Source organism: Anoplopoma fimbria, chromosome 8 (assembly GCF_027596085.1).
Source record: "Anoplopoma fimbria isolate UVic2021 breed Golden Eagle Sablefish chromosome 8, Afim_UVic_2022, whole genome shotgun sequence".
NCBI classification, from domain to species: domain Eukaryota; kingdom Metazoa; phylum Chordata; class Actinopteri; order Perciformes; family Anoplopomatidae; genus Anoplopoma; species Anoplopoma fimbria.
The window spans coordinates 3,103,229-3,238,822 of NC_072456.1; the positions used below are offsets into that span (position 1 = coordinate 3,103,229).

The 135,594-nt window shown below is 40.4% G+C and overlaps 6 protein-coding genes across 9 annotated transcripts; 4 read left to right on the forward strand and 2 right to left on the reverse strand.

Moving 5' to 3' along the window:
* Positions 1-10,647: 10,647 nt before the first annotated feature.
* On the reverse strand, positions 10,648-14,099 carry dusp12 (dual specificity phosphatase 12). Of its 2 annotated transcripts, none has more exons than XM_054603181.1 (8): positions 13,856-14,099; positions 12,857-13,121; positions 12,528-12,641; positions 12,154-12,272; positions 11,952-12,039; positions 11,552-11,643; positions 11,108-11,187; positions 10,648-10,804 (listed from the first exon to the last, which is right to left on the reverse strand). In XM_054603181.1, the coding sequence occupies exons 2-8, from the start codon at positions 13,117-13,119 to the stop codon at positions 10,661-10,663; spliced, it is 900 nt and encodes a 299-aa protein (XP_054459156.1). In that variant the 5' UTR covers positions 13,120-13,121; positions 13,856-14,099; the 3' UTR covers positions 10,648-10,660. The 2 variants fall into 2 exon arrangements, with proteins under 2 accessions (XP_054459156.1, XP_054459155.1); XM_054603180.1 differs by having other exon boundaries at positions 13,842-14,099.
* A 4,707-nt stretch (positions 14,100-18,806) lies between these two features.
* Positions 18,807-26,083, forward strand: prg4a (proteoglycan 4a). Its single transcript, XM_054602888.1, has 13 exons — positions 18,807-18,885; positions 19,311-19,427; positions 20,841-20,954; positions 21,089-21,148; positions 21,506-21,568; positions 22,604-22,738; positions 22,981-23,082; positions 23,561-23,647; positions 23,810-23,949; positions 24,318-24,477; positions 25,247-25,342; positions 25,645-25,761; positions 25,902-26,083. Exons 1-13 carry the CDS (start codon positions 18,807-18,809, stop codon positions 26,081-26,083), a joined length of 1,452 nt encoding a protein of 483 aa, XP_054458863.1.
* Positions 26,084-26,389: 306 nt separating this feature from the next.
* On the reverse strand, positions 26,390-60,411 carry LOC129094113 (nucleoprotein TPR-like). The gene is given in 57 exon segments (XM_054602149.1): positions 26,390-26,889; positions 27,122-27,162; positions 27,164-27,221; positions 28,084-28,181; positions 29,022-29,163; positions 29,313-29,411; positions 29,764-29,876; positions 30,589-30,680; positions 30,819-30,890; positions 31,781-31,926; positions 31,929-31,982; positions 32,073-32,274; positions 32,365-32,610; positions 33,720-33,794; positions 34,538-34,650; positions 34,828-35,016; positions 35,139-35,338; positions 35,535-35,608; positions 35,985-36,178; positions 36,286-36,397; positions 36,508-36,702; positions 36,819-36,857; positions 37,657-37,869; positions 38,023-38,127; positions 38,344-38,457; positions 39,657-39,806; positions 39,905-40,115; positions 40,956-41,086; positions 41,899-42,030; positions 42,901-43,038; positions 43,765-43,912; positions 44,692-44,876; positions 45,013-45,216; positions 46,157-46,273; positions 47,231-47,371; positions 47,485-47,681; positions 47,815-48,028; positions 48,954-49,094; positions 49,273-49,407; positions 50,001-50,163; positions 50,265-50,413; positions 50,509-50,633; positions 50,743-50,906; positions 51,795-52,018; positions 53,782-53,889; positions 54,008-54,205; positions 55,328-55,422; positions 55,545-55,682; positions 55,935-56,022; positions 56,150-56,230; positions 56,470-56,562; positions 56,985-57,149; positions 57,921-58,024; positions 58,255-58,345; positions 58,966-59,030; positions 59,218-59,322; positions 60,155-60,411. Coding segments are annotated over 57 exon segments (7,593 nt in total). The 5' UTR covers positions 60,306-60,411; the 3' UTR covers positions 26,390-26,833.
* A 450-nt stretch (positions 60,412-60,861) lies between these two features.
* Positions 60,862-69,750, forward strand: odr4 (odr-4 GPCR localization factor homolog). Of its 3 annotated transcripts, none has more exons than XM_054602322.1 (14): positions 60,862-60,954; positions 61,275-61,378; positions 61,766-61,882; positions 62,304-62,396; positions 63,207-63,313; positions 63,389-63,425; positions 63,574-63,717; positions 63,833-63,928; positions 64,468-64,515; positions 65,930-66,049; positions 66,140-66,251; positions 67,846-68,058; positions 69,172-69,225; positions 69,635-69,750. In XM_054602322.1, exons 2-14 carry the CDS (start codon positions 61,280-61,282, stop codon positions 69,703-69,705), a joined length of 1,311 nt encoding a protein of 436 aa, XP_054458297.1. In that variant the 5' UTR covers positions 60,862-60,954; positions 61,275-61,279; the 3' UTR covers positions 69,706-69,750. The 3 variants fall into 3 exon arrangements, with proteins under 3 accessions (XP_054458297.1, XP_054458299.1, XP_054458298.1); XM_054602324.1 differs by having other exon boundaries at positions 67,846-68,049; XM_054602323.1 differs by having other exon boundaries at positions 60,868-60,954; positions 61,279-61,378.
* Positions 69,751-72,761: 3,011 nt separating this feature from the next.
* Positions 72,762-93,398, forward strand: dpydb (dihydropyrimidine dehydrogenase b). Its single transcript, XM_054602325.1, has 25 exons — positions 72,762-73,027; positions 76,296-76,406; positions 76,543-76,625; positions 77,215-77,302; positions 77,486-77,647; positions 78,604-78,800; positions 78,937-79,018; positions 79,318-79,405; positions 79,625-79,732; positions 80,263-80,432; positions 80,521-80,731; positions 81,077-81,261; positions 81,364-81,579; positions 83,141-83,305; positions 84,051-84,119; positions 85,141-85,224; positions 85,809-85,929; positions 87,785-87,904; positions 89,810-89,952; positions 90,454-90,508; positions 90,933-91,054; positions 91,155-91,301; positions 91,541-91,603; positions 92,393-92,470; positions 92,580-93,398. Exons 1-25 carry the CDS (start codon positions 72,998-73,000, stop codon positions 92,742-92,744), a joined length of 3,063 nt encoding a protein of 1,020 aa, XP_054458300.1. The 5' UTR covers positions 72,762-72,997; the 3' UTR covers positions 92,745-93,398.
* A 612-nt stretch (positions 93,399-94,010) lies between these two features.
* LOC129094178 (polypyrimidine tract-binding protein 2-like) lies at positions 94,011-113,685 on the forward strand. The gene is made up of 17 exons (XM_054602246.1): positions 94,011-94,110; positions 95,072-95,093; positions 95,521-95,572; positions 96,630-96,793; positions 96,948-97,019; positions 97,129-97,200; positions 97,317-97,475; positions 98,008-98,118; positions 98,685-98,853; positions 100,696-100,773; positions 102,218-102,330; positions 105,633-105,666; positions 108,012-108,104; positions 108,424-108,540; positions 110,221-110,320; positions 110,444-110,521; positions 110,650-113,685. The coding sequence occupies exons 1-17, from the start codon at positions 94,103-94,105 to the stop codon at positions 110,777-110,779; spliced, it is 1,572 nt and encodes a 523-aa protein (XP_054458221.1). The 5' UTR covers positions 94,011-94,102; the 3' UTR covers positions 110,780-113,685.
* The last annotated feature ends 21,909 nt before the right edge of the window (positions 113,686-135,594 follow it).

A 135,594-nucleotide genomic window follows, 5' to 3' on the forward strand; every position in this document is an offset into this window, starting at 1 on the left:
GCTCCTTTTGCTGACCCCTATGCTTCTCCTCCTGCTGCTCCTTATGCTTTTCTTCCCGCTGCTCCTTTTATTGACCCCTATGCTTTTCCTCCAGCTGAACCCGATGCGGGCTGCACGGTGGTGTAGTGGTTAGCACTGTCGCCTCACAGCAAGAGGGGCCCGGGTTCAATTCCCGGGCCAGACAACCTTCTGTGTGGAGTTTGCATGTTCTCCCCGTGTCAGCGTGGGTTCTCTCCGGGTTCTCCGGCTTCCTCCCACAGTCCAAAGACATGCAGGTTAGGTTAATTGATGACTCTGAAATTGCCCGTAGGTGTGAATGTGAGTGTGAGTGGTTGTCTGTCTCTATATGTCTGCCCTGCGACAGACTGGCGACCTGTCCAGGGTGAACCCTGCCTTCGCCCATTGACAGCTGGGATCGGCTCCAGCACCCCCGCGACCCTTAACTGGATAAGCGGTTACGGAAGATGGATGGATGAACCCGATGCTTTTCCTCCAGCTGCTCCTTATGCTTTTCCTCCTGCTGCTCCTCCAACCAATCCTCCTGCTTTTTTAAACGCTGACCCTCATGGTGTTCCTGAGCAGGTGTCTCGTCCTGGTGATGCTGAGACCATGGGGCCACTCTCGTCGGAGCAGTCCTCTGGGTTCTATGGGAGTGGCAGCTCTCTGGAGGATCATATATAATCTCTCCAGCGTGTTCTGGGTCTACCCCGGGGCCTCTTACTAGTTGGACGTGCCTGGAAAACCTCTAAAGGGAGGCGTCCAGGAGGCATCCTGATCAGATGCCCGAGCAGCGGCTCTACTCCGAGCTCCCTCCGGATGTCTGAGCTCCTCACCCTATCTCTAAGGCTGAGCCCAGCCACCCTACGAAGGAAGCTCATTTCGGCCGCTTGTATTCGCAATCTCATTCTTTCGGTCACTACCCAAAGCTCATGACCATAGGTGAGGGTTGGAACGTAGATGGACTGGTAGGAGCTTTGCCTTACGGCTCAGCTCCTTCTTCACCAAAACGGTCCGGTACAACGCCCGCATCACTGCTGACGCTGCACCGAACCGCCTGTCCATCTCCCGCTCCATTTTACCCTCGGTCACGTGAAGCGACGTCTGTTTCTGATGATGACGGCGGCCGCTGATCACAGCTGATCAGCTGTCAGTCTGCTTTAACAGCTGGAGAGACTTTTGATTTTATGTCTGCACACATGATCACTGTACTAATATTAATAAAGACACAAAATGATCATCACAGTACTAATATTAATAATGACACAAAGTAATCATTACTGCCAGAGTAGAAATGTATTTATCTCTGCAGCCTGTTACCTGTTTAACAAACTGCACTGAGTATTTATACTGTGTTCTGTGTATTTATACTGTGTTCTGTGTATTTATACTATGTTCTTAGTATTTTATACTGTGTTCTGAGTATTTATACTATGTTCTTAGTATTCATACTGTGTTCTGAGTATTTATAATGTGTTCTGTGTCCTGCTCATAAACGCAGGACCGAAATTCGGATTGTGATGTCATTATTAAATAATCCAGAATATGATTATGTTTTCTCCTAAACACTGGAATTAATTTATTAGGCTCAATGTTTCAGGGTAAATTGGAATTACATAACTCATCAACCCGACACTCAGGAATTATCAGCCTCATATGAATGAATGGAAATGAAGATAAATGATGTTTCTAGACAAACGAAAAAAAGTGAAGTTTGTCCTGAAGGTGGTGCCAGAGGAGAGGCTGAGTTGTTACTAATGTGACCCAGTGATACTCAATGCACAAAACTCTGAATAAACTGGAGCCAGAGACGGCTATACCAAAAATATAGATTTCATTAACAATTCATGGAATAAAAAGACATGTCTCTATTCAACAAGTGGGTTTCGATAATAGGCCTAAATGCAGGTCATTATAGACGAGGGATAAATGATTTAGACAATTAACATAAATCAAGTCAATAAATAATCAAGCAAAGAAAATAAACAATGTGAAGCTAAACTGCACCATCAGGGAGGTCTTTGTAGAGTTACTCATAAAGAGAAGAAATTGTTGCAAAATATGTAGGTAACTTATGAATAAACCACCACTTCAAACAAAACAAAACAAAACTGTATTTCAAAACTGAAGAGGCACTGCATGTTTAAATAAAAATGAAGAATTTCACACACATTTTACACATCTAAATGTGACCTGCATGAACTACATGTACAGGAGAAAGAGAAGAGAAGGAGAAAGAGAGAGCTTACAGTGAGAGAGAATTTGACTGCAACACTGCTTCATCGTCTTAGAGACACTTTGGCAACTCCAGGACTTGACTCCCTTTCGATCATTGTCCTGTTCCTTCTGGTTTTCAGTTCTACAGTCGGCTCTATAACAGCTAAAATGATCACAGTTAACCAATGTTACATAATCACACTGTAATTGGCGGTTAACTTTAGTAACGTTAAATTTGCTGGCTGTGCTGTAAGCTAGCTAACGTTACTACAGCTACTAGAGCTCGAGCTAGCTAACGCTAAGCCAACTTTAGCAACCTGATGTAATGAAATAAAGGAAAAGGAAACATTATCCGAGATGTTAACAGTTCAATAATCATGAAGACAAAACAATACATTAACTGTTAATTTACATGAGAATGATGAATATTTAACTGTTTGTTACAGTTATTATGAAATACTGTAAGATAGTTTTAAATTCACTGTAAATTTACAGCAATTCATTCCTGTGTTCCTTACAATATGAGATGTTGTTGGCCTTACGTCATACTTATCCAGGAATTCTTCCACAAATACTCTGTTGTTGTCCCTGCCCCATAAGGGGTTATGAGCATTAAAGTCCCCAACCCATATAATAGGACCCCTTACATGCCCCGATATCTCATCAAAGTCTGACAATAACATTTGCAAGGATTATAAAATAAATAACTGGTATAGGACTTTGGTTACTCCAAACTTGCACGGCCAAACAATCAAGATTAGATTCTATATCAACCATCCTATACTGGATACCTGACCCAATAAAAGTTGCACACACCCCAACCTGATCTACCAGACCTATCTTTTTTCAAACAGTCGTATCAAGGTGTTAAAAAAATCAAGACAGGGATTTAACCACTTCACTTGTTTTTTTTGCGATTCTCCTTAAATTTATCAGCAAATCAAATAGAAAACTTAAAAAAACTAATCACCAAAATCATCATCTGTGAGCAGCTCCTCCCCACTGTCAGACCTTGTCAACTGCGATGTACCTATGAGTTGTTTCTCTTTCATATACTGTAATTTAGGTAACTGTCTGTTGCCAGGCAACAAACTACCTTTTTGGACCTCACACTGCCCCCACATTTTTTATTAAAAGAATGTATATAAAATCACCAGATATGTCTGTGTCCATCCATCTTTTCTCTTGGGGTGAAGCACTCTTTTCAGGCTGCAAAGCTGCATGGGACACAAATCAGTTAATTTATAAAAGTACTTTATAATAGTTTTAAGTTGTGGTATTAAGTGTTGTAGTTAAAGTTTGAGTATTGAAGTTTTAGGTTAAAGTGTTTGTTTAGGTTGAAGTAATGTAGCTTTAGTTTAAGTATTGTATTTGAAGTATTATAGTTTGTAGTTCTAATTTAGCATTGTAGTTTTAAGTTCAAGTATTTTAGTTCAAGTTTAATTCTTCTAGTTTTAAGTTTAGGTAATGTAGTTTTTAGTTTAGGTTATGTAGTTTTAGGATAAATAGTTTTAAATTAAAGTAATGTAGTTTAAGGATTTTAATTTAATTATTGTTGTTGAGTAATCTTAAGACGTCAAACAACTGAAGTATAATCTTTTTTGAATCAGTAAATGCCGCCGGTTAACAAACTCTTTAAACATGCGTCAGCATCAAAAGCGACCAAAATCACCTGCCAGGACACCAACAGCCTCTGCAAAGCAGCTTAAGTACCATCCTCCACCTGCAACCTCCGTCATCGCCTTGCTAACCAAACATCCACCTTCAGCTGCTACCTGTGAGATGACAAACCCCTCTCCACTTCCAGCCTCTGTCACTCTGCTGCAGATCAACCAGCCTACAGTAGCCATCTGCTGCCTCCACCCTCTGCCAGCAGCTGAATGTACGACTTGTTTAATGAGATATGTGCTAATAAACAGCAGTGCTTCACTTTATTTACCTAGCCTAAAATGGAATACGCAAGAATGATGCAAAAGTTCGCCGTCAGTTGAGTTGTTTACCTGCAGCCTGAGCAAATAAAGTGCCGGTCACGGCACAGTAGCTGCTGCCTTGCAGAACTATGCAATATAGGATACATTTGGTTGCAGACAGCTTAAAGCACGTTTTCTAATATGTTAAAGTGGCCCTATTATGCTTTTCCACTTTTTCCCTCTTCTTTAGTGTGTTATATGTATTTTTTTACTTGGAAAGGTTCTGTAGAGCAGTGGTTCTCAAATGGGGGTACGTGTACCCTTGGGGGTACGTGAAGGCACTCCAGGGGGTACGTGAGATTTAAAAAATATATATTTAAATTAGCATCCATTCAAAAATCCTTTAAAAATAGTTATTTAATAAATATTCAATAAAATATAAGTGTAAGTTCATAAACTGAATTCAATGCAACAATGCAATCTTCAGTGTTGACAGTTTAATAAATCAGACACTGATGGCAGAGCGCTGTGTATTACATATTTTTTTCAACCAAAAATGCTTTGCGCTGGTTAGGGGGTACTTGGCGGAAAAAATATTTCACATCACTGAAAAAAGGTTGGGAACCACAGTCCACGCCTAAAACGAGTTATCCTCCCCCTCAGAATCACTGCTCCTGAGCTGCCTGAAATGGCTCAATTGAATTATCTCCTTCACTTCCGTAACATTATGAGGTCGTAATGGTGCGGAAGTGATGTAAAACTCCTTCCGGCTAGTTTGGCAAACAATAAAAGAAAGACGGAGCTCAAGCTCCGGAGGAAGAAGCTGTGTCCCAATCCACAACGAGGCTGTCCCATTTCAAAGACTCCTCCTAATGCGGCTGACAAATGCAGCCTACTTTTCCCAGATTCGGATGATACAACTGATGGATCCTTCACGGCCCAAAATATCCCAAGATTCATTGCGTGCCAGTTGATTTTGATTTTAATCAAGGTGGCGACGAGTGGACCAGCAGCGGGAGAATTCACATTTAAATGTAAGTATTGGGTTTTAACTCACTGATACAAATATTTGAACTTAAAACAAGGGTCCTGATCAGATCACACTTATGTTAAAATGATCGGTTAAGCTACGTGACGCTATTAACTATCCAGCTAACGTTACCGGGAGCCACGGCGCTATTTACAGCAGCTCAAATCAGCAATGTTAACAAAGCAAGAAGTGGCTTCCTTCTCTGTTCAGGTAGATATTAATCTGTTATATCTTTACATACATCAATGTTTACTCCTATATTAATGTTCCCAATGTTTTATATTGCTTCTTTAAACCTGCCATTTGTAACCATTTAATATAACAGTTAGTAGTTTTTGACAAACACTGTAATCCAATGATGATGATTGCAGCTCAGAAAATATTTAGATTTTTAGTTTGGAGAACTTTTTGGTTTTATAGTACAAAACAAGAAGAACTTTGCCTAACCACCAAGACTGAGGGCCTCAAGGCTGAGATAAACCTCGTCCTTCAAAACTTGTTCAAGGCTTAGGTGGAACTCGGGTCGAAACAGCACAACAATTCAGAAACTGCTGGAGGAAGTCAGAATTTTGACTTGTGAGACCAATGAAAAGAACAAGTGCTGGCAAAGGCTAAGCAGGATTATTGTTCTGTGAAGAACAACCTGGTAAAAGTGAGGCAGCAGCTGGCAGAAACAAAGATGTATGAAAACTTGAAAATCCCAGCCCCACTTGCTGGGGACCATCAAATCAGCCGAGGTTGCGGCTGAAAGACGAAGTTGGAAAAGGAGGTGCAGCACTGCAACGGAACGGTAGAGCATCTGCAACTGAGGCTCGATTCTCCAGGAAGCCGTGAAGGTCTCCCTAGAAAACATGATCAAGGACTATAGCGTTGAAGTCTGGTGTCTCCGGCTGGACAACAACGAGCTCAAGGGTCGGTATCACACCACAAACACAAAGCTGTGGCGGCTGATGGCAATCCCACGCCGAGAGAAAAAGGGGTAAGAAGAAAACTCTGCAATACAACATTAAAGTACACACACTTTCAGAAAACTGAAGACGCGCTTCTTGAGAAAAAAGAACACTCCTTTTGTTCCACATTTCAATAAGACCAGAGAGTATTTAGTTGATAAAAGCAAAGGAACAATTCAACTACTGATAAAATGTCTTGACTTTTCTGTCCACTAGCCACTTTGGCACCTAAATTATCTACCAGTCACTTTCTTATTTTAACCAGCAGTTTAAAACTGCTAATCAGAAAAATAAGAAAACAAAATCTATAAGATCTAGTTTTTTATATTTCACCAGGTCATTATTAAAACTCGAAGGGCCTTCTCTCTGTCTCTGTCTGTGTCTCATACACACAGTAGTGTGCCACTTCCTTCTTTTTCTCTTTCTCCACCTGTCTGTCAAACCAAGAAGGCCCTCCCCCTATATTCTCCATAGCTGCCTCCTCCGCAGATGGCGAGCGAGCTCCAACCATAAACGGAGCTGTTTATACTCTATGCGCTGCATTATTCTCCAAAGCTGAAAAAAGGTGTAACCGGCGAAAAGCCATTAACCAACCTCCACAATGCCGAGAAGGGATTGTAATTATCTGTTAACTCATATCTCATATTATTGGACCACTTTATTGCCTTTATACGAGCCCTGTAAAGAAAAAAGTCAAGTAATACGTGCATTATAAGAAACAAATGTTGAATATCCAGTAAACTATTTGATTTCGCTGCAAAATATTTACTCAAATGTAGACTTTTAAGACCTGCTGTTTATAAAGCGTTTAAAACGAGTTGGCCTTCTTTGTATAATCCCCAGACATGTTAATAGTGCTTTTATCAGTGAACTTTTTGTTACAGTCACGTGCTTTAAATGGAAGGTACACTTGCTGTGGTGAAGCCAACCACAAGGCGCGTGTGCCAAAAAAGTTTGATCCAAACTTGTGCAGTGTAGCAACATTGTAGCATTATTGTTGCTAAAATGTTGGGTGGAGTTGTCATTTGAAAGTTAATTTAAACTGTGTGTAACCACTTATGATGAAACATATGCTAACATTGTGTTTTAAACTACGTTACATAACTTAGTGAATGTTTTATTGACAGCAAAATGGGGTTTGTCAAAGTCGGGGGAAAAAATGACGAAGTTTCATACAGGGCACAATTCATTTACCAATTAATAACAATTAAGTTATTACAATTTTGCTAGCACCTAACGCTACAAGCTGTTGATTCAAGAGCTTCAAGATTATTTTTTTTGGTGCCGATCCTGCTCATTTCATTGTTAATGTCGAGTGTCAAATAAAACTGATGACAGCATCTACATCCATTGGTCCGCCTCTGGTTGTCTGAACCAACCTGTCCCTACAAGGAAAAGCTGCACCGGATGTCCTTCTCATCCACTGCAGTGGGAATAACCTGGGACATAGAAGGAGGACCTGCACTACCTCCACCTGCAGTATTCATGAAGATCATCTTTTCTGGTGCCAATCCAGGAGAAATTGTCAAGGCTCGCAGGTTTGTGAACAGTGTTATGGCTACATATTTTCATTGGTTAAGGTTCAGCTTTGTACATCACCCTCACATAAGCTTTGACGTTTCCGGGATTTTTTTGCACGATGGAGTTCATTTTATTACACATTACCGGTTTTCTCAAAATTACAAACTTGTACAGTCACTTATATGAAGCCAAAAATACTGCTATCTCCCTTTGATAGTTTTGAGATAGACCAACATGTGGTGCCATAGTGATATTACACACTGAGGATGAGGATGGCAGAGACTGAGAAGGCCTTTTACCTTAATTTGAAAGAACTCAAGATGTAAATTTATCAACCACAATCCACCATATCTAGTTGTTAAGGAATGATTAGGGAAGGACAGAGGATGTCGCATGTGCACAGATTGTAAAGCCCTCTGAGGCAAATTTGTAATTTGTGATTCTGGGCTATACAAAATAAACTGAATTGAATTGAATTAGGCTCAGCTGCAAATTTCTATCTTTATCTGTTGTTTTAGGATTTTACTACTGGTGCGGCCTGAAACTCCACCTAGAGCCTCTTTCCATCAACCTGCACCACCTGCTCCACCAAAACATTCTGCGAGATAGCTGCAGCCTGTTCCTATTCCTACTTCTTTTTTTCCAGCAAACTGCACCGTCGCCTCCACTTACTGTCAGGGGCCACCTGATTATTTTCCCAGATACCTGCAGCTCTATCTCCACCCAAAGCCCCAACTAACAAGCTTCACAGCCCCCTCCGCCAACACATTTTTTTCTTGTGGTTTTCTAAAGACCGTGTCAGTCTTCACCGACTTCCAGATCTACCAGCGAGAGCCATGAAGACAATTCTCTACGAAAGCAGCGTACCAGAGACACTTATTCCTCCTTCATATCCTGCACATTTACCACCAACTCCTGCTTCTCTCGAGCACCCCTCCCCAAGTCAGTACTACCAGCAGTTTCTCCCCAAGCAGATAAATGGAGGTCTGAATGCAGAGACGCTCCACCCTGAACTCAAGTCTTTTGTTTCTGACCAGGCTGCCTAAAAAAAAGACAATGAGCTTACTCTATTATTCCATATGTGAGCCTTTGCACTATTGCTCAGTACAGTCCATCATTCTCTGCAGTTGTCATGTGACTCCAAGTTTTTGCATAAAACATTAAAATTTAATTAAAATCTATATTATTTCAGTTTGTCAGCAGAACCCTTTACACACTTAATATGTTCTGATAAGTAACCTTTTATGAAGGCTTTGTAGGAATTATTTATTCCAGTGAAGATAAGATTTGATTAAAACCTTTAACTGGTTAACAGGTAAAATCAACTCCCATTACGGTATAGTACTGCATAGTATTTTACATTGATGTCTATTCATATGATGGTTTGTGTGTCATATGAACACAAACACCATTTCAAGAAGTCGTAACATTGTTATGAATACAGGACATTTGTGGAGTGTCTGCTTGGAGGCCGATTGCCTCACAAGTGCAGTCGAATCACAAGTCTGTACGGTCACAACAAAGCGGCTGCACACGGATGCCGATAAATTGTCGCTATGCGGACGTCATCTGACAGCCTACAAATGTATTTAGAGTTCTGAAAATATGAGAGCATCAAAAAAACTCCGGTATACCACTTAGAGCTGTTGAAATTCTGCCTCTCGTGAGGGAACATGATTGATTCAACATAGACATTTACATATTCATAACATTTCTGAAAGTCTTGATTTAGTAATCATTCTGATTGACAAAAGTTCAGTTTAGTTTAGTTTATCTGGACTACAGTTGAAGAACATCTTCAATCGTCTGTCTTTTTAACATCTGTATGTCTGAGTCCAGAACAAATAAATGTGTTGGATCGTGTCAGCACGATGTCCGTCAGGATCTGAACCAAACTACACAATCAGATGTAAGGAACCAACAGTTCCTGTTAGATGTGAATACAAAAAAGTTATACATACATATAACTATAGAAACAAGGGAGGCAAAATGAAGACACTGATCACATGTCCGCTGTCTAGATTGATTTTGGATAATGTGACGACATACGCACAAGTCAAACACAAAGGTCACTCAAATCATCATGCACATGTGAAATCTAAATTAATTTACTGAATGCCAGGAAAGAATGCCAGTCACCTGCACTATATTCAGATTTGAATAGGTAGGATGACGAGGGGATCCTTCATGCAGTGAAATATTAGCCGTGGTATAAAATTCACTTTTAATGACACTTGAGTTAACTGAATGGTTACAAAGTGAACACAAATAACAACAACAACCAGTTAATGCAGCTTTAAAACTCTTTTTGGTCACTTTGGGGCAGTGGAAACCAGCTTATCAACACAATATTGATAAAATATCATCTTTTAAGTTGATATGGCTTGTCAGCAAACAGTCTCATATTTACACATCCATCAGTTAAGGAGCAACATTATCATTCATTAGGAGCCATGCTTAGGTCTTGATGAATGTAAGTCCAGTATTTACTCTCTGTTAGCTCCGTTTTTGGTCTCCACCACCTCCTGAGGGAAATATATGTCTCTTTCGCTGCTTAATGCTCCACACACATGTTCACCGGCTCGTCTCTTAACGGTGTCTGTCTGCTGTTAAGTGCTGAGCCGGAAGTGCACATTTGAGTTTTAAGGCCTTTTCTGCTGAAAACAGCTGGCTGCTGTGGCTGAAAACGACACGATGAAAGCTGTAGGAGTGAACCAAAACAGTGAGCTAAAGCTCAACAACAAACTGAAACTGAGGAGGGGAGATGCAGATTCAGCTGATATTTCTGTGTAGGTTCCTCCATTATGAGCAAGCCCTTCCACATTGTTTTAACATTATTTTTTATAGGTATTTGATTATGAAAATACATTCTCTGATTAATCAAATTCTGACTCATTGTTTCAGAACCAATTTCTGAAAAAAACTAAAACATTGCATTTTGAAACAGTCCTAACATTTGAACGACCACCTGAAATTCAGATTTTTTTTCCCCCAGTGAATAACAAGTGTCTGTACAATCCGGCAGTTATAAAATGTCATTTCTGTATGTTGAGCTGTCGGATCTCATCCAGTCTGTTACGGTGCAGCTGGAAGGCGGGAGTGACCCAGCGACCACACGAACACTGATCACCACACCAGCTGAATGAGCCCAGCTTAGAGCTGCACTTAGGACAGAGCAGCTACACGCGCGCACACGCACACACGCACACACACACACACACACACACACACACACACAAGAAGAAGGGAAGGAAGTACAATTAGCCCAGATAGAGAGAAAACCTATCGTCCTGCAAGGTTCCCATAATGAGAGATCAGAATATTAGTGGAACCCTCTAAAATTAAAAGCTCTATCTAATAATAACTGAAACACCAAAGTTGACTTGATTAAAATCAATTCAGGTGAGGCTGGGATTGTCTATAGAAGTATTTTATACCAGTTAATATCTGTTCTTCCTGACAGGTGTGAGTGTGTGCGTTACCTGTCCGTCCATCACTCCGAGTAAAGCCTGTTCCATCCACTGCACAGGTTCGATGAAGTAAGAAGTACACTGGATGTCTCCTAGACGAGAACACGTTCCATGTCATTAATATTAAATAGGATGTGTTATGTTACCATGGGTTCAGTGAGTTACCTGTATGCTATAACCTGTTTTATTGAGCCTATATTTGTGTACATTTTGAAAAGTGTGCGCCTTTAAAAGTTTGTTGAATTAGCTCTAAGCAGTTTTGCAGTGAACCTACAGATGTACACACAACTACCAATGAGGAAAACTTAAAATGTGATGAAATGTTCTGGAGTTATGTGGAGCATTTTGTTTTCTATGATTTTTAAGTAGATTTATGGACGTCACCTTGGGCTGGTCTCAAGGAGGCGCCCTCACAGTTTAAAATGGGTTAGATCAACAGCATGGTTGTGCTCTTACCAGTGCTGTTACTGGACTTCTTGTAACCAAAGGCATGCGCTCCTTCTCCTACCGGATGACTGAGAATACTGGAGCTACGGAACAGAGTTCGTCTGCGGAGGAGGAGGAGGAGGAGGATTACAGAGATGGAGTCAGGATGGGTATTTCCTAAATTGCCGTTAATTATTCCTTAAACCAAAGTGATAAAATATTATATGAAAAAAAAAATCTGAAATAACTGCAGCATTTTTGCATTCAACAACAGGTTTTTTTTCTTATTGTTGGCATCAGGAAGAATATGACAAGGGCAGTAAAGCTTCCTCCTTCAAGGTCTTTGACTGTTCCCATAAGACATGAACTCAGCATCATTAGTAAACTTTTTGCTCCATTCAGCCACCATGTAGACTTGTCCACCTTTCACCTGCACTTCCTGCAGCGATAGGACACTTCAGAGGAGCTGGAGTGGGCAGGGTCGACGGCAAACAGCTCCCTGGGGACGTGCTGCAACTCTACTCACACACATTGAAATGAATCCATGTAAGAAAAGAGTTTGTGTTGGCTACTTATCTGCCACATTTTTAATCAAACTAAATTATTTTGTGTGTGTTTGTGTGCGTGATTACCGGGGTACTTCTCTGTGATCTTGGTCAGTCTGTACTGTTTGTACAGAGGACTGGAGGTGTCCACTTCACACTGCAGGGCCTCGTACAGACATAACTGCTCCTCAAACCCAGGGTTGACCCTGAAACACACCCAATAGCTATCGATCATCTGTCCGTCCTCTGATAATGACATCTGTTCAGAAGAAGTACTCTTAAAGGGTCTCACAAACTACAGACATACTTTCAGGCTTTTTCAGCCAGTCAGTAAATAAAAGAGACTTTCAAGAAACAGTGCAGGCACACACACACACACACACACACACACACACACACACACACACACACACACACACACACACACACACACACACACACACACACACACACACACTTACTGTACGTCCTGTTTGACAGTCTTCAGTTTATGGTAAGCCTCAGTGAAGCCCAGCTGGTATCTCTTCATTAGATAAGCAGTAACGATTGTGGCACTGCGACTCCGACCGGCCTGACTGACACACACACATACACACAACTTGTTTTATCGATAATTTATTGATGATAGAAATTATTTTTTAATGAAAGAAATGGTTTGTTGCAGCCCCAGTTTATGTATGTATACATACACATATATATACATGTATAATCAATTGATTAACACAGGGTTGGAGTAAAACACTGGATGGAAACTCATCTAGAGGCATCTTGTTGACCTCTGACCCCTTACCAGTGAACGAGTGCAGCGCTGCCTCCATCCAAAGCCTCCTGAATGAACAGGAAGCAGACGTCCATGTGACTCAGGAGGTCAGAGGTCACCTCATCCAGAACGTTGACCCACTTCCTACGGAAGCCCCCATCAGCAGGAACCAGAGGGGCGGGGTCCACAGAGTCCACGGACAGGATGTGAGTGACAGCTGCGTCGGCCAATGCCTGGCTGTCATTGAGGTCGGCCGCAGTGCCGATGTACAGACCGGGGTCCACCAGGAGCATGACTGCAGAGACAGAGACAGAGCTGAACCTTATGTCTGCTTAAAAAGGCAATACAAGATCAGGAATTAAAATGTATTAAATTAAAAAAGCTCCTTAATGTTTTTTCTTTCTTTGTTTTTTGACTAACATTTGTTAGATATTTTGATTCTAAAACTTGGATAGAATATATATATATATATATATATAAATATATATATATATAAATATATATAAATAAATATATATATATATAATATATATATATATAAATATATATATATTTAAATATATATATATATAAATATATATAAATATATATATAAATATATATATATATATATATATATATATATATATATATATAAAAGGACTATCAATACATGGTAATTTAAAAAACATAGCCGGTGATATTTTTTAGATTTCTTTCTTATGCTGCATTACTTTTTCATTTTCTTTATAAGGGGGCAGATTTAATTTCCAAATTCCATGTTTTACATATATTTTTTTATTGGTAATATGGGGGGGTCACTGTATACGTCATCGGCTTCTGGTCCGCTCCTATCACATCTGTTTAACTTCTGTCATCTGTTGAACCCTGTTTGTATAAATGCAATTTGAAGTGATGTGTTTTTTAGCTACTATACATTGATGAAACTGAGCCCAAAAATACTCCAAAAGGGCTTGACTTGAACCTCAACATGACAGAAGCACTGAACATTTCCATTGGTACATTTTGCTCATACCTTAGTTATCTCACCTCGTTCGCCTGCCACTTGTTTTAGTTCTTCCGGTACAACTCTGCTTTTAACACGTAATAGACGGACTGGGTTGAAAACAACTGACTACAACAACACATAAAGCCGAGCTCGATGTGAAAGAAAACGTGAAGTCACTGAGGCAGAGACAGCTCATAAAGTAATGTTATGAAGAATCTTTTACTCATGCTTTGACTGAGGTGTTTGGTTCGTCCGTGGAATTGTCCGGGCGGAAACAAACAGGCGGGCTCGTTAGTTCCGGAGTTACACCGAATTCGGTAACCGCTCAGATTTCAACTTTATTTTGACATATTTCACCGAACATGGTGGCAAAATAGCATTTACATCGGGTCACAAATGTTAGCAGTCGTGTTATTGATGTCATCATGTCCAAAGCCATAGAGTACCGTGGGCGAGTCGTGGTTTGTGTGCCTTGACACTTTTCTTTTTATAGGACTACCACCTATATCATTGTTATCGAAGACAATTTTAAAAGCTGTGTGTATTTTGATAGAATTTTCAGATTTCCCATGAGCCACTTGTTGGCCCAAACCCTGATTGTTTGCATACCAGATGCAATCTGTTAACCAGAATGTGGTGACACATACTATCCATCTACATAAATACACATATTTAACCAGAATGTGGTGACACTGGGGTGGATGTTTAGTGTTCTGTTTACTGAAAATTTTGATTTCCCACAAAAAAGATGCAATCTGTTACAGTACATTATTTAACCAGAATGTGGTGACACTGGGGTGGATGTTTAGTGTTCTGTTTACTGAAAATGAACAAAAGCCAAAAAAAGTGGAAAATCTAGCTGGATGATAATAAGTACGGCAGAGACTCAGATACGATTCAATCCAAAGAATCCGATGTCACTTCATCTTCTCACAGTAGGCCTCAATAGAACAGTGCTTTATGACTGTTCAATGTATCACTTTTCAATGTACCCTAGTGGAAGTCCAGGTAGGATTCATGACTGCCTATTTAAAGGGTGAAGGGAGGATGTCAGCAGGATGAGGTAATGCAAGCACACACTGGTAAGCAACCCACAGTCCCATCGGGGAGTCATTACCAGTGTCAACAGAAGAGAGTAGGAGTAGTTAAAGCAGACAAAGTAAATGCATATCTGCAAGATAAATCCTGGCAGCTACAGAGAAAATCAATTCAATTCAATTCAGTTTATTTTGTATAGCCCAGAATCACAAATTACAAATTTGCCTCAGAGGGCTTTACAATCTGTACGACATGTCCGACATCCTCTGTCCTTCCCTCACATCACATCGGCACAGGAAAAACTCCCCTAAAAAACCCCTTTAACAGGGAGAAAAAAGGAAGAAACCTCTGGGAGAACGACAGAGGAGGGATCCTTCTCCCAGGATGGACAGAATGCAATAGATGTCATGTGTACAGAATGAACAGCATAACAGAGATACAACACATTCAATGTATATGACATAAATGATTCATATAATAAGACTACTTATAATAACAGCAGCAATTATTATAGTAGAATTATAATTATGAAAATGAAAATCAGACACGTTTCTCAAATAAACAGTCTGACTTTGTGTTGCCTATCACTAATAACAATAATAACTTTATTTATATGGCACCCAATTACAAAGTGCTTCACAAGCAATCAAATACGAGAATAGTCATCGAGAAGGTCAGCTGGGCCAGTGAAGGGAAGCTGAAATATTGGAGAACTGATCAAGCTTTTGAGATTTGGTTAAAAGTCTGGCAGCTGTGTAATCATGTTTTGACCAAGGCATGTAAACACAGCATTACAATAATCCAGAAATGAAGTGATAAAAGCATGAACAACTCTTTCTTATTGAAGAAATGATCAAACTCCAGCAACATTTCTCAAGTGTAAAAACAAGACTGAGCTAGCTCTTTAACATTGGACTCGAGATTGAGATTGTGAGCTAGAATCCCACCAAGGTTCTTAGAGCAGGCAGAGCTCGTCCATGTTCTCATGGCCTATAATAAAGACTTCCGTTTACGAGGAATTAAGCTGAAGAAAATTGATGGTTTGCAGGACGAGTACAGCTGTGTGTCGTCTGCATAGCAATGAAATGACATATTAATCGATAATGTGACAGAAGGGAGTATTAGGAGTAGAAAATAAAATTGTTCCTATAATGGAGCCCTGAGGCACCCCATACATAGACGATGCTTCAGAGGATGTTAAGTTATCAACAGACACAACAAATTTTCTTTTTGAAAGATATTAGGAGAACCACTGGAGGGCTGGTCCCTAAGATACCAATCCATGTTCTCAACCTTTCAATAATAATGCTACAATCCATCGTGTCAAAGTGGTGCTAAAATCTAAGAGTTAAAGGACTTTAATTTGCAATCACACGGTCAGGTGGACTGAATATCTATTCCTCTTTCAGTTATGTTTGGTTTGCCTGACGTATTTTAATTACACGTTTCATAATGTCTGTCTGGCCTCCTGTTTCTCAAGATCAACTGTATGTGTGTGTGTTTGTTAATGTGTGTGTGGTGTTCTGAACCTCCCACCAGTATGAGTCCCACTGTCTGTACATGGTCACAATGTGGGGTGCTTATAAAGTTTTATGAGCTGCTTTAATCCAACTGTCTGACCAATCACACCCCTTCCTAAGGGCTCATTAGAGGAGTGAGATCAACAGGTGAATGGGAACAGAGTGGGTGTGTTGATGTGTTTGGTCCACTGCAGTGACTCATTCCCATTGGATCATCTCTCTAGCAGATGGCCTGTCAGTGTCAGCAAGCTGATTTGCAACAGATGTCAAACAGCCTTTTCCTACTTTTCAAATCCTTCATGTCAAACTTCTGTTTTTAAGAAACCCACTATGTGTAGAATGGTTATGTGATCAGCCATTTTCCATCCATTCAATGTCATTCCTCTTATCTGGGGCCTCTTACCAGTCTGGGATTTTAGCACCTTTCTATGTATGATGATGGAAGTTTTGTAGAAAAATCAAACAATCTAAGTGCAAACATGTCAGGAGGAAGACAGTTATGATAAGGGTCTGCACCGTAACTGCAATATTAAATTGAAAACGAGAGATCATGTTATTCACCATATTCAACATCTGTTTAGTTGTTAATTTGAAAAATGCACGGACGTTCTTGTTCATTTTTGTTTTCATGATTTTAGGGAAAGTGGAGAGTTGCACGATAATAAGTTGAGGAAATAAAAAATCTGTTAAACTGCAAGGAGTTGTACAAGAATATATTGAATTTCAAGTCAATTTAATGTGCTTAGACATCATAAAAGATTTCAAACAATGTTGTCAAAGTTGAGCATGACCTTGAGACCATAGTTTGACAAAATAGTCATAAGTTAGCTCTAGACTAAACAGTCACAGTTACAATATCAGTCACTTTGGCTGTAACAGTAAAGTTTGAATTGCTGTAAATTTACGGTGGATTAACAACAGTATTTTACAGAATTTCATAATAATTAATAAATAATAAACTAATTACCATAAAACCCTGTTATTCTACTATTACATACTGTAATCCAATATACAATAAGATACTGTTAAAATCAATTACAGGAGCTGCACCATAAAATAACAATAAATTACTGGCGTCTCTGCTGCCAGTATTTTACTGTTATTTAAAGGTGAAAATGTTTAGTGTTCAACTCCTTTGTAATGCAATATCAAAGAAGGAGTCTCAATGGAGTCTCGTAGCTTCGAGAGCTAGATAAAGGCTTCTGTTTCCCGTCAGTAAGGGCTGTCTGACAGCATGTTATGGAATTGAAAAATCCTCTAAATATAGCGTACATTTAAACTGATATTGATGTTTTTAAAATACGTCCACAGCAGTACATTACTTTGCTTTGCTTTGCTTTGCACAAGAGTCCCGTGATGGTACTCCTGTCTGTTTCTCCAAACTCCATCTACTGTAGGTAAAACACTGACTATGAAGAAGAATAAATCCAAAAGTAAGCATTCTATCCACATGAAACTACAGTAAATGCCTCACCAGATTGACCCCTGTCATTTATTTCCTCTCTTTGGCTCTTTTTCGCCCTCATCGTCTCGTTGTGAAAGTCACCCACATGTAGACACTGTTTACGACCCACGGACTGAGCTTAACTGTTGAGACTCCGCTGAATAATTGTCAAAAAAACACATGACATCAGTTTGGCTGGCTCAAGCACCTCATTCCTCAAGTTGGCTGGCAGAGAAAACAGCTGGGAGTAATATCACATGTGGATGGAGCCACAGACCTCACAAGCTGGAAATAAAAACACTGAAATAATTTAGGGGAGAGCTGGAAATAAAAACACTGAAATAATTTAGGGGAGTTTTTCCTGTGCCAATGTGAGGGTTCCGGGACAGAGGATGTCGCATGTGTACAGATTGTAAAGCCCTCTGAGGCAAATTTGTAATATGTGATTCTGGGCTATACAAAATAAACTGAATTTAATTTAATTGAATTGAAATATTGCACTTAAATACTGTAAGATTTTGGATTGATTTAAAGGCAAATTAAAAGAATAGTAGACCTTAAAAATGATTGAATATTGTAAAATGTTGAACATAAAAAACACAAGAAGGAAGTAATAGACAGGCCTCCAAAAACACACAATGAAAAGGGGTCATTTGTAATTAGTTACTTTCCCCTTCTGGCCTTGAAACGGGTTTACTGTGTGTAGGAGTTCATTTATTGCCAGTGTAGGAAGTTTAAATACATCTTTGCTGTATTTTAATGAGTCTGCGGGTGTGTGTTTGTGTGTGATGGTAATTAAAAGTGTCCTGCCTCAGTGCCTTTGTCTCATATATAAGACCAACAGACTTGACAGACTGAAGGAAGACAAGGAGAGGTGACTTACTGAGGAGGTGACTGCTGATTCTCTCTCTTTCTGTTACTGTGACAGCGTGTCTCTCTCTGTACATCCTTAACCTTCGTACGGCTCAGCTTCTGTTTGGTGTGAAGATGATGACGAGGATGATGGAAATGTCTCTGTGTCTTCTGTTGCTTGGCCTTGCTGTGACCTACACTGCTGCTGCTGGTCCAGGTAGGACACATTGATTAAACCTTACAAATCTACACTATATGGCATGTTGTGTACAATTCTCCTCTGATGCATCATAGTGTACCTATACCTTAGAATGTCTGTTGTATAAAATGTCTGCTAATGTAGTTGTGAAACTGTGTCATGTCTTACATTGTACTTAAAATAACCTGCAACCCAAAAACATGAAATGTCTCATAATGCACATATAATGCTCAAGTAAAGTCCCTAGTATGCCTTATGATATCTGGTACACGCCTACTACGGCTGTCTAATATTTCAGCTAAGCTATGGTAATACCTAATGTTTAATATTCTATCCATTAAATGTCTCACATTCCACTTGATGATGTCTGAAGTTATGATATTGTTCAGTACACTTGAATGAAAAGCTAAGTATTCCTTAAACACCATGCCGTCTCCCCTCAGCCAGCTGCGTGGATCGCTGTGGAGAGCTTTTCACCAGAGGCCAGCGCTGTGCCTGTGACTCCAGCTGCCTGCAACATAATGAGTGCTGCCCAGACTTCCAGGCTTCTTGCATCACTGGTATGACACTCAACAGATCAATATATATATATATATAGTACCTTTCATTGATTCATTTGTGGGGATTAACATTAGTTTGCATAAAAAAAGTAACAAGATTTAGCAAAGATACGTAGTAGGCTGTGTAAGAAGAACAGACCAAATACAAGCTATTGGGCGTACAGGTAATGGGTGCAGATAGTTTTAATTCACAGTTGCAACATTAGCTTTATGTTTTCTATTTAATACTGCATGAATATTTTTTTTATATCATCATCAACAAATCAAATTGATGCACATGTGAAATGAGTCACACTGTAATGCTGACCTTCCCACAGAGACTGAGTTCAAACGTTACAGCTCTATGTGACTTAGCTTATTTTAATTCATTTTGGTTTGTATATTTAGTTTTTAACTTGTTTTGCTAAAAGAAAAATCCAATTTAGAGACTCTTAAGCTTGTTTCTTTGATACTGAATAGAGCTTGTTTGGTTCCGAAGTTGTTTTGTTATGCTTCTTAGCCACTTTAGCTAACTGTTTTGGTTTCTATTAAATATTTAAGTAAGTAAGTAAGTATTTAAGTTTTAGCTTATTGTTTCGGTTAAGCTATTAAGCCTCTTTAGCTTGTTGTTTTGTTTGAGCTTTTTAGCCTCTTTAGCTCGTTTCATTGGAGCTTTTTAGCCTCTTTAGCTCATTCTTTGGTTTGTGTAGAACTTTTAGCCTCTATAAAGCTAGCTTATTGTTTTGGTTTCAAGAGAGCGTTAGCCTCTTTAGCTCACTGTTTTGGATTCTGTTATCTTTTAAGGTTCTATCAGCTTATTGTTTTTTTTTTCATTTAATCAACCTTTTTTGCTTCTAGTGGCTCATTTCTTTGTTTCTATGTATCTCTTTAGCCACTTTAGCTCATTATTTTGGATTCTATAAAATGTTGTAACAACTTTACTTTGTTGTTGTGATTTCTGTTGACAGGATACAGTCTCTTTAGCTTATCATTTTGTTTTCTATTAACCTTGCACCCCCTTAGCTCACTGTTTTGCTTTTACATTTCATGCAGCCTGTGTTTTAATCTCACTGCTATTTTTTAGCAAACAAGCTGTACACTATACCTGCTCAGCACCAAAGGGCAGACAGACAAAGTTAGTGACTAGATTGCTCATCATCTAATGGAAGAATCTTGATTCCAAATGAACGCTAAAGCTGCTGTGTGTCTGCTGTATTCTTAGATGGGCAACTGTTAGCCATAATCACTTTTACATGGCAATAATTTGTCAGGGCCATATGTCTGTCAGCTTGTTTCCAGTTCTTCTGCCCCTTGTGGCCAAACTGGACTGATGCAGCTTTAACGTTCAGAGAGCTGTGACGTGTTGGAAGCATGTGTTAGCACAAGGTCTCTGCTGTGTTGCTAATGTTCTGTTGGTCTGTCTGTTGTTCTCAGCTCAGTCCTGTCAGGGCCGCTGTGGTGAGACGTTCAGGCGCGGTCGGCTGTGCGAGTGCGATCCACAGTGCATCCAGTACAACACCTGTTGTCATGACTATCAGCAACACTGTGGTAAGGGCCAACAACCACAGCAAACACAATTATGGTGGAGTTTAAAGACATAAAGAAGCTTTAAGAAGTTGGGTTTGAATGGACAAAACATCCTGGTTTCAGTGCTTTCTTCCACCTTGTCTCTCCAACCACAGATGCCAGTGTGTCGGTTTCAAACACCAAGGTTTTACAGCCTAAGAGGCCTGCAGCTTCAGGTCAGCGGCCATCAATAACGACTAACTAATCAGCAGGAGAGCTTCCTGTTCTCTTACAAAATCTGGGACCAATCATTGAATAACGCAACCGAACAAATCCTTATGGGCCTTAGCCTTGAGATGAAGACGGAATATTGCAATCCCCTTCTCAAATGGGTCAAAAAAGGAGGGGACCCATGAATGCAGAGAAAATATTTTAAATGCCCAAATGCATGTACTAAGAGGCAACACTGAAGGCTTAGACAGGCAGCTCCCTCCCAGTAGCTGCCTGTCTAAGTAGAGAAGGTTCGTCCTCACAGTCTTGATATCTTGAGTCACTGATATCTTTCCTTTTGTCATTATTTTGTCCTGGTTTAGGATATCTGGGATCAGAGAGTAGCTGGAAAAGGTCCAACAGTGCAAGCGAGGAATGGTACACAGGTAGATGTTGTTTTTAATGTTTAACCTGTTATTTCAAAATGAGACAAAATAAAAACCTTATGTGTCCAAACAGCAGCCAATAAATACACAAATAATACACAAGTCTTTTGCTACTACTCCTGCATGCAGACATTTTAACATAAGTATGATAAGGACTAGATTACTGACTCAGGTCCCAGCGCCTCTGGGAGGCCAAAAACTCTCACTGCATATGGATTGTTGTTTTGATATTTTGAATCATTTCAAGTTTGTTGGGGAGATTGCTTTGCTAATGGTCAAACAATGGTTAAGGTTGGTACTGCAGGCTCTGCTCAATGTTGACATCATAGACTGGATATAAGAAGTCAAACATTGTTTTTTTGAAGCCTACAGTTTGGCATTTTGGCCATCAAAACCTTGTTTAAAGTTTTAAAAATCCTAAAGGAAGAGTGCGATATTTGCTTTCTTGTTGAGAGTTTGACAAGAAGATCGATACCACCCTCATGTTTTTATACAGTAAATATGGAGCTAAGCCGGTTAGCCTAGTTTAGGATAGGCTAAATAGTCAAACCAGGGGGGAACAACTTCCCAATCTGTCAACCAGCTCCTCTGATAAACATGTTGCAAAGACCAAAGTGTCAAAAAGGCACATTGTGGTTTTATGTGGCGTTATGTGCCAGTGGGTTTTCTTACTGCTGGATAGATCAAGAGTCTACGGTTGCTGCAGACATACAAGTGTTATCGATCGCCTTATAAACTCTTGGCATGAAACAGATTTCCCAAAATATCAAACTATTCCTGTAGTTATTTATAGGATTCATAAGATTTATGTTGTTCTCACGTGTAAAAAGTTACAATAAGTACATTTGCACTGCAACTATAACAGAATCTTTAAAGAAAACAATAATAGAGGTCATTTTTGAAGGATTGTACCAAACCTACAAAACACAACTGTGAATGTTTCAGTCAGTTTCTGACCTTTCTTCTTGTACCAACCAATCCACCACAACATAGTTTGGATTTATAACCTTCCTACTTTCCTTCTTTCTCCTGCAGGTGTGAGGAACATCCCTGTCTCTCACGGCAGAGTTCCAGTCTCACCAGCACGTGGGTCCTCTCTGCCCAGCCACAGTGCTACGTGTCTGGGCAGCGGTGCTCCCGTCAGTCCCTCTGGTCCTGGAGCAGTTGATGGTAAAGTGAATGTCCACCTGGTGTTGTCACCCAGGCCGAGTTATGATTTAAATATACAGACATTATTTATTATTTTATATATTTAAAATAATACTTTTTTTGGGTAATTACAGTTTGTTTGAAAAATGTATTTGATTTTTGTTTAGAAATCATTTGTACCTTTGATAACTTAAACAAAAGTATTATTTTGATTTATTACATTTCATCCAAAAATGTTATACATGTTCTTTTTATGTTCCCAGGCCCCAGTGACCCAGCAGTGACCCAGCCTAGACCCAGCACCCTGCAGGACGTAGCCCAGGCCTTGGGTCTGGGGGAAGGAGGTTCTGAGAGACCAGGGACAGGTAGGACAGGTGGTCCCCATGTGTGTGTGTGTGTGTTTGTGTATGTGTGTGCGTGTGTTTGTGTTGCATTTGATCAACTTTAGTCTCTTGTGTCTATACATATGCAAATTAACAATTACAAATTTAATATTACATATCTAAGTTCATAGTAATGACTTTCAGACGAATGGTTTTAGCAGTTCAGGTGATGTTCTCTCGACACGTTCAATGTTTCTGTATCAAAATTACTTTTAAAGTACTTAATAATCTTACACTTTATAAAGTACACACAAAAAATCACTTTGTTTAAATGGAGCCACTAGGTCGATATAGCACCAACACAATAATGGCTTAACTTTACCAGGTGTTTGATGAAGTGATTTTTTTAGTGTGTAAGATGTGTGTGTGTGTGTGTGTGTGTGTGTGTGTGTGTGTGTGTGTGTGTGTGTGTGTGTGTGTGTGTGTGTGTGTGTGTGTGTGTGTGTGTGTGTGTGTGTAGGACTCCTTGCTGATGCAAACCTGTGCAGTGATTCTCCCATCAATGGACTGACAGCTCTAAGCAATGGCACCATTCTGATATTCAAAGGTCAGTATCAGTGGGTGTCACGTCCACCGGTCCTTATGGATAAATGTTTCACAGTGTATTGTTACTTCATATATTAAAGTGTGTGTAATGACTGGAGGATAAAAGATAATCTGCAAACACAGTCATTTGAAGAGAGCTACACCAGTTCTGTGTGTGTATCAGGTGATCTGCTCTGGTCGGTGGACTCCGTCAGTCGCTCAGTGGGTCGTCCACAGAGCATCATGGACACTCTGGGCGTCCCCTCTCCCATAGACACTGTCTTCACACGCTGCAACTGCCACGGACACACCTACATCATCAAGGTACGGAGAGTGTTACTACTGCTACAATCACTGTGTCGCTACTTCTACTGCTATTACTGCTATAATTACTGACATTAATAATATTAATACTGCAGCAACTTCTGTGCTGCTACTGTTGTTAATATATTAGAAGTACTACTAGGCCTAAGCAAAATTTCAGCTACTTTAAACTTAATTTTTTTTATAGAAGTGAATTACTCGGTGAGGGACCCCATGAAAAGTATTCACATTCTTTCATTTAGTTTTTGTAAAAAAATTAAAAAAGAGATTGTGATAATTTAATATGAATTATCACAATATAAAAAAAAAAACAGCAAGCAGTTATCCTCTCCGTCACCATCTTTCTCTCCTCATCCCATCCCCTCCAGGGAGACCAGTACTGGCGTCTAGATGGGAACATGGTGATGGAGCCGGGCTACCCCAGACCTCTGGTCTCTGAGTTCCCAGGTCTGAAGGGACCCATCAGCGCTGCGCTGGCAGTACCAGCCTCCAGCAGCAGAGCAGAGACCGTGTACTTCTTCAAGAGCGGTGAGGAAAACAGAAGGACACAACTAAAACTAATAATCAGGAATTGTGGGGGGGGGTTACTGTCTTGTCTGAGCACACTTCACCAGGTATAAGTACAGGTGGCATGAGAGGGATAAATGAAGCTCCAGTTCCACGGATTATCAACTACCGTTTAAGTGTCCTTGAGCAAGGCACCGGAAATTACTGTCAACTGACCAAAAGGAGAGTGTGGCTGTGTGAGAAAAATAATCTCTTCCTCTGAACAGAAACTGTCAGTCCTGCTGTGTGTTTAACTCCGTTAGCTGTTAGCTGTTAGTTTTGTAAGCTAAGCACAACACAGGACTCGACCAACTCGCTCTCCCACTACCGACAGGAGAAGATACGCTCCACTGTAGTCATTGCTCTGCTCAGTTTGTCATCTCTTAAGCGATCATCAGTGGTTGTTGATCTCTTGCGATCCCTACCGTACGGTTGAGAGGAGAGAGCGGCCTGTAGTCAGTGACGGAATAAAACGGTCAATAAAATATGTTACAAAAAGAGTGGATCACTGCAACTGCTCGAGGTCCTTGAGCATGCATTCATATATTAGCACGAAAAAAATAAGCCAGATAAATCCAGTTGTTCGCGAGATTACTTTCGGACGGACAGACAGACCAACATAAAGATGAGCGCTCAAGCATGCACGCACACGACTGAACACATAATCTCCTGTGAGGTAACAAAACACATTTGCAGATATACGGATATGCAGTGTCAATTTCATGAAAATCTCTGTCGGTTTGTCCTCCAGGAGACATCATGCAGAGGTTCACCTTTCCGCCAGGCAGCACTCCCTCCTGCAGCAAGAAACCAATGGGCTCCCAAAGGAAACTCACTCGCAAAGCAGGTCAGTGGCCTCACAGAGCAATTTCCCCAAAATGTGTGACTGTACCTTCAAAAAAGCTCAGGGAAATTGGTTTAAAGGAAATCCCAGCAGAGGTTGCTGGGAAACCAATAACATCCACTACAAAGAGGCTGCCGTAGCAGCTTGGTCCTCACCACTAACCAACCACTTAGTTAAACTCAATTTTATTTTTCCTAATGAGCTGTTAGTTTGCAACAATATTAAAATCATAACATGCACGCGCACTTCTTGAATGTACTTTAAATGCTGCTGTTTTTATTTCTCACGTCCATAAGTTCTTCTAGGTGGAGAGATCAATATCAAAGTGTCTCTAATGGGATTCCCCACCCCGGTCACCTCCGCCCTGTCCGTGCCCAGTCCTCAGAAGAAAGACCCATACGAGCACTACGTCTTCTCCGGACGTAAGAACCGTCCTTTGTGCACTCAGTTCATTCTCTTCAGAAAGCGATAGGATTAGCGGCTGTTAGTTTAACTCTACGAATACACAAATAGTGTATTTCTCTGTTTCTGAGGCCTTTCACTCTTCTGTTTTCCCCTGCAGCTCTCTTCTTCAGAATCCAGATATCAGGTGACCTGCCAGCGCTGTTTAAACCGCACCCGTCTGCAGTTCCCACGCCACTACCCATCCTCAGCCCCGTCTCCGTGGCGACCAACGTGGCCGCTCAAAATGCCAACGCTCTGCTCCCAGCCAACTCCATCAGAGTTTGGCTGCGCTGTCTGTAGAGACCAGAGGTTCTGGTGTTTTCTGTATCAGCAATACAAATTCTACTTAGTGAATAAGTCTGCAGCGCAATTATAGTTATAAGCAATCTTAGTTATAAACTCCCCTTCATTCAAAAGTTAATTTTTGGTATAATGTCACCTAAACACCATCACAAATTTTAGACACGTATGAGATAACTTCTTCTAGAGTAAAAAAGTTTCACTGCCCATGGTTGTGTAGGTGGTAGAATGTATTCATTTTGAAGATTTTCAAAAATAATGTACAATAATATTAAACCTGACTAGGATAAAACGAATAATGCCACATCCTTGCACTGCTAATTGAAAAGCCCTTGCTGTTTGGCAGTGTCCCACCACACTGATGATACAAAGCACACATATTGCTGCTACTCATCATTCAACTTTATTAATAAAACAAGTGTTATAAGAGCCCAAAGATGGAGCAATATGAAGATAGTAACAAAATTACACCGCTCTCATGTATTAATGTGAAACAAAAAATTACAAAACACAACTAAAAACTCTCACAAACACTGTGGCCGTAGAACATGTCAGAGAAAGGACCACACACATACAAAGCTGTCATATCTATGCTGTAATATCAGGGTTATTGATTTTCCATTGAACAGAAGATTTCATCCAGAATATCTCAAAATTCAATGAAAAAAAAAATTACACGGGGAAATAAGCGTTGTCTTTTCATTTCCCTTCTTGGATGAGACGGCCAAGTTGCTACTGGTGACATCATCATCAGGTGAAGCCCCCTCTGCCCATGGCTCCTCCCCTTCCTGCCCTAAAGAAAGTTCCTAGAAGCACAAAGTGAGGATACAGCAGATTAGCAATAATGACCAAGACGATTCCATTTGATCCCACATCATCATTTCTGTGCCCATGTTTATGCTGCTCTCTGCCTACTGCACTTCAATAAACAGCTTCATCATTACCCTTTGAGTGACTGGAGTTTATTCTTGAAGAAGCGGATCTTAAGAGCGCTGTATCATCTTAACTAGCACAGTGAATGTCTGGTTAGTTTCTTACCTCTGTGGGTGAGTAACGTCCTGGCCTCCATCCTCCCCCCTGGTTTCTCTTACCAGCTGGCTGCTGGGCACGGTGCGCCGCTGAGTGGCACTGCTGGTGTCTATGAATAAAGCATTTAAGACTTTCAGTGACAGAACATAAGCTCATCACATCAGGACATGCTATTCATAAGAACACAGCACACTGCTTACATCTGGCATATCCACTAGGACAAAGAGATTCAGATAAACACATGTGACGCACGGTAAGTCGAGGAATTCAGCAGGATTGTTCGAGCATATCAGAAAGGTGCTACTTGTGACATCGCCGCATGGAAAGATATGCTATAAGGACTAAGAGGAGATCTCTGGTTCTAAAAAGTGAAGCCAATGTGGAAGTGTCTTAAAACTTGCATTCTCTCCAATGTCCATCAGGGGGCGACTCTTATGGTCTCAATCTCTAGTTTCAAATCTTCTTCAGTACAGCATGAAGTTCATTTAGTAAATTATGGTCTATTTGGGGCAAAGGAGTCAGCTGTTCATTTTTCCCCCAGTAACTAACGTTAGATTTAGTTTTAAGCATGTTTATCACTAGCCAACCTTAAAATCCTGATTAACACCACAGTTCGTGTGAACTATAGATGAGCCATGCTTGCTAACCAAGCTAGCTAGCCAGTGTGAGCTGGCAGCTTAAACGTTTGCTTTGGGAACGGTAGCGGCCCTGCAGGGCCTCGTTCCTCCACAGCTCAACCCTCTCGTCCAAGTATCGGTGGCTACGTCTGCTTCTATGAAACAGTCTATAATAACAGCCTCAAAACATGACTACTAAAACAAGGGAAAGGGTGTGTTGTGTGGAAAATAACAGGTTAGAATGTGAAAAAGGCAACACAGCCCTTTGACTATAGTCAGTAAAGATCTGTAAACATGCCTTACAACGTAGGGTTGTAAGGGTTTGGATTATGGTCAGTAAACAGCATTACTTACCAGGGTCCTGGCTGGTAGACGGCAGTGATGCATCATCACTCTGCTGTCCTGTTGACTCCATGTCTGTTTGGCTCTCCAAAGAGGATTCCATACCAGGACTGGAAAACACAAATACAGTACTCAAACACAAATACGACATCGTTAAGAAAGTGAAAAGAAAAAACTAAAATCTGGTGATTCACTTTCTAAGTCTGATTTACATAGTTGTTCTCTACTGTGTTGACTTGAGAACAGGTGAAAAAAATGTCCTTTTTTTCCCCCATCTGTGAAACAGGTGTTACAAAACGTTTTTGTTGTTGTAATTCTCATTTTGGTCACAAGGGACTGAGGTGCACCACTACCCCATGTTTTAAATGGAACTAAAAGCATTCATGTTTTACCTAATGGCAGATTAATAAAATACCCATACATAACTTGCTATGACATAATATGTAAGTATAATGTATTTAAAGTGCATGGAGTGATTAAAACGCACTTGAAAGAAACCATGAATGCTTTTAGTGCTATTTAGAACATGGGGTAGAGGTGCCTCTTGTAGCTGAAATTAATTTTACATCACCTAATACCTTTTTTTTCTTGTTTTCAGAGATTTAAAAAAAAAAAAAATAACTTCGAAAGTTTAAGGTTTTTTGTTCACCTGTTCTTAAGTCATAAACACAGGAGATAATACAATTCAGATCAGACTTAGAAAATGGATCACCAGAATTTATTTTCCTCACTGGCCTCTCAGGCTTCCGTAGCTTAAAGACGAATGGTACTATTTTTTTTTACTACATTACATCTGACCATTAGAAAAAATGGAATGTGTTCTCTTTGTCACATCTCTGCTCCTCTCATATCTTTGCTTCAGCAGTATCAGCTCTCTGAAATACATTTCTCAGTGTCCCTTTGGTTGATTAAAAAGACACCTTAGGTCTGACTGTTAAGAAGTCGCTCACCCCTCTCCCTCATGCTCCATGAAGACCTCATCTCCATCATCTGCAGCAGAAGCCATCCCGGTGGAGGTGGTTACCATGGGAACCGACTGGGACGCCATGTTGTCTGAACCGTCTGAAGGCAGAGACTCTGTGAAGACGGTCACTGACGGACACGGAGAGTCGTTATGAAGCACTCTGAGCTTAAACCATTCACCTTGAACTGAAATGATGTCTGTATTGTGTGTGTGTGTGTGTGTGTGTGTGTGTGTGTGTGTGTGTGTGTGTGTGTGTGTGTGTGTGTGTGTGTCTCACCTGGTGCAGCCACCTGTAGCGGCGTGGTGGGGACGCTCCTTCCTCCTCCGTCCTCATCGTGAGCAGCCAGGAACAGAGGGGACTCATACATCCCCAGACCTTCACACACAGCAGTAGAGAGGCAGACAGGAGGAAGTGTTAAAGGATGAACGTCACTGTTTGAGATTAGTTAAGGTGCTGCTCTCTCTCTGTGTGTGTGTGTGTGTGTGTGTGTGTGTGTGTGTGTGTGTGTGTGTGTGTGTGTGTGTGTGTGTGTGTGTGTGTGTGTGTGTGCAGATTGTAAAGCCCTCTGAGGCAAATTTGTGATTCTGAGCTATACAAAATAAACTGAACTGAATTTAATTGAAATATTGCACTTAAATACTGTAAGATTTTGGATTGATTTAAAGGCAAATTAAAAGAATAGTAGACCTTAAAAATTATCGAATATTGTAAAATGTGTGTGTAGTACCTCCTTGAGAGGCCAGCTGTCCCAGGTCAGAGTGTGAGGCTGACGCCTGAGGCAGCAGGTCCTCTGGAGGTCCAAACCTGAACCTGGTGGACAGACCTGCTACCTGAGGAGAGCTGAGGAGGTGAAAGACAAGATGTTTGAGAGACACGGTTCATGCTGAGGTTTTAATGAAACGTTCTTCATCCGAGATTATCCAAAGAATGTCTATAACTTAGTTTAACTTTTGCTTTTACAGAGCTCCAGTCTGCTTTTCAAAATAGGTTAACCCAGGGGGCAACTTCAGTTCTGAAGAGTGAAGTCAATGTTCAAGTGTCTTAATCCTGCATTCTCTCTACTGTCCACCAGGGGGAGACTCCTCTGGTTGTATAGAAGTCTATGAGAAAATGACTCTACTTCTCTCTTGATTTATTCCCTCAGTAAACATTGAAAACATGAGTTTATGGTCTCAATCTCTAGTTTCAAGTCTTCTTCAATACAGCATCAAATAGACCATAAAGCAGAGTATGCTTTAGGGCGGGGCTACCTGTGATTGACACGTCGCTATCACAGCGTTGTCTGGTCTGGTTATTGATTGTGTTTTTGTCATACTTTCACATTGTGCTTTCAGTTCACAAAAGTTATTTAAAGTTAATTAACCTTTTGTTCCACTCTCTTGTGTCGCTACGGTTTCCCAAAAATTGTGACATGTAATAATACATGTGGTTATCCCCCCCACAATATAACTGCACAAGCTTTTTATTCACTGATTACTAAGAACTAAATTAACACTAAATGTTCCAGGTGTGTATTTTTTAACACTATAGTCTTTGTGTGTGAAGATCTTACTGTATAGCCTCGGCAAAGCCATCAGTGCGGTGTGGGACCACCAGAGTGGGAGTACTGGGAACCATTCTGTCGTCCTCATCAAAGAAATGTTGCTGCAACACACACACACAAACACACTCACTGCTGATGATGCAGATCTACTGCCTGTGCTTTGTACACACGCCATGATCCTTTTTTGACCAATAATACATACAGGATATGTAATCCTAAACACACACTCCGTCTCTCACCATACTGCCGATTCCAGGGGTCAGTTGCGGTCCGCGTCCTACTGATGGTCTGCGCAGCTGAGAGGACTGTCTCTGAAGAACAAACACACGTCATCACTGTCAGAGTGCTCTACACGTTATACACATCATTTTCTTCCAGGACGTTTTTCAAGGCAGTGATCTAAACAAGTGCTACTGTATACCACTAAAATGTTCCCCTTCACAGTGGAATATGTCCCAGTATAAAAGGAAAAGAAGCTCTAATTTCTGTTTCACTGGGACTTTAAATTCCCTGTCCTCCAAACTACTTCCCTAATGAACAGGCTAACAAGCTGTGTCCCAATCCAGCGGCTGCATCCTTCGGAGGGTGCATTTGTAGACCGATTGCGTCACAGCGGCCGCGACGAGGCTGTCCCATTTCATCGACTCCTTCTAATGCGGCCGACAAATGCAGCCTACTTTTCCCAGATTTGAGGATACAACTGATGGACCCTTCACGGCCCAACATATCCCAAGATTCATTGCGTGCCAGTGAAGTTGTTTTTTTATTTGTTTTTGTTTTTTTTAAATCGACATGGCGACTAGTGGACCAGCAACGGGAGAATTCACATTTAAATATAATTATTGGGTTTTAACTCACGTGAATATTTACAGATACAAGTGTTAAAACTAAAAACAAGGGACCTGATCAGATCACACTTATGTTAAAATGATCGGTTAAGTTATCGGACGCTATTAACTAACCAGCTGACGCTACGAGAGCTATTAGCTTTACCTCTTTTATGACAACTGCAGCTGGTTGCTAGGAGACCTAGGCGCCCTCCAAAGGCTGCAGCCACTGGATTGGGACACAGCTAGAGTCTACTTTTTGGATTATATCTGGTTGTATGTTGTGATAAAGCTTAAACCAAGAAGAAATCAGATGACTTTTTGGAGAGAGTGTGTGTGTGTGTGTGTGTGTGTGTGTGTGTGTATGTGTTTACCTGTGTGTGCGGGGGTCCCAGCTCCGGAGCTGGTGGTTGGATGTAGAGCCGTGGTGGAAGGGGGTGAGGGGGCCTACGTGGGTGGGGGAGGCGGGGCGTGAGGGAGGAGGAGGGGGAGGGGGAGGGTGCAGTGGAGGTCGGGGGAAGTGTATGTGATCTCTGGGGGCGTCGGACTCCGACGTGGCGCCGCTGCTGCCATCATCTAGGAAGAGAAGAGGGATTTGCGTTAACATTAGATGGTTTGAAAAGGAGGAGGAGCTTCATGAGTAAGAGGCTGACAGGAAGCGCTCACTGCTCTGTGATGCCTCAGAAGGACGCTGCGAGTCTGAGGACGCTCCGCACGTCGTCTGCTCGGCGTTGGAGGCACCCGACGGCTCGCCCTCCCCTCCCTCCTCTTCTGCATCCCTGCTCTCCTCGTTGTCCTCCTCTCCTCCCCTCATCCCGCTGTCGCCAGTGTCATCCTCGTCTTCATCGCCCTCCTCTTCCTCCTTGTACTGAGGTAGATACAGAAAGGGGGTTATTTACTCTTGACAATAGATCAAGGCTGAAAACATTTCTTAACGTGTTCATAAATGGAACAGTACCCCGTCGTCGTCTTCTTCTTCTTCCTCCTCCTCTTCATCATCTTCCTCTTCACCGTCGTCCTCCTGCTGATCCTCCCCCTCCCTGCTCTCTTGGCTCTCGCTGTCCGTGTCAATCACAATGACGTCCCTCGTGATGGCGGAGCCCTGAGAGGACATCATATCAGAGGGGACAGACTGGGACACGCCTTCTTCCTCGATGTCCTCGTCCTCTTCGGCTAAAACGGGGAAACAGTCGTCTGGAAGTTCCTGCAGCCCAAACATGAACCCGTTATTGAGTATTTTAAACCACCGAAGATATCTTTAGATCCAGTGTCATCACAATCTAATCTCAACCTCTACAGCTATTAACTTACTGTGCATGTTTGTAGTACCATCATCTACAGTCTCTGATTCAGGCCACAACATTTGAGAGAGAGTGCTGCAGCTGCTCTACAGGCAGCACTATAATCATGTTGGTAACAGCATACCGTCATCGTACGTCCACTAAAAGTGCTTGTTTTTTTGCCACTGACCGGCTCGGATTGTTTTCGTAGGTGTCTGACAACATTATGGAAAGAACCCTACAGAGAAATACCTTAGTCGCTTTCTGCTTGTTGTACGGCTCAGAGAAGTCTCGTTCTGAAATCATGCGAGAGCTGACTTGTTGCCGGAGGAGAGAGTACTGGTGTTGTCTTTATTTGTAGTTTTCAAATTACAGAAATCTTTTTCAAAAGATTTTCAATGTCATGGATGAATATTGTATAGCTGATTTCGACAATGCAAATGCAATGCAAGATTTGAGGGAAAGACTTCTCTGAACAAGACACCCAAAAACAAACAGCCTGGATCAAATGTTTTATTTCTCTCTTGGGTTCTTTCCATAATGTAGTCAGACACCTACAATAACAATCTGAGCGTGTGTTTTACACAAACAAGCACTTTTAGTTGACATACATTGATGGTGAGGAATTGGTCAGTATGATAACATTACAGCACATTTCTCTGCAGCGTTCTGCCTCAATACTGGACAAATTAAAAAAATGATGATGATGTCCCCATGAGTCTTAGAAACAAAAACATGGGCATATAGTGTCCAGGTTGAAAAAGAAGTTACCCTCTAAAGCTTGATATTTACTTCAAATGTTTGAACACTTTATTGCCTAAAGTAAGTAGACTCTCCTGTGTACATACTTTGTATACTTCAGTCAGCCCCATGATTTTGAATTTACATGTTCAGCTATCACATATGGAGCTTCAGTCTGGTAAACAGGAACACTTTTACTGTAGGTTGTGGATGCAAGTTAACAGGTAAGAATAAAACAGAGTGGACAAACAAAACTACCATTGGTATCTTCATTTCTTCATCTGTGACTGACCTGACTGTCGTCTGGTGAATCCTGTCGTTCTCCGTCATCCCTCAGCTCTCCTTCAATCTCCTCATCAGCTTCCATCTGAAACGCATCAGAATGACACAGATGTAACTACACAGTTAATATGCTAATTATTAATTAATTGGAAGACGCACACAAAACAAAAACAGTGAAGATTGTCAAAAAATGAAAACAGAAGTTAGTTAATCAGCTTCTTCAGTGATGTGCTTTTGAATCTCTTTCTTCCTAAGGCAACAATGTACCTGATTATGATCATCTGTGTTACACTACTGCCAGATGATCTGTTGAATTGAGATTTTAGAGGCTAAACATCAGATTTATGCTTGATGCAAGGGGTTAAGGGATAGTTTGGATTTTTTAAAGCTGGGTTATATGAGGTTCTTATCCAAAGTCGGTGTATTACTACAGTAGATGGAGTTTGGAGAAACAAACAGGAGTACCAGCACAAGAGCAAAGCAATGTACTGCTGTGGACGTATTTAAGATGCCTAAAAAAAAAAATCAGTTAAGTGTACGCTATATTTGTATATTTTCACTGTTTTACCTTGCTGTCAGACAGTTCTTTGTGATTGTGAACTGAAGCTGTTTTATCGATCTGTACTCTCTTTAAAGCCACCAGACTCCTTCGTCAAAAACAGTAATTTTGACCAACACAGTACTGGAGTTGCTGGTCAACACTGACTATGAAGAAGAACCTCATACAACCACACTTAAAAACATCTGAGCTATCTCTTTAAGTGTGATCACAGTATCACAATGAGAGGACGTATAGAACATTAACAGTCTGTCTCTGTGTTTGTTTACCTGCAGTGCTATTGATGGTTTTAAACGTAGTTTTTTTGTGGTCGGAGGCGTCTGTGAACTCTCTGGTCTGCTCTCCTCTTCCTCGTCCTCTTCCTCTCTGCCTCGCTTTGAACCTGCATTAAACACAAACAGGTTATCATCAGGACATCGGTTAACACACAATTAAAGTGTTCAGCTGGTATCCAGTCTGGCATCAACTGTGTATTTTGCTTCTTTCCTGTTAATGTGATTTATGGTTTATTGGTACAGTTGCAGGGTTGCTGATGGGTTTTGGACAAGGCCTTGCTCACCTGTTCCACTCAGGGAGGACGACGTGGACGGTCGCTCCGCCTCCATACTGGGACCCGCGTCCTGATTGGCTGCCTGCTGCTGGGTGGGCTGGACAAAAGCTGTGGCCTGGGTGCTGGTTGGCTGAGTTATTGACGTGTTCACCAGACTGGAGCTGGTGGAGTGTACAGAGGCTCCTGAACTCATCAGCGCTGTGGGGTGAAACGTGATATTACACTTCCACACATCAGCTAAAGTCAAATCTAACCACCACCAATTATAATCTACTATCTTTTACTATTATTTTCTATTTCTTTTCATCTCTTGCTCTCACCCTCTTGGCTGTCAGTCTGTGTGGTCGGCATGACGGTGGCGGTAGGTGTTGGGATGGGGACGGTTGCTGGGGTAACCATTGGCCGGATGCTGGCCCGGGGTGTGGCCTTGCTCCCAGGGGAGGGGCTAGGCTTGCTGCTCGGAGACGGAGTGCTTGTGGTGGGGCGGATGTTGGCAGTTGGAGGGTCAGACAGGCTGGAGCTGATGGAGAAGTTGTGATTACAGTTTTGTTTGTTCAATTTAACTGTGCACAACTTTAAGCTCTTATAACTCATAATTGATCCATCCTAATTGAGCTCAGAATACTTATTAAATTATGTCTGTGTAAAAAGCCTTTTTACAACTATTCAGAATAGTTTCTGGTGTTTGTGCATGCGTGTATGTCTCCATTAGTTACCTTCCTCTGTCCTGGGCAGGACTCTTCAGAGATATCTGTCTGGTCTGGTCTGAAGATCTGGTCTGATCAGCCACCTAAGTACAGACACAGGTTTGAAATGGTGCAATTAGATGACGAAATATCTCTACATAAGAAAACAGAGGGCTATTAGAGTTAGAGAATTAAGTGATGATGTTACGAGCAAAAAGTACGACTATGCCAAAAAGAAATCGTCATATTTTCAGAATTTCATTTTTAGATTTTTTTAATCATGGAGTAGCAACATAATGTCCAGTGCACTAAAGGACAGATGCCAATCATATCATCAATATATTTAGAGGGAAGAGAAAAAATTACTGAATTTCTCTCTGTGTTCGCGTGTACACACACAAAAAAGAATCTAGCCCGTTTTGGTGAGACAAAGTGATCTGATGAAGTGCTCTTCTGCCCTTAGACCTGCATGTCCCGTACCTTAGCTCCACTCTGGTCCTGTGGCTCCTCTCGGGGCTCCGACTGTGCCTGGGTCTCTCTCAGCTCCCTCAGCTCTCTGTCCAGCCGAAGAAAGCGTCCTTCGTACTGAGACTTAAGGGCGTTCATTCTCACCTCCATCTCCTCTTTGTTCTGTTTCAACTCCTCTATCTCCTGACTCAGCTTCTCCTTAGCACCTTCAGGTTAAAATGCAAAAACTCAATGACTTTAAAGCTGATGTAGCTCCTTAGTTCGGCTGTGTTTTGTCAGAATGTCTTCAGCCTCTGTGTGAGATTGAACTCACCGTTTAGTTGGTTGATTTTGCTCTTGGCTCCCATGAAGATCTTCTTAGTCTTCTCCTCTTTCTCAGCGATCTGCTGTCTGAGCTGCTCCTCTGTGTTCCTGCTCTCAGACAGCTGCAGGGAGAACAACACAGTGGTAGATCAGACTCCACAGCAAAGGCTTTTTTCTCTTTACCTTTAAAAACAACAGTTTGATTTGAAATGATATCGGGATTTGGCAGCACCTCTTGTCTGAGTTTTGCCAGCTCCTCTTGGAGCGCCTGGTTAGCGTCACTAGCAGCATTAGCATCGCCGGGCTGGTTGGACTGGGAACTCTGGCTCTGGTTGGCTGGGGTGGCTCCGCTAGCTTCATTTGCCTGGTTAGCCTCCGTTAGCTGCTCCTGCAGACGCTTGATGTCTGCCTCACGCTCTCCAACCAGCTGACAAAGCGGATCCGTAGTGTGAGTGATAAGGGTCTTTAAAAGCTAAAGTACTGATTTAACAACACATATCACAAGAAATCATTGGAATGATAGTTAAAAAAACTTTTCCCCACCTTCTGCAGACTGTCCAGGTGGCCCTGAAACTCAGTCACCTGTTATGAGGTAAGCACAGACACACTACTTATTAGTTTGAACATTGCACAAAGAAAAACAACCTTTGACAAATATAAAGACATTAAGGTTCAGTAACTAGCTTCTCTCTGTGTGCAGCTGCATTATGACTTAAACAAGTATTTATTAAATGTGCAAGATAGAAATGCAAACAGAATGTGTGCAGTTAAAATAACAAATCTGCCGGTACGTTTGGGAACTGAGTTAAATTCCACACTGTGAACATTGTGTGATGCAAACTGGTATTTTTGTTACCAGTTAAGATACACTTAATTAATTAAATTTCAATTGTTGCAGCAGCACAAGGACAGAAATGAATACAGAGAAGAAGTCTATAGAAAGTAACATAAATAAATAGAAGGTACAAAAAATGTAATAATAAAGTAAAAATAGAAACTGTACAAGAACATTTGGAGACACATGACAAGGTAAAGTGACAGTGATGTGATTGATAAACAGTTGTCACCAATATATAGTATGATTAAGTAATGGTACTCAGTGTTTGTCTGTATTAATATAAAAGAAAATGGCGCAAGAGTCCATGTTGACATGAAATGGTACAAGTATAGTTCAGTAATATAACACAGAATTGATTAGAATATCAAATATACCATGGTATATTGTGTGTGTATATATATATATATATATATATATATATATATATATATATATATATATATAGTATAGTATATATATTTATATTTAGTAAATAAGTAAATATATGTATGTAAATAAGTAAGTATTTAAACAACAAAAAAACAATCCAGGAGTCATTCTCACCTTGCTCTCTGCTTGGCTGAGCGCCGTCTTGAGGTTGCTGACTTCCTGGTTGTGGCTCTGCTGACTGCTCTGGTGGGTCTGCTGCAGCTCTTTCTGTTTTGTGATGTTCTGCTGAAGGGCCTCTTTAGCCTGCTGGAGCTCCTTCTGGATCTGCTGGATCTGGTTCTGACGGGCCTGGGATTGAGACTGAGCCGATTTCAGCTGGTTCTGTACCTTTAAATGAGAAAGGTGGAGGTTAGGCCTGTAGCGTGGGTCTGATGTCGCTTCAACATTACAAATAAACAGAATATCTGCTATAAATGTAGTGAATAGTTCTGTATATCTGCGTCAGGTGTTGCTGTGTTCTTGTTCTGCGGTTCTTCTTACCTGCTGGCTGTGGGTCTTGGCTTGCTGAAGCTCCTTCTGACTCTGGGTCAGCTGGTTGTGATTTTGCTGCTGTTGGGTCTGGGTCTGGGACAACTGGGACTGGACCTATAGAAGCAAAGATGTGACAATGGATCCTGTGATTCCTGCCCTTCTCATTGTATTCCTCACTAAATGATGAGCTACCTAAATAATATTTTCTCCTTCCCCCTTTTGCTCACTATGAAACCTTCCACACTGCTGATATTGCCACCTTAACCTCTCTAAAGTCCTAGCAATACACAGATTTAGTCATAGTTTAATAACTTGAATAAGCGGCAGGACCTGTGTCAGCTGGTTCTGTTTCTGGGTCAGCTGGTTTTGGACCTCCTGGAACTTTTCCTTGCTCTGCTGGATTTCCTTCTTGGCCTCCTCCTGCTCCTGCTGGGTCTTCTGGGCCTGGTTAAGGGGAAAACATCACAAACAATCAAAATCTACAGACACTTTCTGACATCTAAATTAAAAGCCATGTTTGTATGTATTTGATGTATTCTGGTCCAACAAAAGCCTGAGTTATGTGTTATTATGCATCTTCCTGTACTTTGGTTTTGCCTCATTTTTTGAAGATTTGATAAGAGCAAATTACTTAAGTCCATGTTCCACCACAGGATCTTTCCCCAAGGACTAGGAACCTTTTTAAGAACTCATTGTGTTTGGATTACAGGGACCAGGGTTGTAACACCCTCCAACAGCCAGTCCACATCGGCGATGACGGATCCTTCTGACTGTGCAATACTTTTACTCTGTTTTTTACTCAGCATTAACACTGCATTTATTTATACAATACATTGAAACTAATATTCTTATTATACTATTCTTGTATTTTTACACACTTAATCATTGATTCCATTTTTTCAGCATTATTATTTGCTCAGTTGCACTCTAATTACATATTTCAGATTAAGATCTTTTTCATGTTTTTTTCCCAAGTGTAATGCAGATCAATTTTACATATTTATTAGTTTTTACTTTTTCTACAATATATATATACAGTGGGTACGGAAAGTATTCAGACTTTATATTTACATTTGTTTCATTGCAGCCATTTGCTAAAATCGAAAAAATTCATTATTTCGCACAATGTACACTCAGCAACCCATCTTGACAGAAAAAAAACAGAAATGTAGAAATTTTTGCAAATTTATTAAAAAAAGAAAAACTGAAATATCACATGGTCATAAGTATTCAGACCCTTTGCTCAGTATTGAGCAGAAGCACCCTTTTGAGCTAGTACAGCCATATATTTATATATATATATATTTATATATATATATATATATATATATATATATATAAATATATATATATATATATATATATATATATATATATATATATATATATATATTTTTAGAAAGGGAGTAACCGTAACGTAACCCAATTTCCCCTCCGGGGACCAATGAAGTTTGGATTCTGCTGATATTTATTTCAAATGACCTTTCCAGAGAGGGGAGTTGGTCAAAAGCTTGCTGTTGTATTTGTACTCACCACCTTAAAGAAGGCTTATTCATTTAGTTCTAATAGTGTACAGATTTTTACACCGGCATCATAGTGCTCTTTCATTCTAAGTTGAGGGCCAAAAACGTCTTCCTGCTCACCTCCTCCAGTTTTTTCCGCGCCTCCTCTTTCAGTGCGTTCAGCTCCTCTACGGTCTTCTTGAGCTCCTCCTGGGCTTTAGTCACTTCCTGCTGCTCCTCTTGGCTCCGTCCTGACTCACTTCCTGCTTTAGCAGCCGTTTCCTCAACCAGCTGCAGCACAGAAGACACAAACACACACAAATAACTCACTATTTCAGTTTTCATCCCCACTACCTTAAGTCCTTAACATTTGTGACCTGCAGTCCCACCTTATCGTGCTGGGCTTTGAGCTCGTCGTACTGAGTCTTGTAGCGCCGTCCGATCTTCTTGACCTGGGTGATGGTCCTGCTCTTCTCCAGGATGTCCTTGTTTTTTGTGTCTATTGCTGTCTTCAGGGTGTCTCTCTCTGACGTCAGACGGGCCACAGAGTCTCTGAAGCCCTGCAGCTGAGACTGAGCAGTGTTACTGCTGGCGCTGGATCTGAAGCACACACAGCAGGTTTAGGTTAGGTACAAACCACAGGATATGGACCACTGATATGAGACCCAAATAAAAACAGACTATCATGGACATTGTAGGTAACAAAAAATATATGTAGTATATAAATATTATTTATAAATATTAACAATTAAATTCTGTGGTTTGATGAGGTTGTGCCAAACTTGCAAAATGAAGTGATGTGGTTCCTTAACAAACCAAAAAAACCCACAACTTTCAGGATTCTTCCTTGAAATTCCTTTTTTTCCTCGTAGATTTTTCGTTTTTTTACGAATATTAGCCCCCTCCCCACCATCATTTTCTTATTTCCATTTTTACCTACAATGACCTACACTGTCATGGCATACAGTTACTTTTTAACTTGAGCCACATTTTCACTTTTTGTTTTGGAAAAACTAGGGCTTACCCCTCTTTTTCAGTCAGTTGATCAACCAATCTGTTTCGGTCTCAGTCGAATAAGATTTCTTTAATTTATTTTTCGTCGTTTATTATACTTTTTTCATGCTTAATGACTAATTTCCAAGAGCCTTCAGAGCAAATCTCTGGCAAACACAAGATTTAAAAGTGGTGCTTTTGTCTGATCCTTTGAGGAGACAGTCATTTTTACAGATCTGTTGATTAAATCAACAATTGAATTACTCAACAGTAAAATAATTAATTTTGTCGAGGACAGCCCTAGGTAAAACCAGGTTACTTCAATGATTTGGCTGTGTGTGTGTGTGTGTGTGTGTGTGTGTGTGTGTGTGTGTGTGTGTGTGTGTGTGTGTGTGTGTGTGTGTGTGTGTGTGTGTGTGTGTGTGTGGTCTCAGTGGGCTGCTCTACCTGGCCAGCTCAGTCTTCAGCTTGGCTGTCTCTTCAGCTAGCTGTGTGATGCGTCTCTGCTGAGCTTCTCTCTCTGTGGCGAGTTTCTGTCGCTCCTCAACATCGCCGTCTTTCTGTTGGCTGGCCAGTTGCTGCGGAGAGACAGTCAGTCGAGTTAAAGTCAAAATAACACAGTAACAGACAAATGGTAAACATGAGCTCTATTCAAAACAGCTCAGTGCCAAAACACTGTATTAGGCAAAATAATACTGCAGTTAATGAAAATACATTGACGGTATATAAGGATATGCAATAAACCACACAACATATGTGCAATAAAATAAAAAATAAAGTAAAACATTATAGTGTAAATGCTGCAAGGCCCATTGTAGGTAAAAAAAAAGCCAGCAGAGGGGGAAAAATACTTGAGATCAAAGAGGAAAATTTACAAGAAAACCCCCCCGAAATGTATAAGAAAGAAAACTTGAACATTCTCTAGGATTAAAGTCACAAATTTACAAGAAATAAACGGAAAATAGTTTTGTTTTTTTTTGTTGGGCAAGGAACCAGCCTATACACTTTGCAAAGTTGGTTCAACCTCTTCACACCACAAACACTGTGAGCCCCAGAGTGCAAAATATATCAGTTAGATCAGTTATATCAGAACAATACTGAAGGCACAACGAAGGTCAGACAGCGTCTGGCATTACCAAGGTTTTGCACAATTTCGGTTTTGACTTTATGATCTCAGAGAATATTCTTCTCATAAATTTGTCTTTTTTTTCTCGTAAATTTTTTTTTCTCGTAAATTTACCACTTCATCTCAGAAAATATAACCTATGGCCCTAATATACCGTTGTAAGCTGTAGTAGGAATGGGACAAGAAATACTATGTATATATTAACATAAACGCACACTCTTGCCCTCCTCCTTGTCCAGGTTCTTAAGCGCGCACACGTGTTACCTGTGTTTTAGCCTTCCAGCGTTTCAGGTCTTCCTCCAGTATCCTCTTATCAGCCTGCAGGGAGCCATTTTTCTCTGACAGCATGGACAGAGAGTGATGTAGTGGGCTGATGTCTGACTGGAGCTTAGTGACCTGACAGAGATGGAGAGATGTTGTGAGCTTTACACGAGTTTAAGAGCAGCTGCGGTTTCACCCAGTGCTGGAGGTGTTGTGATGCAGAGAAGCGTGGGGTAGAAAAGAGAATAGCTCTCCAGGAACTCCCTCTACTACTGTCTGATAACACTAATAATTCTATGTTTTTTTCTAACCTGCCGTTTGTATATACGACACATCTCTATCGAGACGTTTTACTGTACAAGCAAACATTAATGTTATGAATTCTCCATTAGAGAGGTTAACTGCACTGGGCCATTATCACCTGATTGTGTCAGTGTTTTGAGCTGCACTTTGCACTTTTCTAGAAAGAGGTGTTGCTATTGAGTTCTTTTTTTGGGCGCTTTGAGCAACACAAGCCAAATGCCATATAGTCCCATTATATTGAAGAGAAGGCAGACTTGTCCACAGAGGATATCTCCAACATTCGGCAACTCACACTACCACTACCTAGATGGATAAATAGCACTACAGGGAAGAGGAAATGTGTATTTTCAATTTTGGGGTGAATTTTCCCTTTAACAATATAGATAAAAAAAAAAAAAAAATCACCTGACAGGAGAGAAAATATCCCTCTGCCTGAGAAGCTTTAAATACCAATTATCAGTAAAAAATGGTTCTTTATCTCAAACCTATGACAGCAAAATAATGAATTTTACATAATTTTGCTGACATTATTATTTTGCTGTCTCCTTGATGAAACTTGAGCCAGAGAGATGTTCAGGGACCAAGAAGCTTTTAAGCATGGACAGAGTATCTGATAACTAGCCACCAGAGTAGTAATAATTAAAACTAGCCACAGCTGAATACGATAAAAAAGGAGACGCTGTAAGAACACTTGATTCTTACTTTAGCCTGGGCTTGCTGCAGCTCCTGTTCCACTTTGTCTCGGTCCATTTTCAGCATCCTGGTGGTTTCTTGGAGAGCACCGATGGTCTCCATCTTCTTCAGCTGCTCCTCCTGCTGGGCCAGAGTCTTGGCTGTAGCCTGAGCCAGGGGAAGGAGGGCAAACACACAGACGGATTATAATAAATGGTATTCTGTCTTGCCACTTTTGCCTTTTTTAGCCTCAAGTTAGCATGATTTATTTGAGGCATTGCTCATAGTTGAGGCCTGAAAGAGCAAGAGGTAAGTATTTGTTCAAAGCCTTAATTACATTTTTCAGATACATATTTTTTTCTCTTGTAATGGCAAATTTAGGTTTTAGTTATACTGTGTGATTTATATTTGTGTATGTTTGAAGATATACTGTGTAAAGGATTTATGTCCACAGGCCAGGTGCAGGGAGGTAAACACCTCTGTACAAAAGGTCTTCTTCCCCTTTGACCTTCACACTCCCTCCACAAACCTATTCCTAAATATATGAAATATATATCAAGACATATATATATATATATATATATATATATATATATATATATATATATATATATATATATATATCAGAGTGTGCAGCCTTTCTCTTCAGTGCATACTTTGTAGGCTCTGTGTGATCCTGTAAACCTCTGCCTCTTTCTTGCAAGAAATAAAATACCGCAAAGACACTCTTTGTCATTTGATTGTTATTTCAACGCTCACTTTGGACTCATCTAGGGACATCGATAGATAGATAGTATTATTTTCCACCACACTCTGCAAAACAGTGAGTCCACGCTGCTCATCATTTCATTATCCACCACCAGTCTTCTGCCCCTCCATCTCTTCGTTTGCTACCTGCATATTCTCCCGCTCGGCGTTCAGGGCCTCCTGCAGCTCCTTCAGCTCTCTGTCTTGGTGCTCCACTCGCTGTTTGTAGCGTAGGGCTTCTCCGTCCGACGCCTCGCACTGGGCCAGGGCGATCTCTTTCTCACGCCGCACAAACCTACAACACACACACACACACACATTTCCAACTCAATCCCAATGAGTTCACAGAGAGATAAATTGATCAATGGACACTTGTAATGAGAGAAGACGGGTTTACTATTCCTTCCATTTCCAATAAACCCTGTTTCCTATCTTAATAACATTCAGCCCTTCTTACAAGTATTTAGGTTGACATCATTTATTGAGTTGAGTACTTAAATTATTTCCAAATTATTGCAATATTCAGACCTGAAAAACCTGTGCTTCGATTGACATCATATCCCCTTTCTACATGCGTCAAAGTAGCAGCAGAAGCAGTCACGAATTAACTTCTTATCCAGTTGTAAGACACATTTTTAAGACATACTTTTTAGATCTTGGTGGTTTTGAAATATATATCTTTCAACCTGATGAACAACTTCAGTCATCAGAGTCCTTGACATAATAATTTATCAGAGAAATTAGCTGAGCAAATGTTAACAGCAGCTGGGCCCATGGTCCCTCTGGGACGTCCTGTGTGCTCCAGACAACGGTCAAGGAAACACATATTTTTAAGGTGAAACTGTTTCGTTCAGTGTTTTTACCATCTTTTAATTAGCAGGTATGTTTTCTTTAGAGAGAAGGAGACCTGTGTGGTTAAAAAGAAAAGAACATCCCATGAACCCACACTTTATCACGATGGCACCAAACTCTGTTCTTTGTTATTGTTATGATTGGGACACCCAACTGCGGCAGAAAATGACCCATTGTGCGTTGGAGGCTAACACACAGTAGCCCTTGGTGTTGCAGTATTACCTGAGTATTTCTAGTATCTGCTCAGTGGTCTTCCCCTCCTCACTGAATGACAGGTCCAGCTGCTGCTGCTGCTGCTGGTTTTGCTGCTGACGAATCCTGGTGGCCATTTCATCCATCTGTTGGTGCAGGAGAGCGTTCTGCTTCCCCAGCTCCGCACAGCGACGGGTCTTATTGGTCAGATCGTCCTGAAGGGGAGAGAGTTACGACCAATCAGAAACATTCTGATAGAACAGGGTATTCTTATGAGGCTTTTGCTCCACACTTTCCGATCTTTTAGTTAATTATATTTTTCTGGACATTCTTGACCACACTCAGTCCCACCTTAATCTGCTTCTCCACCGCGTTCAAAGCTGCGGTTTTCTCCCTCAGGAGGGAAGATGTCTTGCTCAGCTGCTCCTCCAACTCCCTCTTCCGCGCTGCTTCTTGCTGGGATCTCTTCTTCAGCTCCTGCAGAGCCTCCACGTCCGCGGCATGAAGCATGAGCTCCCGCTCGTACTTGGCCTGTGCCTCTCCGGCCAGCTTCGTCTGACAGGAGGAGGATGGACGGGACACGGTTTTAAGATTCACATTACACTGCAGAGTGGGATGCGGCCATGATATATATGCCATTTTTTATTAACCAGCATGTTGTCGGGTAACAGAAGTTCAGACTGGGCCAGTTGATGAAGCCCGACTTACTGCTCCAACTCTTTTACTTATTCTATATTAAAGACCTATTGGAGTCTCGATGAAGTTTGAAGAAAACATTGGAAACAGGCAGGCAGAGTTCGATGCAATAGAGTTTATTCTTTAAGCAAAGAATTAAACCCGAGTTGGCTCTCCGGAGGCGAACCGATTTGCTTTGTCCTTAACATGGTATTAAATAGTGTCAGAGTTCTTTTTTTAATCTGTAAATCCTTCCCTGTTTTCTTTGGTGCACTGAGCTATCTATCTACTAACTGTGTTGGTTTGGAAAGTCCCTGACCCACACCCACATGTTCTTCTGTGTCTACTCTTCTCTGCATGGAGTCAGTTCTTATATGCTTTCTTTCCATGCAGTCACTTAGGGGTGCTGAGTGTGTGTGTGTGTGTGTGTGTGTGTGTGTGTGTGTGTGTGTGTGTGTGTGTGTGTGTGTGTGTGTGTGTGTGTGTGTGTGTGTGTGTGTGTGTGTGTGTGTGTGTTTTCAACAGCTCTTAGTCATTTACAAAATAAAACAGGGTATATCTTAAACCGTGCAAAACACTCTATATTTTCACTAATTTCAGTATGCAGAGATATATATATATATATATATATTATTATTATTTAGGTATACTCAAACATTTAGATAATCAATAATGATCAAATCAAACTCCAACAGTGTGAGTGTGTGTGTGTGTGTGTGTGTGTGTGTGTGTGTGTGTGTGTGTGTGTGTGTGTGTGTGTGTGTGTGTGTGTGTGTGTGTGTGTGTGTGTGTGTGTGTGTGTGTGTGTGTGAGAATGCACCTGCAGCAGGCTGTCCTGTATGGCTTTCTGCTCCAGTGTGACAGCTGAAGCAGCTCTCTCCAGCGCCTCCTGCTGCTCTGCCTGGCTGGACTTCAGACTGCGCTGCAGCTCAGACACCTGGACCACACGGCAGGGGAAGTAAACACAGACATTGAGAGGTCAGGTGAAAATCGTTAGTAAGGGCATAAGTAGACTGATAGTCATACACTACTCTTTGACTGATTCATTAAGTTCAAATATTCGTCCTCTGTCATACAGATGAACGGAGTCATGTCAAAGAGGCTGATAAATAAAAGGTATTTTAATTATATAATCAGGATTTTATTTCCTCCCAATTTATTGATTCATTGTTCAGTCCCCTGTGTCCTAGAGGTTTGGACCTTTACCAGGAACCAGAACTTCTTTTTGTTTGAGTCCGGCCGGGTTGGTGACCTTTGTTGCATCTTTTTCTCCCTCATTTCCTGTCATCTCTCTACTGGCACCGTCTACTAAATGCATAAATTACCCCCAAAAAGTGATAATAACATCTAGTACTCAAAGCAGATTTGTGAATATGTTCATGATGTACCAACATAGAGTTCCTTAAGATTAAGGGTTAATAGATGTCTTGGTCAACCAAGACCTTGGAGACCAATTATCTGACTCTTCGACAAAGAGGCAGAGGCACGGACTAATGGGATTTCTTATAATTAAAAAAAAATTATATAATGATATTTCTTCTTTCCCCTACATTTCTTTTCTTGAATTGTGACCAAGATAAATACAATTTACAGTATAACAATCAACTTTTGAGTGCTATCTGGTGGACAAAATAGTTTGGCATTTTTAGAACTGCTATTTCCTGTTTCCTTATTGGCAAACATATACACACATAAAGCTAGTGGTCAACCGGCATATGGTCGTCCAGTATTCACTCTCTTGTAGTTCTTTACCAACTCATGAGAAAAATATCTGGCGCTTAAGCTGCTCTGTTAAGACGAGAAAGGGGACCCAGGTGATCGTTTTCTGAGCGTGAATCACTGCGAGCGACGCCTCACATTACACATGTTCATATGTTATCATCGCTCGGCTTACTTGTTTTTCCACTGCGTCCACGGCCTTCCTCCTCTCCTCTCGCTCATGTTGCTTCATATTCTCCACCTCCAAAATCCTCTTCTCCAGCTGCTTCTGCAGCTCCTCGGACTCCTTCAGCCGGAGCTCCAGAGGGCAGCGGGACTAAAGAACGAATGAAAGGTCGGTTTACATGCGTGAGCGGTATATAAAGAGGGGAACGAGAAAAACGAGGTGTGTTGTTGAATAAATGAGGGGAACTAATCAAGGAGACGTACCTCCTTTTCTTTCTTCAGACTGTCTTCCAGAGTCAGTACCACAGCCCTGTACTGCTCCACAGTAGCGTTAGCGTTATGCAGCTGCTCCGACAGTTCGCCCTTTTGTTCCTCAGCAGTACGCAGGAGGCCTCTCACCTCTGCCAGCTCCTGCTCTGATTGGCTGAGCTGCTGGGAGGCTGCTGGCACTGGAGAGCGTACTTAAGATATGCAGAAACGGAAAAAGGAGTTGTTAACACCCACTGTGACAGAAATTGAGTTAGCTCCTATTATAACTGTCCACCCACTAAAAACATGGTCCTTCACCCTCTATTACTGAGTGCTGCCGTTTACCTCGGAGTGGTGCTCTGAGGGCAGCGGCTCTGGAAGCTGGAGTGGTGGTGGTGGTGGTGGTGCCGGAGGCGGCAACGGTCTCAGAGGATGATGCAGAAGCCAGCTGGGCTTTCAGTGCTGCCACCTGCTGTTCGGTGCCACGCAGCAGCTCCCTGGTCTTCTGCTGCAAGGTGTTCTGGTTCTCCAGCTGTTTCTTTGCTTCTAACAACTGGGCCTACCGAGGAGGTGGAGGGGACAGAGGAGAAACAAAACAAGATTACATGATGTGTCCAACAACATTTAGTTAGGAGAACACATCACCGTACAAAAGTTTGAAATCAGCTTAATTAATGCCCATTTTAAGAGAGATCATTTTAAATTACAATTTAAAATGTTTTATTTACATTTGAAATTTGGCCCCAAAAAAAGAACTCTAGGATCCAAACTTCCATTTAGCCGTTGTATCCACAGTGTTTCATGACTGGGGACAAAAAAAAACTGTTGGAACTTGGATGATGAATTTGTTTTCAAGTGCAGAAAAGCACAAGTGACCTTTGATCATTATTGAACCACAATGAAACTACTGGGCTTAAATTTAGACGGTTTTTCTTTGGGCCCTCTGCAGTCTACTAAATGGTAAGATTGAAGAGGTTTAAACTGTGGTTAGTTCAGCTGATATTCCAAAAGTGCCAACCCCAGACTAACATTATATTTCTATTGTGTAGTGTGAAGAAGAGCTTTGCTAAAGCAAAATGTTGCCTGTTCATTTCTGCTTGTTTTGACACTGAAACAGCTAACCAACTAAATCTGCACATAAGGTTAACCACAAGGTTTGCAATTCGATCCCCAGGTCCTGCAGTTCGCATGTCCAAGTGTCCTTAAGTTTTTTATGTACATTTTTTTAAGTCTTTATTTTTTAAAGGCTTAAGTTTTTGTTATTTTTTATTTTCAACTTTTACATTTTGTGGCAAATAACTTAAATGAAATTTATTAAGTTAAGCTTGCTTTTGGTTAGTTGGAAGTTTAGGTCTTTTAAATTTAGTTAATTTGATTTATTAATTATTTTTCAAATATTTTATTTAGTTTTGGTGGCAGGAGATTAAACCCTTTTGAACAGTTGTGTTTGTACATAAATCATTGAATGTATATATTCTACGTACATCCATGGTGCGCCCAAGGGCGTGTCTCTGAGCCACTTCCTGGTCCAGCCTGGTCTTCATTGAAGCCACTTCTGCCTCCAGATGCTCGATCTTGTCGTTTAGCCGCTGGCGAGTCTGCGTCTCTGTCCGCTCCATCGTCAACTAGACCGGAGTGAGGGAGGACGGGGAGAAAAACAGGTTCAAATCACAAGGTTCACCAGAACGTTTGGTAACAACATAGATCGGTGGCCTTTCAAATCCTGAATCATAGCGGAAGTCTATTTCACCTCTGATTGTGTTTAATCTAAGTCACAGTAAATACTGTTGCATGATACGGTACCTGTATGGACTTGAGGTTGGTGAGCAGCAGGTTCTGGTTCCGTTGCTCGGCCAGCATGGCTTCCTTGTCTCGACTGAGTCGACTCTCTGCATTTCTCAACATGTCTCTTTCTTTGGTCAAGTTCTCTACGCGCACCTGCAGACACAGAGGAGAGATAAAACACAGAGACAGCGCTGGTGGTTATGAATGGTTCTGGTCAAAGGGAGGGATAAATTCACTAAAAGAGGTCTGCACGTAGCAAACAGTTTCACTTTTTTTAGCCAGACTTTACAACAAGGGGAAAGTGCGGATTGTCTACGCTCTAATGGGATAGTCTTTCAGAATAAATATATCTCATGTCTTATTTCTGGTTCACCTAAGTAGCTGTGTGCATCTCCTGATGTTTAACACATGTGTCTTTATGTATGGCAGAAGAGTGCTTTACCACTAGTGAGTCAGCACACATTCTCTTTCTTTCTAAAAACTATAATTGACGTATACACAAACATTTTAATTTATTTATTTTCGTTTCCATATAGAATATATAAAAAATATTTTCTACACCGTGTACGTAGACCTATTATAGAGATGTATTATTTGTCTAAAACTATGCATTTATTTATCTATTTATATAAAACTATTTATAAATCAGGATTTATTACAAGACTGTATTGGGAATGAATAACAATACAACATATTGGAATATACTAAATTTTTTGCCTTGCTATATAGCTTCTCTTCTTCCTCACCTCTTCCAGCGCCAGCTTCTCGTTGGCCTGCCTCAGGTCCTGGCTCATCGTGTGGATGATGTGCTCGTGTCGTTGAGTGGTTGCAGACATCTTTTGGTTCCTGTCCTGCAGGGCGGAGATCTCTCTGCGGTAGGCTGACACATTGTCCTGGAGCATGTCATACCTGACGGAGACAAAAAAACGAATACACACTGCATTAAAAAAAGATCTCCAAGAGCTGAACCGTGAGGTGGACGTGAAGCAGTGGTGCTGAGCCGAACAAACCTCTTGCTGCTGAACTCGAGCTGCGAGGTGAGCTTGGCGTGGCTGGAGCTGAGATCCGTCAGCTGCTTCTGCAGCCGGTCGTTCGTTTCGTTCAACATCCTGTCGTTCTCGGCCTTCTCCTTCTTGTACAGAGTGTAGGCGTCGCTCAGCTGGAAGTGCAGGGACACAAACACATCCAATTAGAACAGCTACTGAATTCAAACATTTATTATTTTTCCCCCTATGAAGATACATAGATTTATACCTGTTTTAACGCAGCTTTAGCCTGAGTGGTCTGTGCTGACTCAGCAGCGGCGGCTCTCTGAGGAGCAGATCGAGTAGCCGGCACTGATGGTCTAACATTTGCAGGTTGGGATGAAGAATCGGGACCTGTCGACACACATGAAAACTTTGTGCTGTAAACACTATTTCATTGAATGTTAAAAAAAAAAAAAAACATCGCCATTAAGGCCGATACGTGTTGGTATTATCAGCTGACCTTGAGGAGGCAGGCTAAAGCCGGTGCTCTGTGTCAGCAGGGCCTTGTACATATCTCTCTGTCTGGCGCTGGAGTCGGCCAGCTGTTTCTGCTGGTTCCTCTGCTCCCTCAGCTGCTCCACCTCCTTACGAAGCTTGTCCACGCTGGCCTCCAACTCTGACACGCTGAGGGGAACAAGAGAGACGGAGTTCATGTTTAGCTTAGCTGCTTACCAAAGATACGTTTCACCTGATCCGTGGATCCCATATCATGTATCAGTTATGTTTTTTTCCATAGGGAAATATATCTCAGCATGAACACATACGCATGGTGTTCTAGGATTTTGTCCACGATGGCAACACTTCTGATATCTTTTACGTGTTTAATTAGTCAAAGATATTGGGCTGATGGCTGATTTGTTGGTTCTAACTGGTAATGTTTTTTTTTTAACATTTATTAAACTTGTCATATTTGTAATTTAAGTACAGATTTAAAATGGTTGTATTGTGATTTATTGTGTGTAGTATAGCATTATTGTATAATGAGGTAATGTATTCATCGTGTGTGAGTGCTCGGAATCTCTGTGTCCTTCCTAATGGCTAATCTCGCAAACTCCTGGACCCATCAGCCTCATATTTTTGGTGCTTATTATGTATGCACTTTTCTTTTTAATTGTCTGTTTTATACCGCCATTGACCGCTGACTCCTCACACCTCTTAACCAGACGCAGGGGTCGAAGTAATCAGCATCTGTTTCAGTCGTTAGTCTAGTAATAAATTATGCCGAGGAGAGATTTTGATTTCTTAGAAAAACCTCCAAAATTTGGAAAAACATTTTTATTGCCTACGCACTAATCGTACTTCATGTTCCTGTAGGCTTGTGGCACTTTGGTTGAGTTTGGAAATCATTGTTACAGCCCCATTGGATGAAGACTTCTCTTTGGTCTACTGGGACTTGGATTTTACATCGTTTGTACAGTTTTGTTTTTTTGCGGGATGGCATCTGCCACTCGTTGCATCAGCAGAGGCATTTGAAAATAAAATATAATAAAATCCAATAAAAGCACTCATTACCGCGCTGATGTGGCTTGTTTCTGCTGTCTGTCCTTTTCCTCCTCCAGCTCCTTCAGCCGTCTCAGCAGGCTTTGGTTCTGCCTCTGCAGCTCCTCCACGCTGCGGAAGGACAGCTGGCGAGGACTGATGACCTCAGAGGTGCTGGAAATGTTGGCGGAGCTGCCGTCTTCCCTGGTCACCTGATTACCTCTGGCTTCCTCCAGCTCCACCAGAAGAGCACACACCTGAACAAAGACACATTAATTAATGAAGTCATCTGTACCAATCAGCATAGTGTCGGGTAACAGAAGTTCGGACTGGGCCAGTTGATGAAGCCCGAATTCCTGCTCCAACTCTTTTACTTATTCTATATTAAAGACCTATTGGAGTCTCGATGAAGTTTGAAGAAAACACTGGAAACAGGCAGAGTTCGATGCAATAGAGTTTATTCTTTAAGCAAAGAATTAAACCCGAGTTTGCTCCGGAGGCGAACCGATTTGCTTTGTCCTCAACATCATTATATAGTGTCAGAGCTCTTTCTAAAAAATCTGTAAATTCCTCCCTGTTTTCTTTGATCTGTAGGTGCAAGCTATCTATATTTTTTAATTGGTTTGGAAAGTCCCTGACCGAAACTTGAACTTTTCTATGCATATTATTCTTTTGCATGTTGTCATTTCATATAGGTTGAATTTTGTATTGCTAGTAGTCATTATCATAGGCTGAAGTTTTGTTAGGCCTTTTTTTCCTTCCTGTCGTAATTTTGGAAAGCTGAACTGTGTGTGTCTGTGTTCACACAGTTCTACTCTTCCCTGCATGTCGTATGCTGATGTGTGTGTATGTTTTTCAACAGCTCTTAGTCTTTTGCATAAGTTTCAAACATTTAGTTATATTCAACATTTAGATAATCGATAGTGTCATCTTGGGCTGCACGGTGGTGTAGTGGTTAGCACTGTCGCCTCACAGCAAGAGGGGCCCGGGTTCATTTCCCGGGCTGGACAACCTTCTGTGTGGAGTTTGCATGTTCTCCCTGTGTCAGCGTGGGTTCTCTCCGGGTTCTCCGGCTTCCTCCCACAGTCCAAAGACATGCAGGTTAGGTGCATTGAAGACTCTAAATTGCCCGTAGGTGTGAATGTGAGCGTGAATGGTTGTCTGTCTCTATATGTCAGCCCTGTGATAGGCTGGCGACCTGTCCAGGGTGTACCCTGCCTTCGCCCATTGACAGCTGAGATCGGCTCCAGCACCCCTGCGACCCTTAACTGGATAAGCAGGTTACTGAAGATAGATGGATGGATGGATAGTGTCATCTTGAGAAGCAGGTTAGTTGCTTTTTTTTTTTCTTCTGGGAGAAAGTGTTTGCTGGTGCAAGTGTTTGTTGTTGTTATATTCCTTTCGGCCACAGGAGGCTAAAGTGCACAGCTGGCCAAATTTCTTACTGGGACTTAACCCAATCATGTTTTCTACCAGGTGAGTTTTAATATTTCAATGCACTCTAAACACAAGGTACATATATTATCCGTAAGCAAGTTATGTAACATTACTATCATGTCTTTATTTTGAGTAGAGATGTTTTTGATCGGCTGTTAAGGAATACATTAATGCTTTTAGACCTATTTCGGAGCAAATAAGGAAGTTCAGTATTTCAGCCCTGTGTGGCCGGAATGAGTATTACAACAAAACAAAAAAATAAAATGTTTTCACAGATGGAAAAATGTGACTTAGAAAAATTATCCTGACACAACTTTTCCCCCTACCTGTGTCACAGATGCATTTTTTTTTTTTTTTTTTTTTTTTAGATTAGAGTTAGAAAACAGATTACCAGAATTGTTTTTTTCTCACTTTCCTCTCAGGGCTTCCATACAAATCAGTTGTGTTGACTAAAAAAAAATCATAGTTTCTTCTCCTACTAAAACAGATGCATTTCAATTTCTTTGAAGGCATGTATTTCTTGGTGTGTGTGTGTGTGTGTGTGTGTGTGTGTGTGTGTGTGTGTGTGTGTGTGTGTGTGTACCTGTGCAGATGTATCCTCTAGCTGTCTCTCTGTCCTCAGTTTGTCTCTCTCCATGCTATCACAGCACTGCTTGGCCTCCTCTTTTTCTTTCTGCAAACTGTAGATCTCCTAATGACAAAAAGTAAACAAAACGCACGTTACACTCAACAGAATGTGTAATCAAAAGGTGAATAAACACACTAGAACTTTGAACAAAAAACAGCAGGATCGTAAAGGTATCACAGACCGTTCGAGCCTGTTCCAGCTTGTTGCACAGGGAGGCCATGGATCTCTGCATGCTCTCGTACTCCTCTCTCTGACGCTTGAGGACAGGGGCCTTGGACTCCACCTCCATGACGATCTCATCCAGAACTCGGCTTACCCTCCTGGTCTCCTGCTGCTCCAGCTGAAGCTGAGTCTGACATTCTGCATAAGCATTATACAGCTGAAACGGAGGGGCAGAGGAGGAGGAGTTAATGCTACAACAAACACAGAACCATAGTGTTTGTGTGAGGTAGACTTCAGTTACTTAACCTTCATCGTAAATAAAAAACATGTTAATTACAGGCTGCAGAAAGCCAAAGTCTACACTTCAGTGGATAATACAGATGGTTTTCTATGTTTTAGCCACAAAAGTACAAATTGCATATACCTTAAAGTATCGCTGACTATTTCAGTGGACTGTTTATGGATGGATGACCCACATCAATCAACTCTTCATAACTTACTTAAAGTAGTTGAAACCAATGGCACACTTAAATGTATCTCAAAACGTGCAATATGTTAATTACAATTTCAATTAGTTGTGGATTATGTCATTCTTGGTGCATTCATGTCTGTATACATATATACATATACACATATACATATACATATACATACACACACACACACAGACATATATATATTTTTTTTTTTCTGTATACTAAATGCTAGGACGATGTTTTCAGTGTGGAATATGTCAATGATTAGGATCAACGCTGATTTTGATGCATGAATCAAAACACATAATACAGCAGCAATGCCCCTAGTGGAAACCAGGAAAACAGCATGCATTTACCCCATAAGGTAAATATGAGAAAATGGCTCAATGTGGTGACAATGTGGTTTTAATCCAGATTGAACAAATTATATCATATGATTTTATACTGTAATTGCCGTGGGATTAAACATTTTGGTTTACATGGGTTTCTATCGGGACATTTTTGTCCTTAAGAGTGTCAGTATTTTGGCTACACAGTGTATTATAGGAGCGGAGTTAAAAAAAAAAATATATATATATATGTATAAAAACTCATACCATTGCCAAAATGTATACCATATGCATTGACTGAAAATGATGGATATGTATATAAATGTCTACAGTGAGGCACAAGGGTTAAGTAGGTTTGCGTGCTGCTAAAACCTTTAAAGCCAGTTAGGCAATATGCTAACTTATTTAAGAGTTTTGGTCCAACACAGTGTAAAGCTGTGGAACACAAGTCCTTACAAGTAAATATCAATCTGAATAGTTCAGTTATTATGCATTTGATGTCATCCAGCTCTGGAATGTTCCTTTTAAACTCACATCAAAGAACTTCATGCCGGGCTTGACAATGGCAGCGATGGCAGTGGCTGATGGACACATGGTGTCCAACTGCTCCTCGGTCAGTGATGGTCCACCTGGAGCAGAACACACACATAACACACATATGTACACAGTGTGCAAATGGCCTTTTTTCACAGTAACTTAAATACCTAGATGTATGAGTTTGTCAGACATAAAATAACAAGTGTGTTCTTACAGCAGTGTTTTCCAGAAGCCTTCACCGTGGCGTTCTCCAGCTCCTTCTCTATTTTCTTGATCTTCTCTCTAAGCTCCGCCTCCAGACGTGTCTTTAGTTCCACCTCCTCTGACGACTTCTTTTCTAGGGTCTTACTGGCTGCAAAGACGGACAGCGACATCAATCACCAGGTCATTATTAATAAGTTGCACATAGAAACAAGGCTCTAGGTGGCATTTTTATGATTCAGGGTGGGCTGTTTCCTCGCTTACGCTGTTCAATACATTAGCATCACACACCATCACATTTAACAGTAGGCCAAACACAGCTAACAATGGTGAGGGTGGGACAGATAAAGTTCCACAGCAGACAATGTGTGTGTTTGAAGACAACCAAAAACTGGTGCTTTACCTTCCCCGGTGTCTTTAACCAGCTTGCTGAGCTCTTCCACAGCTCTGCTCAGTTCTTGATTCTTCTTCTCCGTGTCTGCTGCTGACCCCTACAGGGAGAATAAAGTACATGAGGGCTAAAACAAGACGGCACAATTTGGAGAAGATGTCTGATGGTTTGTCTTTTTTTAATTTATTTTTTTATAAAGAAAATAGGTGGCCTGCAGTGATTCTCACCTTGTAGAGGCCTGACAACTTGATGTGAGCGTTGATCTCATTACGGTATTTCTCCTCCATGGCACTTTGCTCATCTTTAGCCTGTGGAGACATACGGACCAGATAAGCAATGAATAACACCACATATGTATACATGGCCTGACAAGCCAGATATTAAAGGCCGTCTTTTTCCCCCTTGACAAAACATTTTTTTTTCCTGTACATAGAGGGTTTCCCCTATAAGTCAGGCCATCGGGAACTCCTGCCAGGCCCAAATTTTTTTTCTTTAATTCCCAAATATCCATGAAGTTCTTAGCTGCGGTAACCAGTGTTTACATTACCTGTTTCAGTTTGTTGTTGAGGTCCTCGGATCTTTTGGCCTGTCTTTCACTGGTTTGCTTCAGAGAGGCAAGCTGTCCTTCCAGTCTGGTCACCTGTTTAAAAGAAACATTAGTTTTAGACATTTAGCACTGTGGATAGGACACCATGCCTCATGATGCCTTTATTTAACATGAGACATTTCATTGAAACCCGGCTGGAACAAATAACAGTTTTCTTTGGGGCAGTTTGAGAGTTATGTGTGACTTCCCAGGATGTATTCCTTAAATGTCGGGATTTAGATAAAACAATAGAGCTTTTCAAACCTCTGAAGAATGAATATGAGCTGCCAGCAGGCTGGGTTTACATGTAGGAGAACAGCACACATAATGGCACAAATACCCCTGTATGATATTCCACAGTCCCTGGTATTATAGCAAATTATAGCCAGTAGGGAAAGCACTGGTATATACACGTGTATAATCTTACACAATCAATAGTTTATGCTCTTCTACTTTATGTGTGTTTTGTGTGTTACCTGCTCCTTGCTGTTCTTCAGACCACCTTGCAGCTCTAGTATCTCTTTGCCTTTGTCTCTGTTGGTGTTCAACAGCTCTTCCGTTTTGGTCTTCAGTTCTGCTGTTAACCACTCAATCTTCTTCTCGTGCAACTCCTTCTCCTGCTCCATGCGATTCTCTCGGTGCTAAAAACGAGAAAACGCAGGGCATGAAAATCGTTAAAAGCATGTTAAAAATCTGAGCCTTGGGGTTGCTACTTAAACTATTATTGTGTGGTTATAGTAAAACAAACCAAAAAACACTGAGAATTTGTGATAAATGGATCAGTTAAGACATAAATTCACATTCAGGTGCTTTATGACTGCTTCGATGGATAGTTTTGGGTTGTATGAGGTACTTCTCCATAGTAAGTGTATTACTACAGCAAATGGATACAATTACATAGATTCTTTAAAGTGTCTGAAATACATCCACAGCAGTTTTTTTCCCCTTGCTGGTGCTCATGTCTTTTTCTCCAAACTTCATCTACTGACTATTGAGCATAACTCAGACAAGCACACTTCAAAACATCTAAAACTATCCCTTTAAACAACTGATTGGGTGATCAGGAGACATAGACATGCCGTTTTCCCATTGGTAAGTGGAACTTCTGAAAATACAGTACCACTTAAAGCAGGCCCACCAAATGATTAGCCAACCGTATGTATTCCAAAACACATACAAATATTGGAGGAAATGGCATTATCTATTAAGAATGTAAATTCTGGTGGCAAACATCACTTACTTTATATTTTAAAAAGGGAGTTTGTGTGTGTGTTTCCTAAAAACTTATTTCTTCAAACTCTTATTTCTTGGAGCAGTCCTCTAGTGGTCATCGGAAAAAAACTGCAGCTTAATGCACTGCAACATGAGCTTTAACATTGGTGTGATGCAGTTTTCATAAATCTAGAGCGTACCTGTACAGAAGCCTCAGATGATTGTATGCTGTCCAGTTTGAGCTGCAGCTCTGTCTTCACTTTGCTGGTCTCTGCATGCTTCTCATTCAGACGCTTCACATCCTCTGCAAACACACACAAAATTCCCATACATTAACCTGTAAAACTTAAAATGGAACTCCTCCAAAATCAAGGGTCCAAAGACAGAGGTGCTGTACAGATTATAAATCACAAATAAGGCTATTAATTTGTGATATTGAGAAAATTGACTTGACACGAAAAACAGAAGACTACTTGTGACTGAACTCTAACCAAATAAAATCCAAAAAGTATGTGTGTAAAGCTGACATCTTACCAGTGAGGTTTTCCACCTCCTGCGTTCTCTTCTCCAGCAGCCTCGCCAGCTCTCTCTTCTCTGCCTCGATCTCATACTTGGCCTTGGTTTGCTGCAGACATACATCAGAATTTGTACTGCAATACTGTCCAGGGCTTGTAGACGGTGTGAAACATTTGGTTGTTTGAATAACTCTAAATAAAGTGCTAGAATTGTATGAGCTACAAGTATAAATCCACCCGTCAAATTTCAGAGGTTAACTGCTTCATAAACAGAGGATTTTGTGGGAGGAAAAATGTATCTGCTCTTCACTTCTTCAATGATCAGAAAAAAAGACACACAGATCAGTTTAAATTGAAAAATCTAATGCCACTGACACCATGCAATTCCATGTTTTGTTTTCAACACAATCTGGATAAACAACCAACCAAAAAGCAGGGTACTTCTCTCTTATATCAAAAATGTACTGCTACTATATTACTTACCCTCGGATATAAAAAAATATTGATTTGAATTGAACATACAGTAATACAGTACATACAGTAATACATTTGCTTAAATTTTTTCCAAAAATAAGCAAACGCTATTTCTAAAACTATAAAAAAATGACTGCAGACTAATTTCATCAACAGAAAAAAAACAGACCTATATCTTTAGACGTAGTATCCCATAAGCAACAGTAGCAGAACATCATTAACACTGCTAACTCATGAGGTGGATGGGCATGCCTACCTGTTGTGCTGGTTTATCTTCAGGGGTCTCTCCCTCTATTCCCTTCAGAGTGCTCAGCTCTTCATCTGCGCAAAGAGAAGAAGAAACTCTCACACTGAGGATCATGTAGGCAAACATGAAAATCAGTAAGCATACTTTGAGGAAGTCAGGAAATTGAGTCCAACAAGTGAAAACTGTGTACTTGAAGCGCTGATCCCTCAATTGACCAAAGGTAAGACAGCGTGTGTTAGTAGCAAGTGTGTGAGGACTCACTGAGCTTTTTATTTTCCTCCTTGAGTGTCTGCAGGTCTCTGGTAACTGACAGGATCTGTTCCTGACTTTCTGCCAGTCTCTTGTCAATGTCAAAGTACTGCTGTTCTGTAGGGATAGAGGGCATTCAAGAGGAATACATGAGTACACGTGTCATACAACATAATACCTGCACCACACAGACTAAATTAGATTTATTCTATGTCTCATCTGTCAATGAATACAATTTGAACAGCAACAGATTGTATCAGCTGAAGTTCATTACCTTTGTAAACTGACCGCATGCGTCTCTGGACATACAGCTATAGATTTATAAATATGAATTATACATATCATAAAATCATATACAGGCAGCTGCATGTTTTAAAAATGAATAATCACAATATTATCAGCACACTAAAGTTGACAATTCTCAATGGACTCGTGGTGTAATTTAAAGGGTAGGATGGATTCAATGGAAACCTCTTAAATCAGAATTAAAACTGAATTCCTTATTGTGTATTCAGTATTGAGCTGCTTATAAGTAATGTTAACAAAACAAATGCTATGCCAAACTTCACGAGTGTATGGTAATGGCATGTTTTCCTCGGTTGATGGCAAATATGTGAACATAACAGACCTTTAACACCTATGTGGGAATTGTTCTTAAAGTTGCCATTTATTCAACACACCATGGAATATTTTTTTTAAATAAAATGTGAAGTTTAAGAGCTGTCGGTGTCACGTCTATTCTATTCCGCCAAAGTTAGCATTAACGTGTCGTCGTAGCTAACGTTAGCAGGCATTTTCGGAGCAATTTGGATGAAACACAGCATTGGTTCATTTATTTATCTTTGGGCCTGGTGTACCTGAAGGCTCCACGGTGTGCTGGAGTTTGACATGAAGTTTCATATCTATATATATATATATCTATAGGTATGCTAATGGTTAAACTACCTACCACTGTCCGCTTTGAAGCGCTCCTGCTGCGTCCGGAGCTCCTCGTTAGCATTCTGCAGCTCCGTTACAAACTTCTCCAGCTTGTTCTGGGCGCCTTTCGGGAGTTTATTCAACTCCGTCCGCTCCAGGACCTGAAGCAGGACGGCCGCCATCTCCACCACACGCTATCCCCGTAGAGTAAACCGTAACACCAAACTCCAGTTAGATATGAAACGTTGTACTGTCCAAAAACCCTGAACTAACCCGGTAAGTGTCAAGCCACGCTTGTGCAAAAAGCCGGATATCCGCTCGAAACTTTCAAAATAAAGCAATTATTTACAATCCTGTAACTAGTATGTTATGACGTATTTAGCAATGACTGAACAAAATTTGCTGTTTGTTTTTTTTGCTGCAGTACAGTATTCAGTATTTATTGTAGTTCAAATGGGAAGCCACAAACAAATCTACCAAAAGTCTGGTGTAATTTCACCACAGACAGAAGCAACGTTACAAGTATTACTCGTTTTATTATTTTCATTTATGTAGTTTGATATGCTACAATACTTCCATTCTGAGGGTGGTTAAATGGTTAAAGTTGAATGGTCACTGCACGTTTTATCTTGAAGAAAAATGAACAATGTTCCGTTAGCTTTGTGTAATGTTACCATTGACACACTACGACGAACATGTGCGACGGAAATACGTAATTGCGCAATGCATGTTGGGAAATTGAGTTTTGTTGCTCTGCTGACGATTCGCTGCCAAAATGAATAGCAAGTAGCCTTCTGGTTCATGTCTGACCCCCCGTCTTGCTCCTGTCAGGTACTTACAGTGAACATTCAAGCTGTACGAACTCATTTGAACTTTGATCACACAACGTTAGCTAATTGTAGTAAGTTAATATCGGTTAGCTTTGGTTATGGAGGCTAACAAACCTTAACCAAAAGAGCTCACGTTGAGTTAAAACTTGGTTTAATAACATGTGTTTGTAGGTAACGCTAAAAGTCAAGTCTTGATTTGTTTAGCCGTGTTTTATTCTTCCACATCTCCCCTTTCTCAACACTTTCTCATTGCAGACATTCTGATAAAGTGGCTAAACTGATTTTCTATCACCTCTCTATCTCTTTCCACATCTCCCTTAGCCAGTATGGGTCGCAGTTATATAGTAGAAGATGCCGTGGAGGGATATCTGACGAAACAATGTGAACAAAAAGCAGGTCCAGTCACAGGCCTGCTAATTGGACAGGTAAGGTTGTACACAAACAGCTATCTGTGGTCCTGTTGTTGTTGTTGTTGTTGTTGTTGTTAGTGTTGATATAGCATCAGACCAGCTGTAACAGTTTGAAGATGTCACCCACTGAAGTAACATTTTGATACTAATGTAAATAGAAAAATAACAACTTCACCTAACCTGTAACACAGAAATACACAATCAAAACTTTAGAACTCCTTCTAGAGTTCAGGATGCAAAACTGGATAATAAATCTGTCAGTTAGTGTTAAGGGTTTGTTAGAAGGATTGGAGTGTTGTGTCAATATGTGTGACAATATGACATGATATGATGTCAAAGTGTATTTGCTGTACGTCTGAGTAATGACACATTAATCGATATATTGATGACTAAACATTTCAGAGCTCAACCCAGAGGGATTTTGTCGTCACGGCAACTCGGACGCCCCAAAGAGAGGAATCTACTGCAGCGGCTGGAAACTCTCTGGACAAGGAGTGGGTGACTGAGCATGCTCGACAGGTGGGCAGAGAGGGGCAAGGCTAGGTCCATCCAAACTCACACACTCACACACTCATGTACTCTTTAGTATTTAAGTGTGTATTAAAGAGTACTGCATGAAAAGAACACAATGGGACATGCTCTGTTTATACAGGGAGCTCATACAGTCAATGAAAAACGATAGATTAAAGAAACAATGAAGAAAGACTTTGAAGTAGTTGTAAATACATCTATAGCTCCATGTATAATGTCATTGTGGAGTCAAACACATGGAGCTATAGATGTGTTCTACAATAAACAGTATAGGTTATGTTCATTGGTGTTGGATGGAAAAAAACTCAGCTAAAATGGCAGCAAGAGAACTATGGTTGCCAGAAAAGTTACGGTGTTTTTACCAGTGTCTGCAGCTGTAATGGACAGTTAACATTTTTACGGTTTACAGGTGTCTCGGATGCTGCCCGGAGGCCTGTCTGTATTGGGAGTCTTCCTCATCACTGAAACTGACGGCAAGGACACACTTACCACACTCCGACAGGTGAGATTCATATAAATACATTTTACATGATGTGCACACTCTTAAAGCTGCATCGTTACATTTCTGGCCACTAGGGGGCAGAGAAACATTCAAATCAGCTGACCGATTCCCCTTTGCTTATAGAATTGTTGGGTCTAGTAAGTTAGTAAGTTCATTTATAAAGCACCTTTCCAGAGCAGAACTCTACAAAGTGTTTAACAATGACAAATATGGCAACAGACTTAAAATGGAAGAGATTAAAACACCATCAAATAGAAATAAAACAGGTCCGTCTTGAGCTGCTTTAGGAGTTCACAGATCTTAAAGGGCAACTTAAGTATTTCTTTAACCTGGACTTTATTTCCCCATGTTTTTGTGTCTAAGTGACTAAAGGGGACAGTTTTTGAAATTGGTCCACACTGCTGCATATCAAATCAAGCGCTTCCTAAACGGACAGCCAGCCAGCAGGGGTTGATGGAGATGTTTCAGCTTCTCTTTTGTAGAGCTGTCGGCCTGTGAAAAACTTTCCTGAAGGTTGCAGTCCAGAGTAGAAGAGTAATATACAGTATATTTCAATGTATATTAGTTTTAGCCCTCTGTTGAAAATGCACTGAATTCAGGTGAAGAAGAACCTTGTTTTGAGTCCTAATTTGATGCAAAGATTTGAACACTAGCAGAAATGCAGCACAGCGTGGAAGTGAAAGAAGGGTTCTGTTTATCTGAATGTGCAATTAAAAATATTTTGTCTCTAAAATCAATGAATGATCATGATGCTTATGTGCTTCTGCCTGCGTTCTATTCCTCTGAACCTTGGGCACTGACTGTGTGCAGCTGGTCTTTGCAGTGGAGAACCTGATCTCCTCCGAGCGTCTGTGGAACCCAGCAGATGATGACGTCACTGACTATGTCACCCTGCACGTCAACCCCAAAACCAGAAAGTATCCTTTTGCAGCGCCCTCTCGTCTGATCAATTAGCTGATTCATGGTGGATGTTCCTTAACCCCTCGTCTTAGAACCTTCTGCAGAACCTTCGACGTCAAAGACCCCAAGGTTAGTTTCCATCTTTCATTTCTCACAAAAGCCACAGCTTCTATTTGCAGTCATCACACTTAATCTGTTACATACTGCCTTCATAAAGTACTCAAGAGTTCAGACTTGTGTTGTCATCAATCATCTCTATGTCCATTGGCTGTTGCAGAGCGTTGCCAAGCCTGCAGACTGGAAGTACCAGTCAGGTTTGTGTTCCTCCTGGAGCACGGTGTCCTGTTGTTTAAGCGTGGACATGTTGGTGCCACTGCCAGACAACAGAACCAATACGGAGGACACGGATAAATGTCTAAAGGTAAGCACACACACATACACACACACACACACACACACACATACACACACATACACAGCTTAATACATTTTCAGGAACTTCAGTGGAACTGTTCTCGGGCCATGCTTTGTTTCAGGAGGGGCTCAGAGTTTGGGCACACCAGCTGGAGAGTGGAGTTTGTCTGATCGATGGGAAAAGGCTGGCCGAGGACTCAGAGCTCACCGTAGGACAGGTTGTATAAATCTACAAACACTGAAAAAGCTATTCAGAAAAATCTCTAAAATCTCTAAATATCTAAAGACGGTCACTTTGGACCCTTTAAGCGCAGAGCTCGTACTTATCAAGCGTCTCAGAGAAGGAAATCCCTCCTAACTGGTGTGATGTAGAATCTTACAGTGCATTAACACTCAGGATGGACTTTTCAGTGAAGTACAAGATATTTTGTGTCCAGCAGTTTGACTTTTAAAACAAAAGTTTTTTGCATTTTCATAGATTAAGTATTTTTCACTGAGTGAGAAGATGTAGATATTAACTGTTTTATATACTTTTTAACTTCAGCAATATACCCCGGAGTGATTCTGAGACACTTGATAAATACAGGCCTGACTCGGCTGATAAGAGGGTTAAAACGTCACCTAACAATATAAGTTAATATAATATACTAAAAACCTGAAAACAACTTTGTGTAACTACGGCAATGAATCTGACTGGTTCCCTGCATTGTGAGGAAGACGGAAGTGTAATTGTGTCTGTTATTGCCTCTTTCTGTAGAAGAGGAACGTGAGACAGACGTACACAGCTCAGCTACTCATCACACCGGTAAGAGATGGCAACACACTCACACGGTTGTCATAGCAACTACATGTCAGAAGACAGAATCGTTTGGCTGTCCACTTATAAAAATGAAAATATTATTTATAATGTTTGTGGTATAGACCTACACTTTTCCTACAACTCAAACATTTGTCATTAAAAAATAATTGGAATGTATTGTGTACTGTATAAACACTGTATATTAAATAAACCAGTCATTCCCAAACACTGGGTCAGGACCCACAGGTGGGTCGCAGGAGATTTTATTAGGGTTCCTAATATAAGCAGAATTTGTTACAAAGTCTTTCATATAACATCGATATGTGCAGTTACACTTTTGAGCCACATGAGGGAGCCTGAATGTTTGTATTGTTCTGATAATTGTAGCCTACTTATAACATTGAATCCTAATGAAAGACTAGCGTGCTGATGAGAGGGAACCAGACGAGATCCTGTGTGTGAAAATGATCATTCCACTTTAATGTGTTCGATTGCATGTTATCAGCATGAAAGCATAGTTTTGTTTCTTTTAAGTTCTTTATTTTGGTTAACCTCGGATGTGCTAATGGTGACAGAATGAGGTCAGTGCTGAAGAATTTAAGTTAGTTAGTTTATCTTATCCTATGAAGGTGAACCCAACACTGAGGAATGCGATCAGAGTAAAGGAGTACAATATGTAACATCGAACTCTACTTGCTTTGACTGAGTTATTAACTTAAAGGGACAGTTCACCCCATAATCGAGATTGTGTGAGTTCTGGTTCTGTTATATTGGAGAGAGGCAGACATCTACGGCCGGTATCTCCAACACACTGCAACTCACACCAAAACAATCTGGATTGATAAATAGCACCAAATATTTATCTCTGATTTTGGGATAAATTGTCCCTTTAAGGGTATTTAAACAGTACAGTAGGGGACCAGAAGACGTCTGGCCAGAGAGAGAGACCCAAACAGTTGTTTCTATGCGCCTTACCCAGCTGATTTTAATGCATCGCTCATAAATACAAACTATATTTGGCAATCTGACTAATAAATCTCTGCCTAGTGTTTCTTTTTGAAACAGCCATGTTGTTATTTATGCATGATGAATAATCCTTTGTGAATGGATGATATTTTTTTGTCTCATTTATAAAATATTGAACTAATATGTTCTCACTAACACATGCGTAAAGTTTTGACTTAGTTGTGACCTGGAAACGGCAGCAAAAATACTCACAAATTCACTCTACACACGATTAATAGATAAGGCCTGTTGAGAATTGGTTGCGATGGTCTATGATTTTTAAAAAGTGGGTTCCCAGAAAAAATGTTAGGGATAAATACTGTATATGTTCTGCCGATCTCTCCGCTGTGAATGCAGCTTTAGGTTTTGGTATGTGCTGTTGTAACAGAGGACCATGATCTCCTGTGTCTGCTAGGATGAGCGGAGGTCGGCAGATGCGGTCCAGCAGTGTGGAGGCAGCGTGTCAGTCAGAGGAGCCATCCACAGCAGAGCTTACATACACAGCAACAAACCCAAGGCCAGACTGGCAGAGAAGGTAACGCTGGGATTCTGTAGATGATGTCGAATAGAAATTGAAAGCTTTCTTTTTTTTTTTTTTTAATCGTGAAATCTCCAATGTGGACAGCTGCTGAAGAGGGACGCGGTCTCTACGGTGGCCACGAGGGTTCAGATGCTGCTGGAGGAGCTGCTGACGACGGAAGGGGAGAGCAAAGGCAGCGGAGACAAACAACGGAGAGGTACACGCTCCGGTGTGCTCCACCAATCATAAGCCTTTGTCTCCAGATAGTGGAAGCCAAGGTGAAGGTTGTGAGGTCAGAGTGGTGGGCGGGTTTAGGGTCAACCAATCCCAGTGAAGAGGTAGGATTTGTGTTCCGATATGAAGATATGCATTGTGAGCTCAACTGTGGGAAAATGATTAACAAACTTTATAAAACCCAGTTCAACAAGAGGTAGACTCAAGTGTGGCAGCGCTTGGTGAACAACATACAAAGAGAACCGTGCATCCTGGTGGGGAAGGTTTAAGGGAAATTACACCCATTTCCAAAATTCATACATGTTGTTCCTATGGTCCCAAACAGTTCTTAAAATATTAGTTAGCACGAAAAACTCTCTCCCAAATCCAAAAACTAATGGGCTAAAATTCAAATTTGTGATATAAGTATAAAATGTGGAACCGCTCCATAGACAGTGTATTAAAAAATGTTATATATGACACTGAGAGAACACAGGGGAATGTTCTGAGTGTATGGGAACATTTTCACAACTGAGGCCGTACAATAGAATAAAGGATTTTTTTCTTATAAAAAACAAACAACGCCAGTCTCCCATTCATTGTCTGTGGAGCAGCTCCACTCTTCCTTCTCGGTTTCTGAATATGAGAGAGAGCAGATTACCTTCACAAATATTGGCTGAACCTTCATAGGCTGCCGAAGTAACCCATTCAGTTACTTTGTTCTTGACAGCTGATCAGAATTTCTTATTTATTCAAGAAAATTGCACACGTGTGCCAAAGCCCATGTGCATTTTTCACAGTGCAGACTACCTTGTTGTCATTACCTTCCTACCCTTATCGTCCTCACTGTTGGTATTAGTTTGCCGTGTATTTCTATAATCAAGGTAAACACTAGCTTTTGTCCAGCAAAGTAATGTAATGTGAAATATTGAAGGGAACTCTGGGTAATTGCAAATCTCTATGCATGTGGGATGGTGGCTTGTGGCAGTGTTTCATCTAGAACATGTCCTAAAGATGTTTTTATCCTATTGGATCAGAACACAGTAAAATGTAATTTCTTTGTATCATGCTGTTGTGACTCTCTTTTGTTTAGTTTGAGAGGTTTTTTTTTATTCATTATTTATTTATGTATTTAAAAATAATAGAAGACATTTTTCTGCAGGTCACAGCTCAACATATTAAACTCTGAGTGATAAATGAAGGATCAATATATATATATATATATATATATATATATATATAATATATATATATATATATATATATATATATATAAAAATATATATATATAAAAAAAAATATATATATATATATATATATATATAAAAAAATATATATATATATATATATTGAAATGGGGAACAATATATCTATCTGAATTCACCCTCAGTCCAGTCGATGATTTCTTGATGGAAATGAAGCACAATGTCATACGCCATTATCATGTTGTGGCAGCAGTGGCTGCTGTTTCCTCACTTTAGTCTCTTTTTAGCATCTTTATTTATAACCACAGTGACATTTGGCAGGAAATATTTAAATTCAAGCCATCTCACCCGGTCAGCTCTCCTCACTGTGCCTCTGACTGTCTTTTCTTTCAGAGCAATTCTCCCTCCCCAATCGTATCTTCTGTCCATTGAAAGCGAGCGGGCCGGTGTGTGTGTGCGACTACCTTTTCAGTGACGAAGGCCTGTCTGAGGTGACGGACAGGCTGAAGGAGATGCTGGACATTGACGCGGCTGAGGAGGACCTGGATACCAGGCAGGAAACGCCCGCTGAAGTCATAGAGAGAGATGCTGCAGCAGGTAGGACGAGTATGTGTCCACACAGTGTTGTGTAAACTCATGTTTACAATGTTTACTGAGGGAATAAATTAATAGAGAAGTAGAGTCATTTTCTAATAGACTTCTATACAACCAGGGGAGTCGCCCCCTGATGGACAGTAGAAAGAATGCAGCTTTAAGGCTTTTCAGTTTTCAAACATGGAGGTTACAGCCTTGATAGAAGTACCAGTTTTCATTCTCTTTTTACATCATTGTTTAAATGCTCACTAGAATGATAATCAGGGTTTTGCCATAAGAGCATCACTACAACGTAATGTACAACCCTTCTATCTACTTGCACTAACTCCATCTGGACGTGATACTTTTGTCACTTGAAGCAGTCGAGTCAGCAGGCTTATTGAGAATGCATCAGCTGTGAACAGGCATGGCCACAGGCATCATGTCTTCTGGACGTCTGTCCGTTTTTGTCAACGTGATATCTTAGGAACACCGGGGAGAATTTCTTCAATTTGGCACAAAAATCCACATGGATTCTAGGATGAACTGGTCATTATTTTGGTGGCCTTCTCTGTGACCTCACAAAACACGTTTTTGGCCTCAACTCAAGAATTCCGTATGCTTATTATGACAATTTCACACAAATGTCTAAAAGAATAAAGTGATGAAGTGATGACATTTTGGACAGACATGGTGTAATCTACAACTTGAATCGTTGGTGGAGACTTACGGCCACGAGGCATTATTTCCAGTCTACCTGGCAAAAATCACAGAAAGTGTTTTGTTTGGAGAAACCTTTGTTTCTGGCCTTGAAAAGATGGATCATTACCTTAGTTATGAGTATCCAGAAAAACTCCATCCAAAGTCCAACTGACACTGACATAAACTCTAGGCATTCTAACAGCTGAGCAGTGTGTTGTTTATAAGATACAGGCTGGCAGTGATGAAAAGCTGTGCTCTCTCTGAATATCGAGCCTGTCCTGACCAGCCATATTAAAGGCTCTGTTAAAATTAGGCTTTCACAGTTGATGTAAAAGAATTCTCTGATTTCAATCCTTAACCTGATTTTTCCCCAATTACCAGGTTTTAACTACTGAGATTTTTGAATTATTGTAGTTTGTGAAATTGTGTGTCGCGTGTCTCCAGAGCCCACCCTGGAAACCGTTGAAGCGCTGGAGCCCAAGAGGAACAACTACATTGGTAAAACACATTTCTAGTGTAACACCTACAAACATCCTCATAACTTCATCATATCACAGGGACCTTCTGCCACATGTAACAACATACGACAGAGTTAACTCATTGTAGTCACGTGACTAGTGGGATAAATTTGATCCAGGAAGTTCAAAGTGCCAGGCAGTATCATTGGTTCTCACATAAAGGAAATGGGAGGTGGCAGAATTGATGGCCTGATAGATTGTGTTTGGTGTGGTTTGTCAGAATGTCATCTTCATCATCATCATCATCATCATCATCATCTGTCAACGATCACTATACTTAGATAATCAATCTACTCCAATAGACCAGTCACACCTACCACTTTTTAAATATTTTACTAATTAACAACTTTAAGATATGGTATGTCCTAATTCTCCTCTCTGTTGTGCAGGTGTTGCCATGGCTACCGCCGTCACCCTTCTTGCCACTGCTGCCTCGATGCTCTATCTCAATGACGTTTGATACACACACATGCACACACCAAATAAAACGTTTGTTGTTAACATTTCTACAAAGTGTCTGTTGAATCTGAAAATTAAAGTCAAAATTTGGGATCATGTTTTTGACTTTGTCCCATAATTAGTTTTTAGTGAGCTCCTCTATATTTATATATATATATATATATATATTTTTTTATATTAACAATGTTTTTAATTATCAATACCGGACCTATTAAACAATAATTGTTTCACTAAGGCAGAGAAATATGTGGAAAAGGTCCAGGTTAAAAAAAAAGTTTGTAGTTCAGTTCAGTTCCTCACATGACGTCAATTGGAACCGCTGCAGGGAGCTGTGTCCCAGGCCGTTTCTCAATATGTGAACTTCTCTGTACTTGTGTCCTCGTGAACTTGTGAAACGTCATCTAGCGCGGCCCAAGTACTGTTCCAATACACAAGTTCATTCAGCCAAGTACGGTCCAGATACCCGGATGTGTCCTCGCTCCGCCCATTATATCGAGGATGCATCGGAGGAGACTTGTGTGACTTTGGACAGCCAAGTATCCCAGAATGCATTTCACCAGCAAACAAGAGATGACAGTAGCGGAGACGGCTCACAACTGTCACTTATAACTGTCTAAATACTGCTGTTGTTGTGTAACGGAATTTAGTTTTAACATTTTTTTAAGCGAGAATGTAGTTGTTAAGACTTAAAATATGCGGTCAATTTATCAACCTTGACAACAGCATGAAGCCACCTTGAGTTAGCATTTGAACAATTAGATGAGGGCTACGGAGTTGGCATAGAGCCTGTTTGAAAAAAGCGCCGACGTTTGTCGGAGATATGAGAGGTCCAGAGAGGAGACCGGGCGGTCTATATATCTATATATTGATATATAGAGGACCAGAGAGGAGATATACATATATATAGATAGATATATATATAGAGATATGAGAGGACCAGAGAGGAGAGGACCAGAGAGATAGAGAGGACCAGAGAGGACCGGGCGGTGGTGCTCATGCAGCCCGCTGACAGCAGCCTGATCTCGGCTAGGCCTCTCCAGATGTGCCGCTGGCTCCGGTGTCTCTGTGGTTGTGGTTGCAGATGTAACACAAAACATATACATATTAATATTTTAATATCTTCTAAATGAAAATGAAAAAAGGCAGGGTTGTGTTTTATATCATATTTCGTTTTATTGTCAATATATATGACTGAAGATAACCGGAGTAGGCGGGACCGACGAGCTGAGTTGGTGACGTCGTGACGTTGGTGACGTCATCAAGTTCGCTGCTGTTCCAATTGCAAAATGACGTCATGACGTACTGCGTCCTCCCGTCCTCGGGAGTTTGTACTCCCGAGTCGAACTATCCAAGTATGAACTTGCAAGTTTGCAAGTCCATACTTGACCATACTTGGTATTGAGAAACGGCCCCAATCCAGCGGCTGCATCCTTCGGAGGGTGCATCTGTAGACCGATTACGTCACAGCGGCCGCGACGGGGCTGTCCCATTTCGTGGACTCCTAATGCGGCCGACAAATGCATACTTTTCCCAGATTCGGAGGATACAACTGATTCATGTGGATATTTACAGATATAAGTGTTAAAACTAAAAACAAGGGCCTGATCAGATCACACTTATGTTAAAATGAACATAAGAACTAACCAGCTGACGCTACCGAGAGCCGCAACCCTGGCCCTCCAGTGCCAGAGTCCAGACCAGGCCTCACATTAACGTGGTTTAAGGTTAGCCTGCCTCTTTTGTCACAGAACAAGTTTCTAATCAGAATAGGCAGGTGCAGAGGGAATTCATTCAGCTCCCTCCTCAATTGTAACAGCTGCTGTGGTTTCTTAGAGATGGTTCCAGTTATATGTGCAAGTCATTCGGGCACTTTCCAATTTCTGAGCCATCTGTGTGTGCCGGGCCTCCTCTGTAGATTCCAGCTGCTCTCTGACTTCCTGTACTCTCAATACAGAGTTACCAGACATTACGCTTGTTCTAACCTCCACCTTTTTATAAACACTGAATTCTTATTCTGAATAATTGCCTCACTGCAATCATTACTACATGTAGCTTGATGTACAAATACGACAGTAAAATCACAGAATAAATCCCACATTTCTATTCAGACTAAATATAAATAGGCCTTTTTCCCCAGAGGACATTTTGACATGTCACAGTAGGAAAAGCACAGGTGAAAATAATGGAATTAATGATGGCTGAATTCTAGCGCTGTAACGGACCGTAGTTGATCCCTGACAGTCTGATCCCGGATTAATTACATAGTTAAACCATAGTTGAACCATCCTTGTGTGAAATAAAGGTTTACTGCAGATGGTTAACGGCCGATATTCCGTAGAAATGTGTGATTATGAGATCAGCATCAATGCTTTCTAGCCGCAGATCCATGATAATGATACGTGGTGAACAACAAATCAGTGCTAAAATTGGCCGGAGAGCTAGTAACGTTTGAGGAGGTTCCATTTAGTTACTTTATGATGCGTTCAGGCTCTGTTCAGTAAAATGGGTAATGGGTGAAGGACTATTGTACACAGTATGTGACTATCTTAACGTTACGTTATGTGTTTAAATGCAATCTTGTAAAATGTGTTTTTTGGCAAAAGACATAAATACATCCAGTATATTTTTTCAAAGCAATATGAAATAGATATTAGAGAAGGAATAATGACCTTCCTAACACTAGCTCTAAGCAGCTTATAATATATAATTATAACTACTTATGCCTACTTATTAATTATTCATAAAAAAAATACAATCTTTTATTACCTAATCATTTCAATTGTGTGTTTAATGCAAATAATACTTATAGATGGTTATAACAAAGTAAAGTAAAATTATATTTTTGACTTTTGATAGTTAGATAATTTATTTTTGGGACGGTGGTAAAAAAAATAATAGTCTGTAGTCTTGTAAACCAGTTTGGACCTGACAGTTCACTTTGGTTATTGTTTGATCAGTCCAGAGTCCAGGCCTCCAGAGAAATGCTAGCTGTCTAGCTCTGCTGAACTTCGACCCCCCTCAGAGAGCGATAGCCTATCAGCTTTGTCCGTCAGTCTACCTTATCCACAGATAAGTCGAAGAGAAGAAAACATCCAATGGCTTTAACCCCAGCAACTTGATGTTTAACTCTCAGTGAGGGGAGTGGGCCTGATAAGGACGACCAGCAAACACACAGTTCACTTCTGAGCAGAGCAGTCTCGGACAGTGTTTCGGACCTCTGATGAAGAAAGCAACGAGAACCTGCAGAAGATCTACAGATAACCTTTAGTCCTCCAAACCAGGACAGAAGCATCATGTTGAGTAAAGACCTTCCAGACATTGAGGTAAATGATTGTGTGTGTATTTGTTTCTTTACTGTTAACTTTAACACTGCATATATGCTATCAATTCATCTTGTGGTTGTCGATTGCAACACATTTTTGCATTTCTCTCAGTACCTCAGAGACTATTTGGACTAGACCAGCCATGTTTTCATATGTTACAACTCTCTGCTAATTATCCATGCCATTTAAAGATGATTACATATGACATACAGTCAGGTCCATAAATATTTGGACATTGACACAATTTTCATCATTTTGGCTCTGTACACAACCACAATGGATTTGAAATGAAACAATCAAGATGTACTTTGAGTGCAGACTTTCAGCTTCAATTTGAGGGTATTTACATCCAAATCAGGTGAACAGTGTAGGAATTACAAGACATTTTATACGTGGTCCATCCCTTTTGAAGGGACCAAAAGTAATTGGACATATTAAATTACAAGAGAACAAAACAAACACCCATTCAAATAAAATTTCAATATTTAGTCGGCCAATGTGTTTTCTAAATTATTCAAGTGTTAGTCAATGTTCTGTTCAAAGAGCAGAGTTTTAAAGTGTGATAGCATCCAGCATTAATTAATCTCGATTATATAAATCAACACATCAAGGTATATGGTATCAAACTGAGAATAATGAGGATACATTCAAATTATATATATTTTTTATTTTAATACCATTTTTTATCATAACGATGGTTCGTATATATTTTTTACATGTAAAGGTCCATAGAGTGTAAAACCTGAAGTCCACGCCTAAAAGGAGTTACCCTCCCCCTCAGAATCACTGCTCCTGAGCTGCCTGAAATGGCTCCATTGAATTTTCTCCTTCTCTTCCGTAACTTCATGAGGTCACAATGTTACGGAAGTGATGTAAAACCCTTCTGGCTAGTTTGGCACTCAAACAACAAAAGAGAGAGACGGAGCTGAAGTTCACATCTACCATGGTGTAGTGGTTAAGACAGCAGTCTATCACCTAGGTGACCCGGGCTAGAATCCCACTGTGACCTGTTGTTCATTTGTCATTCTCTGGAGGAAGAGGTTTTTGAAAGGTTAAACGTTGACCAATCCAAACAGAGCGGGCTAGCTGACCAGTCAGGGCAGACTTTGCTTTCTAGAGGGAGGAGCAAGCGCTACAATGGAGCATTTCAGAGAGAGGGTGAGAAGAGGAGCTGCAGGACAGCCAGGATGAGAAAAACAAGGCGGATTATGAGCATTAACGCATGTAAACATGTTGTTTACTTGCGATAAAAGTATGCACCCGGAAAATAGCATAATAGGGCCTGTTTAAGAGAGCCTGTTACAAACTGTACATGTGCAGGGATTTACAAGGCAGAAAGGGAAAACAAAAGACAATAAAAGAAGCCTAGCTGCTATTATGGACTGTCTTAAGGATATCAACTGTTGGATGGCTCAAAACTTTCTTCAACTAAATAATTCGAAATCATTTTATTTAGTCCCCCAAACCCCATCACTCCTATTGTAAATGCACTTGGTCCTCTGTCTTTAAATATCAAATCCACTGATTTTCTCTGCAATAAGTAAATACAGCACCTGTATGGAAACAGCACCACCATGACTAGAAGAAGAGAGGATCAAAAAATGTACGTTGCTCAGTGTAAAACAGTTACCATGCCATAAAAATGTCACACATCTGTACAAAAAGTGAAAGCAAGTTGAATTTCTTTAATAATTGATTTTACAAAAGTTGCAAAACAATATAATCCATATATACAACTTTTTTCCAGGTGCCCACAAGTCTTACTGAAACTGGGGGGGGGGAATGAGGCTCCACGTGCTATACATATGGAACTACTTACATTTTTACAACATCTACTCACGACTTCTCTTGTCCTCTGCTCTTTGCTCTGTGTAAACAGCCTGTAGTTCAGCAGCCTGCAGTTCAGCCTGCAGTTTCTCTGAATGTTTGTTAGGTGACTGTTGGTGCTGAGTCATTCATGTCTTTATGCAACAAGCCATGTGTACAAGCTGTTTGACAGTATGGTGCAGTCAGATGGGTGTACACGTGTAGAGATGGGGCAATAGACTGCCAGATAATGTAAGAGCTTCACAAAATTATAAAAACTCCTCCTAAAGAAACCTGCTTTGATATTGATTATAATACGTTTTTGAGATCTGCCTTCTTATCTGCCTGGTAGGGTTTTAAGGACATATTTAACAAGACGTTACTAAGGGACATAATTTATACCTTCATGTCTGCTCTTATGTATTCATAGCACAGGTCACATAAACTCTGCGGTGTCCTGACCCTCATTATCTTATCATTTTGACCCCAACCATCCAAACAAGCAAAACTCCTAGAACTTTCAATAGTTTCAGTGTTTTTGTCAGCAGTGTGTGTGTGTGTGTGTGTGTGTGTGTGTGTGTGTGTGTGTGTGTGTGTGTGTGTGTGTGTGTGTGTGTGTGTGTGTGTGTGTGTGTGTGTGTGTGTGTGTGTGTGTAAGATAAAGACAGATAACAGTAGTGGTTCATGAGTAACAGGTGGAAAACAACATTAAGAGTTTCCATTCATAAGCCACAATTCTAAAACATTTGGGTAAGAAAAAGGATGTAATTTATAAAACTATAAAACCGTGGTAAAATTTTGCTATTTTCATTAACAAATTATTATTGCAAAGGTCTTGACAACATTTTTACAATGCAACCCAGTAGCCAGAAAAAAACGCTGGCATTGTATGTTTCTGCAAACAACGGGTATGTTTCATAAATGCATTTCTTATCAGCCTCGTATCACTCTTGCAGAAAGGCCACGTGGTCTACGTTGTGAAATGATGCTTAGGTTTAGGCAACAAAACTGCTTGGTTAAGGTTAGAAAATCATCGAGATTTGTGTTCAAATAACAACGTAACGTAACAACCATAATGACGTTAAAATAAATAAATAATAAAAAAACAACTGCCCTTAGCAGACTTTCTTACGTAACGTTGTATAATGTTACGTAAATAGCGCAACGTTACTTAAAAAATATAAAGCCAACATTTACTTTTGGTTTCCTAGGGACACTAACAGCGGTCTCCTGAGTTAGTGTCCCTATTTTTTTCTTCTTATAATTTCTTAATAAAATTGACATTACGACAAAAAAAAAAAAAAAAAAAAAAATATATATATATATATATATACATTAAAAAAATACAGGTCACCAAAAACCTTTTCTGCCACTCATGAGTGGCTTAACAGAGTCTCTGTTTGTGTCGGTCTGATTCTAAAAGTTATGGATGTGATGATCTATTTCATTTAATTTGGTACAGAGCATCCTGGCTCTGAATCCCAGGGTGAAGACTCATACTCAGGTTATGTCCACGGCGAGCAAGAAGAAAGAAAAGAAACACTGGAAGAGAAACCAGGAAAAGAGCTGTGATGTAAGATATACACACAAACAACTCGGCTTTAGTAAAACACATTTCTTCAGTATCTTCTTCCTCCTCATCTGCAAACCCACACGTTCTTTTTTCTCCTCTTTTTCCTGTTTCCTAATCTATTTTCCCCACTCTTCAGTCTTGTGTAAAGTTGGAGAACAACTTTGACGACATCAAACACACAACGCTGAGCGAGCGCGGAGCTCTGCGGGAAGCACTGAGGTGAGAATGAAATACTTTCAACTGACATCCAATCTCACAAACTAACTGGCAGGCAGCAGGCTAATGACTGATTGAGCTGATTGGTCATTAGCAGACCAATTCTACACCTGTTAAGTTGCTCCACCTATAGGAAAAGAAAGCAAAAGCACATCAGTTTAGAACTGCCGATTTGGAAGCATTTTGAGCTGTAATTATCCTTTAAGACCAAACACCTGCAAAGCCCTTGACATTCCTGCGAGTAGTTAGCACGATGACATTAGCATTCAGCCCAAAGCAAGCATTGCTAACACAGTGAATCTCAGTTGGATTACTTTCATTTTTACTTTTTTTATATATTTAGTTTATATCCTAGGGACAATGCATGATAAATATGATTACTGTTATAATGATTTAATAATTTTCAACGCATTTTCAAGCCCATATTAATAGGATTCAATTATTTTGACTGGGTTTCTCTGGTGACTTGTACATTGTTGGATGTTGCTGACTTCACCTTATTGTTGCCATGATGCTTGATGCTTTTTTAACAAGTCTGAAACAAAGATTTTTCACAGTAAAACTGTGAAATAAAATAAATCTCTGTATTCAGGTGTCTAAAATGTGCAGATGCTCCCTGTCAGAAGAGCTGCCCTACTAACCTGGATATAAAGTCATTTATTACTAGCATCTCTAATAAGGTAATGCAAAATATATACACACAAATACAGTCACACTCCATGCTCAAAGTCATTTCTGAATGCCAGTTCAAGGCCGTGGAGAATGACTCCAAAGAAGATGCTTAAGAACAAACAATGAATGACCAATTCTAAGTAGCAATACTAATTTCACGATCTTATCGTTCACGTTTGTGTGTATACCAGAACTACTACGGGTCAGCGCGGGCCATCCTGTCTGACAACCCCCTGGGTTTGACCTGTGGCATGGTGTGTCCCACGTCAGAGCTGTGTGTGGGGGGCTGCAACTTATATGCTTCTGAGGAGGGACCCATTAACATCGGAGGACTTCAGCAGTTTGCTACCGAGGTACAACGTTTATAAATGTCAAAAGAAGAGCACATAACCTCAGAGACTGGCAAGTGTAGTGGTGAACCTGCATTATTTCTAATGGCCATCAGTGGGCGACTCCTCTGATTGTAAAAAGAACCATACCAACCTGTTAATCAGGATAGAGGTTTATCCCTGTCCAGGTAATTTATGTTTAGGTAAATGTTAAAGCGACACTTTGTAACTTTTAACCAAATAAATAACACGTACATTTTTTGAAATGGAAATTAAATTCATAACCACTAAATGACTCCATTGCTCAATTCAGCACACTGATGGGTTTTGCAGATACAGCCTTGGGGCGGCTGTGGCACATGAGGTAGAGCGCTTGACCCGCAACCACAAGGTTGGTGGCTCAAACCCCTCTACAGGCAACATGTCGAGGTGTCCTTGAGCGAGACACCTAACCCCAAAATTGCTCCCCGGGCGCTTCATTGCAGCCCACTGCTCCTCCGAGATGGGTCAAATGCAGAGAACCGAATTTCCCCATTGTGGGACTAATAAAGGCTTAATTATTATTATTATTACTCGGGTGTGGTATGACCATTAGCTTAGAATCGCTAATGTTAGGCGGACATTTTTGTGTAATTGGCATTATTCAGTCAGTGAATGGATTATGTGATTCTTGAGAGTAAAAGTTAATTCTTGACCTTGAATAGTTTGACCAATTAATATTAAATTACACACCAGAGTAGCCACTGTTCAGCAAAAGCTACATAGGCTCACTTTAAAGTCAGCCATGTTGTGTTGAAAGTTATACCAGTGTAGGGATTGATAAGTGCCGATGTGAGGGAAGGACAGAGGATGTCGCATGTGCACAGATTGTAAAGCCCTCTGAGGCAAATTTGTAATTTGTGATTCTGGGCTATACAAAATAAACTGAATTGAATTGAAAGTGTAATATTTAAATATGGGGGGTATTATATTCTTCCCAGGTGTTTAGCAAGATGGGAATCCCTCAGATCAGGAATCCTGATCTCCCGCCGGCCAATGAGATGACAGAGTCTTACCGCGCCCCTATAGCTCTGATTGGTTGTGGCCCAGCGTCAGTCAGCTGTGCCTCCTTCCTGGCCCGTCTGGGATATGATAATATCGTCATATTTGAGAAACAGAAGTACATTGGAGGGCTGAGGTAATGTATCATCATCATACTATTTATTATACCTGTGTCTTTTCAACTATTGATAAGCCTAATATTAGTTGAAATTGTATATACAGTATACACACACACAAATGAAAATTCAAAAAATGTGTTTACCTCCATGCAGCACATCAGAAATCCCTCAGTTCCGGCTTCCCTATGAGGTGGTCCAGTTTGAAATAGAACTGATGAAGGATTTGGGAGTGAAGGTATGACTTGTAGAGGCTCTTATAATACACACACATATTTATTAAGTGCCTTTAGTGACATACTGAAAAATGCTAATATACATATTACAGTAATTGTTTAGTCTTCTGTTGGTTATGCAATGGAACTCAGTGTGTACTGAGATATGATACCAAACCTTTAAAATATATTGTCAAGTCCGTATAGGATAGAAAGTTAATTCATGATATTGAATATTCATGAACATTTAGTCAACAATGATGATTAATTAAATCCCTACATGGTGTTGTTAAATGTGTGTTTGTGTGTGTGTACACGCTAGGTGGTGTGTGAGAAGGGCCTAGGTATTGACGGAATGACTTTGACGTCCCTGAAAGAAGAAGGATTTAAGGCCGTCTTCATTGGGATTGGTGAGTTCGTCTTCTTTCTGTTTGACCCGATGGATGTGCATGGTAAACAGTCATCCATTGGGTTTTTACACCTTTTAATCCATCTGTAACAGTTGCATACATACAGTATCTATCTGTGTATGTGTGACATGGTGGAATCTTTGACTGCTTCACTGTCAATCATATCCTTTCAAACGGCTTTGACTCTTTTTCGTCCAACGTATCTGTGTGTGTCTTCAGGTCTCCCTCAGGCCAACAGAGCTAACATTTTCCAGGATTTAACTATGGACCAAGGCTTCTTTACTTCCAAAGACTTTCTGCCCATGGTGGCCTCTGCCAGCAAAAAAGGTACTGTGGTGAACACACACACATCCCTGTATTTCTATTTTTGTAATGACCCTCATCTACATAATGCATTCCCTAGCCCCTTACCTTGACCTTAGCCATCATAACTTAATGGCTGACACCAACCCTAAACCTGACCCTATTTCTAGCCTGAACCTTGAAAGGAGGTCCTAACCCTCAAACAGGCCTTTGAGGAATAGGCCATAATGTCCTCACTTTCCAACAATGTCCTCACTCTGTTGTTTAAAGAGTCAGTCCTCACTATGTACCAAGCACAAGAACAGACACACACAAAGCAAGGATACACTGTATTTCAACCATTTAGAGGAAATATACACACACACACACACACACACACAGTTTTGCTGGTGACATCTCTTCAACTAACAAACTTTTGTAGGTATCAGTGAGGAAATCTAACAGGAAGTGTACTAGTTCAGATATGAATGTATATTTGTATATTTGCGTATATTTGCGCGTCAGGGACAGTCTCACATTACCTTGTCTCTCTGTCTCCGTCTCACTCTGTTCAGGTATGTGTCAGTGTCGCTCCTCTCTGCCAGAGTTAAGAGGTATAGTGATAGTTTTGGGGGCCGGTGACACCGCGTTTGACTGCGCCACCTCGGCTCTTCGCTGCGGAGCCAAGAGAGTCTACGTCTGCTTCAGGAAGGGGTTCACTAACATCAGGGCTGTCCCTGAGGAGGTACGGATGAGGGATGGATGGACAGATATATATACGGAGATGGAAACATAGAGAATGCCTAACACATGTGGGTTTTTTTCTCTGCCAGATGGAGTTGGCTAAGGAGGAGAAGTGTGAGTTCCTGCCCTTCCTGTCTCCTCGTGAGGTCATCATGAAGAACGGTCGAGTTGCCGGGTTACAGTTCTGTCGCACCGAGCAGACTGAGGAAGGTGATTGGCTGGAAGATGAAGAGCAAGTTGTGAGGTTGAAGGCTGATTACATCATCAGTGCCTTTGGTTCCATGCTCAACGAGCCGCAAGGTAATTGACCAATCCAAATTAATTTGCTGACCAACAATTAGCCTCTTGGCTTTGCCCTAACAAATCATTCAACTAATATCCGTGTTGAAAATGAGAAAAAATATTTAAGCTTTTTGTATTTTTTAGTTTTTTGTATGTTAATATGTTGTTTTGCATTTTTATTTGGATAAGTATAATATAATTCATATGTGTGATTAACTATATAGAAATAGCCAATCTTCTCGCTGATGGTCTCGTTTACTGATAAAGGTCATATAGAGGCATCAGTATTAAACTGAGAATGCTTTGGTGATAACATGTTTCCATACATAACCTGATCCATATTTTGTATGTGTCTGTGTGTAGTGAGTGATGCCATGGCTCCTGTGAAGATGAACCGCTGGGGCACTCCAGAGGTGAACACCGACACAATGCAGACCAGTGAGCCCTGGGTGTTTGCAGGAGGAGACATCGCTGGTTTGGCAAACACCACAGTGGAATCAGTGAACGATGGCAAACAGGCCTCGTGGCATGTTCACAGATACCTGCAGGTAAATTGGTCTCGGCCCTGAACACTGCACTCCCCTCAGTTTATTACTGAATTAACACACAGTCTGTAACATATTCGTCCCATTTCCCTTCCTCTCCTGCAGTCTCTGCATGGACAGACAGTGGACCCAGTGCCAAAGCTGCCCCTGTTCTACAGCGCTATAGATCAGGTAGACATCAGCGTTGAGGTGTGTGGAATAAAGTTTCCTAACCCGTTCGGTCTGGCGTCTGCTCCTCCCACCACCAGCACCGCCATGATCAGGAGAGCTTTTGAGCAAGGATGGGGCTTCGCTCTGACCAAGACGTTTGGATTGAATAAGGTACAGTAGACAAACACACATACACACACAATGTAGTATGCATACATAAGGGGTTATGGTGAAGCAACCGGTTATTTTGTAACCAAATGTGACTTGATGAGATGTGGATCCACTGCAGTTGTATTGTTGGTGTCTTGTAAACCCATGAGGGTTGGGCACGTTTTGTGCATGACACAGAAATAAAAATATTTATCTATCTATCTATGGAGCCCAATTTTATAGCCATTTACCCATTTTTCTTTGGATATTTTGGAGAGTTTGTTCCTTTTTTATATTTTTATACTTCATTAGTATGTCGACATGGCGGTATTAACAGAGACTGCAACCTCTTCATAAAAGCAGCAAAATATCGTGCCCTCAACAATTATTTTCATTTTTAGATTAGTCTGGAAGTCATTTTTATTAGGGAGATAGTGTTTTCGGTCATGTGTGCTTGCGTGTGTGTTTCTGTATGTCTGTCTGTCCACAGCTAGTCCCACATACAACTGAACCCATCAACCTCATATTTGTTGGGCTCATTAATGACTGTATGGACCTCTTGCAATTACGGTGATTCACAATTTTTGGGGAAATTAGTTTACCGATTCATAACGTCATTGAATGCTGGCTCCTCGCTTCTCTTAACCGGCCGGTAGGGACTGCAAGTAATCATCATCTGCTTTAGTAGCAAAATACATTTCTGGCATTCAGCTAGGTTAAAGACAGACCACATTTTGGTCTTTGAAGTGGCTCAAAAACTCGATATAAATGTTTAATTCTGAAGTGGAGCATCTGCAGATTAATTTCATACCTGATATGTTACGATCTTGCGTTACAAGATGAATGAATCACCTGTTTTTTTTTTTTATCTTAACCTCCATCTTGACTGTATGGGACGATGGAGTGAGATCCGACTCTTCTTTGCATGGGAGAGGACAGGGAGACACACCTGGTGGAGATCTGCACTCTAATGGGGGCATTTGATTAATTGTTTAATCTGTAAATTCAAAAAATGTCCATCAAAGTGTCGTAAAACCCAATTTAGCCCAATTCTGACGCTTGTTTTGTCCAACCAACAGTCCAAAGCCTGTTATATTTTCAATTTACCACCATGAAACAATTATACAATCAGCAAGTTTTCATATTTAAGGAAGATACGCAAGTGAAGAAGACAGTGTGCGGGAGTTTTTTGTACTATATTTAAGGAGCTTAAAACATTTAAACAAAAGATTTTGTTGGCATCTTTGATTTAAAAAATCAACTAAATAATGAATTGTTGCCAATTGCTTTTTGTTCTGTTGATTAATCGCTTAAATGTGTCAGCTCTAAAGTATTGCCATTATTGGAAGTATTGAAGTAAACATTGAGAATCTGTAAGACAGTGAAACCTAAAATAAATTAGTTTTAGCTTTTGTTTCAGGGAATGCCGCGTGTTATGAGCTCTACAGGTTGTATGTTGGCATTAATGGAAACACAAATTCATGACATAGAACTGGATTTTGAGTCAATTTACCACGGGAAACCCGGTTATAAAAACACAACCACTCACACAGACTCTGTCTTTATAAATCTGTGTCTGCAGGATCTGGTGACCAACGTGTCTCCTCGCATTGTGCGCGGCACCACATCAGGTCACGTGTTTGGACCGGGTCAGGGCTCCTTCCTCAACATCGAGCTCATCAGCGAGAAGACGGCAGCCTATTGGTGTCAGTCAGTCGCCGAGCTAAAGAGGGACTTCCCAAACAATGTAAGTATCACAATATTGACAGAGTTCTGACTGTACTTTAGTAAGAAACATGAAAAGCCTCAACAACAGCCAGCAGAATGTGTTAAAGTGTTTAAGCTAGGGTTGGTTATCTTGAGAAACCAGCAAGAGTACGCTAGATTATTTTTAAAATTACCCAGCTGAGAAAATCCAGCACAGTGTTGCTAACTCTTTCCCAATAAAAGTAGCTAGCAGCGTTAGCTCCAAAAGTCGCTAAATCTAGCAAGAAAGTTGCCATGTCAGCAACTCTGACAGCCCGCCCCTTAGGGCCTCCCTCAAAAGCCACGCCCCCCCAAAACTACTTGAACAACAAACAATACTATTGTAAGTGCTCACAGCTCTCAAGTTAGTTGCCTGTGGAAGACTCCAGTGAAGAGCAGTGTAATGCACTGAAGTGCACGGGCATGCATGTAGCTCGCCCAATCAATACATTCGGGCCGAATGAAGTGAGCTTAATAAAGTCCTGAGAGAGCCACAGATACCACTTTTTTTTTTTTTTTTTTTTTTTTGTCAGAGCATTTGATTCATTGATTGCTATCAGGATGTGATGAAAATTTCATCAAAAATATCTAAGATTACCAACAGACGGTGGCTATTTACAATATCTGACCCAACACCATGGCGAGATTCATCTTCCACCCAAGTCCCTGTGTGTCTGAAATATCATGTAAGTGCAAAGGAAGAACGGACATTTGAAAACGAACTTCCTCCCACGTCTCTCTGTCAGGTGGTGATCTCCAGTATAATGTGCAGTTACAACAAAGAAGACTGGACAGAACTAGCCACAATGGCAGAGGTGAGGAAAACCATATGAAATACATGGTTACAGAGGTTATTGTGTAATTATTGTATGTGCATACACAGACGGAAATTGTGTGGTTTGTGACAGTCTGAAATGGAAATGTGTGTGTGTGTGTCTGCAACTCACTACTTGCCGGAGCCCCGGCGTCGGCCATCAGACCCCTGGAGCTTGTCCAGAAAGCTGCAGCACGTCTGGTGTTCAATCGCCCCAAGTTCTCTCACACAACTCCCCTTCTCCGTTCTCTACACTGGCTCCCTGTAAGAGCTCGCATCCAGTTTAAGACTCTGGTGCTAGCCTACAGGGCAGTGAAAGGAACAGCTCCTTCCTATCTCCAGGCCTTGGTCAAGCCCTACACCCCCGCCCGACCACTTCGCTCTGCTGCCTCGGGGCGACTGGTTGCCCCGTCGCTCAGAGGTCCCTGCGACCGATCCACCCGGTCACAGCTTCTTTCTGTCCTGGCCCCTCAGTGGTGGAATGAACTCCCCACTGACGTCAGGACAGCAGAGTCACTGCCCATCTTTAGGCGCAGGCTGAAAACTCACCTCTTCAAGAAGTACTACCCTGAGCCTTCCTCGTAGCACTTATTGCATTCGTATTAGTTGTTGCACGTATTGTATTCGTATCAGTTCGCTGCACTTATTGAATTCGTATTTGTTTACTGCACTTATCCTATTCGTAGTAGTTTGTAGCACTTATTCTATTCGTATTAGTCTGTTGCAATTATTGTTTTCGTAGTAATTTGCCTCTGCACTATACTTTTGCTCTGGTTTATGCTTTAAGATGCTTGTTTAAGAAAGGAGATGCACTTATGACTTCTGGTGACTAGTAGTTCTCTTGAATACCTATGTTGAATACACTTCCTGTAAGTCGCTTTGGATAAAAGCGTCTGCTAAATGACTGTAATGTAATGTGTGTGTGTGTGTGTGTGTGTGTGTGTGTGTGTGTGTGTGTGTGTGTGTGTGTGTGTGTGTGTGTGTGTGTGTGTGTGTGTGTGTGTGTGTGTGTGTGTTTTTAGGAATCAGGAGCAGACGCATTGGAGCTGAACCTGTCTTGTCCTCATGGGATGGGAGAGAAAGGCATGGGACTGGCCTGTGGACAGGTATACACACACACAGAATAATAATAATAATTATTATTTATTCATTTTTTAATTTATAATGACTTCTTCTTTAATTGTTGTTATTATTATTATTTTGTTTGAAAACGATAGGATTTTTTCCCGTTTTAATATTTCTTTTTTTCTTTTCTTTTTCTCCTCTGCCTTCCTACTCTCTTGCACCCCTTTTTAAATGTATTTTTATCTAAATGTATTTAAATATATATTTATTTATATATATTTATAGGGATATTTGTGTGGATGTACAGTATTTATGTATTTATGTGCTGCTGGACCTCCGTTTCTCACTCTTATACTCTTCTGTCTAAACCCATGTTATTCTCCTGAGTTTGCTTTCATCCCCTGTTGTTTTTGTCCCTGTCTCACTTTGTATCATTTCTTGGCTAGTATATGTGTTCATGTACTTGTCTGGACTTGTTTTGTATTTACTTTTCTAAACAATAAAAAAAAAAAAAACATAATCATACAATTCATTAAATTGTTTTACACCCTGCTCTGCCATATAATCGAGGATACCATCTAGTGTACTCTTATATGTTTGTGTTTTTATGTTTCTGTGTGATTAGGACCCGGTGATGGTGCGTAACATCTGTCGCTGGGTGCGTACAGCCACTTCCATTCCCTTCTTTGCCAAACTGACACCAAACGTCACCAACATTGTCGACATCGCCAAGGCTGCTCACGAAGGTGGACACACGTCACCGCACAATGCTCACTTCTTTTTTCTCCTCCACTTAATTTTCCCTACTCCTACTTCCTTACATCAATATATATACAGCGGGTAAAATAAGTATTGAACACGTCACCATTTTTCTCAGTAAATATATTTCTAAAGGTGCTGTTGACATGGAATTTTCACCAGCTGTCAGTAACAACCCAAGTAATCCATACATACAAAGAAAACCAAACAAATAAGTTCAGAAATTAAGTTATGTGTAATAAAATGGAATGACACAGGGAAAAAGTATTGAACACGCTTACTGAAATTGATTTAAAACTTCGTACAAAAGCCTTTGTTGGTAATGACAGCTTCAAGACGCCTCCTGTATGGAGAAACTAGTCGCATGCATTGCTCAGGTGTGATTTTGGCCCATTCTTCCACACAGTCTTCAAATCTTGAAGGTTCCGTGGGCCTCTTCTATGAACTCTGATCTTTAGTTCTTTCCATAGATTTTCTATTGGATTCAAGTCAGGTGATTGGCTGGGCCATTCTAGCAGCTTTATTTTCTTTCTCTGAAACCAGTTGAGAGTTTCCTTGGCTGTGTGTTTGGGATCATTGTCTTGCTGAAATGTCCACCCTCGTTTCATCTTCATCATCCTGGTAGATGGCAGCAGATTTTTATCGAGAACGTCTCGGTACATTTTTCCATTTATCCTTCCTTCAATTATATGAAGTTTGCCAGTGCCGTATGCTGAAAAACAGCCCCACACCATGATGTTCCCACCTCCAAACTTCACTGTTGGTATGGTGTTTTTGGGGTGATGTGCAGTGCCATTTGACCTCCAAACATGGTGTGTATTATGGCATCCAAAGAGTTCAATTTTGGTCTCATCTGACCAGACTATACTCTCCCAGTATTTCACAGGCTTGTCTAAATGTTGTGCAGCAAACTTTAAACGAGCTTCAACATGCTTTTTCTTCAGCAATGGAGTCTTGCGTGGTGAGCGTGCATACAGGCCACGGCGGTTGAGTGCATTACTTATTGTTTTCTTTGAAACAATTGTACCTGCTAATTCCAGGTCTTTCTGAAGCTCTCCACAAGTGGTCCTTGGCTCTTGGACAACTCTTCTGATGATTCCTTTCACTCCTCTGTCAGAAATCTTGCGAGGAGCACCTGGTCGTGGCCGGTTTATGGTGAAATTATGTTCTTTCCACTTCCAGATTATGGCCCCAACAGTGCTCACTGGAACATTCAGAAGTTTAGAAATCCTTCTGTAACCAATGCCATCAGTATGTTTTGCAACAATAAGGTTGTGAAGGTCTTGAGAGAGCTCTTTGCTTTTACCCATCATGAGATGTTTCTTGTGTGACACCTTGGTAATGAGACACCTTTTTATAGGCCATCAGTTGGGACTGAACCAGCTGATATTAATTTGCACTGACAAGGGGCAGGATTGCTTTCTAATTACTGATAGATTTCAGCTGGTGTCTTGGCTTTCCATGCCTTTTTGCACCTCCCTTTCTTCATGTGTTCAATACTTTTTCCCTGTGTCATTCCATTTTATTACACATAACTTAATTTCTGAACTTATTTGTTTGGGTTTTTTTGGATTACGTGGGTTGTTACCGACATCTGGTGAAAATTTCATGTCAATAGCACCTTTAGAAATATATTTACTGAGAAAAATGATGACATGTTCAATACTTATTTTACCCGCTATATATATATATATATATATATATATATATATATATATATATATATATATATAGAGAGAGAGAGAGAGAGAGATAGAGAGAGAGAGAGAGAGAGAAAATAATCAACATCGAGGATATGTAATGAATGTCTATGATGATTGTTGTTGTTGCGCTGTGTTATAGGTGGAGCAGATGGAGTAACAGCCACCAACACGGTGTCAGGTATGATGGGTCTGAAGGCCGACGGCTCCCCCTGGCCGAGTGTTGGGAAGGGCAAACGCACCACGTACGGAGGGGTCTCCGGTGAGGACACGCACAAACTTGTACACAATCCCTTTTAACTGGTAGTTACCAATACAGCTGTTCTACAAAGTTACTTATAGAGAATATGCGTTGCTCTTTCATTAAACCTTTGTAGACTCAAAAAAGGAGAAGAAGAAGAAGAAAAAAAAAGCAGTCACAACATCCTGATTTTTAGTCCCTAATAAAGTTGGTCAAGCTCCAAAACACTAGATCCTACACTTCCCATAATACAACCTCTCTGTCTTGTTAACACGTCCAGTTCAAAACGCGGCTCTCTATTATATATTTGTAGTCTCCAAGCCCAAGTTGAGACAACACAGATGACATCATCAGGGCCTTCTTTATTTTGGGACACTCTTTTAGAGCCTACGGAAGCCCTGAGAGTCAAATGATTTTGTGATCCATCCAAGTCTTATCTAAATAGTTTTCTCTCCTGTGTTTATGACTTAAAGGTTTATTGTGTAGCATTTAGGAGGATCTATTGGCAGAAATGGAATATAATATAATTAAGTATTTTCTGTATAATCACCTGCAAATACGAATTGTTGTGTTGTTGTTACCTTAGAATGAGTTGTTTATATCTACATACCGAGCGGGTCCTCTTCACGAAGCCTGCCATCTTGTTTCTACAGTAGCCCAGAAGGGACAAACAAAACACTGGTTCTAGAGATGGTCATTCACAATTTGTTTTGGCCACCCTAGTTCTCCTACACGCTTGGTGCACAGCAGAATTTTCAGTTGGTTGTTATCTGCAACAAAAATCCTATACAATAGACCTTTAAGAACAAGTTAAAAAAATGGTTTCCCAGGATTTCTTATTTGCTTTTTTTCCACTTGTGAGGCAGGTGGAGAAAAAGTGTTTGTATTTTTTGTCTTTGTTATCTTCATTTCAGCCACGTTCTAAATAAGACTTAAAAAAATCATGTTGTCCTAATTGTGAGTTTTAATTTCTCCATCCACTCTAAACACAAGGCACATGTAGTGTGTGTTAGTAAGTTATGTAAATTAAAACTCACCTGGAAGAAAACATGAACGCTTTGAGTCCTATTTACCACTACAGCCTCTTGTGGCCTAAAGGAGTATTACAACCACAAACACGTAGAAAATGATGCAGACAAAAAAAGAAAATCACCTGCCAACTTCTCCACCTGTCTTACAGATTTTCTAAAAATGAAGGAACTTAGGGAGATGAGTCTGGCTGAACACTTTCTTCATCTGCCCTTTAAGTCATAAACACGGGAGTGAAACAATAAAGAAAAAAAAATCTCACTTGCCTCTCAGGGCTTCAGAAGACATTATAGGACCATTTTCACAGGCTGAGTGGAACCTATTATTATGAATAAACCAACTTCCTGAGTAAAACTGGTGAAGTTCATATTTAATTTGTATACAGATGGGCAACAAACACACATCAATTAACGTACGCACTAGTATATATAATGAAGGGAGGGGCTTCTTCCTAATAACCAGGCGGCAACCTCCAGTTCTGCTGACTGAAGTGTCTTAAAACCTGCATTCTCTCTGTTGATCAGCAGGGGGCAACTCCTCTGGTTGCAAAAACAAGTTCGATTGTATGGAAGTCTATGAGAAAATGACTCTACTTTTCTCTTGATTTATTCCCTCAGTAAACATTGTAAACATGAGTTTATTGTTTCAATCTCTAGTTTCAAGTTTTACAGAATGATGTTCATTTAGTAAATGATGGTCCATTTAGAGTCAAATAGACCATGAAGCAGGGTATGCTTTAGGGCAGCGTTAATGTGATTGACAGGTCGCTGCCGCTACCAGAGACGTATACAGCGTCTCTACGTCACTCCTCCAAGATCCTGGGATGAGCAAATGAATTAAAGTGATACATGACATAAACGCTGAACTAGCTCTTAATGTGAATAACAATGTGTGCAGGTAATGCCATCAGACCCATCGCTCTCAGAGCAGTGTCAGCCATCGCTAGAGCAATTCCTGGTTTCCCCATCCTGGCCACCGGAGGTATCGACTCAGCAGAGAGTGGACTACAGTTCCTCCACGCCGGGGCCTCAGTGTTACAGGTGATTATATTACTGTGACATCCACCAGGGTGAGGCTGGAGTACTGATTCCCTCATGCAACAATAGATGAATAACATATTGTGAAATTGATGAATACATTTTACAAGACTGTAATCTCAATGCCTTACAGTTTATTATCACAGTAGATGATAGAAAGAAACAATGTCTAAATATGACTGGTTAAACCCAGTAAAGAAAAAAGCCCTGCATATGTATTTTTAGATTTCTGATTTGTATTTGAATTACCAGTGAGGTTTATACTGTGTCTTTAATCCTGAGAATTAAGTCTTGAACAAGCTCAGTAGTGGATGTTTTCAGCTGAGGGCAACAATTTTAAAAATAATTCATTCATTCAATAGACCAATTTGAGCCACAGAAGCAGCAGTCTTTGACAAAAAAAATAAACATTGCAGTTATTTGAAGCAAAATGAAATCCTACTTTATTTGGTTCTGATTATGTTTTTGTCGACCTGTTTGTCTTTCTGTGTCTGATTGCCACAGGTGTGCAGTGCAGTACAGAACCAGGACTTCACAGTGATTGAGGATTACTGTGTGGGTATGTAACTGTGTATCAGTATTTCTATATATTCTCCTTGGTGAAAAAAGACATGAAGCAAATCAACTATATTGGACCCGAAACAAGGAATGAGCAATAACGACAAGCATCACTAGATGTATTTTAAAATGTCATGAACTGTCACAGTCTTTTTATTCCCTCTGCGCCCGCGGGGCCCGGTTTACCTGTGCCTTGTGAAGTCTGTATTGGCATGACAGATTATAAACCTACCTACCTACTCACTCGTTTAATAGCTTTTCCAACCCTATGTTTTGATTCAGGTCTCAAGAGTTCTGTACACACATTCTATTTGTTCTCCTGAACTAGCCACCAACCTAAAAACGGTGAAATGTGTCCAGAAGCTTCTGCTTTCAGATCTATTGAAACTGTATGATGACACCATCATGGTGATATGTGTGTTCAGGTCTGAAGGCCTTGTTGTATCTGAAGAGCCTGGAGCTTAAGGACTGGGACGGCCAGTCTCCTCCAACAGAGAGACATCAGAAGGGGAAACCAGTTCCCAGAGTGGAAGACCTGGTGGGAAAGGTACCTACCACTACAAATACTACTACTACAGTTTTAGTATGATAGTAATTATGCTACTATATTACTACTGCCATTGCCATCTGTTTTTGTGTGTGTGTAGAGCCTCCCTAGCTTTGGGCCGTACCTCCAGCAGAGGACAGACGCCATCGCAGAGTACAAGAAAAAGCTCAGAAACGTTAAAACGGATGTGAAGGAAGCAGACATCAGCCGGGTCAACGCGCCCAAGAAACCTGTCCCTGCTGTCAAGGTATGGCACACTGTGTTCACACTCTGTTCCTTCTGATGCATTCTTGTTCTATTATTGTGCTTTGTTCTGTGAAATAAGTTTCTCAACCAGTGTGTGTGTGTCTGTGTGTGTGTGTGTGTGTGTGTGTGTGTGTGTGTGTGTGTGTGTGTGTGTGTGTGTGTGTGTGTGTGTGTGTGTGTGTGTGTGTGTGTGTGTGTGTGTGTGTGTGTGTGTGTGTGTGGTCATGGGTGTGTTTGTAGGACGTGATAGCCAGAGCGCTGCGCCACATTGGAGCATACCAGGAGCTTAACAACATGGAGCAGGTACACTTTTTTTTCTAACATATTATAGCCATTTTATATTTTAAGAATTAGACATTATAAGTCTCTTAAATATTCTGAGCAGAAGCACAAAGATCGTGGCAGGCAATAATTTTTTGCGACATGATCATTAGAGACCAAATTAATGAGGTATTGATGTTGTAATGATCTACAGACAACAGAGTAAAGGAAGCCCCACCAGAGATCCTTTTGTTTGTACTATAAAAGGTAACAATAAAATTGGATGTCCCTAACACTTTTCAAATATTTACGAGTGGGAAGTTTTAATGCTGCAGTCCAATTGGAGAGAATCACTTGTATTTTCAAGGGTAAAAGGGAAATCTTTGAATCTTTATGGTAAACTTTATGGAAAATATGGATATGTGTGAAGCTTTTCAAGGGACTGAGGAAACAAGAAATGCTGAAGTGATGAGAGGTCGGGTATAAACAGGGAGGAAAATATCCCCATTCCTGTATTTTTTTGTTATTATTTTATTTATTTTTATTTGTACATTTTATTTATTTACCTATTCTCCCCAGTAATGTCTTGTCAATTATATATATATCACACATACACACATATATATGTGTGTAATATATATTATAAAACATAATTGACAAAACATTAGACAAAACATGTTATGTCGTGTCAGATAATTAAAAAAAAAGATATATATTTTATTTTTACTTGTATATTTTTAACAATAAAAATTCAAACAGTAATCATAGAGACTTACTTTAAAAAAGATTGTCATAAATTGATGGTAATCGTGACTTTCCCTGTGTTCTCAGGTCCAGGCTCTGATAGATGAAGAGATGTGTATCAACTGTGGAAAATGTTACATGACCTGCAACGACTCTGGATACCAGGTATGTCTGTCTGTCTGTCTGTCAGTTACACAACAACAGTTGTCTCTTTCCCTGTTTTGCAGACTTATCCGTCTCAGTCCTGTAACACGACTCCCCACTGTCTTCACAGGCCATAACGTTCGACCCAGACACCCACCTTCCCATGGTGACTGACAGCTGCACAGGCTGCACTCTGTGCCTCAGTGTATGTCCAATCATAGACTGCATCAAGATGGTTACCATGACAAAACCCTATAAACCCAAAAGGGGTGTGCCCATAAGTCCTGTCTGCTGAAGGGGAAGAAGAACCAAAACTGTCCACATATTTAAGACGGAGATCAGATATTATGAAGTTGGGTTTTACGATAAATTTAATCTGCCAAATTAGGGTTTCATCACATTTGTTAATGTAAATCACTTGGATGATGTTAAGAGTTCAAAAGTGATAGAAAAATCACATCCTATGTGTTTATCTGCTTGAAAAAGAGTAATGGGTTGAGTTTTTGAGAAATTACGAATTTAAGAAATGCCAATTTATTTTTGATCAAGAATCAAAATTCATCAAAATACATTTGTCAATGTAATTCTGGCACAAAGAACACTAGTAATTGTGAATTCAGCTTTATTGTTATCCCTCTGGGAACACTTTATGTTTAATGTGATGATAGACAATTTAAATTTGAATGTGCATGTATGTACTTTATGTTCAAGCATTAATGTAAAAATAAATCTTTGATATGGTCTGTGATTAAAATAAAAGGATTCTAATGCAGCAAAACATCTGTACATTGGAGCCCAAATTGTACTGTTACATAACACAACCGTGGAAGAAGAATTCAGATCTTTACCTTGATTGAAAATTAGCAATACCCAAATGAAAAATACCCTTTTAGTACATATCTGCATTCAAAACTAAATGACATCAGTAGTATCAGATAAATGTACAAAATGTACTATAATAATGTATTAAAAGTAAAATAAATAATGTGCAGTATGTTTGCCAAATTGTATTGATGTATTGTATAATTTCCAGTGTTGGAAAGACAATACAATTTACTTGCGTATTGCCATTTTGTTACTTTATATTTTTACTACATTCAGAATTAAATATTATTTTTACTCTACTATATACATATATACTGTCCATAACCTATATGAATATATGTGTTATATTACACATTAATACCAAATTGAAATGCTGGGCACCACTCTTAAGTAGGATACTTTATAAAGGATTTACAAAGTTTAGTAAATGGCTTTGTAAATATGTATTCAATCATTTAGACAGACTTAATAACATTATGACAACATTATGATAAAAACTGGTAACAATCACGTGGTTTATTGTATTTGAGCATTCTAGGAGCTGAAGAACGTAATCATTCTAACAGAACATGAGTGAAACTTTTTATAATGAATTCTTATTTAGCTGGAAACGCAAAAAATGAACTACGGCAAGCGGTGCATTATTTCATAATGAATTGGTCGGTACCCCTCCAGAGCAGCAGGTGGCGCTCATGAGTATAATGTTACTGTTGGTTACCAGCAGCTGTTAAACACAAGAAGAAGAAGAAAGACGCCCATTTTGCTCACCCTTTCAAGTAATCGAATTGTGCTGAAATATCAACAGACAGAAGAGGACAAAGAGCTGCAATGGACGGGTAAATGTTGCAACATTACAACTAAAACTTCAAGTTATGCTTTTAACCGCTGTGCATGTGACATGGACAGAACTAACTTGATTAATTTAAGATATGCTAACTGTTAGCTCAGCTGAGAACGTTTATACTGGATAGTACGAGAAACGTCATGCTAGCGAAACAACAGCACCAATACACCACGAAACCTACATTTACGCTAGAACATGGTTTAGGTGCATGTTTTACGTCTCAACTGGGTCTTCTTACTTCGGCAATGTCACAGCTAACTTTAGATTTGTTTAGCTAACACTACCGCTAAGAGGAAAGTCTGTGGGTTGAATGTTCGTGTAATTAAATGACGACATCGGTTCAATATGAGAGAAGGTGACTGGGACATAAACAGAAATACCATATTTGCAGAAAAGACTATAACGAAATAACATAATGGTGTGATTTAAAAAAAATGGTTATTTATGTGTCAGATGAATTGAAAAGCCACGGAATAGCCTAATTCTTTTCAAATATCTCAGATTAGATTGTCATGTTGTTTTACCCCTTCGATGTATTTGATGCTCTTTTGATTTGTTTGGATTTTGTCACAGTTTATTAGTTGTCGGCCACCACATACAATGATGCAAATATGGGTTACAGTTACTAACATCAGTGTGTAGTATTTCAGACAAAGGAGTGCTGAAAAAACTGTTAAATACCTGGATGTGCTTTTCTGTAGATTAAGAACTAGGGGTTAAAAAAAACAATAACATTTCAACCTCTTTATTGCATGAGTTTTCTTCCAACTTTGTGAAACTGTTACACACTTAAGAGATTTGCTCCAACCCCATCATCCAAGATAACAGCACAAGTCTCTCCTTTTTCTTTTGAAATGAAAGGTTGTGTTTCCTTGAGAATTTTTTTTCTTGAGAAAAGTGACATTATTTGATGTCCTTTCTTTTCCATCCCCCTGCATTCTCTCCGTTGACAGTGATGTTGCAGTTGGTGTGAAGGTAAGCAGATTTACTTTTTACTCTGAACACACTTTAATTAACTAGGTCTGCAAGATTTTGTCCAAAGATTGACTGAATGTCATTGGATTTTTTATTTTTAGTATAGGGCGAGTATATAGATTTTATACCTTTTTTTTATAAGTAGGCTGTGATGTTAAAAGATAACATACTATAAAGATTTATGTTTTTGTGTTGAAAAATCATTATTATTTAATAATAATAATATTATTATTAAATAACAGATGGTGTAATTTCATTAAGATAAAAGTAAAGCCATCAAAGTAAATTGTCCTTTGTTTATTAATAAGGCAGACAGAAATTATACTGAATTAATGTTCGATGTATTTTTTCACTCAGCCTACAATAGTATGTTTTTGGCAGAAGTTGATGAAAATGTAATTTCTTTTCCTTTTCCTTGTTTTTCCAGAGAGGCTCAGATGAGCTCAGCATGTACAGTAGCAGCCCGACCTCTATGACTGGTAAGCACCGAAATGGACTGGCATAGTGAAAAAGAATAAAAATATATTGTATGAAGAATTTGCACATTTAGTTTTGAGGAAAGACAATTTCAACACATTTTAATAAAAAAGTAAAATGAAATGGGTGAGTGAAGTTGCCCTTGTCATTAAATTGTGTTTTAATGTTCTTTAAGACTTGATTATGAATAAATGAATCTGTAAATATATTTTACTTTCTGTATCTGAGTTGACAAATTGCATCTAGAGAACTTTAAAAAAAGTTATTTTCTGGATTTAAACATTTGTGCGAAATTACTTTATTTAGTATGATAAGGAAAAATGACACAACGTTTGTTCTGATTGGTGAAAAGTCTTGAAATCTGGTACGGTCATGTTTTGGGCAAGTATCCAACAGTACAACTTTGAAATTGTAGATCACTTGAAAAATCAAAGACATCATTAAATAGTCAAAAGTCAGAATTTTTGAAAAGGGTACCATTGTGTTATTTAGTTTCTGAGATACAGCCATTTTCTTATCATACTATATTAGGTCTTTGGGCACATAACATTTTTTTCCCCTTAAGTATCATGACATTTTTTATATATATATATATATATAGTTTATATATATATATATATATATATATATATATAGACAAAAGGCAGTACATGTTCCCAAAGTCTAAATATAGTATGAGAAGAATAACTCACTTTTCAACGGTTTGACGGGATTAGAAAATATCTTCAGATCAGTGCTTAGGCAAGCCTAGAGAACACTTCCCCCAATTTCAAAATTTGAAATGAAATTCCATATTTCATTTGCTTGCAAACTTAATCATCAAATGGTCTACAAAATGTCAGAATTACCTAAATCCTTAAGTGATGTCATCACATTCCTTGTTCTATCCGACTGAAATACCAAAATACTTCAACCGGACAATTGAGTAGTCGGGACTAGGAAATATTATAAATATTATAAGCTTAATGAAGCTTAGTCATTATCCACTTTAGTATTAATAGCTTTAATCTAGAGTAATGGTGTCATATGATAATTTGTGTTATTTGTGTTCATGTTCAGCGAACGGCAGTGACAGTAAGAAACAGCGACTGGACGAATCCCCTCCTTCCAGAGTTCTCCACATCAGGAAACTTCCCAATGAAGTGTCAGAGACTGAAGTCATTGCCTTGGGACTGCCCTTCGGAAAGGTCACCAATATACTGATGCTGAAGGGGAAAAACCAGGTAAATCAAAGCAAAACTTCGTACCATCAGCCAATACTTTGACGTGAAGAGGAAACAAGAACAGTCTTTTACTAAACAGGGAAAGGACGGTGACACATTATCCTTGAGGTCATTTGTTATTCTGTGAAAGCTCAATATTGCTGTGTTTTTCCAGGCGTTCCTTGAGTTGGGCACAGAAGAAGCAGCCATTACTATGGTGAACTGCTACACAGCTGTCACGCCACAGGTCTGAAATACATCAGTGTCCATCCCTGTTGTACGTCATTAATAATTTCTGTTGTTGTTCTAAGTGCTACTAACTGAACTGTGTATTCCACGGATCTTATTCTATTTAGGTCAGAAACACTCCCGTCTTCATCCAGTACTCCAACCATAAGGAACTGAAAACAGACTCGGCTCTGAACCAGGTATACTCCTAGATGTACAACAAACCCTGTCCTTCAACCAAACCAGGGTTAGACTGATGTAAGACTTGATGCCCCCCAACCCCCCCCCCATTATATATATTTTCCTTTCCACCCAGAGGGCCCAGGCAGTGTTGCAGGCGGTGTCAGCAGTTCAGGATGGAAGCTCTCCATCCTCAGACCCCGGAGTGTTGGACCTAGCTCCACCCCCCAGTCCTGTCCTGCGAATTATCATCGACAACATGTTTTATCCTGTGACACTGGACGTTCTACAACAGGTAACTATTATTGTATTATTGTGGTCATATTAATGTAGTCGGTGGTGCTGTTAGATTGCTGCTAGGCCGTCCTGGAGAGCAAACTGTGATTAACGCAGAGACAATGTTCTTTTTGAAAGGCTTAACGCCAACAAATATGGATTGAAGAAGAAGATGATGATTGCATCAATCTTTATTTCATCGATTTTGACTTTTGGAATTCAAAACATTCTGTAATTGGAAATGGTGGATCACACGATTCAGAAACAATTCTACACAGCCACCACTGGAATCTAGTTCTACTAATAGTATAATACTAATTATATTAGTTTAGCCTGATCGTGAATGCAATCAACAATCAAAAGCTGTGCAGCGTTTGATTGTTGATTTATAATTGGAATGTCAATTTTTGATTGAAGCTTTGAATAATTTGGTTCAGCCCTATCGTCTGCATAGCTTTAAACCTGAATGTTGGAGATGAAGTTTGTTGTTATTTTAATGAAGCTTAGGCATGTTTCCTAGTTATTCTCTATGAATTTGTTGATTCCTCCAGATCTTCAGTAAGTTTGGGACCGTGATGAAGATTATAACCTTCACCAAGAACAACCAGTTTCAGGCTCTTCTGCAGTTCAGCGACCCAGTCAATGCACAGCAAGCTAAACTGGTAGGATCACATGTCACATCACATGTAAAATATTCTGGCCTATATATATATATATATATTTATATATATATATATTTTTTATATATATATATATATATATATATATTTTTTTATATATATATATATATATATATATATATATATATTTTTTTTTTTATATATATATTTTATATTTTTTTTTTTTTTTTTTTAACGATGCTTTAAAAGATTTTGATGGAGTCATGGCCACTCTTTAGTCCATGTCCAGTATTGATGGTCCAATAACCTCCTGACGGCTTTACAAAAAATAATTCATATTTCAGATTGAATCTCAGTGATATAGAGGAAGTCTTCATTCTTTCTTTTAGTGCCCTAACATTCTTTTCAACAACTTTTTAGCCAGATCACATCTAACCTTTCAACCCTTTTAACATTCTTGGCATTAGATCTGGACCAATATATCAGCCGGTTGATTCACAACTGTAAAATGACCCTCTCATAAACTACCTTGATCACAATCGGTTCATAATCAGATTATTGAAACGCTGTTATGATTCTTTCTCCACCTTCCACTACTTTTACTCCAGTCTTTGGATGGACAGAACATCTATAATTCATGCTGTACTCTGCGGATAGACTTCAGTAAACTGGTCAACCTCAACGTCAAATACAACAACGACAAGAGTCGAGATTACACCAGACCCGACCTTCCTACCGGAGATGGGGAGTCGGCCAACAAGGATCATTCTCTATTGGGTAAATGCATCTCTGTCTACACCAAAATCCTTCATATGACTAACTGTCACACCGACGGCCTTATTCATGCACTTAGTCGAAAGATCCCCCTCAAGGTTATTCCGTTGTTCGTTTGCATCAGTTGTGGCGCGTCATAATAGAGGAAAAAACATAACACAAACAGGTTTACTATTATAAACAATGTTGTCGTGAAAGCATTTCAGGATTCAAAATAAAGCTATTTCCTGGAAACCAGTTAAGTTACAGTTTAGAGGTGAATGTGGGATTTGTTGTGGCATTCCAAACCTTTTTTTTTTTTTTTTTTTTTTTTTACCACACACCATACTTAGACATCCGTCTGCAGACCCAGACTACATGAACTTAGCTCCACCAGTTGTGAGAGAGTGTCGGCAGAGCAGACTCAAAGAGTAAAAGCACAAAGGCTTTGCTATGTACATTTTTTCATGCTTTTTGTGGTTCATTGATCCACGCTTTTATTATCTCTAGATATAATATAATTTTTTGGAAACACTGTATTTTCATTAAATCGCCGCCCCACACTAAACTCCTATATCAGCCTACTATATGTTTTACCAATGAAGACGGACGAATGCTTGATACGTTAATCAGAAGCTAGATGTGAAACAATTACCAGCTTATTCTGTGTAAAAGTCTGTCACAGTGGACCGGTGAAATTGCTTCGCCGGCTCAGGTGTCTTATGACTGGTGGACAAAATACGCCATCACAACCATCCACACATCCACACCGTGCATGGACCTTACCGTCTCAAACTTGTTTCCGTTTAGGTTCGCAGGTTTTCACGTTGACTTCTAAAATGGCACTGATCTGTCGGGAGCTTTCTTGATAAGCATATTGTACCTGCGCCGTTAATTGCCTCCTTGGTCTATTAACCTGTCATCAAAATTCTCCGCATTTGTGCCTACTGACCCCTGACCATATCACGTCACCTGCTCCCCATTAGTTCATTATTTTAGATTTATGATTTCCACACAGTGAGAGAAAAAGTCCTGGTCAGTTATAAAATCGTTGTTAAGGAGACTCCATTGACAGTCAGCACCTGAGCTGAGAGCGTTGCTGCGGACGGATGGTTTTCTCGCAGCTCCCTGTTTCTCCCTTAGTTTGTTTTGGGATAAGGTTATTTTGAAGCAAGACTGTTCCTGCATTGCCCTGTGTACAATAACGCAGCTAAAAAAAGTAGTGCAGTGATACCACTGACAACATGTTCCAAGTGGACTCGGGGTCTGCTCGAAACAACACAAAACATGACACAGCAGCCAGGTGATAAAAGCATCCATCAGTATTCATGGGGACAGACGCCTCCTTCTTAAAGTGGATAGTTGTGTATGAGACCTATATTAGATGCCTGAATACATAACCTTCCTGTGACCTCAGAGCGTCCTCCACAGAGGCACTCTGCAGCGAAGGGTTCGTGGAGAGGTTAAAAGTCTATCTCCTCCTTCTCTCCCTTGCTGTGCTGGGCTTTTTGTAATTTAGCTACTTGAAAGTGAAAGTACGTATTTTTGGGATGTATTTAGAATATGTCTGCATTACTGTATGCTGTATCAGTGGATCATGCTTTTACTGGGTGGTATTTCAATGTAATTTACATATTTTGTAATCATATTTTCTGGGATTAAACAGTATTACAAAGATGTTGGACTATGGATGTCACGAGAACCGATACTACGATTGACAATATTTACTCATGATGGTATAATACTGTTAGATTTTTTACATTTTACTGACTTGGGCTGATTTGTTTTTCTTGTTATTAATATACTGTTTGGTTTGAGGTTAGATGAGTGTTTTGTGGTATTAACCAAGTTGTCCTTGTCTTGTAGGTACCCCATCCGGAGCGCTAGCTTCCTACTCTAGTGGAGGAGGGTACTCATCTTCTCTCTCCCTCTCGCAGGGTGGAGGTATTGATCTTTCTCTTTTTTTTTTTTTTTTTTTTTTTTTTCCTAATTCAGTTTTTCCATCACTCTGTCCCTGCTGTTTTCTGTCATGCCGCTGTCCTGTCTCTTGTCATGTCCTGTCATGGTTGTCTGAATGTGCTCTGGCTGGAAAGTAGGTTTTATATCAACGGCTACAGGTTGGTTGATTTTAGAGCTCAATGAATAGATGAGGCAAAAACTGGCCTTAGGATTGATGATTAGATGAAATTCAGTCCTTTTCTATGAGGCTTCATACAATGCAGTTTTCTATATTACATATTTTCCTGCTTGTCTTCTGGAAGTCATTAGACTGAATTTATTGTAATGAGATATCTTGATCAGATGTCAGACAACAGAGATTTTTTTCTCAGAATTTAAAGAATCCAAGTTAATACTGAGGTCCCTTCTAAAAGTACATTTAGGTCTATAAATTCAAGTTTAGTGAAGTCATAGTAATTTAGTGAAGGCTGTGCAGAGTAACAGATCATGCACATAATCAAATTTACTAGCCTTGAATATTCTTAAAAAGTGAACTGTTATCTGGAGGGCATGGTTTGGCGCGTGCGTGTGCGTGTGTGTGTGTGTGTGTGTGTGTGTGTGTGTGTGTGTGTGTGTGTGTGTGTGTGTTCGGCAGAAACAGTGCTAGTAGTACCTCAAAAGTAATTGGAATAAAAAAGTGACTATTGACCATGCCAAAAGAGTTAAAAAGAAAAGTTTTGTGTGAGGAAAATAAGGTTTCAATTCTGGTTTTACTGGCAGAGGGATACAGTGAGTGTCAGGTTGCTTCCATCCTTAAAATTTCAAAGACGGCGGTTCATAAGAACAAGGTCAAGCAGCAGACATTAGGGACAACAAAGCTACAGACCAAGAAGACTAGAAATCAGAAGGTTCAGAAATCCCAAGGCTTCTCTCTATTTTCAAATTCTCTTTATGTGTAATATATTTTTTAATTAAGTGGGGGAGTGCATAATCCTTAATTAAATCGAGTAGATTGGAATATGTTATCAAGGGTTGGAGTCATTTAATCTTGTTTGCAAACACCATGCTCAACTACTTGTGGAGGAATAATGCCTTCTTCATTACAATCAGTGTAGATAATGTTCATTACTGTAGTAGCTTTTGCAGTAATTTCTGTTTTAATCAAGATGATGTTTTCATTTGGATTTCTATGCATGCATTCTAATGTCCTATCACTCTGAGGTAGTTGTTGAACAGAGCCGTTTGCATTGCATTTCTATTGACAATATTTCTGTCATTTAGAAAGAAAGAAAGAATATTAGATCTACCGAAGAAGGGAGTTGTCATCTTTTTCATTGTTGAAGTTGACGTTAACAAGCATGTTTGTCTTTTTAGCGTTATGGTTTGAAGCTACTTATCTGCTGCTGTGTTACATGTTTGACTCTGACCGGTTCGTTGTCTCCCCCAACAGGAGCCATCAGTCCTCTCAGTGCTGCAGCAGCAGCAGCAGCAGCCGCTGGCCGCGTTGCTCTGTCTGGGTCCGGAGTGTCGGGAGTCCTGTTGGCATCCAACCTGAATGAAGAGGTACAATATTCATACGCGTTACTGTGAATGAGTAATTGTCTCTGTCACTCATTTCATTTACTATTTAACAGACACCACTGGATGGTTTTTTAGAGCTGATGGTAGTGTGTATTCCTGTGTGGGTGTGTGGTGTTTTGTGTGTTTAGCCCACTTTACAGCGTGATCTATTTTCTACCTAGATATGAGAAATAGACTTTCGTTTATAAAGCGCCGTTCTAGCCCTCCGACCACTAAAAGGTGCAGAGCAGCACATGTCAACATTTACCCAGTCAAACACATTCATACATTTGGGCAGGGGCTGGGGACACATAGACATGCAGACTGGAGGAGCCAAGGATTGAATCGCCGATCAGCCGTTTAGTGGAAGGCCTGCTCCACTCTTTGAGCCACGTGTAATCTGTGTTGTGTAATTACGATAGATTCAGGGTCGAAGTATAAGACATAATCTTAAACCATAAGGGGCCCTATTTCAACGGTCTAAAGTGCATGGCCCAAGTCCATTTAAGGCGTGTCGAGCTCAACTTTTGCTAGTTAAATGGCGCTTAATCTTGGTGTTAGGTAAGGTGCAAGGGGCAAATGGGTTGTCTTTCAATTAATCATAGGTGTGTTTTGGGCGTAGCATGAATTAAGCCAATAAAAGTTCCATCTCCCATTCCTGTTAAAAGCCAGGGGCCCTTGCATGGCCTAATCAGCAAATTGTAAGGGGGCGAGCGGTTTTCCTGCGAAGGAGATGGATCTCCCAATCCTCTGCCCAATCAAAACCTCCACTTGACTGCTTATGAGCAAATGAACAGATAACCTTTTTTACTTGAGGAGGAGAGCTGCTGCGTGTCAAGTGTATGCTCTTTGTGAACCCACCTACAGTACGCAGTAGCATCTTAATAGCTGTGTCCCAATCCTGTGTCTGTGCTTTGAAGAACTCTCTAAAACGGAATTAAAAGACCTCCATCACTGTTAATAATCGTCTCATGCTGAACTTCTTCTTTCATTACGTTACATAACAAAAAAATATATAATTTTTGTCAGCATTCTGACATGGTTTACTAACTTACAATTTAATGACAACTGTGTGTGCGTGCGCGTGAGAGTGTGATCTCTAGATTGATTTTTGTTCTTGATGGATTGTCACAGGTGCTTGACTTTAATGTCAACTTCTTAATGTTTGCGCACATCGTGTCTTTAAATCAGACCTCTTCTGTCTTTTCGAAGCTGTGCGGTTTTCTCTTAACTCAACACCTACATACTTTATTATTATAGATTTCTGTTTCGTCCTTAAATCTGTCTATTCTCTACTTCTAAATGTGCACCTATTCTTACATCTGTATCTCTATACCTACAGTATCTGTCTCTGCGTGTTCCATCTCTCTGTCAGAGGCTTCCTCTCTCTCTCCCTCTCTCTGTCTTTGTCCCTCTCCCTTGCTGAGAGGGACTCCATAGTGGAGTGATGGTTTTCACAGTCCCGCCCCCCTCTGGTAAAGTCTTGGTGCAGCAGCTGTATCCCGGCTGTTTGATAGCAGCATGCTGTTCTCTCCGGTGACCGATCAGCAGATCCTGAACACACACTTTGGAGTTTGCTCAATACAGTCCAGTGGCTAGGTAGAGGTTGAATGTGGTGTGGCCATTCTTCATATTTTGACTGTTGAGTCCAGGGGAGGGTTTTCCAGTCACTCTTTCATCCTTTTTTTACTGTGTCATAAAATGAAACGACCAATACTATGGTCAGTTTTGGTCTGTTTCAGGCAGTACACATTTGTAAGGTAGCATTGCTATACGAACACCAAACAGACTAACCTTTCTTACTGTTTGAATCCAGTTTTCTCAAGGTTTAAAGGTGAACAAAGAAAACACAAAATAAAAAATAAAAAAATGTGTACATTTTAACTCTAAAATGTACACATGAATAGATTCAGTAAGTGACAGCATATTTATTTATATTGCAAATGTTCTATACTCTATTCATATGGCCACTGGAAATTATAAAAATTGAATTTTTAATAATGTAAAACATCTGCCAGTGATAATGAATTATATGATATCATGTCCTGTATTTTCAAGCACAGGCGTTATTATGTGGAGTGGGAATTATCTTAGAATTGCTCCAAACTTCAAGTTGAATAATCTTGGAAGGCCAGATATGATTTTGAAAGCAGTGTGAATTAACATGTGTCAAACTTTATCAGTCACGGACTATATACCATGCATCCCATTCAATGGCAGTTGATACCATGATGACACAGGTCTTCTGTGGGATGCTGGACATCCTGCTGAATCAAAAGAAATATGTTCCATTATTTAGCAGTGAGATTTGTAAATTGTATTTGAGGATTTTCTACCTTGAAAACTAAAAAAAATTATCTAATTGTAACCAAATTTAAGTTACGTAGTTTTTATATACAGTTTCCTACATGTGTCTCTGTCAGTCTGATCTACCAGTCATAGTCAGCAGTCCTTTTGGCACCTGCAACGTCCTGTAACCTCCTGGGATCTGATTGGCCATCTGCTTCATGGCTCTGCCCCCCTTTTGGTTTGATATCTCCTGCCAATCACTCTTTCATTTTTTTTCTTTTCATGCATTATTTATTATTTTCTACCTTCCTCCCATCCGTTCTTTTTCTCACTGTTAAACGCATCCAGCAGCGAATGTGCGTGCGATAACAGAACTGGAAGGTGTGTGTGTGTGTGTGTGTGTGTGTGTGTGTGTGTGTGTGTGTGTGTGTGTGTGTGTGTGTGTGTGTGTGTGTGTGTGTGTGTGTGTGTGTGTGTGTGTGTGTGTGTGTGTGTGTGTGTGTGTGTGTGTGTGTGTGTGTGTGTGATCAAACCAGCAATCATTCAGGCTCCGTTGATGTTCCACTGATGCTCTGTTTACTGACCTCTGCTTTGGTTTTTGTCCTCCTCTCCTCCTTTCTCCCTCCCCGCCTCCTTTCTTCCCCTCCTCTGCTCCTCCCTTCACACGTTTATTTTCTCTCCATTTGGCCACACACCCTCTAATGTTGCACACTACCCTTAACCCCCCCCCTCTCTCTCTTATGTACGTTTACCCTATTTTTATTACACTTCCTTTTCCTCTGCTCACCTGTCTTACTCCGATCAAACCCTAAATTTGGGTTTGTTGTTTTGACCCCCTTCCCAAACCCCCTCCTCCCCATGTCCTCCATCTTTGCTCCACCCCTCATCACCATGGGAACCACCACCTCCCCCCTCGTCCAACGCTGGGCGGTCTGATCTCTACCTTCGTCTCTCCTCTTCCTCCTCCTCTGCTCCTCCTCTTCCTGTCCTCTGCTCTGCGGTCTCTCTCTCTAAAGATGGTCACGCCTCAAAGTCTCTTTACCCTCTTCGGTATGTTCAACCTCTACTATTCTATCTGTATATCTCTCTCTGTTAATCCAATTTTGTTCACTTTCTTCAGTGATGTCGTGGACAAGCTATTCCTCTGTATCTTTCTGTATCTACAAGCCTCCCTCCTATTACATTGTACGCAGCAGAGTTAAATCTTCTTCTGTCTCTATATTGAATGAAAAGTGAGTCTGGTATTGTCTGTTTGGTCATCTTATCTCTAAACTGATGAGAACAAAGACACCAAAGTCATTCATGTGATGTCAAAATTCTGCTCAAACAAAAAGGTGAAGTAGAACCTCCAAAAACAACACTGAGGTTTGTGACTGCTGTGAACCAGCTGCAGTTTGCAGTCACAATAATTAGCGCAGCATGATGCGTCATTAGAGGCATGATAGGACAACAACCCAACCTATAAGGATCTAATCTGTAGTATGGTTGTGTTCCATTATCGATCCAGGGCCCATTTCATCCTTTCCTTAGTCCCGCCCCCTACTGCTACTCTGTCAAGCTGTTAGAGCTACAATGGAACCCACACTGTCACTAACTGCACTCCCTGAATAAATTTGATCTAGTTTTTGAAAAAAATGAAAAAGCAGTTGCAAAGAGAAGCAGACAGAAAGGTCTACAATATGTTTGAAAAATATATATCCAGGATGTCGAACTGATTCAGCAGTAAAAACAGGTTAAAAAGATAAAGATAGAAGCTACAGATCACAGTGTTAAAGAGAACCACCACATCACCTGGAGATAAATATAGAAGATAATGAAATGAAGGAACAACACTGTTCCTCTGTATTCACTTTAACAATCAATAAAAGGCAAAAGCAGCATGCGTTTACATTCAGTCGCTAGCGTAGCAAAGAAATGCTAACGCTAGTTAATGATATGCTAGCGTACTTTGCTAATGTTAGCTCCACAGGCTTTTACTTAGAAATGCAACGTTTTAGAAACCTATCTCCTTGGGTATAGTGATACTGGGTAAGATACTGGGATACTGGGTAACCAGTATCACTATCTCAAAACATTTAACCATGACGAGCTCCAAATCCACTAAACCAGCCTGAACATGAAGAACATCTGAAACCACCGATGAGTCTGTGGAGCAGAGGCTGATAGCTGTCGGACACTGGGAAGAGCTGGCCGTAGCTACTCCACGATTGGCCAGTCTGTATTTGAGGGCGGAACTTAGCAACGAGTCAATTGGCAAATACCCGAATTGCTAATCTACGATGCTAAAAAAAATTGTATTTCTCATTGCGCTCTTAATTTGTATAAGCAAAGAGCAAGATATAAAAATTATTCAATTCTGGCATTTAATTCCATAAGCAACTCAACAAAAGGACAAACCGGAACTCTGCTCGGCCTAAGATGCTAGAAGAAAAATACTGCTCTCCAATAACGCTCTTTGTGAGTGGACTGTCTAGTCATTTATTCAGTGTCTGCTACACTACAATGTCAACCTGGAGTCTGTAAATCCAATCTACCAGGGAAACATGGATTATTGCAGTGTTTATGTTCCCATCACTTTACTGTTAAGTTGATCACGACAATCCAGTGTACTCACTGACTCATTCTAGCTCGTAAAAAACCTTTCTACCTGTCTTTTTGCCTTTTTCTACAGATTTTGTTTCAATCAAGTGCAGTCACAGTTCACCTTTTCATTTTATTCTACAACCTTGCAATTGAGATGACCACCGAAACTAGGCACATCCATAGTGGTCACATTAGACTGTCTACCAGCCCCAGCGATATGAATGTATTTTGTCCTTACACTTATTGGACCAATTTTAGCTACTCCACAGATTTTTCAAAAAGTCTCAAATGATCTGCATAAAAGGCCTAAAAGGAACTTTACTTTTCAGGTCTTCTTTCTGAATTTACTGCACATGTTTCACCATATAACAAATTCTTTCTTAGCTTAGTGCATGTGTTTGTACAATTTTTTTTTTTTTCAATTTATGGTATTACATTTTATGATCAACAATCTTCAAGCTGGATTTCTGAATCACGGCTCAGCCAGATGCCAGTTTCAGGTGCATGTCAATGGTAGCTCAGCTGAGCTGTCCTGCTGGTTGACAGAGTAAACCACTTGGTTATACAGAAGGGTTTGATTGAGTTTCTAGTGGAAGACAAATGGGAAGATTCCGTCTTTTCTTTTCATTGGTCTTTCTTGCACTAACTTTATTCCTTCCATCCTTCACACCTCTCCTTTTTTTTATCTTCGTCGGCTCCATCTCTCCTGCTCTGTCTGTTCTGTACTCCTCCTCTTCTGCTCCACCCTGCTCTCTCTTGCTCTCTCTTTCCCTCTCTTGGTCTGCCTCTCTCGCTCTCTTCCCTACCTTCAGGAGTCTATGGTGACGTCCAGAGGGTGAAGATCCTCTACAACAAAAAGGACAGTGCTCTGATACAGCTGTCTGATGGCAACCAGGCTCAGCTGGGTGAGTTTTTACACTAGCAATATCAGTCACTAGTGTTGGACTGCAAAATGGAATTGATCAAGATATATTTTATTTTTTTCTGAAACTGAGGGAATTTGGAAATGATGTCTAAGTTGATAATGATGGGAATGCAGCATAGTGTCTTATCTATTAAAAAAAACAAACTGAACTAACCTTTTAATTTTAAGGTTCACTTGTTGAAAACCACTGTAGCATCGGTGACTTACTGAATTCAACATTTTCCTGAATGTGAAATCATAGATGTATCAGAAAATGGCTTTTAGACTCACTACATATCTCTATCTTTCCTCACCCGTAGCAATGAGCCACTTGAATGGTCAAAAGGTGTTTGGTAAAGTGATGAGAGTGACTCTGTCTAAACATCAAACCGTGGCTTTGCCTAGAGAAGGATTGGATGACCAACTGCTAACTAAAGGTAAGAGCTTTTCTGCATCCTGGAAGGGAGCTTGTTAGTATCTTTGCAAATTGCTCATTATACATTAGGTGGTCATGCTCCCTTTTGAATTGTCAAGTCAGCCATTTACAGTGCAAACAGCCAGATATTCACAAGTCCACAAGAAGTTTAGTAATGTATAGAAATCATATATTTGTGAGGACAAGTTTCAGTTTTACACAAGAGAAGTGAAGTCGCTTATCTTACCAAATTAAAAAAATAAGCCGTAATCCTCAAGCAGCCCTTTTCAAATCGCTGTTTCTGGGGGTAGGGGCTCTCCATTTGGGAACTGGTGCAGCCAGCGGATATCCGGACCAAGTCTTCCTTTTCCATGGGTTACTCTATGCTTACAGTCCGCTTAGCAACTTGAGATGCAAGAGTTTGAGTGAGAGACTAAATCCTTATCAGACGATAGCAGTTGTCTGATGGACACCAGGCTCACCTGGGTGGGTTTTCACACTAGCAATATCAGCCACTGTTATTGGACTGCATAATAGGATTAATCAAGATATGATGACGGGCTACACGGTGGTGTAGTGGTTAGCACTGTCGCCTCACAGCAAGAGGGGCCCGGGTTCAATTCCCGGGCCAGACAACCTTCTGTGTGGAGTTTGCATGTTGTCAGCGTGGGTTCTCTCCGGGTTCTCCGGCTTCCTCCCACAGTCCAAAGACATGCAGCTTAGGTTAATTGATGACTTTGAAATTGCCCGTAGGTGTGAATGTGAGCGTGAGTGGTTGTCTGTCTCTATATGTCAGCCCTGTGATAGGCTGGCGACCTGTCCAGGGTGTACCCTGCCTTCGCCCATTGACAGCTGGGATCGGCTCCAGCACCCCCGCGACCCTTAACTGGATAAGCGGTTACGGAAGATGGATGGATGGAAGATATGATGACTATATATATTAAAATCAGAAGTGATAAGGATTTAATTCCTGATATGCACACTTTTTGAATATATATGGCATTTTGATAGGTACATGCAAGTCAATGAAAGACGAGAAATCAATGTAGATTTTCTTTTAAACATGGAAATATTTTCCAAGTTGATAATGTTATGTCTTTTTTGACATAATATATACAATATAGCAGTTTTGTCACCATCAAAAATGATAAATATGAATATATTCTCACATTACCATGTGTAGAGTTCAGTCCAATTCTTTTTTTAATTTAATTTATTTGTTTACCTGGGACTTTGCACCTTAATCAACTTTTCAGTTTCCACCTCAATGTTAGTGTGCCAGATGGGTTCTAAGATTTAATTTCAACCTGTGCGTTACCCCTCTTTTGCTCTCCACAACCAACGTCTGTTAGCCTGCTCTAACGTGATTGGTCAATACTCAGACTACAAACAGAAACCAGAATGCTTCCAGTACCTAAATCTTGTCCGGCTGCCTAGAGATTCTACATTCATGCAGATTCTGTTCATAGAGATGTACCTACAAACCTTTAGTATTGTAAAATTGTCGGAACACAATACTAAATTGGTGGCGTTCCCCTTTAATTAAGTTGACAAATGTTTATCACTCCAGCTTTTTTTTATGTTTTCTGAATCTGTATGGGTTACCAATTTTTTATAATAATATTGTATTTTAACATTCTACAAATGTTTTTGTTACTATTGAATAATTTGCACCAACAACATTTTTTTTTTTTTGGGACAGATTTTTCTGGCTCACCACTCCATCGCTTTAAGAAGCCGGGATCCAAAAACTTCCAGAACATCTTTCCTCCCTCAGCAACACTTCACCTCTCCAACGTCCGGTAGTACAACCACCACACATATAAGTCAAATCAGTTAGTCGAAGAGTTGAAACAGTGTAGAGATCACTCTGGCTCATGCTACCTTGCTTTAAGACGTTTAACAGTTTGTCTTTGGATGTCCAGGGATGGAGTGGGAGAGGATGATCTACGTCTTCTGTTCTCCAACAGTGGAGGAACCGTCAAGGCCTTCAAGTTCTTCCAGTAAGAAGCACTTCACTGTGAAATTCTTTAGGACACTACAAATGTCTAGCCTTGATTATTTTGGATTTCTCTGATCAAAAAAAACTGCACTCGTATCGAACTGTTTGTCTCTGCTCTTTCCTCACCAGGGATCGTAAGATGGCCCTGATCCAGATGACGTCGGTGGAGGAGGCGATCCAGACTCTGATGGAGCTTCACAACTACGACATGGGAGGGAATCACCACCTGAAAGTTTCCTTTTCAAAGTCCACAATCTGACCCCCACACCTGACTCCTAAACCTTAAGATCTATGACGAGCGAGGAATAATTACCATTTATCGTCCTTTTCTGTTAACCTCCTCTGCGCTTTTCCCCGACCCTTTAATTTAGCAGTACGATATTTTATCGTTGAAATGTGCTTCAATGTCCAAAGCTTAAAACTCAACGTAACACAAGAAATGTTCAAATAATTCAGTAAAAATATTGAGAAAATCCCAGATCCACGGAGCAAATGTTGTTGAGCAGTAGAAGCAGCACATCATCAGACTTTTACCATCTTAAAGAGCAACTAAACAATGGCTGAAAATGTGTTCTTTTGTTTATCTCCCGTGGCTTAACTTCTCCCTGTGCAGCATTGATGGGGAAGTAAACGGTGACATCACTGTTGGTCGGGTGTGGCTACAGGCGCACAACGTCGACCAGAGCCGGCTGTCACTCTTCAAAGCAGCGGAGGGTTTTTAATTTAATATTTTATCATTTGAAATAGCTGTTGTTTTTTTTTTGGTATTGCCCTTTCCACCTGTCAATATGGTAGTAGTCTCTTTTTCCTTGGATTTTCTGATGAGGTCTGATGAGGTCCTGTAATTAGTGATCTGTTATTTCTCTAGACATTGTGTTGCTACTTGAACCACCTACCAATACTTTAGTGTTCGATCCCCAAACTACCATCTGTTGTCCGTACTCCCCGTTCTTTGTGGTAGTAACTCCCGACACAACGTCCCGTCATGACGGACTCCATCACCTCCACGTCGTCTTAACGTGCGACGACTCTTTCCTTTTCTGTGGCTATCAGCTGCTATCTTTTAAGCGTGCAGTTTCTGACACAAATTCGACATGTGCTAGTTAACTCCGCAAAATGATAATTTGTGCACTCTTTTTTCATTTGGTTTATTCTCATTTTAAAGAAAACAAAACATTTTTCCCAAGCTACAAGCACGAGGTAGTAGATGGGGCTGTTACTAACAATCAAGTTAAATGTAAACATGACCAGTTTTACATTACCAGCACCCACTTTTATACTTTGTAATCGTGTACGCCCCTACACAGCTATTAGCTTGCAGATTTGACCATTTTGCTGCACTACACAGAATCACTTTTAATAGGGACTTCAGTACCCAGATATCCTCAAAGGGAAATGGAAGGAACTACTTGTTGTGCTGTGTCTTGCAATATCTAAATTTCAAAAGGCAGTTTTTGTCTTAACTGGCACACTTTCCTGCTGTTATTCCCTCAGCTGTTTATACAGGATTGGATTTAAAGCACCATAGAACCACATCTATGAGGATGTTTAAGGACAATGAATACCCCCCAATGTTTCCTTTCCACTAGTATTGACATTAACACATTGCTGACGTACTAATTTTATGGATCCAAAGCCTTCATCAAAGAATAGAGGTTCCTGTAAAGTTTAAATCCCAGTCTTTTCTAGACCATGATGCGAGTGGGTGCACACACACACATACACAGGATGCATGCTAATGCTGTCTGTTTGGACAAGGTTTCATGTGATTCTGGTCTTGGTCTCTGATTTTGGGAGGAGGCCTGTTGGGACCAAAGTACATGTGCCTTTAGTCTGCGGTCTGATTTGATCTGTGGTGTCTTCAAACGGATTATTTTACTGGTAAAGTCTGTTGATCTTGTGTTTTTAAACCTGTAGAAACAGATTGTTTTGTTAATTATTTTTAGATGGAAGTGGACCTCGTCTTCCCAGTCCTCTGTTTGTCTAACGAGCTAATTCATCAAGCAGGGAGTTGCACAGAAAGCTTGGTCACTGTTTCCATTGAGGTCTTCTTCAAAGTGTTTTTTTTATTTAATCGTTCTGGTTTTTTTTATTAATATTTTTTTCTTTTTAGGAGATTGTTGTAAATTTTTTGCTTTAAGTACCTTTTTTTTGTGGCAAAATTTCAGATCAGCCCAAATTAAACACGTCTTTTCTACCAACGAGCCCAAACGTATTTGCGTGTGTGTGTTTGTGTGTGTGTGTCCGGTCTCGGTTCAGGTCTCTGCTCTCATCTGTATCTTACCTGTCAATAAAACTTCTCTCACTCTGTTCAGTTCTGTCTCTCTGCTCTCGCTTCTTTCTCTCAACTTTTCCCTCTTTAGCTGTTCTGTCTACATTTCTGCTGAGACACGAGAGCAGGCTGCTTGTTCCCACCACGAGGTCAGGAACCTTCAGCCTGCAACCCCACAACAGATTGGGACAGATTAGAGAAATCTGTGCTCAATAAAACTACAATTTAACCTGTTAATCAAACACCTGAAAAATGTATATGAAACCTCAAAGGGATGGTCAGATTTTTTTAAACTGATATTTATACTGAGCATTATTTATTTATAGTAAATTTATTTTTATATCACGCAGAGACAAGCTGAGAAAAATGGTTGAAAGGGCTCATGGATTTTTTTTTTTTTTTACACAACATTAACTCATTTACTGTACATCTTAAAACAATACTTACCATACTTGTTTTTATTTGAAAGACATTTTTTTCACTTTCAGTTGAGACCAATTCACTTGAGTTTTTTTACACCTTGGTCTGTTCTGTGATCATATTTTTTAATGATTATAACTCCCCTTTTCGAATATTCATAGGGGCCTGTGATTTTATGTTTTAGGTCAGACCAAATTGAGCCACGGCACATATGGACCGTAAACCAAAACACTTTAAAACTACAGCATAACATGCAGTAAGACATTCTGTGTTTTCTCTGCTGTGACCCGTCACTGGTACCAAAGAAACAGGCTCGCTGCCTTTTTTACACTATGTATGAAGTTTATTGCTGGCCAACAAGATTGCTGGAAGGTTGGCAAGGTTAATGGTTTCATAAGGATGGCAGCCGCCTTGTACAGTGCTCTCATATATAATTACAATGACGTGATGATGGGAGAAAAATGCTTTTTTTTTTTTTTTGCAATATGGAATAAAATTACATATCCGTTGGAGATTTCAATTTTTGTGTGGTGTCATAATTAAACTTAATGTTAACCTAAATGTTGATATGGCACACTGATTAACAAGAAAGCTCAAAAAAGGTAACTTTATATCAAAAAGGTTGCCGACCTCTGGGTTAGAGTGACACATCAACCAGAGCTGTGTAGTGCTGCTTTATTCTAAAGAAGAAATAGTGGGAGCACTACCTTAGCACTCAGCTGTTTGTTCTCTTCTTTTGATTTCTTTATCAAATAGTCACTAATGAAGGTCTTATTATGGCACAGTGAGTTCTTGAACAGGGAAGGCAGAACACGAGAGGAAGGAGAAGACAAAAGAGAGTAAATATAGACTAATGGATCATTCTGGTTAATTACCAGTCTGGTTTAATAAGGCATGGTTTGGTCAGGCAGGAGCCTCAGCAGCTGCACAGATTGCTTTATAATCCTTCTTTATAAAGTGTGAAAGCAGTGATCAGCAAGTCTAGTAACACACTAAACAGAGCTCCACTTGGCTGCATCAGGGGCCCCTGCACTCTGTTGACTCAGATTTAAGCTGAAAACAAATCCTTTTCTGTTCTAGAGGTGACCTCCATCTGTTTTTTATCCAAGGAACTCGAGAGCAAATTTGATTTTTACTACACTGTAAGGGTTTGCTCTTAGCTCTTTAACAGACCTTTTTTGTTTAATTTTGGCTCGTCATAGCTCTGACCAGGGTCCCACAGCTACCGGCTCTAATTCAAAGTCATCAATGATTTCAGATTTTCTTATATTTCAAACTGGTTTTATTAGATTTGGAGCTTGTGATGGTTAAACGTTGTGTGATAGGGATACTTGTTACCCAGAGAGGTAAAAAGGTGATATACGTGTCTAAAGAATTTTGTTTCTACGTAAAAAAAAACCTGTGGGGCTAACATTAGCAGAGTATGTTAGCACATTATTGACTAGCTTTAGCTTTAGCATGAATATGTATCTTTATTATTTTAACCTGTTTTGACTGCTGAATCATTGTGACATCCTGTATATGTTCTCCCATCGCAAATCTGAAATTGCCTTTCGTTTTTCCCAAAATGATTTAATATATTCAGGGAGTCTAGTTAGTGACAGTGTGGGCTCCATGGTAGCTCTTGCAGCGGGGGGCGGAGCTTAGCAAAGGCATCCTACTCGAGTGAGCTAGTTCTAGGGTATTGCTATTCATATTGTCTTTTTTTTTCACTTCAGCCACCTTAGTTCTGTTACTTGCTTGGTACACGGGAAAAATTTCCGTTGGTTGCAGTCTGTAACCTCACCTCTAGATGCATCTTGAAATGCTGACTGAAGTCATCAGAGATGAGGGACATTTTGCTGAAAAAATAACTTCTCTTACATGTTTATTATCATATAATGAGCAATAAACAAAATTGACTTTGATAGATGCAGACAAGAAGACCCATACATTGTACATTCTTGTGATTAGCAAGCTATGTAATTTAGCACTGCAGTTGCAGAGGAGACAAAACTTTTACCGTTTTTTCCATCTGAGTGTTCTGTATCTGCGACCACATGGGAGTAGAGTGAAAAATGGGTTGAGTTGGTGTCCAGGGTCATGTGCTTTGGTGATTGCCGTGGGAGCGATGGCTCTGTTGTTGAGATCAGAGAGTTTGGGAGATTGGTGGACCAATGATTTTGGAAGCAGTGTGGGACACGTTGTTCTTGTTGGAGACGACAGCATGGTGAGAAAACAGGGGGAGCAGTAGAGTGTGCTTTTGTAAAGCAGTAACAGAAGGCGGGGGGCAACAGAGAGTCTTTGCTGGCAGGGTTTGTGGATGTCAGTGGTGTGTGAGCCCAAACTGAGTTTATGATACAGTAGTGATTCCAAACTGTCCCATCGGTGATGTGTTGAGGGTGCTGATAACCAGCCTTTGTTTTATGAGCACTCAGCTGTAGATAGTTACTGTCACACCACTGGATGAAACGTCGGTATATAATCACCTTTTCAGCCATCCATCCATTTTTTCCCCCTTATCCAGGGCCCGGTCGTGGGGGCAGGATGCTAAGCAGGGTATTCCAGATGTCCTTCTCCCAAGCCATGTTTTCCAGCTCTTCTTGGGGAACCCCGAAGCGTTCCCAGACCATAGAAGATATATAATCTCTCCAGCGTGTTCTGGGTTTCCCCTGGGGCTGCTTCTGAGTTGGACGTGTCCGGAAAACCTTTAATGGGAGTATTATAACCATCAGCAGCACCTATCACACCATCCTCCACGCTGCACTGTGACAATCTGCCCACGTCATGGTCAACCTGATCACTGCAAACAGGCAGGAATTTAAACCTTCTAAACCTGTCGACATCTAAAAAGTGGAACAGCAGAGCCGCAGAGGACTGTGTACAAAATGGGATGTTTCCGGGACTGCTACCAACAGTCTGGATGTACACACATAGGCAGTGAAGTCATACACCAGCTTCTGTGAGCACTGCTGTGTACCAACTCGCAAAGGGGTACGTTTTTTAAAACCACGACAAACAATGGTTCACAGCTTAGCTCAGACAGCTACGATTGGAAAGTGAAGATGCGTTCAGGCTGTAGGACAAGGTCAAGTTTAGTAAGGCAATGAGAGGCAAAAATGAGTACTATTGGGAAACAGTAGCATTCAGCAAACAAACCTGCATTTGTCCAGATGATCACCAACTGCAATCCTAGAGCCACCCCTCTCCATGACCAACTTTCACCTTGACTCCCCCACCACAGTGACATCACATCAACCCCGCAAAGCAGCTGGACCAGACTCTGTCTCTCCATCCACCCTGAAGCACTGTGCTAATCAGCTGTCTCCAGTGTTCACAGATAATTGTCTCACCTCACTTCAAGTACACCACCATCATCCCCGTCCCCAAACAACACAAAGATCACAGGACTTTATGAGTGCACACTCGCCTCCCTGACCTCTACAGTTATGAAGTATTTTGAACGCCTTGAACTTTCTCACTTTGGAACCATAACACTCGTTAGTCGACAGTTCTGTAGACGACAAAGTCAACATGGTTGTCCACTTCATCCTTCCAGCAACTGGACTCCTCAGGAACCTACACCAGGATCCTGTTTGTGGACGTTAACTCTGCCTTAAAGGCCATCCCATCTCTGCTGCATGACAAGCTCTCAAGCTGCACGTGCCTTTCAGACTTCCTGTGTGACAGAAAGCAGCACATGCTGCTGGGGAAATATGTCTCTGACTCCTGGACCATCAGTCCAGTTTCCATCAAGGCTACGTCCTTTCTCCTCTACTTTCCCCCCTTCACACCAACAGTTGCACCCCAAGTCACCAGTCCATCAATCTCCTGAAGTTCGTGGACGACACACCCTTCATATGACTCATCTCTTGTGGGGAGATTGACCTTCTAGTGACCTGGTGCGGACAAAACAACTAAGAGCTAAATGTTCCAAAGACTGGTTGCGGATTTAAGTCGATGCTCTGGAGACTTTACGCTTCTTGGGCACCATCATCACCAAGGACCTCAAGTGGGAGCTGATCATCAGCTCTGTTTTCAAAAAAGCACTACAGAGGATGTACTTCCTGCCGCAGCTGAAGAAGTTCATCCTGCCAAAGACAGTGATGGTGCACTTCTACAGTGCCATCATTGACTCCATCTTCACCTCCTCCATCACCATCTGTTGTGCCGCTGCCACTGCCAAGGACATGGGCAAACTGCAGCGTATCATTCGCTCTACGGAGAAGATGATTCTCTGCAATCTGCCATCCCTCCAGGACCTGCAGGAAAGATTGTAGCCAATCGATGTCACCATGGACACAAACTCTTTGGACCACTCCCCTCTGGCAGGAGGCTGCAGTCCATCAGGACCAAAACCACGTGCTTCAAAAACAGTTTCTTTCCAGCGGCAGCTGGCCTCATCAACAACACCCGAACCCCAACTGACACTAACACCCATTCCGCCCCATAGACACGTTAGATTAATGTAAGTCTCAACATCCTCACAGTGCGTTACATTGATGCACGTCTTTGGACATCCCTTGAACAATCATCTCTGTAAATAGTTGCTCACATTCTCTATACAATATACTTCTAACATTTGCACAGTCAATAGACAATATTGTGCCATTTAGTTTCTTTGCTGTTTGCAGTACTTGCTTGTATATTTTCTTTTCTCTTTTCTTTATCATACACCAACACCAATTCCCCATACAGTATGTGAAAAAATACTTTTAGAAATGCAGTCTGCATTTGATGCAGTTCCTCTGTGATCCATCAGAGGTCAGTGTGAGGCAAGTCCTGAAGTCTGCACTGGTCTGTCTGCAATAGGAAACCTCAAAGTCAGAATAATATAATGGCTTCTGGAATAATAGGATTATTGTACTGAAACCACAGAGACAGCAGACATCTGAAACCCCTTTTCACAAAAACACTAGTTACATGAATAACGTAGTGATACAAAAAAGTTTAGCTTGCTGAAAGAGGGAAAAGTTCCTTTGAAAGGAGACTCAATATAAAAGAAAATGCTATCTTTTATCTGTCATAAAAGAGCCCTTACTACATGACGGACACACGCATACACACACAGTGTGTGAGAGGACAATGGAGAGGGATAGAGTTACATCTAGACTGTGTCCAGGAAGAGATCATCGGGCAACTGCCGCCTCATACAGATGGTGGATGGAGCTTTAAACCAGGTGCTACTCTGTTGAGCTCAACAGGAGGCATTCAGCTGACTGAACACTGGCGGCCATTTTCATTCCCCTGTTGACTTACCTGTTTGAACACACACAAATGCTTCATTTCTGGTCTTTAACTGAGAACTGATCGTGTCAGCACTCACCCATCTGACTCAATGTGTTTGGATTAAGCTAGCAAGCAAATGCTAACAATAGCATAGGATCTGAGCATGGAATTTCACTGTTTACATTGGGATCAGACATGACAAACGTATTTCGCCTCGAGGTCGAAGCTGTTACAGAGCTTTCAGCAGCACGGTCCGGCATCTGCTGTATTGTAACGCACCTTATTTGCACACTAAGGTAACCCGCGGTATTAAGTTATTTAGCCAATGACATTTCAAAATGACTGCTGAGAAAAAGGCCTATTGAAAGGTTAAAAGTTGTTGTTTTTTATTATTCCCTTTTGTTTCAAAATGGGACTACAACTACATTTATTTGCACAACATAGTGTTGTAGAATGACAATAAAGGAAATCTTGAACATGGAACCTATATTAAGTTAAATAACGTAACATTACGAATATTCATAGTCAGATCATGTTGGAATATCAATATAATTTAGTAAACGTCTTCAAGTTAGCTAGCCCAAAAAATAAATGGTATTGTTATATTTATTATTATTTATTATTATTGTTATATTATTTCTAACGGGTTCTTTTTATTTTTAGGAAATGTATTGTGTCACAAACTCAGGAAGAATAGCAGATGTAAGAGGAGAGAGGCTGGAGGGAAAAATCACAGAAAGTACTGGAGTTTCTTGTGAGGTCGGTAAGAGGCTGAATGGCCCCAGAAACAAACTCTTAAAAATGCCATGTTTGTATAATATGCCAAAATAAATTGTAGCATGTTATTAAAAAAGGCAATGGTATAGTATGCCATAAAATGTCATAGTATATCATAAAAAAGAACAGTATAGTTCATAAAAAAGTCATAAAAAAGTAATAGCATGCCATACAAACTTATAATGAAGTATGTCATAAAAAATGTCATAGTTTAGCATATCATTAAAAATGTTATAAAATGTGATAGTATATTATATGATAGAAAAAATGCCATAAATTATACCATCAAAAGTGCTAATGGTAAATATATGCCCCAAAAAAATGTTTTATTACTTTTTCCTACATACAACCCTATGACATTTGTATGACTTTTCTGACATACTATACTTTGACTTTATTATGACCTTTTCCCACAAAGTATAATATGACTTTTTCTAAAGTATATATAACTTTCTTAAAGTGGCCCTATTATGCTTTTCCACTTTTCCCCTCTTCTTTAGTGTGTTATATATATTTTTGTACATGTAAAAGGTCCGTAGAGTGTAAAACCTGAGATAACCCAGAATATGATTATGGTTTCTCTTGAACACTGAAATCAATTTATTAGGATCAATGTTTCAGGGTAAATATGAATTACAGAACTCATTCCACCCGACGCTCAGGAATTATCTGCCCAACGTGAAAAAAGTAAAAAGTGTTTCTTGCTGACAGACAGACAGACTCCCCAATTCTCTCCATAATAAAAGTTATTGTGGGAAATAAGAGATCATAAAAGAAAATTATTTCTAATAGAAAAAAGTAGTTTGTGGTTCTTTTTGTTGTTCAGATGTACTTTAACATACACTAATTCACTCTGGTATGAAACTCCAGTGATGATGAGAAATATCAGATCAGCAAGATCGTCCTCAGCGTCCAATCAAATAACTGATGAACAATGAGGGGGTGTGTCGGCCGATAAACACTTCCTGGAAGGCTGCTCTCATGCATCCTCGCTCCTCGCTCCTCAGAGCAGAAATAAGAGCTTTGGGACGGCCGTCATAACAGCGGAGCATAAATACTTCTGGTTCAGCCGGGGGCCGAGGTGACATGACTAATAAGAGACTTGGGATGTACCCTGTGACTTTTTTTGACATACTGTACTAAGACTTTTAAAAAATACTATACAATTACTTTTTTTTACAAACTATATTATGAAGTTTTCATTCATATACTATGAGCTTCATGACTTTGATCAAAATTCTTTATTATGACTTTTACAACATACTATACTGTGACTTTTTTAAATACAATACAATGACTTTTAGATGAGTTTTTCAACATACTATAGTTACATTTTTTAATGACATTTTTTCTATAACATCCAATTTTTGTAATGACTTTTTTAACATTTTATACTATGACTTCTTTGTCGTAATATACTATGACTTTCTCATAAATTTACATATTTAAACATACATAGAAAATGTTTTTTTTCCTTTTTACAAAGTTTTATTTGTCAATGACAAAATATAACATTTCATTTACAGTGTATGTTTCATGACATACGGTGACTGTGTATGGAAATTGTTTTCCTATATCATATTTTATACTTTGACAGTTAACAAAAACATTTGGTACTTTTACAAATAAAACCACTCAAAAGTCTACAGTGGGTACGGAAAGTATTCAGACCCCTTTAAATTTTTCACTCTTTGTTTCATTGCAGCCATTTGCTAAAATCGAAAGTTCTTTTTTTTTTCGCATTAATGTACACTCAGCAACCCATCTTGACAGAAAAAAACAGAAATGTAGAAATTTTTGCAAATTTATTAAAAAAGAAAAACTGAAATATCACATGGTCATAAGTATTCAGACCCTTTGCTCAGTATTGAGTAGAAGCACCCTTTTGAGCTAGTACAGCCATGAGTCTTCTTGGGAATGATGCAACAAGTTTCTCACACCTGGATTTGGGGATCCTCTGCCATTCTTCCTTGAAGATCCTCTCCAGTTCTGTCAGGTTGGATGGTGAACGTTGGTGGACAGCCATTTTCAGGTCTCTCCAGAGATGCTCAATTGGGTTTAGGTCAGGGCTCTGGCTGGGCCAGTCAAGAATGGTCACAGACTTGTTCCGAAGCCACTCCTTTGTTATTTTAGCTGTGTGCTTCGGGTCATTGTCTTGTTGGAAGGTGAACCTTCGGCCCAGTCTGAGGTCCTGAGCACTCTGGAGGAGGTTTTCTTCCAGGATATCTCTGTACTTGGCCGCATTCATCTTTCCTTCAATTGCAACCAGTCGTCCTGTCCCTGCAGCTGAAAAACACCCCCATAGCATGATGCTGCCACCACCATGTTTCACTGTTGGGATTGTATTGGGCAGGTGATGAGCAGTGCCTGGTTTTCTCCACACATACCGCTTAGAATTAACGCCAAAAGTTCAATCTTGGTCTCATCAGACCAGAGAATCTTATTTCTCATAGTTTGGGAGTCCTCCATGTGTTTTTTGGCAAACTCTATGCGGGCTTTCATATGTCTTGCACTGAGGAGAGGCTTCCGTCGGGCCACTCTGCCATAAAGCCCCGACTGGTGGAGGGCTGCAGTGATAGTTGACTTTGTGGAACTTTCTCCCATCTCCCTACTGCATCTCTGGAGCTCAGCCACAGTGATCTTTGGGTTCTTCTTTACCTCTCTCACCAAGGCTCTTCTCCCACGATTGCTCAGTTTGGCTGGACGGCCAGGTCTAGGAAGAGTTCTGGTCATCCCATACGTCTTCCATTTAAGGATTATGGAGGCCACTGTGCTCTTAGGAACCTTGAGTGCTGCAGAAATTCTTTTGTAACCTTGGCCAGATCTGTGCCTTGCCACAATTCTGTCTCTGAGCTCCTTGGGCAGTTCCTGACCTCATGATTCTCATTTGTTCTGACATGCACTGTGAGCTGTAAGGTCTTATATAGACAGGTGTGTGCCTTTCCTAATCAAGTCCAATCAGTTTAATTAAACACAGCTGGACTCCAATGAAGGAGTAGAACCATCTCAAGGAGGATCAGAAGAAATGGACAGCATGTGAGTTAAATATGAGTGTCACAGCAAAGGGTCTGAATACTTATGACCATGTGATATTTCAGTTTTTCTTTTTTAATAAATTTGCAAAAAATTCTACATTTCTGTTTTTTTCTGTCAAGATGGGTTGCTGAGTGTACATTAATGCGAAAAAAATGAACTTTTTCGATTTTAGCAAATGGCTGCAATGAAACAAAGAGTGAAAAATTTAAAGGGGTCTGAATACTTTCCGTACCCACTGTAAATATAATGTATCGCTACATAGAAATGAAATGAAATAATCCATTTCTTGTTGAAATTATTGCGTACGATGTTGTTTATTAAAATGACCGAAAAAAGGCGTGGTATCGTATTGGTAATAAAGATAAGCCTTGCCTGTCTTCATAAATGTAGGATGGTGTATTAGGGGCCATTGTGGATTAAAAAATAAAATAATGGCCGGTAATGTACAGAGAAATGTCCAAGGTTTAAGTCGAAAATGTATGAGAAAGAATTTGACACGCACAATTCTGCTCGTTGCAGGTTCAATCTGTGTCCAAAATCTAAAAGAGAGAAAGAAATAGATCATTCCCTTTAAATCAAAGCATGACCTATTATTGATGTTTGCCTTGGTAGATCTAGCCAGGAGGCAGTGGCAGTGAACTGGCTTAAACGTTGCTCCTGTTAGTTACAACGAATTGCAGCACAATCGGTTTTAAAGTTGGTTCTGGTTTCGCAACGTAGTCGTGGCACTGAAGCAACAACAAAATATCCATCTCTTCCACTTCAGTGAATTCATCCTCCGGTCGCTGTGTCCTCTCCCGGACACTCGGTCTGGCTGCGGGCAAAGAGTAGTCGTTCTAGGCAAACAATAGGGGCACAGCCCCACGTTTCAAGTGTCTTCGCCCGCATTGAATGACATCCATGGAGACGAAATGTCGTGTTATCTTAATTACCATGTTATCAGGTCTCACATTACGCTTCCATATTTCTCTTGACGTTTCGTCCCTTGGGAAGTGGTGGAAACTTACGAAAGATGTTGAACTTCCCGGACATCGGGCATTGTGGTACACAGCAGAAACCGCCGTTGGGATGATCCCGCCTCTGATACTTAATTTGTGTCGACAAAGACATTTTCTTCTTCTTACTAACGTTCAGAACGCAGACTGGAATCAAACACGAACAATAAAAAGTACTAACGTTAGCTAGGTTAGCTATCGCCACCTTTTCATGTCTGCTAGCTAACGGTAGCTTAAGTTTCCAGGTTTTCTCGTTCTGATACTACCGGGTTAATACTTCACAATAAAGTGAAAACGAAACTTCAACCATCCTTTTTTTGCAATAGTAGCATTAAAGAGGCCCTATTATGCTATTCCACTTTCCCCTCTTCTTTAGTGTGTTATATATATTTTTTACATGTAAAAGGTCCATATAGTGTAAAACCTGAAGTCCACGCCTAAAACGAGTTACCCTCCCCCTCAGAATCACTGCTCCTGAGCTGCCTGAAACGGCTCCATTGAATTCTCTCTTTCACTTCTGTAACGTTATGACCTCACAATGTTACGGAAGTGACGTAAAGTTCCTTCCGGCTAGTTTGGCCCTCAAACAACAAAAGAGAGAGACGGAGCTGAAGCTCCAGAGGAAAAGTTGTTTTTTTTGCGGCCGTCATGTCAAGAAGACGCTGTGCTCGGCTCTGCGAGGGGAAATGTCCTTTGTTTGGACTTCAGAAGGCGGGACATTTCCGACTCATGTGAAACATTTACCAATCACAACAGAGCAGACTAGCTGAAGAATCAGAGCAGACTTTGCTTTCTGAAGGGAGGAGCAAGCCCTACAACGGAGCATTTCAGAGAGAGGGTGAAAAGAGGTGCTGCGGGACAGAATGATGAGAAAAACAGGGCGCATTATTAACAGATACTGTTGTCACTGTTGTTGTAACCTTCACCGACAAGCGGAAGTGAAGAGAATTGTCTTCCGGTTAGCTCATGTGACGTTTGACGTAAGGCGCATTGTACTGTTACAACTTAAAGCTTTGTTTTTACTCGTGCAGAAGGCGCACAAGCTCCGAGTATGTGCGGAGGTGTTTATACTCTATAGGCTGTGCGCTGCACTATTCTCCGAAACTCCAGAGGGTGTATAGAATACTTGAACTGTTAAGAATCATCTGACAACGAGTGACACCCATAGATATGCCCGTAGACTGTAGGGCAAACCTGTTAAGTAACTGCAAACCTTTTTGTAACCTGTGTGCAAATCTAATTAATTTGTTCACAAAATGTCATGCACAGCTACAGACCTTCTTTTTGACTGAAAAGTTTAATCTTTTTATTCCGATTTTCTTTTACACAAACATTTGAGTTAATTTCCTTTGAAAGTTTTTTTTCTGCTTTATTTCATGACCCACTGCTGAATCTGTCCATCTAAATACATGTCAGGCGTCAGATGGACTGCAGACGCAAAATTCTCCAGAGATATGTATCTGTGGTCTGTGAGTCTGTTAGCATTGTGTTCGTATGGTGGCCTCCCTGACTTTTCTCCCAATGAATGCTGGGATTGACTTCAGCCCGAGGAAGGAAGAAAGGAAGGAAATTAAGACAGACAGACAGAAATTTCTGCTCGCGCAGATCCATGACCTCCCAGCTGACCAATAGCATGAAGCCTTCCTGATGACCTCAGAGCCCCTTCCCCTGTGTGTGTGTGTGTGTGTGTGTGTGTGTGTGTGTGTGTGTGTGTGTGTGTGTGTGTGTGTGTGTGTGTGTGTGTGTGTGTGTGTGTGTGTGTGTGTGTGTGTGTGTTCAGTGATGCGGATGATCCACAGATCTGTGGTTGATCTGCTCCTCCCCTCCCCCTCCACCTCCATGTTCCTCACACGCAGTCCTCGGTGGTGAGGGGGAGGGGAGAGTGGGAGGAAGGGACGAGGGGGGAGGTCATTAGGCAGTGGGGTGAAAAGGAGAACAGGGGGGCAGCACAAACACACACACACACACACACACACACACACACACACACACACACACACACACACACACACACACTAAGGGGACTATGACTTTAACACAAATCCATGACTAGTGACATCATGTTTTTGATGCTGTATTGACTCCCAACAGAAATCTCCACTATAACCAAATACCAGAAAATACCCTTAGTTTCAGATACAAAATTATGAAATATATATTTATGAAAACTAGAGTTACCGCCTGTGGTTGTATGTCTCTGCCGACCAGTCAAGATGCAGAGTACATCCATGTCTGTACAAAATGTCTTCACTTCATCATTTTATCCTGTTAGTGTCCTATCGTTTATGTGAAATTGTCATAATTAGCATATGAATTCTTGAGTCATGGCCAAACAGTTAAGAGTTGACCGTCCCAGGAGGAGAGGGAGCAGAGCCTCAATGGAAGCTAAACTAATCCAGTTAGGACCTAAGGCTACTACTCCGCTACCCATCATGCTCCTGGCTAATGTTCAGTCGCAGGAAAATAAGATGGATGAAATAAGGCTTCATGCTTACCCAGCAGCAGGTGGTTGGTGTTTTGTTACGGGGTTAGTAGGGATTTACTAAAGTCCAACAACAACACAAACTAGCTCAGTGCAGTAGACCAGCAACTCCAGTGTTCAGATGTAAAAGAAGCATTGTTTTCAGAGGAGTCTTGTGGTTTTGTAGAGAGAACAGATAACTGCTTCAGTTTCCGGTCAGAAAGAATTGTCTGACAGCAAGGTAAAGTGGGGAAAATATTCAAAATATAACTCACACTTAAACTGATATAGATATTTTTATTTGTCTTAAATACGTCTACAGCAGGATATTTCTTTGCTCCCGTGCTGGTACTCCTGTTTTTCCTCCAAACCCTGGTGTAGTAATACACTGACTATGGAGAAGTACCTCATACAACTACACAATCCAGACTATCCCTTTACGGCTAATTACAAACTCATAAGCTCTTTCATTCTCAACAAAGTTGCTCATTCCCCTTCCTGCCCTTAAAAAAAAGCACAATAGCGTCTTTAACCCCTTTTTGAACACACATTGTTTCAGAAAATGAGCAGCCTCTGAACCTTAAGCCCTGGACCATGACTAGAACAAAAGCTCCTTTTGCATGTTCTTGTTCACCTTTCCACTGCATGTTGAGATCCATGGGTCGAGAAATAAATGTGAATTTCTTTTGAGTTTGATCAACCTCTCTTTTGTTATAAATCTCTGCTGCTAGAGGCTGAATTAGTTGCACCTTGCATAAGACCTACAAAGATCCAGCCAAACTGTCGGTAAAGAAAGTAAAAGCATGTTCTGCATCCATTTTGTTCCTTTTTTTTGTCCGTGAGTCCGACAACCATAAAAGAATGCTAAATCAGTGGGGTACTCTTTAAATACGTCAATATAGTCCAGGTGTTGAATCTGCCACTCCTGTACAGTGAACATGATGCAGCCATGGCAGAATGCACAGTGAAAACACAGTTTAATTACATTCAATGATCTATAATGCTGATTATTGAATTCAGAGACCACTGCAGGAGTCATATGTAATAAACACATTATTTAATGAGATTAGCTCCATCTTCAGCTGTCCGTCCATCCGTCTGACCGGCCACCCTATCTGTCCATCCATCACCCCTCCCTCAGTCAGCCAATCGATACCTGATGTCAGGATGAGGTAAGTGATGACTTCAGAGTCATTAGGCGATATGATAGGCTGACACAGTGCCTTCAGCAGCCGCAGCTGGAAATGGATGGACCCCAGACACCCTGGGTCGTATTTCACCGCTCTCATACACACACACACACACACACACACACACACACAGGCACACACACACACGTCGGCCCAGTGAGGATCTCGTATCTCCTGCCATAGAAATGGATTTTCCCCCTGCAGACCACACAGGACTGATTCATATCTCTATTGATTTAGATGAGGAGATGAACTGAATGGGATGAGATGAAATCAGCCTTAGAAATAAATTACAAATTAATCAAATGGATCTGTTCAAAATACACACATAGAGACAGTTACATATATATTTATATCTATAACATATTTGACTGCTACTGAGAGCCATTGCAAACGCGTGAAGCTTTGATCTGAAATGAATTATGAGATAACGCAGCTAAAATTGTCATGAGTCACCTGGGTGGGTCACCACGATATAGAAACTGGTAATGCAGCAGCAGCTGGATGCTTCCAGGAAAGCACTCAGCTGTTTCCACTTCTGACTGGTTTGGCCGCTCATCTTACCAGTCTGTTACTGGAATTTCTTAGTTCAGGGGGAATCAGTGCAGGAACTCTTAAAGTAGATCACATTAAGAGCTCAAAGCGGAGCAACGAGGCTGCTGAGTGAAACACAAAACCTCTGACACCTCCGTTTTTCACTGTGCTTTAAGAACAACACGCTACTTCTTACATCGCTACTGAAGGTGTGCCGTTTTTAACAACCAATGAATTATATTTATTAAGAGGACACAAAATCATTAAGAACATTTTTTTCTAAACTGTGTCCTAAATTAGATACAGAATACTATATAAATGCAGCGTTAGTATTTCCGATTATTAAACCAAATGTATCCTTTCACATCACCATTTGCTGACGGTCATTATATTAATTTTCAATTTAATAAACTTGATTAAAGAGTCCAATATTTTTTAATAGCATACTACAATGTGACAAAATCAGTGGCTGCTTTAGTTTATCCTAAACATGTTAGCACAACACAAAAAGAATAACTTCAATGCTAGCACGCTAAAGTAAGATGGCGAACGTGGTGAGCATTACCCGCTGAACATCAGCGTGGTAGCATTGTAGCAGTTAGCATGTTAATTCAATTCAATTCAGTTTATTTTGTATAGCCCAGAATCACAAATTTGCCTCAGAGGGCTTTACAATCTGTACACATGCGACATCATCTGTCCCGGAGCCCTCACATCGGCACGGGAAAAACCCCTTTAACAGGGAGAAAAAAGGAAGAAACCTATGGGAGAGCAACAGAAGAGGGATCCTTCTCCCAGGATGGACAGAATGCAATAGATGTCATGTGTACAGAATGAGCAGCATAACAGAGATACAACACATTCAATGTATATGACATAAGTTATTCATATAATAAGAGTAGTAAGCAGAGTAACGAAGGAAAAAAATAAGACTATTTATAATAACAGCAGCAATTATTATAGTAGAATTATAATTATGAAATAGGGAATAGTAATAGTAATGTGACTAATAATAATAATCGAAGTAGCAGTGGGTGTCAGTCGGCTCACAGCAAGAAGCACGACCACGGTCCAGGTACCACAACGATTCATGGAAACCTGCAAAGCGAGAAAGCAAAAAGGGCTTCAGGGTGGAAGCAAAGCTAATATGCGTAATGGTACAGGTAATAGTAATAGTAATGTGACTAATAATAATAATGGTAGTAGCAGTCAGTGTCAGCAGGGCCATAGCAGGATGCACGACCACAGTCCAGGTACAGCCACGATTTATAGAAGCCTGCGAAGCGAGAAAGCACAAAGACTCCAGGGTAGAAGCAAAGTCAATAAGCGTAATAGTACAGGGAATAGTAATAGTAATGTGACTAATAATGATAGTGGTAGTAGCAGTGGGTGTCAGCAGGGCCTCAGCAGGTGGCACGATGACAGTCCAAATATAACCCCGATTCCTGGGAACCTGCGAGGCGAGAAAGCACAAGGACTCCGGGGAAGAAGCAAAATCAGTAATGTGCATAAGTAGGAGATTTAATACACAACATGTTAGCATGCTAAAGTTAGTGTTAAAGCTCAAAGCACTGCTGTGTCTCAGCACAGCCTCACAGAGCTGCTAGCATGACCGTAGACTGTAGTCTTGGTACTCCTACTTCAGGGGGAAATGTATGCCTGCAAATTTCCCCGCTGCGGGACTAATAAAGGATTATCTTATCTTATCTTATCTTATTTTGGAAGGAAAATGCTTTGTAAATAAAAAATATTACTACTCTCTTGATGTTTCACCTGAAAAACAATAGGCTATGCTCCAATTTAGACCCAATTAACAAACAAATACAAACCACAGGGACCCAATTCAAAACAGTCTTCATCTATAAATCCTGAGAAGAGAGAAGTTGTGCTTAAATGAACGTTCCTGGCCATTTTAACTGCCATTTTCACATCACCTTATATCATGTTTAGTAGCATTATAAAATCTCCTGTGGGTCCCGACCTGGTCATTTAGAACAACTGCTGTAATAAATTTGTACATGTAAAGATGATTGATTGTGAGTAAGCGAACAGCTTTAAGACTCATAAAGCTACATGATGTTGAACCACAGGGAGAAGGAATTAAACGCCAAACAACTCCTGTTACAAACACAAACAGAGCAAGTTTGTTTCAGTTTGTAAGCGGCTGTCCACAGTCAGTGAGAGCTGGAGGGACTCAACCGTAAGAAAATCAATCACCCAAACATTTCTATTTTTTCATTTAACTCCTCTCTTGGCCATATTTTTGCAGGACACAATTAACGTTCATAGCAAATGATGAAGAAAGATGTATATCGTTCATATAGTCAGAGTGAAATATGAGGGCAATTGAGCAAATATGTTGTCATTTTTAACATAATCCAGGGTCTTTCAGGATTGTCCAAGATAAAACTTCTGTTTAGTAAGTGGGTTGTCATTGGTGGAACTGAGAAAAACTCTAAACTTCTGTATTTAAAATGAATTTAAAAATGAATTTAAAAAGGATTTTTTGCTCTGATGGATGTCTATTGGGGCGGCTGTGGCACATGAGGTAGAGCGCTTGTCCCATAACCACAAGGTTGGTGGTTCAAACCCCTCTACCGGTAACATGCCGAGGTGTCCTTGAGCAAGACACCTAACCCCAAATTGCTCCCCGTGTGCTTCATTGCAGCCCACTGCTCCTCCGGGATGGGTTAAATGCAGATAAATAATTTCCCCATTGTGGGACTAATAAAGGATTGATTATTATTATTCACATGAATTATTTATTACTTTTATCCACCTCTAGTGGTGATCAGCAGGAACTGCAACAACATAACTCTTGCTGTTGCTTTGATGCCTGTACGAAACGTAATCCTACACGTTTTTTTTTCTCCAAATTCTATCAAACCAGAACTTCTACAGTAGCAAATCCAGAATCGCCTAAAAATCAGGAATAAAGACTTTATTTGTCCTTCCAAACTCTCATTATGGCAGAAACATACATCCTCCTCTCAGCCAGAGGAGGAAGTGAGGTTCAATGAATGCCATTATGTTCTCTCTGTGTGCGTGTGTTTGTGTGCTCGCACGTGCGTGCATGCATGCATTTGTATTTGTGTGTGTGTGTGTGTGTGTGTGTGTGTGTGTGTGTGTGTGTGTGTGTGTGTGTGTGTGTGTGTGTGTGTACATGTGTGTGTGTGTGCATGCATGCATTTGTGTGTGTGTGTGTACGTGCAATTGATGCACTGGCTCTCAATGTCATGTTTTTACCATTTGTCTCCCTTGGAAACAGAGAGAGACTTAAAACCCGAGAGCAAACAGGAGGACATCTGGACCTGTCTCTCTTTCTCTCTCTTTCTCTCTCCTCCTCCTCCCCCTTTCTTCTATATCTCCTCCCTCCTTTATTCTCCTCCTCCTCCTTCAAACCCCCTCTGTCTTCCTCCTGTCTACTCCTACTCCTCCTCCTCCATACCTTCCTTATTTTTCTCTCCTCCTTTTTTAATCACATTCTCTCTCTCTCTCTCTCACTCTGTCACTCTCTGGGGGCTATCAATCACGGTTGCCGTGACGGCGGCCGGGCTGTAGGTGGTCATGCCGACGGCAGATGGCTCTTTATCGCTGGAGCCCTGGCCTCTCCATGACAACCGCAGAGAGCAGGAAGTGACACATCCAGCCGAGTGGGGAGAGATTCATCTGGACACACACACACACACACACACACACACACACACACACACACACACACACACACACACACACACACACACACACACACACACACACACACACAGAAGTTGCAGAGATGAAAGGGTGAGGAGAAAAGGGGAGACCGACCAAGCTTCAATGGCTTTTGAGGTTTATTTAATTTATCACATTTTTATATTTAATGCATTTTATGTTACTTATGACTTATGAGTTTGTTTACATCAATGGTTTTACATTTTTCACTCAGCTCTTGTGTGTTCTCTGTGTTCTGATTAAATGACTGTGTTGTAGTTTGGTTCCTAAATCTAAAAAAGAAAGTCCTGTTTCTGCTTTACTATAAAACCCAGAACTTCAACACACCGTTACCATTTTTGACAATCTAACTCTTATTTTTATACTTTAGTTGGACCCAACACTGTGTTGCATTTCTTTGTATCTTTACAAACAAAGGGTGGAGTTAAACCAGAAACCAAGCTGCAAACACAACGGTGACATATTATCACCTCATAAAGTTGAATCGGCTAACATGTTGGCTAACATGTTGGCTAACATGTTAGCAAACTGTCACCTATCGACACACCCAGCAGCAGAGTTGTGTTTGAGTCCACCTTGTCAATTTCAGTTGTATCTGTCACTCTAGCTGCTAAACGCTCCCCTGTGTTTACCAGCTAGTCTGCCTGTGTCTGTCTGCTGTTTGCTGCTGAACCGGTCGTCCACATTGGGTTTATCGGAGCGTTTAAAAATAAAAATAAAATAAAACAGCTGCCTGCTGGAAATAAGGTCAATACCTTCAGGTCCTCCCGACCTTGTGTTTGTGTAAATTATACAAAAAAAATATTTAACATGAACAGTGTATAAGGTTTTACATCTTCTTATTGTACAATGAAGGAATGAAAAAAATCAGCAGACAGAGAAAAACAGCAGAGCATCCACAGAAAAAACTAAATTAAAGGCCTTAAATAGCATAAATTGCAAACTCTTTGTGCCGCTTGTCCACTTTCAGACCAGACCTGGAGAAAGGGTCAGGGTTTACACAGTTGTTGTTTCACATCTTATAGATTGGAAAACGTCTTTGACAGTTTTATTCTTCACAGTATTTTGTTTTCCTAGTCCATGTTTAATATATTCCAGTTTGCTATAAAAACGTCTTCCATATATTTACGACTATAATGTTGGGAAAAGACAACTGTAGAGAGAAACTTTATGTTTCGGAGGAACTCTGCTATCGAACCTCAATGTTAATCTCTGGATGTAGATCCAGCAGACACAGTCATCTGTAGCAGTTTGAGTCCAATGAGGCATCGTTTATACAAAAAATATCGAGTAGCGCAACTTTAATGGATAAGGCTGGCAATACTTTTGTTTTATTACTAAATATCCTGAAAAGACCAAAACCAATACCGTGATAATCCTTCTCTCGGTAAAAGAGCTCAGTCATTTTTATTTAATAGCTGGTTACTTATCATCTACGTTTTTTATCAAACCTAACTCAAACAGGAAGAAATAGGGCATTTGTTTGGGACTATTTTCAGTAGAGGATTAATACACATTGGGTGCTCCAGTTAGTATTTGGGGCAGCAGCATGCTGTTTGTGAGATTTTGTCAAAATAAACTACAGTGTATGTTCATGGTTATGAAGGAAGATGTCACCCAGTGAACCAGTGTGACTTAATGATGTGCTTTTAAAAGAAAATAGACTTGGATACATAGACAATACAACATCCTGTCACTCCGTATCACTTAGGCAATTTATAAGTGCATTTCCAAAAAGTTTGGAGACACATACCTGTTAAGTAAAGAGTCCTTAGTATGAAGAAGGTCCAAAACATTGGCTCTGATGATAATGCTATCAAGCTGCACAATGTCCACTAGCTGGACTAGCTTACTTTTCCCGATGACTTCAGAGCAAAACTGGTGGAGTGCCCTTTTATGTGGATTTTTTTTTCTGATTTGGTATCCAGATTTGAAGATCTGGATTATCATCAACATGATGTACAATATGTTAGACAATAAGGCTGGATAGTCACTAATCTGGGCAAATTCATTACAAGTTAGCTGGCAGAGTGCAGCCTGGCAGGGAGCAGTGATGTAGATGCAGACAGAGCCACGATGCCAGCCGAGCTGCTACTGACTGAAGAGCCTTCAGAAACAAAGGCAGGCTTTGTCCCAATATATCACTGCTCAGAGCTTTGCTCAGTTGCATATGAAGACAATTGATTAAAACATATCAGCACCCTTTAGAGTGTATTTAGTAAACATGGACATGCTTTTAAAGGATTTAATTATCTCTAGAAAACAACTGTATTATTCTATTTGAAATCAATCCAACTATTTAACAAATCTCTCATGTGAAATTACATTTAGAGTATATATTGTATCTATAGTGAATATGATGTGTATCACTGGACTTATATTTCTATGGATATCTGTTCTTGTATTTTTTACAGGGACCTTCAACACAGTCAGAAGTCTGGTAATCAGATTTTTTTTTTTCTAAATTCCTGGAAGGAGAAATGAGGGTAGAAGACAAGACTACACGCTGGGTTGGTGGTTCAGAGTGTGTGTGTGTGTGTGTTGATGTGGTATAGGGCGGCTGGTGGATTTCACGTCCCACTTCCTCCAGCAACGCGATTAGGCCAGACGTCTGTCACACACACACACACACACACACACACACACACACACACACACACACACACACACACACACACACACACACACACACACACACACACACACACACACACACACACACACACACACACACACACACACAGACTCCACCTCTCTTTACTGTCTGCTAGAGTAAACACACCCTTGCTCACACACATATATTTGTATTACCATTCATGTGAGGACATTTTATGGACCTCCGTTCAGTACATGCGGCCAGTTCGCAACCCCCTTTGGTTGCAAAAATAAGTCTTACTATATGTAATCTATGAGAAAATGACCCTACAAATGAGTTTATGGTCTGAATCGCTGGTTTCAAGTCTTCTTCAATACAGCATGATGTTAATTTAGTAAATTAAAAGGTAAATAAGTAAAATAAAATAAATGGTAGGATATTGTAACATTAAGACATATGATGCCTGCAAACAGAGCATACAACCACTGAGGAGACTGGCAGCCTCGTCACTGTAGTTTACGTTTGATGTCACCGAGCTACACATTAAAAAGGATGTCATTGCTATAATGGTACCGTGAAGTCAAAGGCGTCAGTTCATGTTTTCACCTGGGGAAGTCCAGTACAACAGAAACTGTCTATCAAGCTAGCTGCATCACTAACTAGTAAGCTAGAAAGCTAAGTAACACAACTAAAAACAAAACACAGTTCTAAACCCAAGATACATGATATTCTCATTCTTCATTCAGGTGAGTGCCTTTTAGAAATAAAAGGTCCTTCAGATAAAATGTTTAGTCCGCCGAAGAAGACATGTAGCTATGAAACTAAGGTGATTTACCTTCCAAACTAAACATTTTCCTCAACTATACTTTGCGTTTTATGCTAATCAGCAAATGTCAGCGTGCTAAACTAAGATGCTAACCTGCTAACCCAAGATGTGAACTCAGTAACCAATATACCTGTTTAACGTCGGCATGTTAGCATTGGCATTGTGAGCATGTTAGCATGCTGACGTTGAGCATTTAGCTAAAAGCACCACGTAAGAGCAAAGTGAGAGGGGGACCGCATGGACTGAACCAACCAATGACAACACGTGGGAGGCCTGTGGCTCCAGCACCAAAGTCGAAACAGGAAGTGTGTCTCTTGTCAAACACCAAGATGGAGTCTGTATTGACCTAGGACCTCTATTTTTGGATTGTTGGTGTTAGATTGTTTTCAAGGAAGTGCAGTAAGTATGTAAGTGCATTAATCTTTCTTATCTAGTGAATCTGCAACTGTTTTCCACAATATCAGGATAGATTTCATTCATCCTAGAAACAAGGTTCAACAGACATTACAATACATTTTTTCGATTTTTAAATATAGCCTGATAATTGCATGTGAGCTTATACACAGTTTATAGAAGCATATCCTACATTATATATATATATATATATATATATATATATATATATATATATATATCCATGTCTTTGAGTGCAACTAACAGTTTAGTTTTATGCTGATAGTTTCGAGGTACAAGAAAAGAACAGCCCAAATCTCATATTGTCCGTTCTTGTCTCCCTCCCCCACGCAAGCGCGCACACACACACACACACACTCACACTCACACACACACACACACAGGGGTCTGGCTGTCAGTTTGTGTTTTGTCAGCAGCTCCAGTGGGAGAGAGGCCATTTCTGACGGCTGGCTGAAATGTGCACGCACACTTTCCTGTTTTCTTATTTCTCCTCCATTTGACCAGAAGTGTCAGTTCAACAACTCTGTTTTTCTATTTAATGCTGACAGACATTGAATACCGTTTAATGAACAAAACATCTACATCTGATCAATTGATGGTCCATTCACTCTGACGTCTCCTGTTATTTACG

Coding starts and splice junctions, on each gene's coding strand:
- odr4 (XM_054602322.1), top strand. CDS start 61,280: ATGGGTCGCAGTTATATAGTAGAAGATGCCGTGGAGGGATATCTGACG. Junction 63,929..64,467: donor CAGAGCTCACCGTAGGACAG/GTTGTATAAATC, acceptor CTCTTTCTGTAG/AAGAGGAACGTGAGACAGAC. Junction 64,516..65,929: donor CTCAGCTACTCATCACACCG/GTAAGAGATGGC, acceptor TGTGTCTGCTAG/GATGAGCGGAGGTCGGCAGA.
- prg4a (XM_054602888.1), top strand. CDS start 18,807: ATGACGAGGATGATGGAAATGTCTCTGTGTCTTCTGTTGCTTGGCCTT. Junction 21,149..21,505: donor TAAGAGGCCTGCAGCTTCAG/GTCAGCGGCCAT, acceptor GTCCTGGTTTAG/GATATCTGGGATCAGAGAGT. Junction 23,950..24,317: donor GACACACCTACATCATCAAG/GTACGGAGAGTG, acceptor CATCCCCTCCAG/GGAGACCAGTACTGGCGTCT.
- dpydb (XM_054602325.1), top strand. CDS start 72,998: ATGTTGAGTAAAGACCTTCCAGACATTGAG. Junction 80,732..81,076: donor CATGCTCAACGAGCCGCAAG/GTAATTGACCAA, acceptor GTCTGTGTGTAG/TGAGTGATGCCATGGCTCCT. Junction 81,262..81,363: donor ATGTTCACAGATACCTGCAG/GTAAATTGGTCT, acceptor CCTCTCCTGCAG/TCTCTGCATGGACAGACAGT.
- LOC129094178 (XM_054602246.1), top strand. Junction 97,476..98,007: donor CACTGGACGTTCTACAACAG/GTAACTATTATT, acceptor TGATTCCTCCAG/ATCTTCAGTAAGTTTGGGAC. Junction 102,331..105,632: donor CATCCAACCTGAATGAAGAG/GTACAATATTCA, acceptor CTCTCTCTAAAG/ATGGTCACGCCTCAAAGTCT.
- dusp12 (XM_054603181.1), bottom strand. CDS start 13,119: ATGCTCCTGGTGGACCCCGGTCTGTACATCGGCACTGCGGCCGACCTC. Junction 12,642..12,856: donor AGCGCTGCACTCGTTCACTG/GTAAGGGGTCAG, acceptor TGTGTGTGTCAG/TCAGGCCGGTCGGAGTCGCA. Junction 11,188..11,551: donor GAAGTCCAGTAACAGCACTG/GTAAGAGCACAA, acceptor GTTCTCGTCTAG/GAGACATCCAGTGTACTTCT.